General features: G+C 37.6%; 1 protein-coding gene across 2 annotated transcripts; it reads left to right on the forward strand.

Moving 5' to 3' along the window:
- The first annotated feature begins 62,438 nt into the window (after positions 1 to 62,438).
- On the forward strand, positions 62,439 to 118,047 carry LOC134369516 (cadherin-6). Of its 2 annotated transcripts, XM_063085983.1 has the most exons (11): positions 62,439 to 62,669; positions 91,647 to 91,941; positions 94,898 to 95,017; positions 97,185 to 97,352; positions 101,366 to 101,553; positions 103,471 to 103,724; positions 108,590 to 108,726; positions 110,631 to 110,752; positions 111,815 to 111,932; positions 112,086 to 112,337; positions 117,557 to 118,047. In XM_063085983.1, the coding sequence occupies exons 1-11, from the start codon at positions 62,439 to 62,441 to the stop codon at positions 118,045 to 118,047; spliced, it is 2,376 nt and encodes a 791-aa protein (XP_062942053.1). The 2 variants fall into 2 exon arrangements, with proteins under 2 accessions (XP_062942053.1, XP_062942055.1); XM_063085985.1 differs by lacking the exon at positions 94,898 to 95,017 and having other exon boundaries at positions 62,601 to 62,669.
- Positions 118,048 to 121,896: the final 3,849 nt, after the last annotated feature.

A 121,896-nucleotide genomic window follows, 5' to 3' on the forward strand; every position in this document is an offset into this window, starting at 1 on the left:
TAGTGTATCTCCCAACAATTATTATTATATTAAATTACTTGCTTAAAAGTATCTAGTTGGGATTTTGTCAGTGTTTCATAAAGAATACATTCTATGAGAGTGGCCCTGTGATAAATATCAGTGTCACAGTTTCAGTCTCTGATTCACCTGCCTTCTTATCAGAAAAAAAAAAAAAAAAAAAAAACATGTTTGGGGAAGGTCCTGATTTAGACAGCAAGATGAAGTGGGGTCACCAACTAGTTAGTTCCTCAAGAGGAAGTGGTCCGAAACCTCCAGATAAGGAACATACTAGTTCTGCAATAACTTTTGCATTCATAGAAAGTATGCTTACCTGCAAGTAAACTGCCTTTAAAATAGAGCTCGGGGGCCGAGCCCGTGGCGCACTCGGTAGAGTGCTGCGCTGGGAGCGCGGCGACGCTCCCGCCGCGGGTTCGGATCCTATATAGGACTGACCGGTGCACTCACTGGCTGAGTGCCGGTCACGAAAAAACGACAAAAAAAAAAAAAAAAAATAGAGTTCGGGTATGCCAAATACGGGTCCTGTATTTAAAAATTTTGTCTCATGATACTTTCTTTTCTTCCTCAAGTTTGCCTTTAATTCTTAGATAGCACACACTTTGGAAGTAACTTTCCAAAGACTACCGTGGTTTTTTTTTTAGAAAACTCTTCCCCACCCCCTTGAATTCAAATGGGCACCTACTTTGTGTTCTGAAAAACAATGAAATTAAATTTACAAAATGACCACAGTAGAGGGGTGGACAGTGCATAAGTCTAGTGATGATCTGAGCAACTTTCCCCCCAAATGAAACACTAAATAGAACAGGTATTTTATTTAAAAATGAAGTCGAAAGCTACATAAGAGTAAAATGCTCTCAAGTGACTGAGCTTAACGTGATGTAACGATTTTTATGTAGTGGGCAGAGAGAGGGGAAATTACTGAAACCCTAATCTACTTTAATTGGGTGCTATAGAACAAAAAGTTTACTTTGCACTCTGGAAATTCTGAACATTAATAGAGCATATGTTTGCTTCCCAATTTGTCACTAAACTAAAACGGATTTTTAAATGACTTACTTTTTTCTTTTTTCTCTCTATGATAATCTTTTCATCATGGCTGGTTAGAAAAACCAATCACAAAAGACAAGAGCCAGACTTGCCCTATTTTGTAATTAAGAAACATACACTAACAGCCTTGATGTTATGAAGAAAGACTTAAAAGCAAGGAGTGAAATTTGGACTGCATGTTAAACTGAAAAATCCCCCCAAAAAATAAATAAATAAAAGGGCAGCCACAAGGCTCTAACTGCTAAAGAGATGCTATGCTTGTCAAATACTTTCCAATTTAGGTTTTACCTGATTGACAAACATTCCTAAGGATGATATTCAGCCAAGACTTTTGGAAAATTTATTATTTGATTCCCTGCACAGCAAAAGCCCACCTGATACAAAGATAAAATGCTCTATGGAATAGATAAATCCAGGTTGGGAGAAAATGAGAAAACAGTTTTAAAATATCACTTCTCCATCTCAAGATCAGAGTTTTAAGGTGAGGGCATCACTAGTAACTGTAAGCACACAGTGAGGGCTTAATAGATGCTCACTAGGTGAAATTCTTCTCATACAAGCTAGAAAAGATTCTCTTAAATATTTTTCCAACTTCTTTCCTTTTCAAGCTCATTCATGCCAGTGGAAAATACAACTTTTCTATCCCATGCTAATAACTTAATAATTTTAATTTTATTAATTCTGACTTCTTTAAATGAGCCTATTTCAAACGAAACCCTGCAATGGTGTCCTGAGAGCCAGAGAGACTGTGCAGGTTGATAGGGCTGTCCAGCTTTCAAACCGGGCCACCAGCACTCTCTTCCTCCAGGAAGACTTTTTATTAAAGTTGGTATAAAACATTGTTACCTGGAGCCTGATTAACGATTTATGTTTTCCTAAGCCGATTAGCAGAAGTCTGTCATTTTGATTTTTTAATTCTTAACTTTTGTTCGAAAACAGAATGTCCCTCTGAGTTCATGCTTTTAATATATTTTATTTTTCAGAATTCATATCTAAACTAAACATTATATTTTCTGAGTTTTTTTTTCTTTTACAATTTCGGTATCTACTTGGGTTACTTTGTATTTTCTATGAGAAATAAAGCAATCGCTTAATTGCTAAGTGAATGGCTTTTTTCCACCTTTCATTAAAATAATCCTATTTGTTCTTTTTAAAATATTTTGAATTCTATTACTTAAGGAGCAGCAGAAAGAAAGATGATTGGGAAAATGGAGTAGGAAAATAATAAAAGCTAACACTTAGAGAACATGTAAAATATTTCAGCCACTATTCTAACTGTCTTACGTGAATCTTATGTTCACAACAAGGCTCTGAAGTAAATACTGTCAATGTTTTCTATTTTAAAGACAAAACTGGGGAAAAGAGCAGTGAAACAACTAGCCCAAGGTCACATAGCTAATACTTGTTGGAGCTAAAATTAAATCCTGGCATTCTTAAGAACCCATACTGTTTTTACTATTACATTCTTGTACCTTTTATGCTTAACATGTATGCATGTATATACGTGTGTGTGTGTGTGTGTGTGTGTGTGTGTGTGTGTGTGTGTGTATACACACACACACACACTCAGGTAACAGAGGGATAGATAGATAGATAGATAGATAGATAGATAGATAGATAGATAGATAGATAGATAGATAGATAGATGATACATAGATTAGATAGATCAGTAAATTCAAATACGTGTAACTTAAATACAAAAAAAGTCAAAGGTGTAAGAATTACATATGTATATACATATATATATAATATTATATGTAACATGTACACATTTCTCAGGACTCAAAAATACAGTCAGAAGAAAACTTATCTTTCCTTTTTATCCCTCAGCACATCAGTATATTTTATAACAATTGAGATCAATTAATTATAGCCTAAAGCAGCAGATTTCAACCTCACGGAGGCCTTTTAGCTTTAGGCCTGGCTCTTAACTTTAATTTGGGTCAGTCGTCTAATCACTTACTGTTGTTCCCAAGGGAGACTTGGCAGGAAGGTTCAGATTCATCACTCATCAATTTATTCACTGTATATTTATTGAAGGCCCCCTGTGCTCAGTGCTGGAGAGACAGTAGGTAACAAGACAAACATACACTAGCACTTTAGGAAAAATAGTTAAATTCTTTCCTCATATTCTACAAGACCAACAGTACCAGCTTTGTATGTAGTGAATAGGATATTCAGACGTGATCATATTTTCTGTTCTCCCTGTACTTACATCTTACATAAATATAGAAATAAGCTTTTAGTTTCAGGTTACATTATGATTTGTAAGGCTTCTATTCATTTTCAGATTTGGCTTTTGACCTCCTACCCAGCTTAGAAAGAAACACCACATTCGTCTCGACACCAAAAGCTTAATATAGTTTTATATTTTTGATGGTATGCCTCAGGATATTTTCATAGTATTTCTTTTGCAAATCCCTAAAATTTTTCGAATGATTTTGTCATAAAGCATAAAGCCATACATACACTAGTCAGAAGAAATACATTCCAGAAAGAAATCATTTTGCACAAGAAGGCTAACTGAAATTCAGAATTTAGGTGATGGGACTTCAATTCAACTCAGTATCATTTAATGAACACTTTCGTTCAAGGCATTGTGTTGGGTGCCGTGGAAAACGTAATGCTTTGAGGTCAAATTGGGGTTAATATGTATTCGATACTAAATATGACTGTTATAAACCACCATCTTAGAAACTTATTCAATGAATACATAATTACTCTGTCAGAATTGAGTCATTTAGTCATGAAATAGATTAGGAACTACCATTGGTAAATCTAGAGTTTAATGTGTTGATGCCCAATCCCAGTGCTAGCATTCAGTTGGTGAGCTCTGGTGCCGCTGCCCTGGTTGCTGTCCTCCAGTGTCACAGTCATCTTCCTCTGGCCAGATCTTACTGGATCTTCAGGAAAAAAAGGTCAAGAATCTGTTTCTCTAAGAAGCTTCTCTGATCCCCACCTACTTATCCTGCTCTCAGCTTAGATTTCTCACCGTGTGATTGTATAAGAGCCTTTACCTAGTCTCAGCATAACTGCAAAAGCATCTTTTCAAAGTCTCGACATGACTGTCTAGGTCTCACTTATCACACTGTAAGCATCTTGAGAACAAGGCCACTGAGTCTTACTCTTACCCCTCAGGCTAGCACTGCTTTTGACGAATGGCAAGAACACAGATGTTTGTTGAAAAAACAAAGGGAAGATGCTTATTATGAAACTCTGGACTACATTCATATGCTTTTACATTATTCATGTTGGATGTTAGTTGTCTTTTTTTGTAATATGATTTTCTTTGGATACATTGTGAGAATACAATTAAGAAGCAAGAATGTCAGTGCCAGCCTCCTAGGTTTTCCAAAGGGGTACACCCAACAGAAGGGGGCTATTCCTAGGACAACCTTGGTGCCTTTGGCCAAATGTCTGAAATCAAGTTACAGATCCTATAACTGATGGGTTTCATAACAGAATAATTGAGTGGCTTATCTAAAAGTTGACATTTCTTTAGTCACTCTACCCCAAGGCATAGAATTTTTTACCGTTTTTATTTATATGTTCATGTGGCTGTATATTTTTTCTCATTGGTGTAGGCTAGTATGATAAACCTCAGTTATCTTTTGTTTATTATCCGCCCACAGTAGTGCATCAAACTGAATCTAGAAAACAATCTGTGGAACACTCTTATGTATGTGTTTTATGAGCAAAATCATTTGTCCTTTGAATTCCTACCCTGGAAATGTTTCTTGAGATTCTGTAGGAAGTCTAATACCAGATTCTGAGTACCTTGCTGTAACCTTGAACATGGCTGTACAAAATAGATTGAATTAAATTCAACTGATTATGTAGTTCTGTTTCATTCCTTAAGTGGCAATCAATGCATGGAATAGGATCTTCATGAATATTGCTTGGCAATGAAATATGCAGTTCAACCCAGCTCTATCTGAGCATGCCAAATGTTTCATAAGGTTGTGAGATGAAGTGAGAGAGATTTGGATAATGTTCATTATACTTCCCTTATTTAATGTGATATCCATCATCCTGAAGTCAAAGGTACATAGAGAATTTTAAACTTACTAATAAATAGAATAGAAATTAGTTTTTTTTTACATAAGTGGATTTCCTAGACTTCAGTAGGTACCATGGTACTTTCTGGCAAATTTTCTATTGTATCTCACCACTATGGGAAATTGTAACTTCAAAGGAAAAGGAGTAGAAACTACAGGTTCAGAAAAATTAGAACAGTGATTCCCATCATTGTTTTTTTTTCCCCTGTCCCATTCTCTTGTTAAACATTTTCCAGTTGGTAACAACTCTCATTAACACAAGTAATCTAAACTTCATCCTACACATCCCCAACTTTAGAATGAGAAGTAGAGAATTAAAGGATTTTCAGAAGTGAGTAAGCTAGTGCGAGTACAGGGAAGCCAGTAAGTACCCCCGTTAACAGGGGAAAGGTGATCAGAAAAGCGTGCTACGTAAGTCATGTTCCTGAAGAATTGATTACATCTTACCCTTTTTCATCAAGTACTTTTAGCCTATGTATTAGGATGCTTTGGGCTGTGGGTAAGGGAAAGTCCCATCTCAAACTGGCTTAAAAATAAATGAAATTATTATTTTACCTGAGAAACAGTCCATAGGAAAGCAGGCTCCAAGTGATCTGTAGATTAGTGATATAACCAGAAACTCAATATTGGGACTGACCAGTTAGCTTAGTTGGATAACACCAAGGTCCAGAGTTTAATCCCTGCGCCAGCCAACCACTGAAACAAAAAATGAAAAACGAAAAAACTCAGGATCTTTCTGTCTCCCTCCTGCTATTCTCAGCATCGAAGTCATTCAACCGGTGATTTCCCTCAGAGTTTAAGGTGGTCGCCAGTGGGAGTTGGAGCTACAGGTTTCTTTATTCTTATCGAGCAGAAAAGAGAAAAAAACTCTCACAATCTAGTATTAAGGACATGGCCTTCAGGTCTCATTGAGCCTATTCAGGTCATATGACCACCCTAAATACAATATTAATTGTGAGGAAATTCTTGGTGCTACTTGGCTTTTTAGACTGACAATCCATTCCAGGGATCAGCTGCCCTTGAATGGGGGCAGGGAGAGAAAAGGGGGGGCTGTTTGCAGAGGGAAGATACCTGAACAAAATTTTGATTCTCTTAGGAAGAAAGAAGCAGGTGAGAAAGGGATGTTGGGTAGTCAACCAACACTAGATTTACTACTATGCTAGTACAATTTAGTCACTTAGAATCAGCATTGCTCTAAGTGGAAATATAAGCATGATGTAAGTGAGGGATTCAGTGGGATTCCGTTTCACAAACTATAGCTTTAGCAGTAACAGATAACAAGACTAAACCCACCTATTCCATTGAGTGAGGGTCACCTGCAAAATGGCAACTGAGAGCAAGACTGAACCATTTGAATGACCTCTGTTCCTATCTTTGCTTTTAGCCTGTGCATGAAATGGGTTTCTAGTGTGTTTGTTTTGGGAATAGACTGACTAGAAATACATCACTTTCCAAAAAGAAAACATTTTTTTTTCATCTAGGGATTTGAGGCTTAACTAGCTGGAAGGAAAATATAATTTCATTTTGTTCTCATAGTCTCATTTAGAAAACAACCTTAAGAGATTCAGAGGACATCATGCCACGTGAGCACTTTCTTTGCTCTCAGGGGGCTTGGCTTGGGCTTTAACTTTTCAAGCATGTTCTGAAGTGTTTTCTTAAGCAACATTTTTGCCTTTAGCTCTGTCCTAACCACTGGAGCTTTAAGGAACTTTAAAAAGGTGTTCTTTAAAAATAGCATTATGAAATAATTTTCTTTTTTCTTTCTCTCTATAAATATCCCAAATCCTTCTGTAAGAAATTTTTTCTTTCTTTAGGTTTTATTTGAAAGGCAAATAAGCTGAAATGCAGATGTTTATCTAAATCCAAGTCAAAACAGTACAAGAAATAATTATAAAACATAAAATGAAAAGCCAGCAGAGTTCCACCCCTATTATCTGGGTAATTTTAGGCAAAAGTGAGCTTCTGAGGTTGCTTTTTTACAAATGCATTTATGTGGATGTGATATATGCCACACAACAAGATGTTCCTGAAATGGAATAAAATCTAAAGTCTTAAATTTTTTTTCTAATCTTATTTGTATCCCTTAGAACTGATCTTGCCACAGTGTGAGTTCACCTCTCTGCAAATTTAACTATGACTGAAGTGTCTGTTTTTTTTTATTGGCTAGAAATTGGGGGGCAGAATTGAGGAGCCATGACCATAACATTTTCATATTTAATTAGAAGATAAGCTATATGTGACATGTGGAGGAAAAGGGGCATCTTTATCATTGAGCTCTTCAACTGTCCTACCTTTGCAAGACAAAGGGAATTCCAGGATGACTATGTAGTTATGTTGACCCCCCACTCCACAGATGCCTTGTCAGGCATTTCTCCATGTGCAGTTTCCTCCAATAAAATGAGGATAACAGTGGTTTCAACTTCATAAGGGTGTTGTGAGGAGTAACTAAGATAATGCTGAAAAGAACTGCAGCATCGTGCCTCGCATGTAGGAAGCACCCCAAAAATGTTAGATGTTTTTGTTGCTGCTACTGTTGTTGTTATCATTATTTCTTCCAAATTTTCAATCAGCTTGGGGGTCTTGGGTATTTTTAAGCATCCCACAAGCTTTTTTTAAAAAAGTTTACTAATTGGAATGAGCCGCAACATTTTCTATGTCATAAATGTAATGTGCCACTGAGGCAATATGCTCATAATTCCACTCACTGAAATGTGTTTTGGCTGACACCGTGAATGTGCCAAATGTGGCTTAAATTCAGAATTTCCTCAGAGCCTCATCAGCACTGTTCCTCAGAAAATCTGCAACCGGAGCGGGGCTTCTCATTTGGGCTTGTGGAGTGTGAACCAACTGCAGCCAAAATGAAGTAAGAATGGGAGGTGCAAATTCTTCTAAGAAGTTTGGTGTCCTGGCCTGTGGGTATTACTCTAACCTGTCAGCCAGACTGCTCTTGTCCATGTGGTCAGGACTGGAGAAAAGCAAGAGACCGCAAATGTGGCATCAAAAATATATGATGCTCACATATGATGCTCACACATACACACACACACGCACACGCACACACACGCACAACAGCTCCACTACCAAAAACGCTTCAAATAAAATGAGGAAAATGAGCTAACAATTCTAGAAATCAAGGCTATCCGCTGGTTGAAGTTGTTTTTCTAGCATAATTTTATGCCCCTGAACACCTTCCTTTGCTATTCCCAACTCTTCCAATAGCCATTCATTCATTTGTTTGTTTGGGTTGGTTTGTTTATTTATTTATTTATTTATTTATTTATTTATTTATTTATTTATTTATTTATTTATTTATTTATTTTATTAAATCATAATTGATTATACATATTTTTGGGATTCAATGTTGACATATGTTGATCAAATCAATATTATTACTGTGTATATTGTTACAAATTGTACTTATTCTTTATGCCCCTTGTCCCATCTGTCTCTATCCCCTTTTCCCTCCACCTTCCCATCACTGCTAACCCTAGATTTCTTCTCTCCTTCTGAAAGAGCAATGGTTGCTTTGTTGATTTGTTGCCTAGATGATCTGTCCAATGCTGAGAGCTGTGTTCAGGTCCCCCAGTATTATCATAGAGCAGATGCTTCTTCTGTCACTCTGGAATGGGCTTTGTGGAAAGAGACATCCTATTCTTTTCTTCAGTCTCTGCTGGTGACTCTCCTTGTGTCAATGCACTCCATTGGCTGGCGGACCATCTGCATGGTGGTTGTGATGTCTAGCCACTTTTGCAGCAGCCGTGGTTACTGTGGTGGCCGTGGGGGGCCACCCACATGAGGTGATGTTTTTGGCGTGCTCCTTGGCACTGCTGGTGTACCTGGTTGTGGGTGGGGGATCCAGTCACTGGACCAATAGTCATTCATTTATTTGTATTTACTCATTCATTTATTCACTTCTATTTTCAATGAGTACTGATTGCTTGCCTGCTATGTGTAAATTACAGTAGATAACAATCATGAGCATGATTCCTTTTCCTTCACTGAGAGCTTTACATCTCCAGGAAAATTCTCAAAAAGGACTAGTGGGGGACACTTTGGAGGCATGTTCTCCAAATCTGAAAACACAAGATGCAAGCAGCATCACTGACTGGATAATGCATGATGGGAAAGGACATTAGAACTTAAACAATGAAAGGACAGAATGAAAGCTGCAATCTGCCCACTGGAAAATCTCCCAAGCAGCACAAGTTGCAGACATTCAAATGGCGGCCAAAGTGCATTTTACTGCAAAGATAAGAGGCTTAAAATTAAAACCCCATCTTCAGACCACACACAAGGGAACTAGATGTTGGTGTCTCTATCCTGTTCAAAGCTCAGCAAGAAAACAGGGGTGCTACTTAGCCCTTAGGTGAAGGTCTCTGAGAGCGGGTGGTGGGTTGGTGGGTAAAGGAAAACAGCAGACTGTTAAGTGAGAGAAGCAGCCCAGTCTGAGCAATAAACTGCTGCTTAAACAGGTTTATGCAGGATGTGATTGTACGTCTCTTTAACAGCCTCTAAAATTCTTATTTAAAGCCTTTTCGGAAGTAGTTTCCTCTTTTCCTGTTGGACTGTCAGTTGGCAGATACCTCTGGGAAAGAGGGATCTGCTTTCTAAAAGGCTCTTAAATAATGTTGGTTAAAAATTACTTTCAAAGCTATCTGCTGAATAGCACATTGCCCCCGTCCTCCCACCCTCCCCAGCCCTATCTGATTTGCCAATTACTTCCTTCAGAAACCTCTCTCGTTCTCTGACACCTGTGCTGACATAACATCCAGTCCTGGCAGGCGACTGCCAATTCTCATTGAAAAATGATTGCTAAACATTTCAGCACCGGCCCCCAGAAGAGTTCCCTCCTCTGCCCACTGGTGCCATAGAAACCACCACTGTTCCTTGTAATTGGGAGTCCAAGCCTTGTACTTTGAAACTCTCTGCCCCCTGTGGCCTTCATGGGTTCTGGAACAGCACAAGATGGGAGGGTTCGTTTTCAAAGGACTATGACTTACCAGAGGATGCCTTGAGGACCAGAAAGGTGCACAGAAAGGAAAACAACCCAGCGGCCGGCTGGGGAAAAGCCAAACACATTGGGCAGTACTGCTGATTTCAGAAAGAGTTCATGGGAGCATGTCAAACAACTCAACCATTCTTGTTTTTTACATTTTTCAGGATTAAATTCTGCAGGCCATTTTCATACATCCTAAGAGGAATAAAATATCATCCATATATTTTTAAAAGGCATTAATTAAGTTTAGCTGTGACACCCAAGAGTCATGGTCCCTGACCTAAGCCCCAACCTCCATCAAGGGAATTCAGATGAGGCTAACGGTTGCTGCACAATCAGGTCTGTGTCACATATTGAATATAACAATCAAAGGATGACTGTTGCCTGCAGAAAATAAAAATAACCTTTCTAAGACAACATTTCATATTAGCATAGGAACGTATTCTCAGGATTAGAAGGAAATTATGTTGTATCTAAAAGAAATCACATTGAAAGAAAATCACATTCAAAGCTAAGGTGTTTGGCAAGGGAACTACATTTCCGTAAGCCTTTATTTACTGATTGCAGATAAAACTTAACCTGAAATTAATGAAAAAGTTTGAGCATGTCCTGGTAAAGTTGTAGGAACTTATATAAACTGCCAAATTCGAATGATTTTATTCTATGACTTTCCTCTTGCTGCTTTAAAATGTTTGAAACTTTGATCTAAAAAGCATTACAATTCATATTAGTTCATTCACGAAATCCAACAGAAATGAATTAAGTCACATATATGGATGATTACAAATTAATTGTTTTTATCTAGCTGCTACAATCGAAATTATATTTCTGCTGCTAAGGAGATATCTTACTCAATTTGAAACAAATTGGCTACTCCTTTCTACTATAATTTTTACTTATTCTCCTGAATGATGTCTATTATTAACTTTAGTATATTTGCAAATCTAATTATGAGAAAAGTTTAGTAAACTCCAATCAACTAGTTAGTGATGCTTTATACAACACGTTACTTTTTATGGAAAATACTTAATGAATTGTCAGACCCTCTAACAACAATATCACATAGAACTAGATATTACATTTATTGAACCATAACGAACTGTTCAACCCTTGCTTCAATATAATTCGTACACTGGATCCTTGAAATAATTTAAAATATTTAATTTTCTAGTTTTTTTTTTCTAACCATGCCTTTAAAACGCAGTGAAGGTAATAGGTTTGGGGGTACCATCAACACTTAGGTAGTAGAAAATGCAAAATCAAATAGATTGGGGCAACTTAGTTTTACCATATAAAATAATTTATGGTTTGAATAAATCAATACTTTCAAGATGTACCCTAATAGAATATAACTCTGATAAAATTAGGTAAATTGAGAATTCTATGTATGATATGCAGAAGACTCATTACTCGTTCCAAAACAGTAATTTTCATGTTTGCATACCTAAACTAAAAAGTGATGCCACATATATATGCAAGCAGAGTGGTAACTAAGTTGAGGAGCCAGGGTCTTCTCTGGATACTCACATGCAGTGTGAGCTTGAGTAAATCACTCAATCTCAGTGTCCTACCTCTTTAAATTATTGTGAAGATTAAGTAAAATGTATGGTAAAGCCTTTGCCCAGTTCTTGGCTCATAGTAGGTACTCAACATAAATATCAGCCATTTTGATTTTATTTCCAGGCTCGAAAATCTATGCAAGGACAAATGTGACTCCTGAATCCTCACACACACATGTGCGCGCACACACACACAAACACATGTAAGGAAACCAGCCAGCTCCCTTCACAGAGTCAAATCTGTATCATCCAATTTGACAGTGGACAAAGAAGATCCACGCAGGAACCAAGAGACAGATGACTTCAAACTTGTATTTCCTGACAATGACTCTGCAGTAAAACACACCTACCGTGGTTAAGCAGCAGGGAGGCTTTTTGATTTCTTAAAAATCTGTGCCCTTCTACCCCAGGAGTATAAAGTAGTCTTATATGTTTACAAGTTCTACCAGATAGTCTATTATACTATTTAAGTCATTCATTTATGCACACATTCAATAGTTTTAGAATTTATACTACATCTGAATATTTTTTTGAAAACTTGGGTTTTTTTAAAAAATGAGATAATTTCTAGGCCTAAGAAGTTTGCAATCTAATGTTTATTTTGTCAATTCAGTTGCACAAAAACATTCCAGTGAATTTCTAGGGGAAAAAGTTGTTGTTGCTCTAATACAGACATCAGCAATCTATGGCTGTCAAGCCAAATCCAGCCGCTGCCTGTTTTTGTATGGCCCACAAGCTAAGAATGGTTTTTACAGTTTTAAATGGTTAGAAAAAAATTAAAAGAATAATAATATTTTGATATAATCATAAAATACTATAAATTTAACATAATATACCAGTATCTTATGATTATATTACACTACTATAATATTATTATATTACACTATTATAATATTATATTACACAATATAATAATATTGTATTATATTATAATAGTGTAATATAATCATAAAATACTATTATATTATCTAAAATTCCAAATTATTTGCATTTTACCTATGGCTGCTTTCACACTACAATGACAGGGTTTAGTAGTTGCAACAAAGATTGCATATGGCCCACAAAGCCTAAAATCCTTACTATCTGACCCTTTAGAAAAACAGTCTACCAACTCCTGCTCTAATACAGCAAGCCCTGCTACCAAAAAATAATGGCACAAGTATCATCTAACTTGGGAACAGATTTTATACCAAAAATTCATTTGGAAGTCAGTTGTCCACGGAAACCAAATAATAAATGGCAGTTCAATGCCTGGGGTAGCCCACAAATGCTGATTACCTTATGATTTATTTTAACTATAGTACTAAGAGCTGGAGATATGAAGTTTGAAAATAGGTTACCGTAAGTTGGAGAAGAGAGGAGAAAAAGATCTGCATAACCTTTTCTTGGTTGAAAGACTGTAGCTACACACCTGTGTGGCCTTAGGCCCCTTCTCCATGGGTACTCTGGTGCCCTTTGAACAGAGGGACTTATATTATGCATTTTTATATTTCTCACAGTACTTAGCCAAAGTCATTTATAAGTGCACAGTATTTACCTGTTAAATGAAGTGGAATTCATTTATTTCTGTTATGTGTGTTGAATGGTCAATATGGTCTCAATTTTCCCATACAGTCCTTTCCTCTCTCTTATTATTAGGCAAAATTTTTGTAAATTCAGATGCTTTTTTAAAAAATGGTCACTTTAACTTTAAAACCTAAATCAGTGGTTTTCAATTTTTTTGATTGTCAACAACAGCAAGAAATACATTTTGCATCCCAACCTAATACACATATCCATATGTATCTATAATGAAACCAAAATTTAACCAAAAAAAAAAAAACTTCCTATGTACAAAGTTGTCTGTGCTGTTTTATTCTATTTCATTTAATTATTTTTAAATTCTCATCACACTCATCAAATTGGCTTAGTGGCCTACTAATGGATTTTCATTTTGAAAATCTGGTTCTACATTATTTCAAACAAAATAGCTGATGCTCACAAGTGGATTGATTTGATCAGTTATTTCAAGACTATTAATCGAGCACCTTAATTAAGTGCTTGGCCCAGATATCATGCCAGACACTGGAATGCTGTGATCAACAAGGCATCCTCTCTAACCTCACAGGGCTAAAAGTTTAGGTGGGGAAGTAAGAAACAGTAAATGATGTGGAGGGTGACTACTTCTCAGCTCAGCCAGAAATATGCACAGGTTACAGTATCAGGTCCCCAGCAGGAAAAAAAATAAATTTGAGTCCAGGGCCCAGCATTGCCTCTATTTAAGTGATATTTTTTTTCTTTTTTCTTTTTTTTTTTTTTTTCTTTTTTTAAAAATGACTGGTAAGGGGATCTTAACCCTTGACTTGGTCATGTCAGCACCACGTTCTCCAAAGTGAGCTAACCAGCCATCCCTAGAGAGGGATCTGAACCCTTGGCCTTGGTGTTATCAGCACCACACTCTCCCAAGTGAGCCACGGGCCAGCCCTTTTTTAAGTAATATTTTAATTAAGCTTGGATTTAGGACATGGCTTCCTGTTTTCCTATTTGGATGTAATCACTCCCCAAAAATTTAAACCAGTTTTGGGGAATAGAAAAAACTTTAAGTTATATTTAGCTTAAATACAGATATAAATTGAGTGTAAATACAGATGAAGCTGAAATTAGATGTTTAGAAGTTTGCTTGCTTAAGCAGAAAAGGCATTTGTTTTTTTACAACATCATTAAGATCTTTTAAGTTTATTTTAATTCATTTTTATAACCAAATTACTAAATAATGGTATTACTTATTATAATACATTTGAAATTGCAGAGCATTTATAACCATGGAAATACGAACTTGAAATATTCTTGCAATATCTTTTTGCAACCATTACTATTTAAGCTTAATTATAATATATTATACAATGAAGCAATTAGACATCTTATAAGAAGAGATATTCACAAAAATAGAAAAATAAGGACACAATACTCAACTGTTGTATTTAAAAATTATAGCCAAAAGAAAACTGCACCTGAAAGAGGTTTATCTCACATGTCTTGAAGATTTATAGTTAATTAAAGTAAAACACGAGTAGGTAATTCCAAATGCACTGGAATTTCATCCATTTAACAAAGAACTTATTTTACTGGTATAAATTGTAGATATGGGAAACTAGATATGGAAAGCACACGTACTTTTTGTTTTTAAAGAAATCATACCCACTCATTTATTTTGGTAGAGAATTTCTGAACGTGTCCCCAGCCTTTCCCATCTTACTGAAGGCTCGGTGGAAGGCTCTGGATCCCTTTTCTGTTAGACCCACATTCAGCCCATCAGAGCAGAGTCATCTCTGCTGCCCAGACATACCCAAACTCCATCCCTTTTCCTCTCTCTACTTTCAGAACCTAAGTCCAAGCCACCCTTTCCTCCTGCCTAGACTCCCTCGGAAACCTCCAAACTCACCTCCCTGCTGTCTCTCCCTTGCTTCTGTGAAATCCAGGCTCTACACACAGAGAGTGTCGTCGGTAAGATTTAAATGAGAACATGTTCCTCACGCTGCTCCAAAAGCTTCGGTGGTTCCCACGGCACTAACCTGCCTCCTCTCCTACCACCCTTTTCTTTCCTGGAGCCTGCACTTCAGTCACATTTAATTTCGTCTTTCCCAGATGTGATGGTTAACTTTGTGTGTCAGTTTGGCTGTGCCAAAATGCCCAGATACTTGGACAACCATTATACCAAATGTTTCTATAAAGGTGATTTTTGGTTGAGATTAATGTTTAAATTGGTGGGCTTTGAGTATTACCCTCCATAATGTGGGTGAGCTTCATTGTGCAATCGTTTGACGGCTTGAGTGGAACAAAGACCCCTACACACGCAAACACACACACACTCACACACACATCCTGTTGGTTCTGTTTCTCTGGAGAATCCTGACCATGAGACACCAAATATCCCAAACCTTCTCTCGCTGTAACACCTTTGCTCTTGCCACTCCCTGTGCCTGAAACTCCCTTCCCACACTCGGCACATAACAGCCCTCTCCACATCATTCACGTCTCAGCTCGAAGTAGCTTACTCCAGATGCTCTATCACATCACCCCTTTCATTTCCTGCATCCTGCAATATTTCTATCCATTTGTCTACCTTGACTCATATATTGTCTGTTTCCCCCTGATGGATTCCAACTTCCAAGAGGGCAAAGACCTGTTATAACTTGTTCCTTGTTGGGTCTCAGCACCTAGAACAACGCCTGGGACATAGTGAGTATTCGGAAAGTATTTACTGAACAAATTTAAAAAGCATTTTTATTAAAGTTCAAATGATTTCTAAGCACTGTCAATCAAGCATCAGAATTTGTTTGGTGCAGGAGGTCATTCTCCATCTATAGTCTGTACAATGAAGCAGAAAGCCAGTTAAATATTGCAGGAAATACCTGTAGTTCTCTTAGTTTCCACACATAACTGTAGTATTTCTGTCTTAAATGAGAAAACTGAGATATATACTAAGATGGTCTTAAATCTCTATTTTTTTAATAGAGTTTAGTCTACTAAATCTCTGAATGAATCAGAGCAAGAACCTTATTCTTCGTTAGTAAACTTCCACAGTTGAAGACAGTTCTTTAGGAGAAGTGGTGAACTAATGGGTACAAAACTGCGCTACCTGCCCTAAGTGAATCACTATGCAGTATATGCACGTATTGAAATAACACACTGTACCCCGCAAATATGTAAATGTTGAAATTTTTGAATTGAAAAAAAGTAAATAAAATAAAAACAGTTCTTTATGACAAATCTTCCTTATCGTAGAACACCAACGGGTCTTGTCAGTGTGTGGACCTAGTATCAAAGGTTCTACCTGCTAACCAGTTTCTTTTGAATTAATGAGATAATATTGACCATATTTGCCAAAATCAAAACAAAATACTGATTTTTTTAAATGTGAAAACTCAAGAAGCAGGACCAACTCCAACAGATATGCAAAATTTCTCTAAAAGTGTTTGGAATATTTTAACTTCATAAGCACATTGTTTCACAATCCTTGGATCTCATATTATCTCATACTATTAATTCTTAGAGAATATAGGTGATTCAAGTGAGGGAAGCCAAATTCCCTCTTCATTCATTTATTCGATCACCTGTTCATTCATTTCATTATGAAGCGTTGCTAAGCACCAGCTACTGAGCTAGGTGATAAGCATATATTGGTGAATAAAATAGACACAGTCCCCGCCCTCGAGGAGCTTACAGTCTGGTGGAGGAGGAAATAGGGTTAGAAAATAAGTCAATAAATAAATATATTTAAAAACTATAATATGTGCTATAAAAGAGATGAACTGGGGCATAATGATAGTGAATAACTGGGGCAAAATATTCTCTGATAGAGAAGTTATGAAAGGCCTCTTTGTAGTAGTGATATTTTAGTCCCCAACCTGAAGGCTGTAAAGGAGAAAGCCAAGAGAAAAACTGGGGGGGGGGGGGACTGGAGACTGGTAGAGAGTACCAGGAAGAGGGGGTAGCATTGGGAAGGACTGAAGGGAGGAAAGAGCTTGATCCAGTTTCCAAACTGAAGGGATCTTTTTCCTGTGGAACATCGTCCTTAAAATCTCCTCCTGGATTTTTCTTTACTTTAGCCTTTGGCTAATATCTTACGCCCGCCCGTCTTGCCTGAATTCTCATCCTATTCTGGATAAGGGGGGTGCAGGAGGGAGACATTTAAATGGAAACCATGTAGTTTGTCATACAAATTGAATCTCTTGAACAGAATTCGATTTAATGGATGTCCCGGTTGTTCATTATGCAAGCACAGCCTGGCTGCACATTGACAAAGTCCTTTGTCAACTGCAGAGACTCAGTTTGTCCCCAGTCACTTGCTCACTAGTCAAGCACTCCAGCTCCCTGCCAGAACCCTTTAGAAAGTAAATACTTCTGATTGGATAGATCAAATCAATAGCTTTTTTCCTAACATGTCAATAATGTTTATTTTGTAGGCCAAAGTCAGAAATCTTCTACTGGTCCTGTGCTCTGTATTTTGTTCCTCTGCAATCAACTTTAATTCTGTTCTGAGAGAGTAAATGCATAACAGCTCCAAGTCACGGAAACTTGGAATTAAGTGGGGAATAGTTCTTCAGGTTTTTTAGAAAAGGTATCTCGCGGGTGAAGATTTTAACATTTTTTGAGTATTTTTTCATTGACCTTTCTTAAACATTTTAATAAATACACCTGAGAGAAGACTGTCATCAAAGATCAAAGACTTAGGGAAAGAATTAGAGTCATTGCAGAACTTGATGACTACGTGCCATCCTGCTCTTGATTTCTGTTTATCATTTGCTCATCTATAAAATATAATAAATACCATCTCTCGATGAAAGGTGTGAGTTAACAGCCTTAGGCACATGAGCCAGTTCATCAATGCAAATGTTGTTTGAGGTGTTGGGGTGAGCGCTGTTAACGAAAGAGATGGCATGATGGGGCAGGCAAGCTTGACTTGTAACAGTATCGTACACAAAATTGTTAAAATTCCAACTTGGCCATTAACTCATCATGAGATTTTAGATGGGAAGTTCCTCAAGTTCTTTAAACATCAGTTTTTTCATCTATAAAAGCCGGAATCAAAACTGCTGGATTTGTTATGAGGATTATGTGAGAAACCATATGCAAAACCATCAGGGATGCTTTCTTAGACACTAAGCTCTTAGTATGTGTTCTTTTCCCATTCTTTCACCTGCTGGCATTTTCAATAAAACTGTAAAATACTTTTTCAATTGCAGATTTAAGAATAGGAAAGACTTTCCAAACCAGATTTTCTACAAAACTCCTTAAAAGAGAAATAAATCTTAAAATGAAACAAGTAACTTAATTTTTTTGGATAGGAATATTCACTATTTCTAGGGATGTTTTAATATTGGAAGTCTATAGCTTTTAACACATGATACACAATGGCCAAACTCTGACAATCAAGTAGACGTTCTTTGATACCTATTTTTCCTTACCTCAAGAATGTAATCCTGCCATCTTGTAAAAGAGATTGATGAAGATATAAACGTTATCCTGCATGTAAATCAGAGAGAGTGAAATATTTAGATATAAGTATTTAGGCCCCTTATTTTTCTACTTGTCATACATATCAAAGTTTATGCATTTTTATTTTGCCTGGGATAATGCTACAGATAGTTTTTAATGAAAAAAACTTTCCATAAGATATATTAAATTGAGTTTAACATAAAAGTGTTTTCTTTTGATGGTTCAGATATCAGTACAACCAGAATCGCCTCCTGGGTGTCAAGTTCAATGCTAAGATTTCAGTACACTTTATCTCACTTAATCCTCTTAATATTTATAAGATGTAAATATATATATTTACATGTATATATAGATAGATTCACAAGACAGATGAGAAAATTGAGATTCAGACACGTTAGAAAACTTAAGGTGGATTAACTGGTTAATGATGATTTTATAACCTAAATCAAAGTCTGTCTAATTCCACATAGCCTCTATTCGTTAATTGCACATGGCAAAAATAAAATTAAGCCAATCTAATATAAATTTTAGTCATCTGCTCTTTTTATTATTTTGTGCATTATCCTGATTAATACCATGATCATTAGATTTTGAGAGGCTATGTTTTCTTGCAATGTCTTCACTTTTTGAGATGGTGAAGTTCTCTGTCCTTCTGCAATACCAACTCTCTGTCTTTCTCTCTCTCTCTCTCTCTCTCTCTCTCACACACACACACACCCACACACACACACACCTGCCTTTCTTTTTAGCCATATCTTTACTCTCTCAACCTATACAGTATCTTTCAGTACCTGAAAAAAATACCTCTCATTTTCTTTCGCAGTTACTTAAATGCAAGCTCCTTGAAACCATCTTTATCTTTTGAGTAGTAGAGATTTGTTTAGAAGCCCTTTTGAAAATGAACAAGATTTTAAGGGCATAGTTTCATAGCAGGGGATGAAAATTGGTCTTATGACTTGTTGGATGTATTTCCATCTCCTTTTTGTTAACTGGTTTGCTCACATTGCTCTGACTTACTATTTATTTCTCCTTGAAGAATTTGTTGTCACAAAAATTAATTACTTTACTGCTAATAAAATTAGGATTTTAGAAAAACGAAGCATTGTAACATTATCCCTCCTTCTGGGAAACATACTTGTGCTCTCTAATGTGGAACTTAGGAGTTTTATAAATCTAGTACTTTGTTTAAATAGTTTAATGAGATTCTTATTTTATTCTTTTTTGTAATTATTTGTAGAATGTGCAGTTCTCAGTGATTTAATTCTTAAAAAACTAATTAGTGTGCTATGGAATGATTTGTCTTTTGTTAATTTCAATTAACATTACATTTTGATTTTGGTGGTGTATGTTGCATTGGGTTCCCTGTGGGCATCACTGGATGAAATGCATATTTAACTGTGTCCAATATAATCATTACTAATGAATGAATAAGTCAAAAGAAAAAAAAGATGGATATTTTGATGGGCCTTTCATTTGGAGGGCTGAAGTTTGAAATCCTACAAAGGGTAAAAAAAAAATGTATTTCCCTAAATAATTATTTTTTTAAAGCAATACTTCATTTTTGAGAAACACTGCCACGCTGCATAGAGAAAGATTTATCAATGATGATAATGATGATGGTGTGGTGGTGGTTATAAACAATAATGCAAGAACAATTATCAACATCTACTAAGTGTTTCTGAGGGCCCAACATTATGACATAATCTCATTTAATCTCCACAATAATCCTGTAAGATGTATAATTTTCATCTCCATTTCACAAATGAGATACTTAAACTTTGAGAGGTTAAGTAAATTATCTAAAGTCACACGGACAACAAGAGCTAGAGTTAAATTCCAAGTTTCCAGAGACAAAATATTAATCATTCTCACTAGCGTTTTTAGTATTTATGAATAAAACAGGTAATCTCACAATATTTAGATATCAGTCCAGTTGTCCGTATTGTTTAACTCATAAATTTAAGGCAGTAGTTCTCAAGTTGGAGTGATTATTCCCCCAAAGGGAACATTTAGCAATATCCAGAGGCATGTTGGGCTGTTACAATTAGGAGGTGCTACAGGCATCTCCTGGGTAGAAGCCAGGGACAGTGCTAAAATCCTACAATGCACAGGACAGCCTCCCACAACAAAGGATTATCTGGCCCAAAAGTTCATAACACTGAGGTTGTGAAACCCTGTTTTAAGGAGTTGTTCAGGGAATGATTTTCTGGTAATCATGTCTTTATATGGCTTGATTTCTGTTCTAGCTGTCTGATTGATGCATAAATGACTCTGGGCTTTGTGTTTATAGGAGAGACTGCATAAACGCAGAGGCTTACATCATCCCTTAGAGTCTCCGAGGGTATAAGCCATGTCCTTTGGGACTGATGATATTATTATTATTGCTGTATACACAATATGAAAGCCCATTCTAGACATACACTATCCAACTATTTACATATTCAAATGTTCACAGCAATACTGCATGGTAAGTAGAATGTTCCCCATATTATGGGTAAGGAACCTGAGTAGTAGAGGTTAGATAACTTTCCTAAAATTGCATTGCTAGTAAGCAGATGAAACAGGAGTCACATTCCAAATACAGACTCTGTTCCACATACCCCAGTTATAATTAGCAAGAGACATGTAGAATCCCTAAATCCTGCCATGATCTTTTACTGCACTGAAATACAGTTTTTCCAAAAATAAAGCCCTTTTCAGCTTAGGAAGAATTGAGTAGCCTCATGCATAGGAGAGTTGGAGAAGAAATATTCTCATTCCACAGAAAAACACACTCCAGTATCTCATAAGCAATGTATAAGAACAGAGTATTCATCTAGGACAGAACATGAGTGATGTTCTTCTAAACAGCTGCTTTCTCTTCTTGGAAGAGGAAACGCCGGGCTCAGAGAAGTTGCATGACTAGCCCATGCTCACACAGCGAGCCGGGGGACTCCGTGACCAGCGTGCAGTTCTCCTGCTCCTGGTCTCTTTTTGCTTCTCCCTGTGTGCACGCCGCCTTCCTGCCAACTGCAGGAAAGCAAGTGCTTCACCCTCCTCTTGAACAAAATGCTTTTAGAAACAAGGTACACAAATTCATTACCTCTGTTATTTTCAGAAGTTGTTTAGGACCTCAAATATGTTGTGAAAAATTAGGCTTTTGAAAAAGAAACATGAGACAGTGAAATTCCACAATCCTTGTTAGTATGCAATCAAATTCCTCTGTGAAACTAATTAAGGATTCTGGAGTATTTTATGTTTCTTAGAATTAAACAGGAAGAAATGTGATCTCATGACTTCCATAAGAAAATGAGTCAGTTCGTACCACATGGTGCAAAATCTGAAAACTGCTCCTCCCCGAAAGTTCTCTCCTTCTCCCAGCAGAGCACGTTAAGTTATGTCCTGTTAACGTAATGTTGTGCTATTGCACATTTTGTCACGTTATGTCATGTTAGTTGCATGCCCCTTAAAATAGGGCTCCTCAGACTTCAAAGTGCATGATCACCCTGCCTAGCTGACCTGCTAACTCACTTCGGCCCCTTTCTGAAAGTAAACTGGGCAAGAGACAAGGAAAGCAAAAGATGACCCGGGAGCACCTCCACCCATTAAATCATCTTTCCCCAAACCGCCTTCATGCTCCACCCCCCTCCACAGTGGATGCAGAAGACCATCTACTGGGGTTTGAAAAGAAAATATTTGAGCTTCTAAATGTAATTATTTTCATCATGCATATTTTCAATTTATAGTTTTTGTTTGTTCAATACCATATACTATATATTAGTACAGAAGTACATTAACTTAATTAATAAACATAGATATTTGGGGGTTATATGAATATGAATAAAGTTAATAAATATAGATATTTGGGGGTTGTATGGTTTACAGTTTTTGGAGTTCATGCTCTGTATGTTCTGGAACAAAAACATTTCCTGACTCTTTCCCAGGGTTCCAGAATACAGACCTTCTCCCCTCCTTGGCAGTGCATCAGTGGCAGACACCCCATTCCATCATCTCACAGGCCAAAGCTTCAGCCAAGGTTCCTCCAGAGTTTACATCTGTATGGCCTCCAAACCCAGCTTTACTAATATGAAAAATCAATTATCCCGTCTCAGCCATAAGAGGGGGCTGTGCTCTCAGACACTCCCTGCCTATCAACATGCCTAGCCTCCCTGGTCCATCCCACCTCCTGATTTAAGGGACTCAGCCACCTTGCATCTGAACAAGCTATGCTTGTGAACCCCAGAAAAGACAAAAATCCGGTAGTAATTGCCTCTTACTGCTCTAACACATTGCCACAAACTTAGTGGCTTAAAATAATACAAATGTATTCTCTCACTGATCTACAGGTCAGAAGTCTCACTGAGCTAAAATCAGTGTGTCAGTGTGCGGGTATTCTTTCTGGAGGCTCTAGAGGAGAATCCATTGTCTTGCCTTTTCCAGCGTCTACAGGTCACCTAAATTCCTTGGCTTATGGCCCCTACCTCCATCTTCAAAGCCAACAGTGTGGCCTCTTCAGATCTATCTCGCTTCATCTCTGACTTGGGCCTCGTCACACCTCTTTCTCCAATGGTCCTGCCTTGCTCTTATAAGAACCTTTGTGATTACATTGGATCCATCCAGATGATCCAGGATCATCTTCGTAACTTAAGATTCTTAACTTAATCACATCTGCAAAGTCCCTTTTGCCATGTAAGGTAACATAGGTACTGGGGATTGGGACGTGGGCATAGTCAGAAGGTCATTATTCTGCCTACCACAAATCCCCAGTGCCAAGGCTCAGGAGGTGAATCAGCTGAAGAAGGAAGCTTCATTCACCTTGACCCCAAACTTTGAGGAATGGGAAAATGTATGTCCCAGGGTCAGACATACCTGGATTCCCATTCCAGCTTTGCCAGTTACAGAGTTGCATGATTTTAGGTGAGCTATTTAATCTCTCCATGATTATTTCCTTTCCTGTAATGTGGAGGTGTTCAATAAGTGTTAGTTCTTTTCCCATTCTGATGCTACATGTCCAATCTCAAGTACTGATAACCAGCAATTGTACGACATTTTCAAGGTTACCACCTTCCCTAACCACATCAGGTGACTTAATCTACACAACAGCCTGTGAGCTCCACGCATGTTCCAAAAACTGAGTCTAATCAAGGTTGAAGGGACTTAGTCATGGATGAATGAGGAAGGGGTAAAGCAAGGACTGCAACCCAAGTATTTTGACTCCAAATCCTGTGTTTTTCTATAACCTGCATTTACGAGTACACAGACCTCTTGTCATCTGCTTCTGGTCACCATACTGGTTAGAAATCAAATGTTTGGGCAAAATAGGTCGGTGTACAGGAAATGAAGCATATTGCTCGTTATCTTTGTGAAGTTTGCGGAAAAGCAAAACAGAACGAGGAACTGTAGGCTCAGGAAAATATTTTCTCTCTGGAGCTGTTAGGCATTTGTAACAAGTTGTTAAGGCAGCTTGGCTCTTAACGATGGTATGACTGGTGCCAATTTGGAAGCTTTTATAGGTCTCTAGTTCCCCTGATATTATTGGCTAAACCAGTAAGTATGGTTAATTTTTTATGTAAAAAAAATTCTAACTCTGAAAACACTTGTGAGAATTCAAGAAACTCCAGAGCCCCACCTAAGGATTTCATAGTGAAAAGAATTATGACAAAGAGAAACCTGATGGCCTACACTCATAGTAACTGAATAAACATTTCCCATTACTTAATGTTACAGAAAATAGGAAGAAGTTTTTATTTGTTTGTGGTGTTATTCCTAATTGGGATTATTAGGGAGCAGTATAATTATGGCCAGAGGCTTTTTGCACTTAGTGACGTAAGGGACTTTGCTATCCATTCTCCTGGCTGGTGATTAACAGGCTGGTGACTTGGATCCTGGTGTGACAATTAGGATTGAGTAGTATCATCTGTTTCATAATTAAATTCTATCTTCCAAATCCTTTGAACACAGTATTGGCGTTTAATTGGCAGATGCTATTTCTGCTGCCACTGTGGCTTGTCTCCACAACAAAGTCAAGATAACAATGATCCCACTCATTGCGGAGCACCCCAGTTAAAGAGAATTTGCTTTCTCTTTGGCACAGAAAGAGCCGTGAACTTCAAATTTAGATGAAGCAGTTAAGAATCCTAGGGGCTATGTACTCCTGTATTCAAGGCGATATTTAGGTTCTACAACTGCAAATTAAAAATCAACTCAACATATGTGGGAGAAAAGTCTTCTCTGTTCAGTTGATGACTTTTCCAAAGACATAGAGAACTCACTAAGTGATGATAAATACTTCATAAGCAGATTGCACACAGGTTTGTCTGTGTAGCCATCATAGACAGAGAAAATTTTAAAAAGAAAAGGAAAGAAAAGCCTGGCTCATTCACCCAAGAAACAGCCTGTTTCTCTGTGAGTATGTATTAAACTCTGTGTTAAACACCATTAAAATACACTTCCGATTCATTTATTGATGGAGAATTCAGAAGCATTAGGCTTCCCCTAAAGGCATATCTTCTTGTTTCATCTTTAAGAAATCAACTGAAAGCACAAAGAAATCCTCTGTGAAAAAATGAAAATGATATTTTAAAAAAAACACCAACCTGTGATTAAAAAACCATCTGCAGGAGAATCCTGATTCTGTTCTCAAGGAGAAAAACAAATCCATTTAGTTTAGTCAAAATCAAAATAATGCTGAGGAGAATTTTGAGATACATACAGGAGACGCTTAACAAGACAGTACAACATCTGGGTAAAAATATTCTATGTTAATTAATAAATAAACAATTGTAGGAGATTTCCTGAACCATGAAGGAAAAGATTAAGATGAATCTTTGTGCAAAATCCTTAAAGCCATGTTAACACAAACAAACTCTTTAAAATTTAAGATCTAAGCATATAACGAATACGCAGGAAGCACAATATGCTCTTTTTAATTTTCTTCTAATCACATGATTATATTCTAATTATAGTTTTCATTTGTTGAAAGTATATTCAAATGCAATATATTCCTTTTTTTCTGGGTTACAGTCTCCATTGTCATATTTTCATCTTTACATGACTCAGCCTATAATGATTTAGGGGCCAAGTGTTCAAATTCTTTTTAACAGATCACTCACAGTGCAATTAAAATTAAAATATGTGCATAAAATTGATATTTTAATCAAATCACTATGTTCCTACATAGTGCTTTAGAAATAAGGAGAGGAAGAGGGACTTGGAACCCCCAGGATTGTGTCTTCATAGGTCTTTGGGAATTTCTTTCCCTTTTCAGTATCTTTAACAGATGACCCCTTTGAGGGGCCAGAATTCCTGTGAATTACATTTAAAGCGAGTCCAGCTCATTTCAGATATTGCTTGTTTGTTCACTGTGTAGAGCTGCAGCACTTACATAAAGAGACAAGGAGGCATTACCACTTCCAGTTCTAGAACTCTGCTCTTAGAGGGAAAATATTCACTTAAGAAGGAATGTAGTAAGCCTACCAGAAATAGATTCCTTTTAAAATTACCCTGATTTGTTGCTCTTGTTCTATGGGGAGTCTTTTGTATCTTCCCTTTCTTGACCTCTATGTCAAATGACTTCCTCACACTTCCCAACTTAGACATTACCATTTAGCTTCAACTTCTGGTTTTACACTACTTTGTTTCCAACTCTTTAATTAGAAATGGTTAATTTGACTTCTTGTCTTAAGGCAAGGAGAAAATGAGTCTTAAACAGTATTAAGCTCCCATAAATATTTCACTTTATGCTAATTCTTGTGCTTCCAGCTGAGCTGTTTGAAGTTCTCAAAAAAAGTGTTTCTGTTCCCCTCAATTAAATATATAACTGGAAAACAGTGAAATAATTATAAGTTTTACTACCCCCCACTTTATTTCCCAAACATTAATTCTGGACATTTAAATTTTTGCTTTCACCAATTATGTAATCCAAGCCTGGTGTCTTGGGTCCCCTATCCCAGGGCTGGATAGGCTGCAAGACCAGGGCTTTGGAGAAATCTTAGAGCTCCCTCCAGTGGACATATGTTTAATGCATCCTTAACCTCTAAAAACATTTTTGGCTGCACCGTCCATTCAGGACGTTGTCCAAATTTAGAAGCAGAAGAGGTTTCTTCTTTAAGCCAGAAATATTCCAAAAAGAACTGAAAGTTTGAATAAGTTTGCCAAGCAAATGAATACAAGTGGCCAATGAAAAAATTTGACAGGCTTTTTGTTATTGGTTTTGCTCGTGAGAATATAAATTGGAATTAATAATTACAACATATGATATTCATTTGGCTAAAATTCTATTTGTTAAGGAAATTGTAAAAGCGACACTTATACAGCACTTGTACTCTGTGCCACATATACTATGTCCCAGGCACTGTTCTAAGAGCTTTACATATACTCGTATTAATTCATTTACTCCTCACGACATCCCTCCAAATAGGTACTTTAATATTTCCCATTGTACAGATGAGGAAACTGAGGCACAGAGAGGTTAAATAACTTTTCAAAGATCACAGATCTGGAACACAGAAGAGCCAGGATGCAATCCAGGCAGTCCAAAGTCCACCATGCCATGCGTCTCTTCCTATCCGGTGAAAAATTGAATATACAAATGCTATGGCATGGCTATGGGACTTGCTGTTTCTTCTACTAAAAACTTCCACCAGTTCTTCCCTCAATTGGCTCATTGTTGTGATGATTCCAGTTTCTTCACAGAGAGTTGCTCCTTGACCTTATATAAAATAGCCCCCCTGCCCTGCTAAGTGGTATCCTTTCACTCTGTCCCTTTTGTCTGCATAGGTCTTATCAATGATCCAAATATATATACTTACCTATCATTCACTTGCTTATACTCTGTCCTCTCTACCAGACAATGTAAACTCCATGAGGCAGGACTTTGTGTCGGGACATATTAGGAACTCAAAAGATAATTTTCAATGAATGATTCGATTATTAAATTTTTAATTCTGATGGCATCTGAGTGAATAAAAAATATGGTGATAGTCAATATCTCAATATTTCTTTTTCACAATGCTATTCTGTTTGAAGTGCATTCTTAATATTTTTACTAAATATCATACATTAAAATCTGGAAATGTTTCAACCTCTAGCCTAATAACAATTGTATATAAGGGTATATTTTTATTCTTTATTAATGTGTTACTGTTGTCCAATGTTGTAACAGGAACTCATAAGACACTAGATTTTTAAATACATGCAAAAATTATGCTAAAATTATACCAGAAAAGAAAATTGGTAAATCTGGAAATTTTTATAAACTGGGATAAAATTCAAAAGAACTGTTTTTCTGTTTTCATTAATGGACTGTTTCATGACTTCAGAGTCTCATTGCATATGTTAAGTGTATGCGTCTGCGGATTAAGTCATATCTTTAACTTCAGCAAAACTATCACAATTTGATAATAGGAAGGTATTCACAGAGTAACAGCACTGAAAGAAAGTTACTAACAGCTACCTGCTAGTGCCTGCTGTTCAGAATCCCGTGCAGCTCGAAGAAAAGGGAAAGTGGGTGGGAACTCAGACCTCCACTCCACCACTGGGTCCTCATTGTAAGTCACTGAACACCACTCCCTTCCTTTCCACCTCTTTGCTTCACTTCTGTGATACACACCCCGCATCCTATGTATTTAGTCACAGTTTATGAAGATCCACCTGTCTTCTTTTCCAGCCTCCAGGCCTTCTTTTTCAGGCCTCTATTATTATAATGATGATTAGCCCAAATTACATATATATATATATATATATATGTGTGTGTGTATATATATATACATATACATATATATGTATATATATATACACATATATATATACATATATATATAAATACATGTGTATATATGTACATACAGGCACACTTATACATACATGCATACATGTACACATGCGCGTATATAGATTTGCCTATATACAAACACACACACATATATACTCCTTACGATATTGAAGCTACTTAAAATTATTTTCTTGCTTCATTAGCCTAAGTAGCAAAGCATCCTGTACCCAAGTACTCCATTATCCACAGGTGTGCAATGCTAAGGTCTCCTCAGCATCACTGTGGGGTGAGGGAGCTTGCCACACTGTAGTCAACATCGTGGATTAATTGATTGCTTTCATCTATTTTAGATTTTGAGATACTGAGTGAGTTGCCAAGTATCAGAAACCAGTTGAGGGGACCATGAGGTGGAAGAAAATTTTCCAATCACTCATTCAGTCCAAAATCTTACTACTGTATATCTTTCTTTAAAGTTTAGAGGTACTTTTATAATTCTTTATTCTTTCATATTCTTTCATCCTTTTTTTTTTTTTTTTTTTTTTGCTTTCTGTGCCACTGTTTCAAGCCCAAAGTTAGAAAAATGTCACTTTTCAGTCAATACATTATATCAGAGCCAACAACAATGGAAAAGTAATTTTGTGATTGACTGGCTTCTCTGTGCCCATATATTTGTAAAGAAATATTGTCCTGTGATTTCATTTCAGAGTCGACAGTTATACTGCTGTCTGCCATCGTGGTGCATTTAGAGTTTTTCTGTATTTGATTTCTACTCTTCTTCCTTATTCTCTGTCTCCAGTTTGCTGTAATGACAGTGAAAACTAACCACTCATGCAATGTCTCTGCAAGCAGCTACTGGACTAAGTGGGGAAAAAATATCAAATTTTATGCATGACTGACTGCATAAACCCTTCGTTTTAGAGAAACAAGCCCCAGATGAGTAATTTATTTATAGCAATGAAAACTAAATGAATAATTTCTTGTTTTCAGGGAACAAATGAAAGACAATCTTATTTCCAAACGTATTTTCTTTTTTTTTTTTAAACACAGAATGAAAGGCCAAAAACTGAATATACTGTAACACATGGAGGAAGCAATACTTTAGTAACATTCGAGAACATTAATTAAGAACATTATGAAATTTAAATTTATTATAAAATAACTTTTTACAGTTTTTGTATTCCTTTGATCAGGAGGGAATTGTGGGCATTTTGAGACATCAGTTCACCTTATTTGTATTAATTTATGCCTATTGTTTGTGCTAACATGATTGATATTTGCATTATTTCCTTTTAATTGCTAAGAATTTATTCCTTTGTACCATTCATTTTTTTGAACTATAGAAAACATTTGTCAGGTTTTTGAATAAGAACCAGATGTCTAAAAATATGTATCAATTTATTATGAGGTATACATTTTTCTTAATGGTTTGGGTATAAACAGCAATTTTATACTTTGGCAAATGGTTTTTATTTTCTGTATTCAGTGGACTGAATGTAAGTGATTTTGTTTAATCACAGGAAGATTAATGGAAAAATTTGAAGACATCACTAAATAATGATAACACTCACATCAATTATCCTCACTGTACTTTACAGTTTACTAATAACCACCTCAGTCAAGGTGTCTTTCACTGGAACAAATCACTGAAGGTTGTTTTAGCTGTAGTTTATAATGACCCATTGAAGTCTCATAATATACTCCCCTAATTAAGAAGTGATAGGAACACAATGTGAATGAAGGTGATGTGAACCAGGTAAGAAAGAGGGGAGATTCTATCTGGTCTACTTAGTTCTCAGAGGTACGCAGCCCTCCCCAGGTGCCGCCCTGTGGTGACCTCTGGCACGTCTCATTGCCACATGCTGAGTCCTACGACAAACACCATTAAATCCTCTCCAACTTCCTTGGCTGGTCCTGCAGCTGTTAATCTACTGGAACACTATGGGGGATAAAAAGGAAGGTTCTGCTTGGAAGGGATCCTCGCCCAGTGTCATTTTGTCCTCTTTCTGATCTTGAGTGTGCTGGCTGTGAACCTGTTTTGATCAGCAGAATTTGAAAATCTAGTCCCTTGTGCTGAGAATTAATGTCAATATTTGTGCCCAACATCTGAACGGAGGAGGGGGTCCCAATGCACTGTTCTCTCCTCTAACCGTCTTTCATCACTGTTACTGCCTTATTCAGTGTGATTTCTGATGCCTGGGGAATACTGTAGAATCATGCTGATAAGATGGTAAAGAGCAAAATTTATCTTATTTTGAAAGGAAATCCACTTAGATTTGTATGTTTAAGAATACATTGCCATTTAGCCATCTCCTATGTTTGAACATGCAGCAAAATAGCTTTCTGGCAAGATAGTATGTTTAAGAATGAATGAACCCAGTTTGTTTATTTAAATCTCTCCTAGTTCCAGAGAGGATTTAAGGCAGCTAAACAAGACAGGTAAGCGTAAGGAATAATGTTTAATAAATGGTTAGCAATCGGAGACATGTTGTTTGGAAAAGAATGAATCAAACACTGGGATTTAGGGTCTATGTTATCACAAGGCAAAAAGGAACTCTCAGTAGACTATCAAGGATGTGGTACGACCTCAGCAAACCTACACCCCAAAAAGGATGGAGGTGTCAGCAGATGGTGCTTGCCGCATGATTTCCCACATGCTGTCAGCATCCTAGATTATATGCCGTGTACTTTGAGCCACGCTATCCATGAGCTATTTATTTATTGCCCAGAGAGATCACCCTTCCCATTGCTCACATCAGGGTCAAGGGCAGGCTGGAGGCAGAGAGAGTGCAGTCCCTGTCTTTAGATAGAGGTTTATTCCTCACAATCGGTAATAAATCTGAGCCTCTCTCCATATTTAGTCTTCAACCCTGAACTCAGCATTTTTGATAGGTTGGCCCCCAGGCAACCTTACCCGTATAATTAAAAATTGACTTTTCATTCCTGAGACAGAGGTAAGAGAATAGATTTGACCTTTTTCCCCCAATATTTCTTTGCATGTGAAATATGTTTCACATCCTCAATTCCTCTCTTCCACGGCATGATCTTCCTGTCACATTTCTTCTGGGAGACAAAGCAGCAGCAAGATAGAATGGACTTCTCAGTCAGAAGATACTAAATCCACCCCTGACATGATTATCTCTCTTTCTGTACAAACGTGAGCCACTTCTTGGAAACCCCAGAATCTCATTTTCCTCATCCACTAATGGAGATTACAATGTTCACGCCACAGGATTGTTGCAATAATTAAGTATCCCAAAATTTTTTAATCCCCTTCTGTAATGCCTGATACACAGAAGATGTTAAATAGGTGTTAATTCCTATTTCTTCTTTAGGGTCTTCTCAATGAAAACTCGAAGGGGGAAAAAAAGGTATACTCTGAAATTAGGACCCCCTAAATCTTTCCGTGTTCAGATATTCTTGTATTTGACTTTTTAAATAAGTAACAAACTGATTTCTTAAATTATCTTAAACATTCCATTTAAGGATTTTTCAGTCTGGGATATAACTGTCAAACAGTGGCAGCAGATAATAATTTAGTCAAGTTCCATTGCACATTTTAAGTATTCTGGAGAACAATCAAATGCGAGAATTGTTCTGCAGCTTGAGAGTAATGCCCTGCACTCTCTGCTGAGAAGCGAGATATACCCATCGCAAGGAACAGTTTCAAAGAAAGAAAGGCCTGGCTCCCACTCAGTCCTACACCCTCTCACCCCAAAGCTGTCTACTTTCCCCCAACCCCAAATCAAGCTCTCTCGGTGCAGCTGTCCCCTTGAAAGTAGACAGAAAGAACGGTCTTTCTAAATTCTTTTCTCTTTCTCTCTCGCTTTAACTGTTGTAGGTCAAAGCAATTAATGTAATCGTTTCTTGGCCTTTTGGCTAAGATCGAGTGCAAAACAATCCATGCAATCATGGCTATATAGTAAGAGGCTCATATATGTCTTAGAATGAAAAACATAAGTTTTGAAGTAAAAGTAGACATACAAGATTTGTAAATCTTTGGAAATGCCCCAAAGTCCTCTGCAGGATCACATCAAAGGTCTTTATCTACTTGTATTTCTTTTTTGGTTAGAAAAAAATTGACTCAAACATAAATAATCAAAACAAAAACATTTTTTATTTATTATTTGTTAAATTACTATCAGTTCAACAGTATTGCTTTCTAATATTTTCATTGCTTATGAGCAATATTTTAGTTGCATTAAAGGTTAAATAAGCGTTAAGGCTGAACTGGGAAAGTAAGCAGTCTTTCATAATTGTTTCAATGTAAAAATTTCATATTGTTTCAAAGTATAAAAATTATTCTAATTGAGAGGGAAATGACAAAAAGTTTGGGACAGAGCCTGCTTAAAAGTTAGAAGCTGCTTATATGGATTCATGCTTCCATGGGATAAGGTAGAACTCAGCGTTGATATCTAAAGCATCTTCACTTTCATTAGCATCCCAAAATCCCTTGGAATAGTTCTGTCCACTAGAAATATAATGAGTCATATACATAATTTTAAATTTTTAGTAACCACACTTTAAAAAGTAGAAACAAGATTAATTTTAATAATATGTTTTATTTAACCTAATATATTCATAATGTTATTTTGACATGTAATCAATATTTTTAAAATTACTAAGATATTTTACTCTTTTTTTTTTGCACCATCTTAAAAATCTGGTGTGTATTTGACGCACATTCCAATTCAGACTAGCAACACCTCAGGTGTTCAGTAGATTAACATGAAGTTAATGGCTTCTGTACTGGGCGGCACAGCTCAAGAAATTTTTGCCTCATCTGTATGCCATGTGTATAAGCCTTTTGCTAACCTTATTCTTATCTGCACCATAGGATATTTAGAAGTTAAAAGCCAGTCTGAGTTTGGGATCATAATGCATTTACTATATACATTTAGGAGAAAATGACACACTTAAGGAGCCCAATGCCCAAATACAGATGACTGAGGGCTGGAAGAATCACACCAGTTCATCCTTTATAAAACACTGGGGTATGATAATGCCAGTTAGGTTGTCTGTTTCAATGTTCCACGGATATGTGGTTCTAGAAATCCTAACTGTTCCTCTGTAGGGCATCACAATGATAAGTACATATTGAAATCTGCTAAATGTGGAAATGAGAAAAAAATAACATGAGAATCATAGAATTTTACAGCTTGAAAGTTCCCTGGAGGATACCGTTTCTCGGCCCTCTTATTTTACAGTTGAAAAAACTGAGGTCTAGAGAAGTTAAGAAACTTGCCAAGGGCCACAGAACTTATTAGAGACGCAGAAGAAATAGAAACTAGATTTCTTGGCTCCAAGTTCAAATTTATTTTATTTTATAAATAATGAGAGGCAGTTTAGTTATTACCCAGATACCTTAGATGATTACCAAATCCATATTTCCAATCCATAGTATTTCAGTGGAAGATTACTTCTCCATTTATGTTTAGAAATTTTTTTAATATAAAATTTAGTTCATTAGAAAACATTGATGTAAAGATGTGAGATGATATAAAGAAGCATCCTTAGAAGTATATGGAAACACATATTTATAAGTGAATGGTTAATAAAACCAACTTTAAAAGCAGGATGAATTTAGGGTTTGCCCTGACTGTAACAAAACATGTGACTTGCAGGCGCTCTCTTATCCTCATGAGCAGTTTAAAGGTGGTGCACGTGATGAAAAGTGAAGAATCTGACAAGGCAAAGGCATAGTATTCATTTTAAAACTTGCTTGCATAGTATTCATTTTAAAAGGCTATGTATTAGAAGAGGCAGAGAGGAATTCGTAGCTCTTTGGCACCAGGATAAAACATGTTTCCCAATTTCACCGTCCTTCTCTTTATTAAGGGATGATCTGGCCCCTCTCTCTCTAGTCCAGGAAAAAAAGAACATAATTTTAACACAGACAATTCTTCAAATGGTCTTTTTGAAGTGAATAGGATATCACTGTCTTTCTCGTTTTATTCATATCTATTCATTACTTGTGAGTTTTTCTGCAAACGGGGAAATGAATTGGACCAGCAGGTCTCAAAGTATGAACTTATGAACACTCAATCCTCTGAGACAATCTGGGGTAAAGAGAGTCTCTGGACTTAGAAGTCTGTGAAATTCTGCTCTCTGTATCTTTGCCATGAGATCCACCACACACATTAGCATATTAAAGGCTGTGAGAAGACCTGTGATTAAAAAAAAAAAAAAAAAAAACTATTCCCCTTTGTTTAATCCAAATTTACCCGAGTTATTTGACCATGGTGATTTTTTTTCCTCTATACTACTTATAAATATCTCATGGAGCTAGAGTCCTATAGAACACACTTTGGGAAATGCTAACTTGATGTATTTCTTTCTTCAATTTAGGGGTAAGAGGAGAAAGCATTGGTTCATGGAGGACAATGGGGGAATATTTCCACCAACATGAGCTCTCAAAAGCACCTTGACCTTCTTTAGAGACAAAGTGTTGGAGGACACAGTCTGATCATTTAGGTCGTTCCTGGAGCAGAAAATATGACGCTGAATAAATGACCCATCACCTTATATCCCACGAGCAGCAGCTCCATTAAGAATGCCTCCCTCCCTTAAGAAAACCTCACTCTTTTCAGACAGCCCATCAAATGCCAAGAAGGAACACAGCAATTTGTATTTATTAATATGAATTTATTTTTCCCACAATTAGAAAACATGACGCTAAAGTTCATTCCACTTACTCTCCATGCTCATTTGACAACACCAGGTGAAAAGTAGATAAAATGGGTGTATAATGATAGTGTCACTCTAAGTTGTGTGTAACAGAGTTAAACAGGATGAAATGGTTTAAGTTTTTTTCAATTGCTACATTCCTTCATGGTCTCTTTCTCATCGTATAAATGACATCTTGGGCAAATTCCTTTACTTTCTGGTTGTCTTGTTATATTTACAGTTCAGTCGAGTCCTGTCCAACTAGAAGTTTCATGTCATATCCTATATAAAGCTCTTTCAATTCCTTGGCCTCAGCCAGGCTGCAGCTCCAGGATCTTGGATTGAGGAGAGGCTGTTTCCTTTCTCCTCTTTCCCACTAGTCTTCTAGTTCTGTCTCCTCATCCACAGTTACAGAGAAGAGGTAGATGCACAAAGCAATTGTCTATTGTCTTACCTGTCATGGTATGTCCTGTCCCTCCTTCACTGGCTGCAACACTGTACGGCAGGCATGCAAATAGAGCTCTCACGTGTGAACCCAATGGGAATTTTTAGGCATCCAACAGGGGTGCCCAATTGCACAGTTTCCTAAGGTGAGGGATCCCCTCCAGCTCCACCTCTTCCAACCCTTGTGTTTGCATCTGCTTGTGGTCTCTTGCTGTTTGGATCCCTTCACCCAGAAAGCATCCCTCTTGGATGTAATACAGGCATGAAGCACATGGCCAGCCTCTCTTCTGATGAGTGCCACTGACCCATGGGAAAATCATGCTTTTAAGGAGTCTGCTATCAGTTGGGATAATGCCAGCTGCCTTAACAGATAAACCTGAAAATGAGAGTGATTTAACCCAGAAGTTTGTTTTTTAAGTAAAGCCCAAAGAGGGTGTGTCCTTGGTTGGATGATGATAACCTTTGGATAACTGAGCTCCTGCTGTCTTATAGCTTTGCCCTCATAGAGAGCCCTGGAGTCATCAGCGTTAATTGCTGAGGAAAGAGAGTGCAGAGGATTGCATGGAAGTAGCATATAAAGTTTCCTTCAAGTCCACTGACAGGCCTTTGTCACACTATCACACCTAGCTACAAAGCAGGTTGGGAATTTTAGTTTAGCCATGTGTCCAGGAGGAAAAAGGAAATGTGTTTTGATGACTGTCTCACAGTCTGCTGCAGAGTTCTTCCACTCTCCCGTTACCTCTTACCACCTTTCCTGGCAGTACTAGCCGTCACTCGAGAGGGTTCCTTGGCCCTTATTACAAAGCACCAACCTTATTTCCCCTTGATAATCAGGACGAATCATCCCACAACACAGTGACATCTTCTTTCCCTGTTGGCCTAATGGCATGCAGAGACCAATAACCATATGGCAATTTAAACATTCAGTTAAATGGACCCACTGTTATGTCCCCTTTTTATCATGAGATCTTTAAACCAGCAAATCTCAAATCTCTGGGACTGGGAAATGAAGTATTTACAAGTGAGATTTAGATGTAATAATGAGAGTTGCCATTCTATCCCATGAATTATGTCTATGGAGAAATTTAACCCTATGTTGTTCTCTAGATCAGAGCATCCTGTAGGACAGTAACACAACCTCACAACGTTGTCTCTCAACTGTTGCTGTAACTGGGCTCTCAGTAGGTCAATCCACTCTTTATTAAAGGCCAGCTTCTTCGGGGTACTAGGGTGCATGGTAAAAATCAGAGAATCCCATGGGCATTCATCCATTACTTTGATTTTTGTTGTTGTTGTTGTTAGTAGTAATGTTGGGTGATGCACTATAACAGTAAATATTGCAGCATAAGTCCATGGTGAGTATTAATGGCAGAATCACAAAGTTCATGGAAAGACTAGTCTATGTCCAGGACTAGTGTCTATTCCAGGAAGGAAGAGATCTGATAGAACTTGCCTGCAACCAAGTTGCTACCTGGTCCTTTCCATGAAATGATAAAAATGTCTTTGAATTTGGGACACAATACATACCATATTTGGACATGAGGCTTTAATCCTTTCTCTACTTAAACTGTAAAGCTTTGAAGAGGTCCCAGGCAATTGAAGGCTCCCTAATTCTAATCAGTTTACAAGGTGACTCAATTTACCACCTCTACTGAGAAAATAACCAGTGTGAGTTTCAGACCCACTGAACCCACTGAGGGATAGACTTGACCCACAACACCACTTTTCCTTTGACTCCCAGAGGCCCCATTCTGACCAGTGTACCATGGTGGTGTCTGGATCACAGGATTATCCTCAGTTCAGAACAGTGTTCGTGGCCCCATCTCAACTCAGTTACTCAGTGTGTAGTTGAAATAAATACACAGAGAAACTGAATCTCTACCTTGGCTCTCTGATCCCTGGAATGTGAGCATTATAATAGAAAGGACAAAGTAGAATTCAGTGGAGGTCCTTTCTCTCTAACAAAGTAAACCAAAAGCAATACCATACCACCAGCAGAGTCTCAGAGATATGCCACCATGGAAAATGTGAAGGATTCGGGATCTCTCCCTTTCCTCGTGCACAGTAACTCTGGTAAATAGCCTCAAGTTCCTTGAGGAAAGCTAGCATCTATAAGGGCTCTGACCTCAAAGATACTAAAACTCTTCCTTCATTCAAGGGTGCTGGGTCTAGGAACTATCTTCAGTACTAGAATTTTGTTAGTGACTTGGTCTCTATATGTAGAATAATCTGCTTGCCAAAACTGTAGTTGTTTAGATCTACTGAGCAAGGCGGACCCTAATAGACTATCTATTTAAGTCCTAGGATGTCCATGATCCATTAGCCACCACCCAAGATTTCTGTGGGCCACCCTACTCTGATCACTACTCTGGCTGGGATACCTGCTATGATGCCACACCCGCCTTGCCTCTTGAGGTCACATGCTGCACCTCACCTTTGCCACCGTGTAGCATTTAGTCACTATGGCTAGGAAGCCCATTTCAGGGGTAACATCTCCATATTCATCATCAGCCTACAGAGAACAACTCTTCAGCATTTTGCAAGGATGCTGGTGTATTTTCTCAATACATTAATAAAGGGAATGTTCTCTGGGACACCTGGGGGCTGGAGGAGGGAGGCCATCTAGTTAAGGTGGATGAATAGTCACAAAAGATAAGTGAATTTCAACTTCATATCTCGCTAAGCCTTTGGACTCCTTCTACTCTTATACCAGTGAATCTCTGGCCTCTCAACTTAATTCAGCATAGGCCATTGCTAAGTCAACCAACGAAGCTAACAGAACCAAGAGTATCTGGGAAGTGCACACATGCCCAGTATAAAATTGTGCTCCTCTCTTAACTAGTATAACACTCTTAGAATCCATTCCCACACATATTCCTCAAAATCTTATAATTCTTTTGTTGGAAGAGCCTTCTTTTCTTGGCTCTGACTTTGTAATTGGCCGCATAGAGCCTGCTGAGGACTACTGCTGGATACAGGGCTGGAGGCAATGAGGGTTGGTAAGGGGAAGATATGGCACCCCATTGCAAAGTAACTATCCCAGTTGGGTTTACTAGACCATCTTTAAGCTCAACCATAACAGTCTCAACAGACAGAGGACAGCCTGCTTTTGCCAGGGGGAAAGGGGGTTTCGGGGTATACAGGTCATCTAAATCTTCAGCGTTACCAATGATTTTAGTGAAAATAGCTCTTTCAGTTGCTGCTTGCAGCCCTCCCCTACCCCCCAACCCCCCCCCCTGCCTCCAGGGCTCACACCTGAGTCCCTGGGGGGATAAATGCAAAAGGCAGCATCAAGCCTTGCTCAGAATTGTCCTTCCCGTGTGATTGTGATGGCAGAGGCTTCATGCCTAGTTCAATCTTGCCCAGTTGACACTTTCCTCCCCACGACAACTTCTCTCCTGGGAGGCATCATGGTGTCTCATGCTCAGAGGCTCTGGCAGGCCGACCCCCAGAGTCTGCCAGGCACATCTAGACCCGTTGGATCCCAGAGGTAAACACGGCTCATGCTCAAATTGGGAACTCACTACATATCTTCAAAACAACCCTGTATTTTATCCACTCTCTGTTCAACATAATCAAAGACATCACAGGAAAATTTGCAAAGGAGATGTTTGCTTCCAATCACACCTACAGGTTGGACGCCAAGCGTGTAAATATTACTTTTAAAGGAAAAGTTCACGATGTGAGTTTGATACAGTTTTAAAGTTCATTTCTTTTTATGGCAATTTCAGACCAATTCTGTGCAGACTTGTTTTTATGATCAAATCAAATTCTAAGTGCTGGATTACCTACCCAGAGAAGTAAAACACATTGCTGTGACTTAATTTTGGTGACATATTTATATATTTTTAAATTGTATTTATTATGGAGCGTTTGGTTATTTTTCCTAACTGAATTAAGCCAGATTTGTATAAGACAAGAATGAAGACTCTTCCTAACTCAGTTGCAACTGAGTTACTAAGATAATGTGGACAAAGATGTAGATTCAACCCCCATCATGTGCAGAATTTACAAATGGAATGAGTGACAGCCTGACCAGGTTCAGAACATAAGAGGGGATCAGAATGAGGATCCTGCAAGGAGATTAGTGAAGAAATTCCTTCGGAAGCTTCTGCTGTTGCCTTCTCTTGACCTTCCTTTGTAACAGGGGCTGCTCCCTTCCAGTCCTAAGCCTGATTACGGGAAACTCCCTGGGATCACGCAGAGAGCTGTGAAGTGTGCTCCCTGCTATTGGGGGTTACAGAAGGGGCTGGCTCCTCACTAAGGCTGGAATGAGGGGAAGCCAGCTGTGGACTGGGGTCTGAGAGAGGAGCTGGTCCATTATTCAGGTGACAGAGCCAAGGGCATTCTGCCTCACGGGATCAGCTGGAGTTTGTCAGCATACAGATGTGCGAGGGCTTCCCATGGACCAGGCCACTTGGAAAGAACTGTCATGGGGTGGTCTTGGGCTCTATATAGTAGAGCTGCCTGGAGGGGAAAGGCAACCTCAGCAGAAAGTCTGAGAGTGCCCAGGTTCAATGGAAGGAGTCGTCTGAGGCCAACCTGAATAGAACCATATAGGCCAGAGTTAGGGAACCTCTGAGAACACCATCAAAGTGCCCCAAGAGAGGAAAAGTCCATTCTAATCGTGTGCCTGAACCACCCAGACACATCAGCTTACACAATTTTCCAGGCCCAGAAAACATGAAGAAGTGTCCCATGACCTCCCCAATTCTCCCTCTTAAAAGCTCTGATGCTGACGTGGAGCAGAAAATGAAGCTAATGAATTGGGGGCTCGAGGCTGGGAGAGGGGAAACAGAAGAACCACATCTCTTTCTCCAATGCAGACCTCTAGCAGGCAGCAAGCCCTAGCAGAGCAGGCAGATTCACATCAAGCTGAGTCTAGAGGTTTGATCACCTCATGTATGTGACACAGTCTAATTATTGAACTGAGACAGTAGCCCATCTGTGATCCAAATAGTCATGGGCCCAGGAACAAGTAAATATTACTTGCACTGAATAAAATTTCAATGGACAGTGGGAGATAACTTTGCATTTTGATTTAATTCTTTTCCCTGTTATAATTACAGATGGACCAGCACAGAATTTGTCCTCATTTTTCATCTCTTATCCTCCCTCTCTCCCATCTGCTTTATGGGCCTTTGTCCAGGATGAAATGTTAACAAGCACCATCCTATCTCTGCAGTTTCCTCAACCTATGTGTCCCAGGTTGGAAGGATTGCTGGTTAGCAGGGGATCTATGGGTTTTTTACTTTTAAGTTGAATAGTTGTTTAGCCTGTCACAATGGCAGAAGATTGAGAAGCAATACAAACAATGATTGTTATTTATCATAGATTTTTATTTATAAGAAACTTTGAATAACATTTAAATAAGCAAAGAGCCGAGTTGTCTATATAGCCGGCCTCCTAAAGCATGTTTTTATCTTCCTTCTGACTTAATCTGCAAAGTTATCCACAAATTTCCCAGACTCCTACTATGAGATTCAAATCTCTATTGTGCGTGTACACTGTAAATTCTAGAGCAACTCTCTCAACTCTAAGGTTGTCTTTTTTTTTTTTTTTCCTTTGGTGGCTTGCCAGTACAGGGATTGAACTCTTGACCTTGGTGTTATCAGCACCATATTCTAGCCAACTGTGCAAACTGGCTAGCCCTCTAAGATTATCTTAATATATTCTAACAGACTCCAAAATAAGGATGTGTAGAGAGCAATGTAGAGTGGCATATGCTTTACCATTTAATGTCTTGATTTTTTTTCACTAGAATTAGAAATTTGTTCTCTCCATCCCCTACACGAACCCCACTGAACCCTACTCCTCAGCCAAATGAGTTAAGATTTTAACTAAAATGGCAAGAACGATCCATAAGTGAGAACCTACTCTGACTATATTTCAATTCAGGATGAGCTGGAGTGGTCAGAGAGAGGGAGCGTCACCTTTCTCCTGCACAGTGGCACTAGAAAGCAGACTTTCCAAAAGTCTAAATGTCTGGTCTTTCTCAGTACACTCCAGGTGGGCCACTCTCATGCCTGGCAAAGCCACAGTGTGGAGGTAACCCCGGAGCATCAGTTTCACAAGGAGATTTGAAGGGCAAAAATGATTTTGGTAATAAAACAATTTAGATATATTATTGAGTAGAATGCAAAACACGTATATATGTTTAAGATAAAATTGAAAACTTTTTTTAAACTTTGTACTTCGGGTTCTGCCTTCATATCTCCCAGTGATCTTTACTCAGAATATATTTGCAGAAAAATTTGAGAGCAAGCCAACTAAAATCAAAAGTTATCAATGACCAAAAGTTACCAATTTATCAAAACTTCACACCAAAAAAAAAAGACTTCATACCTACTGTGTATCTACTTTTTCTGTATACCTTGTCATTTGGTCTCTGCCTTGATATGGCAGAACCCAAATATGGTCATCCTCAGTTTGAAGGTGAAAAAAGCAAAACTTTAAAAGTTTAGGTAACATATCCAAAGTCACATGAGTAAAAATTTCAACCTGTCTCTGGCTGATTTCAAAGCCCATTCTCTTAATCAGAACATCCCACCTGCTTCTATCTGGTGACACATTAGTTTGGGGAGGATTGCCATGAACAGGAAAACAGCCAGGGGTGCTGTGGCAGGTGTCTTAGTGTCTCACTGGGCAATTGCAACTACAATCTCTCATCAAACAGATATAGTGCTGAAGTCATTTCTCTTTAGTTACAAGCAATAAGAAATGTGCGTGCAGACAGCAATCTGTTGAGCTATGAAAAGTGGCGAATTCACTCTATATTTTAAACGCTTTTCATTTCACTTTAAATGAAAACAAATATTTTCCCATTGGTGGTGGAAGCATTTGAAGACATAGCAAATTTCAAAGCACTTGTGTTACAGAATTTATGACCAAAGTTTTAAGATGACCCCTACATTTTTCTTAGTAGTTTTTCAGGTTTATATGGAGAGTGGCTTACTCTAATTGTGTTAGCAAAACAAAGAATCCCTGTAAAATTATCCTGCAGTCCAAGTAGATACAACCAGAGAAAGCTCAATGACAAAGAGCTGTGAGAGGTTATTTATTTGCTAAAATCTTACTCTAGAGATTTTTTCCATATGGTTCAATGTAATTTTGTTTTAAAAACTAAAAGCCTATCTTATATAAACCAAGGTACCTAGCCAACATAAGGAAATTGTTTTAAAGATTTTGATTAAATATGTGTGTTATGTATTTCTTCTTTTAGGCAATTATGCTATTCACTCTGGCCAGGAAAGCTTTCTCCTAATTATATTAAAACAAGAAAAAGGATTCATTGGCATGAATATGATATTTAACTGTTCAAATTAAAAACAGACCTCAAAGCAGTCTTTCAAAGCAAGTATTTGAAATAACTTTTCTGTGAACTAAAGCTGGTAATGACTTGGGGGGATAAAAACACCTCTCTCTCCTTTTTCTACTCATTTCCAACTACTCTGAGCCAAGGTATTCCCTGCTAATCATACATATTTTATTTTCATCCAACTTACTAGGCACCTTAATTTAAAAAAGAACCCCATAGTAAAGCACTTACTCAACACGATGAAAGTTCCTTGCTTGTGCAATTTCTGTTTCATGACGGCCTTCCCTTTATATGGCTCTTTTCATCTCTTTACTTTAAGGACTTGTTTTAGTCTATAATTATTCTTGAGACTCCAGGTTAACACTACCATTAAATCTTGTATAGGTGGATGATAAATTGGAGGCTAACAAGTTGTACTGATCTTTTTCTCAGAATTCTTCTTGTTTGAACTCAACCACCATAAAGCAACATAAAGAAATATCTGCATTCCAGAAATCTCTCACAATCAAAACATACATGCATACACACACACACATACACACACACACACACACACACACACACACACACACACAATTAAACTGCCAAAAAAAATCTACATTTTATGAAAGATTGTGGACTGTCTTTTGAAAATAATTTCTGTTGGCTCCTTGGCAGGCTATTTGGGAGGAATTTCTATATAAGTTATATCAACGTTTGCAAATTTTACATTTGGTGACTTTAACCATTTCAAAAAGATCTTAGTCTCTCCCTTCATCCCCTCAATGGAAATTCATTGAATTAGTGTTCCCTTAAACTAAAGAGAACATGGAATGCCAAGGGGTTTTTTCTAAAAATAAAAATTCTTCTCACCACAAAAATGATAAGATAACAAGCCTAACCACTTACAGTCTCTTTTCTGTTTCTTCAAAGAGTGGAGGAGGAGGTCCCATTTTCTGCCTTTGGGCAGCTGATACAGCTTTGCCACACTCTGTCGTTGCATTAGATTGGTTGCCCTCTATCCAGGATGCAATACCATTTTGTGTCATCTATGGTTTGACTCTGGGAACAATTCACCATTGTAATTTTTTCTCTCCTGTCATTCCACTGACATCAACCAATTGATTTGATGATGAAATGAAAAGTGTTCAAGGAGAAGCTGAAGAAGTGTGCAAAGTGTGCACGTGAGGAGAGGCTCTCAGTCTTTTCAACACTGTGGCCATCTACAACTTATTGATGCAGAAATAGAGGACTGACACCTAACAGAGACTGAAATCTTGTGATATGTTGAATCTAGGGAGACCAGAATCAAAGCCCTACTTGGGAAAGTGTGAGAGATGCGAAACTTCCTGGTAGCATCTGCACTTAAAATTCGACATCTGCTGGCTTCCTCTGAATCCATATAAGTCTTAAAAACTTCATGAAGGGCTAAACTAGGAAGGTATTTAAGAAATGGGTGAGTCCTCCTGGGTCCTGATGAGTCCTGTGCCTCTGAGAGCTGCCCAGTTGACCAGCAGACTCTAGAATCCAAACAGCTCTTCCCACTACAGATTCGACCAGCACTTCAAGTGGCTGTCTCCCAAGAGAGTCTTGATGAAAGAGGATTGTTTTGAACCTGAGTCAAAAGGGTGCCCTGAAAGCATTGTTCAGACAGAACCCCTACCCTGGTATAACTACCAGAGAACAACTAGCCAAGGAAAACAGAATTCAGGAGTCTAGTATACAAATTTGATTTTAAAACCAGTGAACACGACACCTCAGTCAGAGTCAATTAGCATCTGGATGTTCCTCAGGATAAGAGCAGCTCCAGCGACAGGAACAGCCTCAGCCTTGGACTTAAGAATGCGTCCCCAAAGAAGGCGGACAAAGGCAGACATCCATCACTGGATCACAAGCCACTATCCTCATTCAAGCCTTTGAGAAAAATCGATCCCCTGAAGTTGCTACCAGAGGAAAACCGGCTAAACAAACAGGCCTCCCAGAATCCAGACTTCAGATATGGCTTCAGAATCAAAGAGCTCGAGGCCAGGGAAGAAGTGCACCTGTGAATTCCCTGGCAGAAGGCCCGAGTCAGAGACTCACGTGACTGGAGCTGAGCCAAGCGATCTGTGCACTGCCCCAAGCAGTTCTGATCACCTTCCTCCTTCCGATTCTTTCAGCAGCAGCTGGTCATTTGTACTGGCTCTTCCTTTACCCTACATGTCCTTTGGTCCTTGGGATCCCTCTGGGGGCTGTGCGAGCCTGACACCAAGGGTCAGGATGATTTAGCCCACCCAGGCTGTGCCAGGAGGAGAGCTTTCTCACCCTCCTCTGACACTTTGAGTCACATGTCAACAGTATTGATTCTAGCAATGGGGCTCTCACATACTCAGACTCCTTCCTGGCCCCCATACTAAGGAAGATGCTAGAATGACAAGGACAATGAGCGCAACAGCCTGGCAGTACTGTCTTTTAAGGACTCTACTCAGCCTTAACATGATAATCATAAGCAACAGTTGCAGGGTCTGGGTCAGCAGGACACATCCTGCCTATGCAATGGCAGGGCAGGGGCCCCAGGATGGGATGGTCCCATGGGTAGCTATAGAAGGGGCACTTCAGCAGCCTGCACACATCTGGCCATCCCTGTGGCAGCAGCAGGCACTACTAACTGAGGAGTCATCTCAGCTGCTTGAGAATCACAGCAGCACTCTTTGGAAATCTCAAGCATCCTAGATCAACTCCTGTAAATCCCAGAGCTTCGGGGAAAAGGCACAGCCTTTCTGAATCCTGTTCCACAAAATGAGGACCCTCCACCACCCAAACCACCCTTCAGCAAGGAAGAATTCCAGGCTTTTCTCAACATGCTGCAGAGCTCACCAGGGCATCATTCTCACCCCCCCCCCCCCAAGAATAACAAACCAGTGGAGGCTTAAGAGAAACCTAACACAACTATCCCAACTGGAATGGAATTTCAAATAGGATGCTCAAGGAAGCTTGTTCCTAAATCCATGTCCTTTCCCAGACCTGCCCAGGTGTGGCAGAATGTCAAGGCCAGGCCTTCTTTCTTTGGATGCAGAATCAGCATGATACAAAGGAGTAGGTATAATAACCCATCATGTTTGGGAGCAAGACTAATGCAAGAAGCAGCATCAACCACTTGGAACCCAAGGGAATGTTTTGACTCAAAAATTCCAGGTCAAGCAAAATAAAGATTGCACCTAATTTCTTTTTTCCCACATAGCTGAAGCTGCATTTTCTAGATATTTTAGTCCATATCCATCAAAAACATTCTGGGACAAAAATCCTATATTGGGGGCCTTTAATGCTGATCCTTTGCATCTTAATTAATGGTTGCCCACAACCTGGAGCACCAAGTATTGCACTTCTGGCATTATTTGTAGTTGGCTGCAATTCAATTAATTGAAATTTTTTGCTGTGGCTAAAGAAAATGTGAAATGGAATATTTACAACCATGGATATCTGATTTTTATCTATAGTCATCTAAAAGAAATTCTATATTAGCAACAGAGCTACAATATCCTGTAAAGTCACAATGTCAGAAACACTTGATTTTTAAAGATCTTTTAAGGTGTGTTGTGTGTGTCTACTTTTTCTTCATCAGAAAAAAAATGCTCAGCTTACAAAAACTTTTTACTGCATTGTGGGAAAAAAATAGCTACATTAGAGTCCATTAAAGAACTGTTAATCAAATAATAATCCTGGATGTTCCAAATGGCACTATAGCTGAGTTTGACAGTAGCTGATAGGGGTAAGTTAAATTTTGGCTTACTTTTCATATTCAGGGGAGCTCCTTCTTTAATTGGTAGATGTGCAGATATGCTGGCATTTCAGGTTCTTATTTTATAAGGAAAAATACATTAGGAAGCTCTCTTTCCCCTGCCATCTGAAATTAATAAAAGCAAGTCGATGCCATGCTTAAGTACCAAAACATGCCTTTTCTAGGTATAAAGTTTTTGTTTTAAAGAAAAATAATACATAGAAGAAAGAATTCCTGTTGTGTTTTGGGTTTTTTTAAGGCTCCATTTTATACTTTGACTTGATTTTGACTGATATGAACTGACTCAAAGACAGTGGACTGTTATACAGACTGTTCTCACACACTCTTGGTAGGTAATAATATTAAGAGCAGCACTGACTAAGATTTATTTCTTGTTGATGAGGCAATGTTTTAAATGTTTTATATAGTGTATATCTTAGTTGGTTTGGGCTGCTATAACAAAAATACCATAGACTGGGTGGCTTGTAAACAACAGGAATTTATATTTCAGAATTCTGGAGGCTGGGAAGTCCAAAATCAAAGCACCAGCATATTTGGCATCTTGTGAGAGCCCACTTCCTCATTCATAGGCCTTCTTTTTGCTCTGTCCTTACACAGTGGAAGGAGAAAGGGATCTCTCTGAGGTATCTTTTATAAGGGCACTAATCTCATTCATGAGGGCTCCACCCTCATGATCTAATCACCTCCAAAAGGTCTCATATTCAAATACCATCCCATTGGGGATTAGGTTTCAACATATGACTTTTGTGGGACTGCAAACATTCAGTCTATAGCACTGTGTCCTATTAATTTTCATAACAAACCAGTGGAGTCTTAAGAGAAACCTAACACAACTATCCCAGCTGGAGTGGAATTTCAAATAGGACGCTCAAGGAAGCCTGTTCCTAAATCCAAGTCATTTCCCAGACCTGCCCAGGTTGTGGTGGAACTTGTGAGCTTGAGAGATTTTTTGATCAGTTTCAGCAATATGGGACTGAATTATAATAGGACTGATGTAGGTTTCTTTTCAGTAGGGCTTTTGAATGAAATTGTTAATATTAGAATAGTTTGCAGAAAAAAGATCATGAGATGTCTTATTGAGTCTTAAAAAATAGTCTGTTCTTTAAAAAAAAGAAAAGATACATAAGTGCTATGCTGCTTGAGAGAATAATATTCATAATAATTGTAGTGCTAATTAATGGGATGTGTGCTTTTTTTTCTCCAAAAGATTTCAAAATTGTTTTGAATACTTTTTCTTCTGACTTTCCATAAAGCTACCGAGATAATAGGGCATATCTCAGAAAAATTAACTTCATTTTGTTTTTTAGTAGATCTTCAACTTCTTTCCAGGATCAATCTTTACTAACACAAGTAATCATGGTTTAAATTAATATATGGAGAAAGTGGGGAATCTAAAAGCATAAAAAATCAAAAAGTGGTGGCATATTAAAATTAGAACTAACAACTCAATATTATCAAAAACATTATTTTTCTGCACATATGCTCTTTCTACTAAAAAAGTATTTTTCTGTTGTTTTAAATAATTAAAAGGGAAGATGACAGACTAGAGGTGCCCAGGGCACATTCCTCCCACAGAAGAAGATCAAAACAGACCCACCACCACCACTGTCGCAGTCACCAGATCATTGTCCAGTCCCAGAAACATCACCCATTTCAGAGCAGCTCCCTGTGGAGCAGCAGTCCTGTGGGTGGCCTGTCGCTGCAACCACAGACTCTACAGACATGAGAGAGGCGGTTGCAGCCACCACCACAACTGCAAACACCACAGGTAACCCGACTGCTACAAAGGACACCACAGATGAGAGGGAGACAGTTGCAGCTGCCACCACAAAGTAACCCCACTGCTGCTGTGGACACTGCAGACATGAGGGAGGCAGTTGAAACCACTGGTGCTGCTGCCACCCCCATGAGGTAATGCTACTGCCACCAAGAATACCAAAGATGCTAGGGAGGCAGTTGCAGCCACCAATGCCACTGCCACCACTGCTGCAAACTAACCACACTGCCACTGCAGACACCATAGCTGCATGGGCCACCACTGCCGACACCATAGCTGCACGGGCCACCAATGCAGACACTGTAGCTAAGAGGGTGGTTGCCAAAACCACCACTCTGCAGTTGCCACCATCAGCAGTGCCACTAGGCAGCCACCATCATCATGTGAGCAGCTTACCACCACTGGAGGCACCACGGCAACATGGGCAGCCTGCTAAAGCCACAGCCCAGCCACCACTACCACAGGGCAGCCTGCTACCACAGTAGCATCTGCAGCAGCCACAGCCACTGTGCAGGCAGGCCACCAACCACTTCACTGCATTGACACAAGGAGGGTCACAAGCAGACTCCAGAGAAGGAGAGTAACAGAAGAAGCAACTCCTGTACCAGATAACCAGACATCAGTGCAGAGATATTAGAAATATGAAAATACAAGTCCACAAAAGGACAACAATAACTCTCAAGAGCTGGACCTCATAGAGCAGGAAACCCTTCAAATGACTAAGAAGGAATGCCAAGTAAAAATCTTAAAGAAATTCAATGAGATACAAGAAGACACAATAAGATGACACAATGAACTGAGCAAAACTTTCCAGGATATGAAGGAGGAAATTTACAAAGAGATAATACTTAAAAAAAAAAAAAAAAGAACTTAGCAGAACTCTGGAAACTGAAGGAGTCATTCAATGAAATAAAAAACACAACTGAGAGCTTAAGCTGCAGGCTAGAGCAAGCCGGAGAAAGAATTTCTAATCTTGAAGATAGTCTCTTCAAAATAATTCAGGCAGACAAAAAAAGGAAAAAAGAATTGTTAAAAATTAAGAAAATCTAAGAGAGATAGCAGACAATCGTAAGTACACAAACATCTGAATAATGTGTATTCCTAAAGGGGAGGAGAAAGGAAAAGGCACTGAGAAATATTCAATGAAATAATAGCAGCAAACTTCCCTAGTATAGGGAAAGACACAGACCTTCAAATTCAGGATGTTCAAAGATCCCCAAACAGATTCAGTCCTCAAAAGATCCTCTCTAAGACACATTATCATCAAACTGGCAAAACTTAAAGACAAAGAGAGAATCCTACAAACAGCAAAAGAAAAGCATCAAGTCACCTATAAGGGAGTCCCCATCAGACTAACAGCAGACTTCTCAACAGAAACTCTACAAGTCAGAAGAGAATGGGATGATATATTTAAAATACTAAAAGAAAAACCTACCACCCAAGAACACTACACCCAGGAAGGTTATCCTTCAAAAATGAAGGAGAAATAGTGTATTTCCCAGACAAACAAAAACTATGGGAGTTCACCACAACACAACCAGGCCTACAGAAAATCTTCAAGGGAGTCCTGCATCTGGAATCCAAAAAACAATAATCACTAGCATGAATACACAAGAAAGAACAAAACCCACCAGTAGAACAATGCAAATGAGAAAGAGAAAAATACTGTATTTTACCACCTCCAAAAACCAACAAACACTGAAGACAAACAATAAAATGGAAAGAAAGAAACAAAGGATATTTAAAACATCCAAATGAAAATCAGTAAAATGCCAGGAGTAAGACAATGCGTTTCAGTAACAACCCTAAATGTAAAAGGATTAAATTCACCACTCAAAAGACACAGACTGGCTTATTGGATTAAAAAGCTAGACTCAACTATATGCTGTCCACAAGAGACTCACATCACCTGAAAAGACACACACAGACCAAAAGTGAAGGGATGGAAAAAAATATACCATGCAAATGGAAATCAAAAATGAGCAAGAGTAGCTCTTCTTATATAGGATAAAATAGACTTTAAACCAAAAACTATAAAAAGAGACAAAGAAGGCCACTGTGTAATGATAAAGGGATCTGTCCAGTAAGAAGACATAAAAATCATAAATATATATGCACCCAACATCAGAGCACCCAGATATATAAAGCAAACACTACTAGAACTAAGGAAGAGATAGACCCAAATACAGTAATAATTGAGGACCTGAACATCTCTCTCTCAACACTGGACAGATCATCTAGGCAACAAATCAACAGAGAAACACAGGATTTAAACCACACTTTAGACCAGTTGGACTTGGCAAACATCTACAGAACATTTTATCCAACAAGCACAGAATACACATTTTTCTCATCAGCAAACAGAATGTTCTCCATGACGGACTATATGTTAGGTCACAAGTCTCAATAAATTTTAAAATATTGAAATCATTTCAAATATCTTTTCAGACACAAGAGATTAAAACTAGAAATCAATAACAAGTGACACTCTGGAAACTATACAAACACATGGAAAAAACCAGCATGTTTCTGAATGACATATGTGTCCAAGAAGAAATTAAAGAGGAAATCAAAAAATTTCTCAAAATTAATGAAAATAAAGACACATCATACAAAAGCCTGTGGGATACTGCAAAAGCAGTACTAATAAGGAAGTTTATTGCAATAAACACATCAAAAGAATAAAAAGATTTCAAATAAGAGTTGTAACCAATCTAAATGTCCACCATCATACAACTGGATAAGGAAAATGTGGTATACTTACATACTGAACTACTACTCTGCCATAAAAAAGAATGAAATATTGCCACTTGCAGCATCATGGATGGACTTAGAGAAAATCATCTTAAGTGAAATAAGCCAGGCATAGAAAGAGAAATACCTCATGTCCTCACTCACAAGTAGGGACCACAAAATAAACAAATAAATAAAAAAAACAGAAGAAAGAGAGAAAGATGCAGCAATCACAATAACACATTGCACTTTCAAAAGGAGAGAACAGAACTGAGGTTACCAGAGGTGGGAAAGGGGGAGGGTGTGGTGGGTAAGGGAGGAACTGATAAAGGGCCACGAAAATCGATTACATCATATAATGTTGAATATACTAATTATCCTGATTTGAGCATCACATATTTCACACAGGTATCGATATTCAGCCCTATACCCCACAGATATGTACAATCAACTATGTTGCAATAAAATAAATAAATAATTTTTTAAATAAGTAAATAATTAAAAGACTATATTAATGACCCTTTACATCTGAGCCTTCTGATATTCTATCATGGAATAAATGAATAGATGAAGGAAATTGAAAGGCACTTGATTTGATGACTGTAGAACATCAAACAATAATGAGCAATTGTTTGAAACAACTTCCAGTGTGAATGAGCTTTCTACTCGCCTTCAGTGTGTTCTGATGCCCCGTTGATTATAATTACACATGTGCCCTGTGACAGCACAGACATTAAATTAGGAATTGAACTTTTTTGACAATGGCTGTAAAACTTGACAAAAGATGAATGTGATTTTTTTGGTTTCCCTCTTCTTCTTTTGCTTATTTAAACATGTATTAATTAACTTGTTCTGGCAAGTGTTTAGTAAACATTGCACAAGGGCATTTCTTTAGTGGTATAATTAAAATTCTCTTTTAAAATGTTTTGTGTGATATTTTATGTGCAATTTGACTCAAGTAAACAGAGATTCTAATTAAAATTTTTAAATGAAGACAATCAAAATTGATAAAACATCTTACATCTCATTCAAGCATTGTCTTCCTGTCTAGAGCAAGTTTAATGTGATGGTCAGTTAACATTAGCCTAAATTAATTAAGATGTCCCCACTTTCCACTTTAGTTAGTCTCAGGGAAGAAACCTTTAAACGTTGCAGTGCCCCTTTAAGTTGTTATATAATATTTATTAAATTAAAATTCTAAGTTTTTACACCAAGATATTAAGAGAAGCATCTAATTTAGATTATGAATCCTCTGCAAAGAAAGTGTTACATGAAACACATCGAATGAACAAAGCTATCCAAACAGCAAATGGAGCTTTAATTATTTCTTCCCATTATAACTTAGTGTTAAGGGTTACACTTCTGTAAATTCTGCTGTCCTTTTGGGTGAGAATAGCCATGGTAGCTTTTCAATGCTAACAAGCAAATGTCTGAAATACATAAAAATATCTGGATCATTATCCCATTTGAGGAAGGGTGTTTGTGTGTCTGTGTGTCTGTGTGTGTGTGTGTGTGAGTGTGTGCGTGCACACGCGCATGTGTAGTGGGAAAGGTGAGAAGAGGTGAGAAAGAATTCATTTTGCATGTAATACATTGACCTGAAGTGAAAGATATTTTAAGAAAACTTTAAACTCCTCATCTTTAAATTATTCACACTTTTTTTTCCTTTTAGTGATGCTGTAAACAACTCTAAAAAGCAAAGCTTTAAATACAAGAACTGTCAGTAAATAATAAGTGATTTACTGGCTCTCAGGATCACTAATGTCCCTAAGGATCTTGTTTAATTAGTGAGGATTAAAACAGATACCTCCCCATCACTTTCTTTGGACCTCAGTTTCTGTATCTCAGCTGGCCAGGGGTGGAAGCGGAAAGTCATTCCCTCTGGCTCCGAACTGTAGAATTGGACCCTGTGAACTGGAGGCAGAAACCACTTCTGTTTTTGTGAAAAAAAATTTAAAAAGCAAAATGAGATGTAACTCCTACTCCCTGGAGATTCCACCTAATTCTGGGGTTTGCTTAGCAAGCCCACTTGGCTCTCAGGCTAAGCCAACTTTCCAACCTGTTTTTTTAAAGTAATAATGGTTATATTTTGGTCTCCATCTAACACTCCTTTATTTCTTTATGTTTTTTGGAGTTTGGAAGAGAAAAGAGGGTGCCATTTATCAAGTGCCTCCACTGACACCCCAACTTTACTATTTCTGATTTAAAGATAAGGAAACTGAATCACATTGTATCAAGTCACATGCCAACAATGTTTCCTAGATAAGTGTTGATGCTGGGATACAAATGGGTAAATGGCCTCCAGTGGCTTCCAACCACAGTGCCAATCTATCCCTGGGTGTCAGCATCAGTACTAATTTCTTACATGAGAACCAAAAGCTCAGAGAGGTAGAATAGCTTCTCTGAGATAACACAGGCAGAGAGACAAAGAGAGAGAGAGACAGTAAGATATAAAGTCCAGGTCTTTTAAATACCACTGTAACAACTTTTGACAGTAATCTTCCTCATATTTTCTACACATCTATGCCTTCTCAAACCAAACTTTCAAGAGAACTTGGACCTTTTCTTTATGAGTCAAGGTCATCATTATGAATATTCGTGTGCTGCATTTGCAACATGGTGATACTCTCAAGCACTGTGAAATATTCACATGTTCATTTTTACAGTCATTAGTCATATTGTCATTAATTTATGCATTTAGTCATTCTTACATTCATCCATATATTCACTGATTTCACAAATATTTGTCTGTTGTCACTAAGTGCCAGGCACTGTTCTTGGTACAAGAATGCAGGACTTCCTCCTCTCCCCAGGCCAGCCCCTGGCCCACTCCACGCTGCCTTCAGTTCCTCTGCCTGCCTTTCGTAGCCACTCTCTGTGTCAGCTACCCCTCCCATTAATGCTGATACTCCAGCCTCCAGCACTGCTTGCCCCATTGCTTCAGTTTGCTAGGGATTTAGAAACCTGATGATAAATTTGCCCAAATTTGGTCTGAAGTGAGAGTAAATAAAACCTAGATGCTGTTTCCATGAGCAAAATACAAATGGGACAATAGATATTATGGTTAAGAAGGAGCCTATAGATTTGTTGGGTTTTCCAAGTTCTGCCTCTCGCTAGCCATGCACCCTTGAGCAAAGTATTCAGTCCCTCTAAGCCTGTGTTTCTCATTTCCAAAACGGAGGATAAGAAGGTGGTACCATCTCTAAGGATTTGTGTAAGACTCACATGTGTGTAGAGCATTTATCCCATTAACTGGCACAGAGCAAATGTTTGTTTGCTGTTCTTATTTAGCTTATAAGCTTTGTGACAATTATTTTTATCTCTTAGAGACTTGGTGGTGATTTTTAGGGGAGTCATGGAGTCTCAATTCTAAGGTCACAGCTACGTTGAGCACTTGTTGCATGGGCAGCAGCCTGGCTTGCAACTCTTTAGAGTGGGTTTAGAGTGAGGATGCCCTAATCTGATGCCTGGGTTAGGATCTGGCTTCATGACATATTCATTGCATGACTTTGGACACAGTTTCTAATCTGCAAAAATTGAAAGATTATCCACCTCGCAGAATGGTCTTGAGAATTAAGCGAAAGCACCTTCATGATGTGTTTAGCACAGTGCTTACCACATAGTAAATTCAGGGACAGAATATAGCAAGTGATAATTGGTATTATTATTGATGAGTTAGACACGTAATTGTTAAAATTTTAAACATCATATCAACAAAAATAAATAAAATATCTCCACTCCTCATAACATGTTACACAACTATAAGCCTTTAAAAATCATCTGTGATGTGCCAAGTTCACAAGTACTTAACCAAGTGACTTTTTGTCATTTTATAAAGTTAAATTTGTTTTAAAGTCCCCATACCCTCTAAGATACACTTGTCTTTTGCTGGCTCATAGCTCTCAGCCAATACTCTCAGGCTCCTCTTTCACTGAGCTGTTAAAGGAAGAGCAAACTCATTGAAATCATTCACACTAATTGTAAGTGGGTTCTGACATCTCCCACTCTTGTTTGAGCTTCAGTGTCTTACATGTCTATGTGTCCAAAAGGATTAATGTAGCTGCTGGAGAACCTAACATATAAGCAGAGAGTAACATGAAACCAAGTCTTTCATATATTTCTGCAACCTAAACATGTAGTTTGCTACAGGAATGTTTAAAATTCACACCATGAATAGCTAATTAAAAGTATAAAGTGCTTTCTCTTCTCTTTTGTTCGCATGAGTAAATCTTTTGGGAAAAGACAGCGTCCACAAGCCCAAAGGCCCCCAGGAGCCAGGCAAGACACATAAAAGAATAAAGCAAGCTGATCTGAGAAAACCACAGTGAAAGTGACGTGGCAAATGGCAATTGAACACAAGGCCCCAGCAGGGGAGCACAATAGGGAACAGTGGGGACCATGACAAGCCAGGAAGCAGGCACACTGCTTCAAGAGGCAGCTCCTTCCACCCCAGAAATAAATGTGTCACCAGAACTTCTGAGGTTTCAAGTTGATCCAGAAATGGAGATCTACTGATTTTTGAAGATTAGCAACTGATTTAACTTTCTTAGTTGTAAAAGGAAAAACAAGAAAGACATGAGAGTCAAAATACGGCTCTAGACTCTTTACAATAGCCAAGAGCTGGAACCAGCCCAAATGTCCATCATCGGATGAGTGGATACGGAAAATGTGGTACATCTACACAATGGAATACGACTCAGCTTTTAAAATGAATGAAATACTGCCATTTGCAACAACATGGATGGACCTTGAGAGAATTATATTAAGTGAAACAAGTCAGGCACAGAAAGAGAAATACCACATGTTCTCACTTATTGGTGGGAGCTAAAAATAAATAAATAAATTCACACACACACACACACATACACACACACACACACACACACACACACACACCGGGGGGGGGCAGGGAAGAAGACATAACAACTACAATTCCTTGAAGTTGATACGACAAGCAAACAGAAAGGACATTGTTGGGGGGGAGGGGGGGAGGGAGAAGGGAGGGAGGTTTCGGTGATGGGGAGCAATAATCAGCCACAATATATATCGACAAAATAAAATTAAGAAAGAAAAAATAAATAAATAAAATAAAGACATATTGTTGAAAAAAAAATACGGCTCTAGGATGGTCTAGTTGTACCCTCTGCTAAGATGTTCTTTGACAGTTTAAGTAGTTCTGGCCATTTTCATGTTGATAGCTAAGAACTCACATGAATTCATTCATTTTATCCTCACAGCCATCCAATAAGATAGATACTATCAATATCATCCTATTTGATAGATAAAGAAATTGAAACACAAATTGGTCCCTTATTTGTCCACTAGTGTTGGGCAGGGCTGAGATTCTAACCTAAGATTCTGATCGTAACTCATATGCTGATACTTCCTCTCACGATAAAATAGCTTGGACTATTCCCCCTTACATGGAAATAGAGTTTTGTCTTTATCCTGTGATTCAAGTGATGTTTTTTGTCCCAAGCAAGTATGTATTTCAAACCAACAAATATTTTGGAGGGTCTCAACTACATATGAAACACAGTTTTATGTGCCATAGCACAGTTGATTTTATCTTCATTAATGCACTGTGTGGAATATAGAACGATGGTAATACTGTTGAAATAGCTTCATCTGGAAATAGATCAGTTTGCAAACAGATTGGCATATTATCCACAAATATAAACATTTACAAAAAAAAAAATCAGGCATCATTTGATGGCTGTTGCCATAATGATTCATTGGCATTAGAGAAGCGCTACATGGTGAGAGTTGCCAAAGCTGTTTGACACATTTCAGTGGAGTTCATTACACACACGAAATGGAACCAATTTTACTCAACAGTGACTTTGACATTTATAGAAAAATGAAATGGAGGTTTAGAAATGAAGACTTCATGTGAAATTCCTACCAAAAATTTTAAATTGGTTCTGTCCTTATGTCACCATTTCTAGAAGATCAGCCGTGTTCTTTAAACATATTTTATTCACAGCAGGTGGCAACCTATTCAAAACAAAAGTTCGTGGGTGATCAGAAAATTGATCTTTAGCAAACTTAATTGGCTGTAAAACTTGCCTCTCAGAATAAATAACGTACATTTTTAAAGATTTACTTGTAGGAAGACATGTTTCTCTTTGGCTTCACTTTGTTTAATTCATCCCAATATGCAATCCTGTTTCTGTTAATATTTTAGGCTTTAATGGAGTAAACACCATGCTCATCCCCACTGCAGTCAAAGACAGGGAGACTGGAAAGATTTGGGGCTCAGAATTAGAATGCAGTAAGGACAGGAGAGATGTTAAATAGTCATAAATAACCAGCTGTTTTCTACTTCATTAATGATATAATGTGAGAAAGTATACCAAAAAATTAATATGAGATTTATGATAAACACTAAAAAGAGTTCTATGCTTATGGGTTAGGATGACAAGTGCAGACAGAATTTATAGAAATGTTTTCTGTAAGTAGCATCATACAAAGTACTATGCTACAGTATATATCTGCAACACCATTTATCTGAAGAAATGATTTCATAATAGATTTAAAACATTCTTTTACTATGGTAAATGGTTGAAGTGTATTAATAACACTGCTTTACTTAGTGATTGCTGTGCTTTCAATGCCAAAGTTAAGGCTCGCCATACCCAGTAATGAATGGGCTTGGTTTAATTAGTAAGCCTAGATAGCATTATAGTAATATTGCACTGATTAGAATTAATCAAGAACACCAGAACAAATGTATGCCAAGTCTAAATTCTCAAACTTCAACATAATTATATTGCTTTCTAATTTGTCTAATATTTACTTATTTGTTTGCCTATAAATAGTGTAATGGAATCAGTATCTCAAAACCAGGTACTATAATTGAGTCATTCAAACTGTTAACAAACATAAGTCACTGGAGAAGCAATTCAATCAATGGAGAAATTTTCTAATTAACATATTAATTATTTGTGAATAAAAGGTGATTCCAAGTACTCTAGGGAACTTGAAGGCATTGTAGTTTGTCTTCTCCTTCTATATAGCCTATGAAGTACTTTTACACTATTAATTTCCAATAATCTAGGGAAAAAGGTTTTACTAATCAAAGAAAAACTTCAGCCCAGCTTCCGCATTAACTATCACATATTCTGAATTGGTACAACCTGAATTAATGAGGCCCGGGCTCCTCCTGAATGGCATGCATTAAATAAAACCTGGACTAGACTATGTAGTCTTGTGAAAATGGAAGTACAGTATATGTGCCTATTGGCTGCCAGGTGAATAAATTTTCAAAGTGTGCAATTATCAATGCTATGTGGGCCTTGCCCCACCTTCCCTAAACATCTTTACTTTCTATATACCTCTCAAATAAGACTTCTGCAAAGATTCAGACTATTTTTCTGGATCAACCACTTTTGCATATGAAATTTCAGAGCATAGAAATGGTTGCCTATAGGAAAAAGAAATTGCCCCCCAAAAAACCCAGATCCCAAGGAGAAGAAAATAAAAAGTAGAGACATCATCTGTTAAATAGTCTTTTAAGTTCATTGCTAAACTGTCATTAGACTATAGTTAGGCGGTTCAATTTTTACTTTTAGAGAGCTAAGTTTCTAAATGATCTGCTGTTAATGCCAAGAAGGGACAGAGGACAAGGGTGGGAGAAGCAAAAGTTACGATATGTGCTGTTTTGCTTTCTCTCCCCCTCCCACTGTCTAATCTTCTGGTTCTCTCCTGACTGAATAACCATGCTATTTGGAAATTCATTATCTGTGTATGCCTTTACTTCTTTGTCCTTTCAGTTTGCTTCCTGACATCTACAAAATGAGCCACCACATTTGATTATTACATGCCACATGATTCTCCTGTATTTTGACTGCTCAGAAATCAACAGCTCCCCACATTTCTCAAAGTTGTGCTGCTTCTGGGCCTTCTCCTTCCTTTGCTTAAATTCATGACCATTTAGCACCTTGAATCCTGTTTTCTTGCATTTATGAGCATGCTTGGAGTGTGTTAAATTTTTTTTTCCATGTAATGTTTTTAAACCAAGTAAAATCTAAAATATATATTGTTCATTTTAATTATATCAAATTCTTATCTAATATAACATTAGAATAATGTCAGCGTGTTAATTACATTATCATTTTTACAAAAGCAAAATTACTAAGTTAAAGCTAGTTCTCTTTTTTTCACCTGAATAAAGTAAAGGTGATTTTTAAAATCTTACCACAATAAAATGGAAAGGAAAAAAATACATAGATTCTACAAATGTATCGGTCCTCCAGTGAACTTTCCTTTTTGTCCATATTCTTCCTCCTCATGCACAGTGGTGATAAGGCAAAGGGTATGTCTGGCTTCTCTGTTTCTATACTATTACTGCTAAATGCTGAATTGAAGTCCTCACAAAGAAAAACAACTAGCCAAAGAATTCATTCTGATTTTTAAAGTCCTTCTATTCTTTAATTTTAAAGAAATTTTGACATGCTTGAAGATGCTTTCTGAACAATAAAAAAGTATTTAGGCCTGAGAAGGAACTATGCTATCTTTTGCAGACTTTTGCAATGTATTTTAAATGCATTCCATACATGCAATACAGATAGTAGTAACAATAATAGTTATACTCATTAATACCTTACTAAGTGCCAGGCACTGTTCTAAGTGGTTTGCATGTAATGCCTCATTTAGTTCTACAACATCCTATGAGATAGATATTACAATCATCTCCATGTACAGAAGAAGAAACTGAGGTACAGTGAGATTGGGCAATTTTCCCAAATTCACAAAAACTAAGTTGCAGAGCTGAAATTGAAATCTGGGCAGTCTGTTTGAGCATCACGTATTGCACACAGGTATTGATATTCAACTCTGTACCCCACAGATATGTACAATCAACTATGCTACAATGAAAAATAAATTAAATAAGAATTGCTAAGTGATATATTACCAGTTGATATTAGTTTAGAGGGTTTTTTTAAATATTGAATTTCACAAAGAAATCTATCCCTCTAAAAAGCTAACATGAAATATGAGTGGATCACAGTAATTTAATTCTGCATATTGCATCTTCGTCAAGTTGATACAAAAAGATCTGGGTCGTAGCAAAACTAGATGTTATCATACTGGAAATATTGCTTACATTTCTTCCCTTTAAAAGCTCACTATCAACTAAGAAAAAAATGAAATACTTGACATTTTGGTATCTGTGATATTAAAAAGAACTAATATTTAATATTCAAGTGGGAACAGCTTGTAGAGTTTGCACACAACACCCACAGGGATCGATTTTTCTTTAAAATGGCCTTTCGGAGTCTGCCTTTTAAGCAGCTGGCACCTCCATTCTCTGCATCCCTCTTTCCTGCCAGCACCATGGGGTGTTCACAGAGTGAAGCAGCAGATATGTAACTCCTCCCTGCAGGATTTGTCTTTGCAAATAATCGAGAATGTGGGGAAATGAAGAAAAACTCAATTTCAGCTGAATCAACCTCAGTATACTCTCTACTACTAAAAATGAATAGATATCTTTTGTGGGCTTTTCTCCATTTACCCCCTCAGTCCCCTTTATACACTATCCATAAGGGGAGAGAAGAATCGTCATTACCTAATTGATCATCAGTCATTCCGCATCTGTACCAAGGCCACATAATGATAAGTATACTGTTGCCTGGCATTTTTCCAGTATGACTAATTGTCACCATACTAATCTACTCACCTGTGGAATTTTCAGCTTCCCCAGCCTGCTGTCAAGAATGCATAATAACAGAATGAGTGTTTTAAAATGCTGAACACTATGAAATATTTCACTTATCCTCCAAGAGAAAGCTTTCACTAAGCCACGTTTTAGATGGCTATAATTACTCATTGCTAGGGTAAAAAAAGAAAAAAAGAAACTGGTCACATATACATTTACCTGGTAGAATAATAGAAAGGAAAAGTAACAATAAGATTACCTATAACATGTTTTTTTATCTGCATGGTTTAGAGTGTAATGTTCAATTACTGTTATGTTTTACATTACAAAACACTTCTTTTTCGTTGTTTTTGTTAGTATTATTTAAGACAATACTTTTCTTATGTCAAATAGTAAGATCAAGGACTAATTTGTTGGGGTTTTTTTTCCAAGAAACGTAGAAAAGTTTATAAAGGAGATATAGACATATATGACTTTAATGGCATAAACTGATAAAACAGTTTGGGACATCTTTGCCAAGCAATCTGGTCCCAGGATTTTTTTAATTAGTTGGTTGTGTTCTTGAAAATATTTGCTATAGAAAATTATAACCCACAAGTAAAATAGCTGACTTTTCTGAAGATCTTATAGTCTATAGCTCTCACTGTGATACTGAGATACGTTTGATGCATCTGTGAAAACTGTAAAAACTGTTTGACCAGTTTTAACAAATACGCTTGATTGATTATGATACAAGTAAAATTTAGAGGAAAAAGCCCAGGATTTCCTCAAGAAATTTGAATAGAATTGCTCATTTAATTCTTATAGTCTACTATATACAAATTCAATAAGTTGCTCAATAACCCATCCTCAAGTGTTATTAGTTCTTATGAGGAAAAGAAAATTTTCTGGCCGAGACTGGGAAATGCTGGGTTAAATATAAGCTTATCCTCATTGTTGCTAAATGTCTCTTCAGAAACTTCAATTTGCTAATATGCATTCTGAAGAGAAGGCGTATGGCCTTTTCCAACCTTATTTGACCCAGACTGTTCTAGCACAGCACATCTCCCAAGCCAAGAGTCTGCAGAACCTGCCCTGCCTTAACTCATGCCTGGCACATCACAGGTACTCAATATATTCTAGCAAAATTTCAGCATTACCTCTTTCAATTGAATTTAAATGGTCTCTGATGTTCTTTGCCTTTGACATGAGGATAAATATGCAAATAGAATCAGAAACACAAACTCATTTCTTCAAACCAAATCCCAGCCCACACATGAGGTGAAAGAGTAGTGAAATAATCCTTCCTCTCGTGTCGACCTACAGCAACAGTATTGCTTAAAACAGGGTTTTTAAGTGATCGGAAAGGGGGAAAGGAAACAGCAGCTTCCTCTCTGACACATGCCTTCCATGTGGCATATATGAAAGACCGTTTTCCTCATTTCAAAATTGATAGCCAATTTTTTTTTTTTTTGCTATTTAAATCTCTGTCCTCTTTTTCCAGCCTATTTGCTCTAACACTGAATTTTAAGCATCTCTAAAAATGCTTGATATGTGATTATTCTTTCCAGATATCCTCTGAGAGCCAAGCAAAGAACATTAAGGAAGAAAGGAGGAATGAGGCTGGATACAGTGCGGTGAAAAAAGGTGCTTCGAGGAGAGGGGACTCGCTTCCCAGGGACGCAACGGTGCCATCAGAATGAGAACTTACTGCTACTTCTTGCTGCTCTTTTGGGTTGGTCAGCCCTACCCAACTTTCTCTACTCCCTTATCTAAGAGGACTAGTAGTTTCCCAGCAAAGAGAAGGGCCCTGGAGCAGCTCTCCGGAAACAGCAAAAATGAGCTGAACCGTTCAAAAAGAAGCTGGATGTGGAATCAGTTCTTTCTCCTGGAGGAATACACGGGATCTGATTATCAGTATGTGGGCAAGGTAGGATTCCTCTGAACACTTTGACATTCTGGGTTTAAAAGACTGAGGCAGGTACTTGTAATAAGTAGACGGGGAGGCTGTGAACTATTCCCCAGTACAGGAGGAATTGTTGCTTATCTGGTAAGACTTTTATTTTTCCACTTGAGTCGTTTCGGGAAGAAGACTGTATGTAGCAAGAAGCTGAGAATTGTTAGCACTGCAACAAAGAAAGAGAAAATGCTCCAGTTGATAATGAAACGCCCACAACCATCCACACAGAATTATCATAAATCTTTTAATTTTTACTTTAGCTTGAAAAATGTGGTCCAGCTATTCTATAAAGTAGGATGTATTAAAAATAGGAATAGAGTGATTAACGTCTAAGGAAGGAAGGTTCATTTTTCTCATTCTGAAAGCAAACATTCAGAGCTTTAGTCTTCTGACCAGGTTCAAATTAACTATTTCTTAACTGGGCTACCTGTGGTGTCATTCATTCTCTGACAGAATGGAGTCCTTTGTTCTCGAAACCCACCACTGCCTTAGACTTGGTGGTTGCTGCTGTGCTACTGCTGTTTTTGTTTTAGTCTTATCTCAAATAATTGGCAAGGGCCAGGCATTTTTAAATCTTGAGATTTAATTGTGGCAAGGCTTACAAAAGAGAAAAATGGTTACGTAAACGTGCTATTTCCAAATCTCATCTGACCATTTTATTGACTTCAGAAAGTTGAGTGAGAAGGCTTTGCTTATAGCCCTTGCAGATTACTGGAGCTGAGTCAGGGAAACAGTGTGGTTAGACTGTCATGAGTTTCCCTGAAATTTTATCATCAGCTACATTCTTGTTGCAGAATACCTGCATATTGCAAGGATGTAAAAGAAAAAGCAGGGATACGGGTTTGTACTTTGTAGAATCTTTGTTTCATATGGTGTTATTGATAAGAAAAATCACTCTCACACATCCCTTACAGAAACAAACCAAGAATGAACATAAAAATATAAATGATAAAACGTCTTGTTTATGATTACAGCTATGATTTTAAAACATCTATATTAGGACATTATGCAAATAACACAAATTTTGCAGATTCCAAAGGCTACATGTTCATACTTCAATCTGTGATCAAATATCCCTGAATAACAGTGTGCAAATATTCTCTGTAAGTATTTACCACTATAAATGAAGGAAAGCCATTCATGGCTTAAGCGGAGGTAACCAGGCAATGTTCCAATGAAGTGAATTATTAATGTGGAATAAAGTAGGAGAGGAAGTATTCAGTGAAGGGGTGAACATCACCGCGGATCCCCAAGGATTTAGCCTGTATTTGTTGTGAAACTCACACTCTGTGTGACTATCAAAGAAGGACAGACAGTTCACTTACTGGTACTCCGCTCCATTACCTTTGTGAAATTTGAATAACACTATGTTAACAGGGTGACGGCTGTAAAAAAATAATAATCTTAAAATCTTTAGAGCACTTTTTATAACACAAATAGCATTAATGTCATAGAAGATTAAGTTTTAAAAAGTACTTTGTCTAAATGATTGGACCCTCCCCCTTTTCCTTCCTGCTTTTCTTCTGAAATTGTGATGCCATTTTACATCAATAACACCACATATTCTTAAAGATATTTCAGGATACTAGAGGCCATAGTGGATAAAACTGCATAAGAATTAGGTTTACGGTTAAAACTGTGAGACGTGATATTGTCATGTTAGAAAGTTGCAAGCTGTGACTCAAGCAGATGCAAGAATGCATTGCTGTGCTGCTTTTTCTTTTACATCCTTGCAGTATGCAGATATTCTGCAACAAGTAATGTGACCCAGGCAGGTTATGAATCTTTCCGGGTTTTTGTTTCTTCATCCAGAAAATACATGCACAATTCCTGCCTGTTGGAGTTGCAAGAGAGTTTAAGTGAGACAGGCACCAGTGGCTGGCACATAGTAGGTACATAAAGAAGTTACTGTTACTGGTGAAAAAATCCATTGTATATGCTCTGTTAAGTCTATGTGCAATGTATCAAAGTAGAATATTGACTTTTATATCAAAGTCAACTCAGGAAATTAACAAACCTCTTAGTGGGTGGGAAATGTACAGAATAGTGGCAAAAATCTCTTTACAGCCACAGCTTCGACCAGAGCAGTTGGATTTGGATATTTCATTGGCAGCTAGATAAATTTCCCTACCTCACCATCATTTGCCCTTTCCTACTACCCTCCTCTTCTCCTTGGAGTTAGAACACACCAGAGAACACTAGCTGGAGAAAAAAATCAAAGGCAGTAATTGAAGTTGGCATAGTTGCCAGCATCGATATTCCAGATGTGTGTAGGAGGTGTTCTTGAACTGTTGATATGGCATTTTCCCAAATCCACGAAAGAAAGGGGAAACAAAGGGTTTAGCCCTCATTTATGGCAATAAGTCAGCCCACCTTTGATTGACTTGAAACCAAACAGACACCTGATGTGATGATCCAGATCCACTAGGTCAGAAAACTTTTTGGGGAAAAAAAAAAAATTAGGCTAGAGCAGAAGTGCCAAAACTTTCTCAGTTCACAGAGCTCTTTTTCACAATGTCCTTGGGCTATAAGAAATACCTAACATGTATTAAATAGTTAGACTCAAACAATTTAATAAGTATTTATGTTCTAATAGCTTAGTAACTGTTTGAAAAAATAATACACACAAATTCAGAGAAAAAATAATATTTTTATTTTACTCAAACAACCACGGTTACTTACAAATGGAATGTGCACCTCTATTGGGCATCGCACAACACCTTCTTGATCAGATCAGATGTCACCCCCTTCGTTTTCCTTTCCACTTTGATTTTTGCACTGTAATTGCTTTTTATCACAGCTACTATGGAAAAGCCAACTTTATAAATAGATGACATCATCAAAAAGAATTCCGCTGTCAAAACTACTAACTGCCTTGAGCTAGTAATTCGCAAGGTGCATGACAGGTCATGTGTTGCTGTATCTCCCCCGATATTTTAAAATATTTCCTGGTGAGTTCTCTGCTGCACCCTGGGCTGCCTCAGTGCACATGCTGGGAACCATGGGACTGTAGTTAGGTTGACATCTAAAGATGTAAAAAGGCTCATAGGGCCTTTAATCATACTATTAGCCCTACTTAATAATAACTACTCAGACCCTGTCTTGGGGGCCTGAAACAGAAAAGATTGATCTGTACATGGAAGGATAGAAGCATTAACTGAGGAAGAGTAATGTTGTTGAGGAAATAACACTTAAAGTTGAGGAAAGAAATTTTTACATTATAAACATCTATTTATAGTACACATTTGTGTTCATTTGTTCAAATTATGGGGTAAGTCATAGGGACAGCAGTGCCAGTGGTGGAGCAAGGAAAACGGGAGAATGGCTGTGGGGAGCAAGGAGCTTTCATGTGTAGAAGAGAGAAAAAGAGAGGGTCACACGGGTCACGACAGCAGAAGAGCAAGTCCTGAGGCTGGAGTGGCGATGAAGTGAACAGACAAGATCGTTCTTTAACTGAAGCGCAACAAAAGCAGAGAGATCGTCCTCCTCTTCCTGGCTTAATGTCTCACCCTTCCACTGCGATCTGTCGCCAGTGAGATTAACACAGAACAGGGGTGGGGAGGGATGTGCTTATTGCACTAAAATGCACTGAAAGTGGTGAAAGTCAGTTGTATTGATGAACCAAATTCCGATTTATGAGAAAATCTCAACACGTAGTAGAATTACCCAAAACGATGGTGGCAGGTAGGAGTAACAGGAGAGGAGGAAGTAAGTGGTTCTGTACCGGATAAGAGTTTGTGAGCTTAAGCTATAGATACAGATACAGAAACAGATAGGGTCTGATTTTTTTCCAAAATGTATGACCATCTGGGGGCAACTGCGAGCTGCTTTAGCACAAGCAGCATCTGTGTGACATGGGAGCTTGTTGGAAATGCAGAATCTTGGGCCCCACCCCAGATCTTATTGAATCAGAATTTGCACTTTAACAAGATCCCTGGGTCAATTGTATGCACATGAAAATTTGAGAAGTGCTGCTTTTAGAAATACCTTGCTTGTGTCTCACCTCCCCAGAGATTCTGATTTTGTTGGGTTTTTATTAAGTATTTATGATTCTGATATGTTGCAAAATTTGAGAACCACTGTCCTAGGAGGTTATTATTGCCAACCATGATAAGAAATGTGGCAAGTTCAGTGAGAAAACGGGCATCCACCAAGTATTACCAAAATAAAAAGGAGAGGAACCAACCAGGCTTTCAGGTTCCGCCGAGCTTCCCAGAGGCGGCAATGACGTTTGAACCCTGCCTTTAAGGCAGAGCAGGTGTTATCTCACACTACAGAGAGAGAATTGCTAAGACCTCCCAATTAATTGCATGCAGAAGCCAAAGGACAGAAGAGAAAGCCAGAGGTTCAAAGAGTTAGAGATTTAGAGATTGAACAACCACAAGAGTGAATGTGTCACTAACAACACAGAAAACACAAAGAGGTACATACTTTCTTGTCATGGGCTAAAGGAAAGAGTATTTGATTTTGTGCAAAATCCACTTGGATTCTTTTTGGCTTATGGAAACGTAATAGAAAAATAAAGAGAAGCGTTGTAATTCCACACTCAAATCTCCATTCCCCTCCAGCCAGCTTTACATAAGGTAGCAATTCCTTGACGATGATTGGGATATGATCTAAGATTACATTTAATAAGAAAAGAAGAACATAGGTAGGTGTAGGTATAGATTAGATTTTGAAGGTGTGGGCATTCATTAATACAAAAATGAATATATTTAAAATCTCGGTATTATGCCTAACTTTAGGCAAAAGATTTGCACATTATCGTTAAACAGCCCACAGCCATGCTTAATTCCCTTGTCTCCCCTGTTCTATCCTTCATAATGTTCTTTATCCCCTTCTTCCACACAATGAGTAGACATTAGACTAATCTCCATTAGGAGCATTCAAGATGCTTCTATTTTTAGTAGCATGCCAGGATATCTGTTTTTATGGAATTTAATAAACTATATACTTTCATAGGTATTTTCTGATATTAGTTTTTTGGAAATTGGTGATGCTTTTATTTGGGAGGAGTTTTTCAAGAAATTAGTAAGCAGCGTTTTTTTAAATATCAGGAAAATCTGGGTCCTATTTGAGACTCTAACATACAGGGTTTCCTAATATGCATTCCTCTTGAATCTTTTAAATTAATGTCTACCCAATTCAACAAAGCCACTTTTCTCAAAACAATTAGACAGTAGTGTTTTAACAGCCCATAAAAATAAAAGTTGTCAGCCACATAAACCTTTAAAATTAGGGATGAACAATTATTTGTTCCTATAATTATATGATCCAAATTCAATAAACACGAAGAAATATTTTATCCACTCTGAAAGATCACTTAAAAGATACTGTGTTAAAATATCGCTTTCTTTTATTTCTATATTATTATCATTTTTCTGAAAAGGGCATAAGCTTGAGAGTAGAAATCTCCTGGCACTAATTTGATGGTGATTCAGAGAGTCACTGAACCACTTGTCCTTTCAAACAGCACCATCAGATTAAAGCATCATCATAGCTAATATTTACTGAGCTTTACTTTGTCCCAGACACTGTGCTGAGTGCTTCAAGTGTATTTTCTCAATGGATCCTCACAGCAACCGTGATGCTTAGGTGCTATTTATATTCCTGTACGGATGAGTAAACTGAGTTCAGAGCAGTCAAGTACTTCAGCCCAAGGTTTGCACTGGTAGGACCCTGACATGGACCCTGTATGTCCACTACTTTGCAGAGCCATTTAAGGCACGAATGAAAAAGCAGCCCCAGAAACTGCTTTGGCATCCAGTGATTGTGTTCTACTCAATACTGCAAATATCTACTGAGGACCTAATGTGTACAATCCAAGAGTAGACAGAAAAGAACTATTTTTCAAAAGACTACTTTAAGAGAGCTATGCAAATATTCTTGCATTATTATCATGCACATTCCACTTACTTTTTCTTGATTTTAATTCCTAGAGCACATCAGTGATATTCAAAATAGTTATATGTGAGCATTTTAAAATTTGATATGTAATTAGTGATCCTTTTGGTCATTGCAGTTTTAAAAAGTGTCTTTTTCTTTCTCTTGATAACCTTCTCTAAACTTCTGTTCTGGTCCAGTGACCTGCAATAATCTTTTCTCTCTCAGTCAGGGCAAGTGCCGTGGGCACATCTTTCTTCATCATCATTTAAATTTAATGCTCAGCCACTTAACATTTTTATGTTTCAACTGGTTAGTGTATTTAAGAGAAAGTGCACGCATACACTAACTCTTTGAATGTACTTTTAAAAAATGTTTTGAGAGGTAACTTCCCAACTGCCAGTTTTGGCAGTAATTTCCATTTTGTTTCCACTGTCGACCAACAGATTTCACTTTCTTAATGACAAAAGCTTCAATTTGCTGTTTGATGCTAATGAAATGTCTTGTGTAGCAGCAATTTTCTGAATCAAACTTCCCTTTATGCTCAGGAGCTCGTGTGGAGAGCAGAAAAGTGAGACCCTCTGACCTTGATCATAAACCCAAAGGCAACTCTTCGACTGCCCAGGCCACACAAGCAAAGTAGTAATACATAGAAAGCCAAACGAGGACCCAATCCCAAATCCTCCAACTCTCATTTCATTATGCCTGTGGAATCCTGTAGCCTCCTGCTTGAATTCAATTTGTTGAACAAAATGGAGGGATCAAGGTGAATAAAAGAGAGTTAAGAGTTCAGGTTCTTTTTGTTCCCACTGTAGCTATTTTATCTCCATGCACACCACAAGTTTAATAGAGCTAGAGGCTATTGGAAGGTTATAGAGGCTCCATGCTCATTTTAACAAACCCACTGGAATCTATTCTAAAGACATTGTTAAGTATTTCTTTATTGATTACCTTAACTTGTTTGTACTATTCTTAAACCTTGTAAATACTTGATTTGCGGCAGAGTTTTTCATTTTTTGTCATATTACGGGTCCACCATGGCAGATGGGAATATAAATATGCAGAATGCCAACATCCTGGTTTACATTTCTTTTAAAATCAAAATCCCTAAATTATAACTTGGACTGAATTTTTTATAAAAATGAGACAATAAATCCCTGACATTGTAATCAACCATCAATAGATTCTTAAACCACCATTTTTTTTGCATTTCCACTGCTATGCAAAGCCAAGAATATACTGTGGCAAGAATCATAAATTTAACTTTTAGAGACCCCCCCCACCTCTCTAGGCAAAGTTAAAAGATGTCTTCCTTGTGTTCCACCCACATTTTATCAAAAATAAATAGGTTTTTGGTAAGGGGTCTTCCCTTTGATAGCCTTTACCAAATCTAGAGATTATGATTAGATGTTAATGTGCCATTGGAACTCAAGGTGGCAACACAGTTTGTGTAAGTTGCTGTTGGTAGCAAACTCCACCTTCCTACAAGCTTTTGTGTTGTCCATTATCAAGATAATGATGAAATATAACCATCATGAGCATGGTAAATATATTAGTAGTCTTTGCGAACCTATCTTTCCCTCTGGCTTTGAAGAAAAGGCCAAAAGGAAGTACGGAATTCTCCATAAAAGAACAAAAAAGAGATTTTTTATTTTACTGCCATTATGGATAAATAAGTAAAAGTAACAGGTATTCTCAAGGCCAGTGTAAGGAATCAAATTTGAAATTATGTGACATAGAATAAGAAGAAAAGCATCATGCCAAGGTATTTCACAGGGAAAATATTTATGGTTTCTTCTAGTTTTCCATTCACAGAAAATACATATGCACAGGAAAAAAGAGGCATTTTAAAAACACTAAAATGTATATATGTGTGAAATATATGAATAAATATTTTATGTGAATTGGTGTGTTTCAGAGGACTTGAGGGCAGTAATGGGAGCATAATAAAAAGCTTGGAATATCACTGAGGATGTGGGATTTAATGCTGATGAGAGGGCATGGAGATTGAAGTAAAAAATGCAGTTGATGAAGTTATCTTGTCTATGGTATTTTTCGAGTAGACTTGGAGAGAAAATGCTTTTCATTCATTCAACAATTATTCACTGGAGAGTGTAAGTTAATAGCACCTGCAGAATGTGTTTGCGCCCACCGTACTGCTAACTCCCTGTGTAATGTTAGGCAAGTTTTTAAAACTCTCTCTGCTCCCTCACCACCACCCCCCATTTCCCCAACTGTTAAATGAGGGGAGTAATAAAATTATTGAGGTGAGGATTAAATAAGTTAATCCATAGAGAGGATCGAAAAGTATAAGGAGGGAAGTCTCCCTGCTATGAAGCGTGTCTTCAAAGAACAGGCAAAATGAAAACAAAGAACCAAAGGTGGACAGGTGACGATTCCACCAACGCCCAGTGTTGTTCTGCAAAGTCAAGTATTAGGGGCCAGAAGATGATGCCACACAGCAGCTAAGGCAGCTGAAATAGGACTCCTCAACAGCAATTCAGAGTGCTAAGGATATATAGGAAATATGCAGTTGTCTTTATTATCATAACCAAAATAAAAATGAGATGCACGCTGCCCCTCACATGATTTGAAGATCCTGATAATTTTTGTAGATTCCCTCCTATTAATTCTATTTGTCATTTCATTTGAAAACATCATCACTTTACACTGTAATTTGGGGTATATATGATTTCAATAGCCATGACAAGTCTGGTTAGAACTTGTTTCTTTTCAATAAAAAAGTTTAAGGCATCCAGCAATTCAAAAAACAACTCTTGCACTTGGTATATAATAATGTTTTAGGGTAGAATTGTTATCATAGTTATGTTAGAATTAATATCGTAATCTTCTTACCTTATATTATTGAACCACAGTTTTATTGTGGGAAAATTACTGTTTGTTTAATTATTTAATTATCCGGAATGTTTCACCTCTTTAAGAACAAAATAATTAATTACTTGTTTAAGGCTGAAATTTGACCTAAAATATATTGAGTAGTGTAGCATTTTGTATTTGGTCCTGGGGCTCCTCTTTCAGTTAGTACTTTAGATATTAAATTTAAACCTTAGAATATTTATATCTTTGTAAACTCTGCAAGACCCTACACTTCATGTCTTACTCATCTTCACATCCCCGATGGTGCCTAGCACAGATTTTGCACATTGGAAACAGCCAAATATTATTTGAATTAAGCTGCAGTGACCACAGAAATGTAAAAATCCACCTTGTTATGTAAAAAATGCCTCCCAATTTTTTTCCAGCTTTTTGAGGTATAATTGACAAATAAAAATTGTGTATATTTAAGGTATACAATATGCTGTTTGGATATACATATACATAGTGAAATGATTACTATCATCAGTAATTAACACATCTACCACCTCATGTAGTTACCATTTGTGTGTGTAAGTGGTAAGAACACTTAAGATCTTAGCCAATTTCAAGTATATAAATATAGTATTAATAACTATACTCGCCATGCTGTACTTCAGATTTCTATGTCTCTCAATTTATTGATGTAATGGCTTGATATGGGTATCACTGACAGTGTTTTACGTCATCGGGTTGACAACTGAAAATCTGAAGTCTTTAAAGTTTAAGGATGTATTAGATAATAAACAAATAAACCAAGCTTATTATGAAAGTTCTTCTATGGAAACTACCCCTGCAAATTCCACATCAAAATGGCACAAATATTTCATGATGCAATAGAATAAAACTCAAACTTCCTTAGTGCAAACCAGTGAAACTAAAGACAGCACAGTTGTACATGCAGAAAATAGCAAACCTTAAAAGAGAATATATAACAAATATTAATATTATAATATTATATCATAATAGTTGGTTTCTTTAAGTCTTTTAGAAATGAAAACCAGACATTATTTAAGGTCTCAGTAAAAAGAAAGTTTGAAAAAAAGTCAATGTTGGTCTATAGAAAGCAAATTTATTTTTCTTAAAATTCCTAAGAAGCTGCATTGTGTAGACAATTGAAATGTTCAGTAAAAGGCAAATCATTTAAGACCTGAGAACGTTGATTGCAATGATTCACAAAAAATCAGCTATAGAGAGAATTGTGATAACACAGGGACAGAAAAATCCTATGTAATGACTAATTCTTTTTTTTTTTTTAACCAACTATATCTCCTAATCAACATATTTTGAGTTCTCACAAGAAAAAATAACCATTTCTGGAAAATAATCTCATCTTAACTCTTTCTACTACTTACAAGTACAATTCAGAAGAGAAACATGAAAGAGGAAATGCAAAGAAAATTCTGCTTTAAAATACAGTTATGCAAAACTAGCATGCTTGATTGGTTTGTTTTCATATATTGTGAAATGTAATAATCTGGCTCATTTCCTTACTTGACGTGGAGCCTGGGGCTTTTGGGGAAGGGGGTATTAATGAGGGTAAATACCCTCCAGGAAGTGAATTTCCCCTTCAGGAATCAAGTAAAGCATTACTTTCTTATTCTGTTTGTGACTTGAACATTCTATTTATCCTCCCAAGATGTGTACTGTGTAAAAAGAAAAAAAGTGTGAGGAGCTATTTCCCTTGTATTAAAGCTACAATCTTGGTGGTTGCCAATCCTCCTGCCTCTTAAAGGGAAATAGAGTTTTAAAATCAAATCAAGAAAATTAAGTGACTTGGGCAAACTTATGTGACAGTACTTCATTCAGTTTTATCTCCTTTTCAACAGTCTAAACATTGCTTACTTGAGTTTTAAAGTGATAATGTGGCAGTCAGAATCTTTACTGTAATGCAAACCATCAAGTAACACTTAAAGGAAGGGAGGGTGCAGGATGAGGAGAGACAGAAAAGAAAATACAACACAACAAAAATCATCCCCTGGCAGGCTAAGAGGCCTCACCAATTATTTTTTAGCAACAGTTTTCTTGCAGAAAGTTTGCAGTGAGATAAGGAGCAATGATAATATTTTCTCACATTTTAGCAGGCTTTACAGTTTAAAAAATGTTCTCACGTGTACAAGCATTCCTGAAGCAATCCTCATTCCCAGTTGAGCACAATTCAATCTGTCTGCATGTGAGAAAACAGTCTCAGATGATGTTCAGGGACTGCAGGGCCATTGCCAGCAGGGTAGCAAGCTGGAGCTAAATGCTCTTTCCTTATACCACACTATTAAGATATTAAAATAGAAGAAAATATTTTGGACGTGGTGGGCAATGGAACAGTGGCATAAATGCTTAGGCGCTGGAGGGGTTGGAGGTCAGGGAGAAGACCCGGCAAGTTCATGGCACTAACATTGCAGTGAGAACACTTTCCCCGGAGTGGCCAATGAACAGCACGAATTTCTCTTGACTATTGTTTTACAGTTAGTTCCTTTAAAGCAAAAAAAAAAAAAAAGGAAGAGCTTTTGAAAACCTAAGCTGGTTCCCAAGCAAGAAAAACTAATAAATGAGCTCATAATCTTCTTTCCTGGAATCGTTCACCATTCTTTCCTTGACCCTATGGAGCAGGTTACAGAATTCAATTTAACCATCAATTATTGTGCACATACAGGATGCTTAAGAGTTATGAATTTGAATAAGAAATAGTTCCTCCCTCAAGCAGACTACTTGTATATAAAGATAGCTTTAACATTTTAGATTCTAAGTAAGAGTCAACATATAAGAATGTTATATCCAAAATATTTTTTACCTTTAGAAAAAAACACATTTTGGAAAAAGTCCATTAGCTATTCAGGAACACACATTTTGTAAAATTTCTGCCATTTGAATCATCATGTCTCAAATGTCTTCATTTATCTATTAATATTTTCCTCCAAAACATGTGTCAGAGAGAAAGAGAAGGAGGGAGAGAGAGAGGGTAGAGGGGAGTGTGTGTGTGTGTGTGTGTGTGTGTGTGTGTGTGTGTGCGTGCACGCACATGTGTCCTTAGCTTTGACAATTGCTGAAGAGATTACAGTGTAAGGCAAAAGGTAGGATTATAACTGGTGAGTTACAATGCCTTACTAAATCAATTTTTGACTGGGTATCTGGCTCTCAGCTTGATTTACCACTGGCTTTTTGAAAATGAAAATGTTAGACTAAGCAGGAGCTGAGACTAATGTCACAGTCAGCCAAGACAAGAAAGACCTTGGACTTCAAAAGCCAAGCAAAAGGCAGTAAACAATGCCTTTTGGGAGAAATAACTTCATGCAGTTAATAAACCAAAAGGCATTTGTTTAATTGATAAATCCCAAATGAACAATAACATCTATTACAGTTTGTATCATTTGTGCCAATAGAATTTACAAATAACTTAGCCTGGGGTCTAACATAATAAATAAAACGAATCCAGAAACATTTATAGTTATTGTGGGAAGTGCTACTTTGGCAATAAGCTCTGATGTAAACAAACATACACTTTGAAGTCAGGCAGGTCTTGATATTGTTCCTGGCTCTGCCCTTGACATTTGGTAAATTACTTAACCTCTCTGACCTCAGTTTCCTAATATGAAAAAAAATGGAGAAAATAAAGGTTGTCTCCTGGAGTCATTTTGAGAATTAATTGATGTAACACACAAAGCATTTTTGCAGTATCTGATTCATAGTAAGTGTTACATAAGAGTTAATTTTCTTTCCTCTTCCACTGAGATTTTTTTTAATAGAAGCAAACACATATATAATTTTTTGGCAATATAAATATGGATGATTAATGTTTTAATTAAACCTCACATTGACTTAAAGTGCACATACAGAGTTAAAAATTGTCATCCGAAATCAAAATACTTATGTAAAATCAAAAACACAATGAACTAATGTCAAGGAACTTACACTAAAAAACAAGCACGGTAATATGGAACTGCAAAACAAGAATGACAAAAACTTCAATGTATATAATACTATAACAACATAGATGTGCTACTTAAAAAGAAACGTTCTATACAAGTACAATTTTCAGTGGATACTGTGCACCCATGGAGAGCAGGTGTTTTGAATCATTAGAATGTGGCATATTTCACATTAGTAAAATTTCACAGAAAATATAATACAATTACTTTTTTTATTTGATTTTTTTATTTTTGTCCACAAAATGTCTTATACGTTTATAAAGACTAAGGTAATAGAAAATAAGTTCTCTGACCACAATAACAAAAGTAAATTTTTAAAATTCTCAAACATGGAATTAAGCAACACTCTCCTAAATAAACAATAGGTAAAAATAATCACGGGGACATTAGAGAGTACTTTGAGATAAAAATCAATGTGCAACATATCAAAATTTATAGGATGCAGGGCTCATGTAGTGCTTAGAGGAAAATTTATACTTGCAAATATCTATTTAAGAAATACGAAAAATCTCAGATCAGTCCTGTAAACTGCTACCTTAAGAAAATTAAAAAAGGGCAAACTAAAGCAAAAGCAAATGTAAGTAGGAAATAACATAGATTACAAGAGAAATATATGAAATAGGGAATTAAAAAACACTAGAGAAAAACAACAAAACCAAAAGTTGATTCTTTAAAAAGATCAACAAAATTTGCAAACATTTACCTAAACTGACCAAGAAAAAAAAGAGAGAAGACCAAAATTACCAAAATGAGAAATAAAGCAGGGGCATTATTCCATTGCCATTATGTTTTTTTGTGGTAAGATTTAGTTACTTTCTCCTGCTTATCTGCATTTTTGTTCTACCAAATGGGTTTTGTTCTTTCTTGTGTATCTGTGATAGTGATTATCATTTTTCAAATTCCAGATACAGGACTTCTGTGAGGATTTCTTGTAAGACTGATTGTGTGGCGGTGAACTCCCGCAGTTTTTGTTTGTCTGGAAAACACTATTTTTCCTTTCTTTCTAAAGGATAGGTTTGCTGGGTATAGTATTCTTGGCTCGCATTTTTTTTCTTTTAGTATTTTGAATTTATCATCCCTTTCTCTTCTGACCTGTAGAGTTTCTGTTGAGCAGTCTGTAATTAGTCTGATAGTAGCTCCTTTACAGGTGACTTGACACTTTTTTTCTTGCTCCTTTTAAGATTATCTCTTTGTCTTTTGAGCTTTGCCAGTTTGACTATATTGTGTCTTGGAGAGCATCTGTTTGGGTTGAATCTGTTTGGGGACTTTTGAGCCTCCTGGATCTGAATGTCCATGTCTCTGCCTATATCTGGGAAATTTTTTGTTATTATTTTGTTGAGTAAGTTTTCTATGCCTTTTCCTTTCTCCTCCCCTTTTGGAACACACATTATTCAAATGTTTGTGTGCTTAAGTTTGTCTGCCAGCTCTCAGATTTCCTTCATTTTTAAAAATTCTTTCTTTTCTTTTCTTTTTTTTTTTTTTTTTTTTTGTTTTGTCCACCTGGGTTATTTCAGAAAGACTATCTTCAAGATCAGAAATTCTTTCTTCTGCTTTTTCTAGCCTGCTGCTTAAGCTATTGGTTATGCTTTTTATTTCATTGAGTGAATCTTTCAATTCCATGAGTTCTGGTAGCTATACTCTTTTTTAAGGTGTTAATCTAGATCTGTAAATAAAATATTCTTGTCTGCAAAAAAAAACAGGTATTAATCTCTTTGTAAATTTCCTCTTCATATCCTGGGTTCTTTATCTCAATTCATTATGTTGTCTAACTGAGTCTTCTATCTCAGTGAGTTTCCTTAAGATTGTTGCTCGGAATTCCTTTTGTCATTTCAAGGGATTCCTGCTCTATCAGGTCTGGTATTTGAGAATTACTGTATTCTTTTGATGGTGTCACATTTCCTCAGGTTTTCATATTTCTAGCATCTGTGTGTTGATGTCTGGTCATCTGGCAGAGCAATAGCTTCTTCTACTATAGAGGGTTAGCATCTTGTGAAATGTTCTACTAAGAGGACAGCCATGACCTCTGGGTGAAAAGACCTAAATCAGACATTCCTGTAGACATCCTGGAGTACCCAATAGTTGCCTATGTTCCTTACCAGAATGAATAAATGTATGTCAGATATGTCTTTTACCCCTTCAGAAGGTCAGTCTCATAATCCGAAGGTCATGGTTCATTCCTCACATGGGACACCACTTGTCACTGTCCTCTCAGTGACAGAGATGCAAGGATTACCCAAAGCCCAAATACTTGAAAGCAATGAGAGGTCCAGAGGGACTACACCAAGCTAACTCCCATAAGAAAGGAGAAACTCAATGCAGCCTAAGCAGATAAAAGAAGCTCCTAGTCTGAAAAGAAATGTGTTAAACCTCACCAAGGGAAGTCAATTAAAATTCCCAATGCCCCATAATATGGGAGGATGCGTCTCTTATCCTGAAAAGGCTTAGGGAGTTTTCTTACTATTCCGTGGAATAGCCCATAGAAAGAATCATGTCGGGGTCACCAAAGTGTGGCAAAATGTTGAAGCAGAAACCGTAACGAACTGCTCAGAGACAATGGCAGTTGCAACCAAGGGACTAGGAGCGACCGTTCACGAAGCTAGCGAAGGCCCAGAGTCAAAGCCCCACAGATATTTGTTATGAAATAATAAATATTTCTGTGGGAAAGCAAGAGAGCAGGGATAAAGGAGGGGGAGCCCCTGGGGCAGAATTCCTGAAATCTTATTTGAATAGACTATACTGCCTACTCCCTTGAGTTCAAGGATGTAGCAGTTTCTAACATCTGGTGTTACCATCTTGAGAAGTATGGTGTGCAGCACGTCCCGCATGGGTCCTGGTGCATATGTCTCTTCCGGCTGTGGCCAGAGGTCGTGGCTGTCCTTTTAGCAGAACATATCACAAGATGTTAACCCTCCACATTCTACCACTCTGGAATGAGCCTTGAGGAGAGAGATATCTCTTCTTTTTCTGGTCTCTGCTGGTGACTTTCTGTGTGTCATTGCAGTCAAGTGTCTGGTAAGCTGCCTGCACAGTTGCTGTGGCTACTGCTGTGGCATCAAGCTGCTTTTGTGGCAGCCATGGCTGTGGCAGTGGCTGTGGTGGGCCATTCATGCGAAAGTGGTGTTTTTGCTATGCTCTCTTGCCTGCTTCTTGGCAGAGGGGGCATCTGAGGATTTGGCTACTGCTTCCTTTCTCTTTGTATTCCAGGGCTTTTTCCTTTGCTCCTGACAGGTGATTAAGGTCCAGCCAGAGAGACCAAGTTCATATAGTTCTGTAACATCACATCTGTATACAAATTCAACTGATCAGGGTCAAGAATTTCCACTCCTCTGTAGAGAATTCTATGGTCACATCCCTGAATGTCAACAGTTCAGGACTGAGACCTGTTTCAGAACATCCACTTGCAAAAGCCAATATCTCCAGTCAACAAAGGTGACAGCCTTAATTCTTCAAGCAAGGTTCAAGCAAAAATAATAATTTTGAAGGCTGGGAAGTCCAAAGTCCAGGAAACATATTTGGCAAAGGCCTTGGTAATGGTGACTGTGACCCAGGGGTCTCACATGGCAGACAAAGGTGGAACAGAGAGAGCTCTTCCACTGAGATTTTAAGGACCACATGCAGTTTCAGTTCACCTTGAATTCTAGAGGTAAGGAACTACTGCCTCAGTTTCCTATTGCTGCTATAACAAATTTCTACAGATTTAGGGGCTTAAAACAATATAAATTTCTTATCTTAGAGTTCTAGAGGTCAGAAGTCTGAAATGGGTTTCACTGGGCTAAAATTAAGGTGTCTACAAGATGTCTTTATGGAGGAGGCTCCAGGGGGATTCATTTCCCTGCCTTTTCCAGCTTCTAGAGGTCACCTGCATTTCTTGGCTCAGGGCCCCTTCCTCCATCTTTAAAGCCAGCAGCACAGTATCTTTAAATTCTCTCTATCTCTTTGTTAGACCTCTGCTCTCTTCCCTACCTCTTTCCTTTATAAAGACCTTTTTGATTATGTTGGGCTCACCTGGATAATCCAGGCTCGTCTCCCCATCTCTAGATCCTTATCTTGATCACATGTGCAAAGTCATCTTTGCCATGTAAGGTAACATAGTCACATGGCAGTTTCAAGAATTAGGACATGTACATCTTGCAGGAGGTTGGGGGAAACGGGCATTATTCTGCCAACCACCACTATTATAGCACTAAAGTTGTATTCATTTAACAGTTACTATGGTACTTTTGACATGAAATTCAAGGTATTGAGTGTAAAAGATAAATGTCAAGGGAATTAATAAATTTCTCCTGAGTGTAGACTTAAAATTCTTTTGCTTTTAGCACTTTGTCAAAAATTCTCCTCCACATAACACAAAGTCTGTTTTGGTGGTTATTAAATCTAACAAAAGATAAAAGATTGAATTGAGTGGGGTCATGTGGAATCTCTGCAAATGCAGAACTTTTTATAATATAAGTGTATTTTAAAAGTTACAAGATACACACTGAGAAGAAAATGGAAGAGTAGAAAGATGGATGGACAGATGGATGGGTGGATGGAGAAATAGATTGATAGATGAGAGGAAGAGAGAATTAGATCAGTGTTTTCAATTTTATGCCCCCAGGGGACACAATATTTAACAATATCTGGAGACATTTTCAGTTGCCACAACTTGGGAAGGTACTACTGGTATTAGAGGATAGGGACCAGGGATGCTGCTAAACATCCTGTAATATCCAGCCCAAAATGTCTGTCACACAGAAGCTGGAAAACAATGAATTAGACAGATCTTTGTAACTCTGCACTTAAAACATTGTTTGGTACAGAGTCTTTAATTTCTGTTCATAGAACTGAATGTAAACATCCACAGGAAAAAAATTGTGTGTGGTTGATAGATTAGAACACCTGGACTCAAATCCTGCTCCTATCCATTGTGTGATGCTGAGAAGTTACTCACCTCCTATCTTGCCTCAGTTTCCTCATCAGTGAAGAGAAGATAAGAATAGGGTCATCATGCGTGACAAATTATATAAACTCTGTGACAAACTAAGCACATTTCCTGGCCCATAGCATGGGCTTCATAAATGTCTGCTATTATTTTCCCAAATCTCAGCCTGAGCAATTGTCAAATGATGAATCATATAAGAGAATGCTTTAAAGATAAACTATTTCCACTGTGATAAAAGTCAATTAAATTGTTCATATTGTATAGAAGAATGCGATTTTTTTTAGGTCATAAGAGGCAACATGGTATAATAGAAAATGAACATGGGATATGCAGGAAGCCCAATCCAAGGTTTTGTAAGAAAAAAAAGGAGATATTCCAGATTCTTCTAAAGCCCATCTAATGTATCAAGAGTTGGGCTTGGCCAACCAACATAAAACTCACCAATCCCATTTATAAATGTAGTCACCAAACATTATTTGTGCCAGGCTCTGGGCTGCAGGTCATGTTTCCACCCTAGGTTTATAAAACCTTGCTGGGTTTTATAGTGGGAGTGGGCTCTTTCTTCCACCAAAACTCACGTGGTGGAGTATTCCTGAAACCAAGGGTAGGATTTCACATTCCTGGCTATCAAACACACAAACACACCATCTCATTTCTACTGCCCTGAGACACGTCTCTGAAGTCCCAGAGGGCAGCAGTGGCAAGGTTGTGGGCAAAAGTGAAAGCAGAGTGGTTTTTTCCCATTTCCCTTTGGGGCAATCATGTAGTGAAGGAGAAGCCCTATTTCATTCCCAAGAGCCTTCCTGGTTTCTCCAGGGCAAGAAGGGGATGAATTGATCACATAATTTGTACCTACCAAGACAAAGCAATCTTGGAGCTAGGAACATATGTGCCACAGGCAATAAAGAAGTCACAGATGGAACTTGGGGGGTATATGATGTCAATGGGGGAGGTGGAATGAAGCTAGTCACCTTGAACTCTGGAGAGCCAGGGTCATGGCTCTACCTTCCAAAATCACAGATGTCACTAAGGAAAGTAGTGGATGAGAAGAGATATTATCTAGAGACTAGAGGGTTGGAGGGCAGTACAAGGACTACACTTGGCTCCAAAAGCCCCCAAATTCCCTGTTGACACAGGCCATGTGGGTTCTTCTCCTTCGTATACCCAGATGTCATCTTGGACTGAATCAGGGGCAAGAAGCAAAAGAAACAAGAAAGACTGGGATTTATCAAAAAGAATTATCAAAAAAACTGTATGATTATTAAATCAGACAGATTTTATTTTATTGCACTAAATTATTGACTCAATATTCAATCTATATTGAGTTCCTAATATTCAGTGGGACTAAGGCTAAAGGGATAAGTTATAAGAAAATAAGAAAACTGCATCTCCCCTTGCACATCTGAGTGCAGTGTGAGAAAAAATGTGACCCTGCAGCTCAAGGGAAGGAGTGTTTCTATTTTTGCTGACTTTATGGCTTTTATTACTCCAGGAACATACTCAAGGCCTTCTCTGATTTTGTCCCACACTGACTCTTGGAACCATGCCATGTGCTCATACTGGTTGCTAAATCATTTTTCTCCCATCAGTAATCCAAGCTTCTCCAAGAAGACCTCCTAAACCGTCAAAGAGCTTACACATTTCCTGATTCTGCCTTATCCAACTTCCAAGTTCCTTCTATGCTCTTCTCCAGCTTTTTACTTACCTTGTTATTCCTAACTGATACTTGTAACAGCACTCTAGTGTCTAATTTCTGCTTTTATTTTGTATCTTTTATATACGAGTCAGTATTTCCAACTCTAAATGTTCCAACTCTAGATGATTTTATTCATTGCTTTATGCAACTCCTCAAGCCAATAAGAGTTTTTAAATGGTCTTGGTTGACACAGTTAAATTATTTTATTATGGAACAATGTTTCTGTGAAGTGGAACACTTTCCATTAGTTTCTGCAACAGGATGATACTTGAAATATGGTTCAGTAAAATCTTGCAGCTTTTTCATCACTAACAGGTAACTTCTGACCCAGCAGCTAATTTATTTATAATTGTCAGAAAACTCAATGTACTGTTTATGTCAACAAATCCAATACAAATTGGTTTTATTATTGTATTTAATTGGTTATTAAAGAAATTTTTTCAGATCTGAGGTGATAGCTTGAATTATTTCCTCAGATTGTTCAGATTACACCTTGTGCATAGCATTTGGTAGTAATTACTAAATAATCTGGCATCTTCAGGAATGTACATTCTTGATGTACAGGGTTATCCTAAAGTTAATAGAGAAAGGGGATGGAAGACACTAAGATTTATTGATTGTCTGCTATGTGCCAGTAACCTTCATTGATCTTGATATCTTATCCAATTTAATCTTTACAACATTTATTCATTCGTTCTTTTCAGTGATTAATTATTGAGGCTCTATAATGTGACAGTATGTTGGGTGCTAAGAATACAGAAGTGAACCAGACAGGTTTGGTGCCTTCCTTTATAAACTTGCAAACTAGCTAAAAAAAAAAAAGAAAAAAGAAAAACAAGTCATCAAAAAAATATGAGAGTACTTCAAAAAGTTCATGAAAAGACTCACATTGTCTTTTAATTCTATATTTCCACAAACCTTTTGGAAGTACCCTTGTAGAACGTGCTGATGGCTAAGTGGGGGACGAATTGAGAGTATATAGGCAGAGAACGTAACTCATACAGGCAGCTTAGGGAAGGCTTCCATGAGGAAATGAAGATTAAACAGACCTGACGTATGAGTTGGATTAACCAGGTGAAGATTTTAAAAAGGACTTTATGCCAAGGGGACCATGTATGGTAAGACCTAGATATGAAAGAGACCAATGTATCTTCAAGCAACTGCAAGAAGTAGAGTATGACTGGCACAAGGAGAGAGTTAAAGGGAGACAAGTGATTGGTGAACCTAAAGAGAGGGGCAGAGGCTGCAGTGGGCTTTGGAGTCCACGTTTAGGAATGGGGGTGGGGGCTTATCCCAAGAGTGAAGCAAAGACACTTTAGTTAAAAGACAGCAGCATCTTTGGAGCTGGTGGTGTTAAGCTGGTCTACTTACAGAAAGGAAAATAAACAGAAAGGAAGCAATCCTGGGTGTGTGTTTGGAGAGCCTTCTTGCAATAGATCAATGAGAAAAGGTGGTGGCTTGGACCTGTGTGGCAGCAGTGGAAACAGAGAAAATTAGGTGAGTCAAGATATATGTAAGAGGTAGAATTGACAGAATTCAGTGACTTAATGAGTGTAGGAATGATGGCAGAGGGGATGGTCTGGGATGACTTCCTGGCAGCCTTTACACAGATGGGACATAGGAGAGGAGAAAAGGTTTTGGAGAGGTGATGAGGTCGGTAGAGACGTACTGAGCGTAAGTAGTCTGAGAGACTGAACTGGAGGGCAGTTATATCCTTGACTCCAGATCTCAAGAAAATGGTCTGCTCTGGGGCTGTATATAGATTTGGACATCGATGGCACATAGGTAGTAGCTGAATCCATGAAAATAGATGACTTCATTCGGGAAGATTATGTGAAATGAGGAAACACAAGGACATAAGACACAACCCTAAGGGACACCAACATTTAAGGGGCAAAAAGAGAAAGAATAGCTGGCAAAGTTCATTATTATGTGTTCTATCTTATAGAGGATAGAATCTGAAGACTAAGATAATTTAATTAGTTTAGCTAATTAATAGGAAAGTCATAATTCAGACTCAAACTTTTCCACTTTCAAAATCCATCTTCGGAATACTTCATGTTTATGAATGCAAGAAAAATTTGTTGAATCCTCTCCCTGAGCTAGACTCTCTTTTAAGCATTTTCCATGCATTTTTTTATTAATTTTTGGAGCGACTTACTTGTAAAATAAGTATCATTACTCCAATCATGTGGATGAAGAAACTGAGACTTGGCAAGTTCATTAAGTTCCCCAAGATTACATGACTAGTACATAGCGTGAATTTGCACCCATTTCTTTCCCTTGCCTAAGTCCGTGGTTTTAGCCATTATGCATTTACTAGTTAAGGCATCAGCTCTCAAACTTGTGCATTCATTGGAATTAGGTGGAGGGCTTCTTAAAACACAGATTGCTGTGCAAAACCCCCCGAGTTTCTGAGTCTGGAGAGATGGGGACAAGAATTTGCATATCTAACTAGTTCCCTGGTCATGCCAGTGCTGCTGGTCCATGGTCCCCACTTTGAGAACCACTGAGTTAGGGTAAAGACAGAACTACTGTAACAACAACAACAACAACAAAAGAACCTCAAAATGTAATGGCTGAAGTAAGATACTTTTTTTTTTATTTCATGTTATGGGCTGGTCAGATATGAGGTTATTCTGGAACCTAGGTTTCTTCCACTTCATGGCTCTGCCATCTCTCAGGCACTGTCCTTATCAGCCCGGTGGAAGTCAGATGACTGCCTCAGTGAGAGTGCAAATAAGAATAAGAAAAAAGTCGAGAGCAAGCCAGTTCCTGCTGAGCAGGGGACACTGCAGTTGCCCACTTCACATTCGCACTGTGCAAACTTAATCACAAGGCTGAGTAGCCACAGACCCAACCGAACCATACCTAGTAACCTGCCACAATAACATACCGCCACCAACTTTTTATTTGTAAAATAATAATCAGATACAAATTAGTTAACCAAATCATTAACAAACGCAGCAGAGTAAAATATGTAATATGTCTTTTTATTTAAAAATATTTTTATTTACCTAATCCTGTAATCTCTAAAACAAAATAAACTTCTTTTTTTTAGCCATTCCACAATGTATACATATTTCTTTTTATTTATGTTTCTTCTCACTATACATTGTAATTGATTTTCACACCCCTTTACCCGTTCCTCTCCACCCCCTCCCCCCCATCATATCTGTTCACCTGACTTAAATAATTCAAGGAATTTTTGTGGTTATTCTGTCTTCTTCCCCCACCCACACACACACAATCTTTATTTGTTTGTCTATTTATTTATTTTTAGCTCCCACAAATAAGTGAGAACATGTGGTATTTCTCTGTCTGTGCCTGACTTGTTTCATTTAATATAATTTTCTCTAAGTCCATCCATTGTTGCAAATGGCAATATTTCATTCTTTTTTACAGCAGAGCACTATTCCATTGTGTAGATATACCACAGTTTCCTTATCCACTCATCAGATGATGGACATCTGGGCTGGTTCCAACTCTTGGCCATTGTAAATAGAGCTGCAGTAAACATTGGAGTACAGGTATCCCTTCAGCATGATGATTTCCATTCCTCTGGGTATATTCCCAACAGTGGAATAGCTGGGTCACATGGTAGATCTATCAGTAATTGTTTGAGGAACCTCCATACCATTTTCCATAAAGTCTGCACCATTTTGCAGCCCCACCAACAGTGTATGAGAGTTTCTTTTACTCTGTAACCTCTCCAGCATTTATCATTCTAAGTCTTTTGGATGTTAGCCATCCTAACTGGGGTGAGATGGTATCTCAAAATGGTCTTGATTTGCATTTCCTGGATACTGAGTGAGGTAGAGCATTATTTCATGTGTCTATTGGCCATTTGTGTGTCTTCCTTTGAGAAATGCCTATTCAGCTCCTTTGCCCATTTTTTAATTGGGTTATTTGTTTTTTTGCTGTAAAGTTATTTGAGTTCCTTGTATATTCTGGATATTAATCCTTTGTCAGATGTATATTTTGCAAATATTTTCTCCCACTCTCTTGGTTGTCTTTTTACTTTGTTGATTGTTTCTTTTGCTGTACAGAAGCTTTTTAGTTTGATATAATCCCATTGTTTATTTTTCCTTTAGTTGCATGCTTTTAGGGTACTATTCATGAAGTTTGTACCCACTCCTGCTTCCTGGAGTGTTTCCCCTATGTTTTCTTTAAGGAGTTTTATTGTTTTGGGATGTATATTTAATTCTTTAATCCATTTTGAGTTGATTTTGGTATATGGTGAAAGGGACAGGTCTAGTTTCATTCTCCTACATATGAGTATCCAGTTTTCCCAGCACCACTTGTTGAAAAGGCAGTCTCTTCCCCAGTATGTAGACTTGCTGCCTTTGTCAAAGATCAGATGGCTGTAGGCATATGGATTGATTTCTGGGATCTCTATTTTATTCCATTGATCCATGCATCTATTTTTATGCCAGTACCATGCTGTTTTGGTTATTATAGCTTTGTAATATAAAGTCAGGTAGTGTTATGCCTCCAGGATTGCTTTGGCTATGTGTGGTCTTTTGCTGTTCCATATAAATGTCCGGATAGCTTTTTCCATCTCAGAGAAAAATGTCGTTGGAATTTTGATGGGCATTGCATTGAATCTGTAGATCACTTTGGATAGTATGGACATTTTCATAATGTTAATTCTTCCAATCCAAGAGCATGGGTTATTTTTCCATCTTCTTGTGTCCCCTTTAATTTCTCTCAACAGTGGTTTGTAGTTCTCTTCATAGAGATTTTTCATATCCTTGGTCAGCTTTATTCCTAAGTATTTTATTTTTTTGGTGGCTATTGTAAATAAGCTAGCTTTCTTGATTTCTTTTTCTGCACGTTCACTGTTGGAGTATAGAAATGCTACTGATTTTTGTGCATTGATTTTGTATCCTGCAACTTTGCTGAAATTATTTATCAACTCTAGGTGTTTTTTTTTTGTAGAGGCTTTAGGCTGTTTGATATATAGGATCATACCATCCACAAAAAGGGACAGCTCGACTTCATCCTTTCCAATCTGGATGCTCTTTATTTCCTTTTCTTCTCTGATTGCTCTGGCTAGTACTTCCAACACTATGTTGAATAGGAGTGGTGAGAGTGGGCACCCTTGTCTAGTTCCTGTTTTTCCCTGTTCAGGATGATACTAGCGGTGGGCTTATCATATATGGCTTTATTATAAAAAACAAAGTAAACTTCTAATCCCCGCCATGTACTTTAAACAGGGTTCAGTTTCTTGCTGACATAAACTCTGCCCAATGAGCTCTCCACAGCCTTCACAACATTAACTCTATGTATCAGCATTATGTATAAATGCATTATATAGAAAGATATATCTGTGAGAGTATTTCAAAAAGTTCATGAAAGATTTGTATTACCTTTTAATTCTATTTTCCCAAACTTTTTGAAGTCCCCTCATACATAAGCTAACATCCATACATATATTTAATTCCATTAAGCCTCAGTTTGGCTTAACTTTATTGTGGACTTATTTTTCTAATGTAAAATAAAATCCAATTTATTTAGCATGAAGGTGTTCTCCCTCTCTGCTGTAACTGCTGTTTCTTGGCCTCAGTCCCAGTGAGAGGGCATCTTTTCACCATGCCTGTTCTCTGATGGTCCTGTGACATCTCAGATTAGCAACTGTCACATCTCTTAAAGGGCCACTGTACATTTGCACTATACTCTGCAAGTGTATTAGCCATAATTCATCTGTTCATTTCAGTCAAACATATATCTCTTTCCCAAGCCCTTTTCACGTTGTTGTAGGTACCTTCCCTATGTGTGCCACGTAGGTTTAGCTTTTATTTAGACTCTGTTTTCTGTCTCAGCAATGCATATGCATAAGATATTCAGTTTGTCATTGACTCAGATAATGACTCAGTAACACACAGGAAATAGGAGCAATAGAGCAGCTTTAGCTGGCTTCATAAATCACTAAAAATCTGTACAATTAGTGTCACACCTTTGAATGTGATTCAAAACCAAGAAAGGAGTCAGTACATGTAGTCGGTGAAAGGATGCTGTGTCCCCAGAGACAAACAGCACCCAGCAGGCAGAGATGCTACTACTGCTTGGCAGCATCCTCCACAGGGCCATGTCTGTAACTGCGAATCCCTGTATTTATTTGCCAATGCGCTGCATTCTTTAAAAAAAAAAAAAAAGAAAAGGCAACAGAGAAACAGAGACCAAAAGCCCCTGCTGGCACAAAATACGACAGGTACAGTAGTAAAAAGTCCTACCAGCCACAGGTGAAATGTGACTTTCTTAGGGAAGTGGATAATTTTTACTTGATGGTGAATCGTTAAAAGTGAACCAGATGATTAAACTTAATGGAACAGCCACATTAAACTGAAATTAGTAAAAACATGCCTCGGGCAGCTTACAACCTTTTATTTGTTGTTGTTTAACTTCTGTCTTTTACAGTGGCCATGATGAATGACATCACAAAAGAAAAAATCCAATTAAAATCTAAGTGCTCAATAAACCCCTAATGTTTGGTTGTCACCACCACTTTCACCGGCACTGATGTCTTATGTTTCCTCTTTTCTACAAGAACAGAGAAAAGAACTGGCCCCAGGGAGTTTAACAGAAAGGGAGGAGACAGGGAGAAGAAAACAAAGAGGCTTCTGGAGCTTTCTGCTAGCTGCACTCTGCCAGACCCAGATAATGCACTTCAGGGGAGAGGAGGTAGAGGAGGTTAAATTGCTTTATTATCAGACAATGCCTGAGTGAAGAGGTGCATTTTCCCACTAGTTTTCAAATATTGATAAATCAGAATTTGATCTGCAATGCAATCCCTATTCACACTCTTTTCTGGCATCTCCTCTGCCCTTTTATATGGTCCCAGGTGTTTGTTCTATAAGTCATCGAAATGGTCTCTCCTGACAGCTAAAAATAAGTTTCTGATTACTTCTACCTGAATAAATCTTGTGACCAGCTGTGGTATTCACCTACTAAGTGTGCAACAATTACATATTGAAAGTGATGAAAGAACCGGCCAAGGAGAGTCTATAATCTAGTGGAATGCAGAATATAATAAATCACATGTAAAGACAGCAATTGCCACCTGGTCGAAGAATACTGGCTTTTGGTAACAGATCTTTACCTTACAGATACTGTGTGTTTGTAAAATTGGGTTTTCAAAGTCCTCAAAACAAAGTTCTCAAAGTCAAAATAAGAGCAAAAATGTGCTGACTATGAACTAAGAGCTAATAATGGTAGCAATATCTTAAATTTAGAAGGCACTTTGTAACTTATAAAACACATATCGTGCTTTTATTGCATGTTTACATAACAATTCATGTAGTATTTATGTGTGGTCTCTAATTAGGTTTTCACAGCAGCCTTGTCGTGTAGCTCTTATTATCCTCATTTGACTGATAAGGATCCTGGCTCAGGAGGGTTCATTGAATGCTGTGGTCTTACACTTGAGTGAAAGAGAAGGCACACGACTGTACTTAGGGCTCGGGTGTGGTTCCACCTGCACTGTGCCAGGCTACTGACCACAGCTGCCCTGCAGCAAGGATCCCAAGGGTCCCAAGGATCCCAGTGATTACATTGGCTTCTTACTCACAAGTTAATGAAATAGCTTTTTAAGAGCTCCCTTCAGTCATTAGAATTTGTCAGTGGAGAGTTAAACTTTCCCCAGTGGCTTTTCCTGTGTCACCCTGGTTTCACCGTTTCCTTGGCATATCACATTACACAAATAATGGAGTGCTCTTGTTTTACGTTTCTTACTGCATTTGTCTCACTTCTAAGCAATTTCCTCCCTGTTCACATTCATCTTCTGTTATTTCTGCCATATGCTTTCAAGGCTACTAATTGTATGAATAATATTCTCGGCCCCAAACTCTGCCATTAACTAGAGTTAACTGTGTCACATTGGACTCAGTATATATGTCTCTAAACACAAGGAAGTTGCACCAAATATTCTATACCCCTTTTCTTGCCCTCAAATTCTAATCTGACTTTTGTATACAAGCCATGTAGTTTTGGAAACACTACATAAAATAGAGCTTCATTTTTCTTGACTCTACAAAGAGGAATTAAATTAGATTTCAAAGTCTCTTTCTTAGTTATGGGGAGGAGTATCAGTATGGGTCACACCCAACAAGAATTCTTTAAACAAGAATGTTCAGGAAAGCTAGATTAAACAAAGTCAAGTACAATTTTGAACTGCATGCACCCACAGCCTTTAGTATGTTGACTCCAAGAACAAGGCAGAATATGAAGTATTTCCCGAACGTATTGAGTCACACAACTCTTTCCCTCAGTACTTTGTGTAAATGATATTCCCTGGGATACACTTATAGAAAGGCTAAGTTGGATTATTTTAAAATTCCCTTTGTGCCTTGAGATTCTACTTTCAGATGTGTTTGTATGTAGACGCTACTCAGAGCATTTCATGCAGTGTTAATAAAATGTATGCAGAATTCTTTTACCTGTTGTAGCCACTGTTGTTATAGCACAGTCCATACTCTGTGTAGACAGATCTGGAACAAGATAGATATTGGCAGCCTTCCCACGACAACTAACTTGTCTGTATTTCACTGATCCTTATGACTTGGGCTTATAAACGATCCTCCTCAATACAAAACACTTTTTGGAGATTTGTGAATAGGGTTAGATTATCTGAAGACCTATGAGATATCATCTAAACTTTTGCTGGGGTGGGGAAAAGAGAACTAAGGAAAGAACAGGAAATCAACACTGGGGAAATGATCTTTGGGATAAGAAACATGGACTTCTTTCCCAAGTTAGACTCACCATCTTCTGCGTCCATGGTATCCTAACATTTATTTAATTCAACCCTTCATCCAGACCCATTTCACCAACAATTATTCATCAAAGCCTCCACTTGGTTACCACCAGAAGCCAGGAACTCACTATGTCATGAGACTATTTTGATTTTAGGTTGGTCTAATTATTAGAAAGTCCTTTTCTATCTTATTCTAAAATATAAATGTTAAATGTATTATTCAAGTGACCTTGTAAATTATCTAGCCAGGAGGTGTTCACAGCATTATTATAACAGCATTTATGATGTTTCTCAAATACTTCAAGTTGAATCTCATAAATAAATAAACATCACATCTTCCCAGAAAAAAAGATTATAATCTCCATCACTAAAGACCCAAAGAATGGCCTAGATTCCCTAAATTCACCAAGATGATAAAGTGTAAGAAGCAGAAGGTACCCAGGTCTCTCTGATTCAAAAACCAAAGTCCTTTTTCAATGGTATGACGTTTGCATGGCATGTTTGTGTATATACAAGTGAGAAGGAAAGTGTATTAGTAGAATCTGAAAACTGCAGTGAAAATAATGAAAATAGTTTCATTCCAATCAGGCTAATATGTCCTTTGGCATCTTGCTATTGCTCTGGTCCTTAGTGTTACTCTGTTCTTCAAAATAAGAAGCAGAATGACTAAATTTTCCCTCAAGCTCTGTTCCAGTTCTGGAAAATTCTATGGTTATAAGGTAACATGTTCATTAATGAATGGCATTTACTATTGAGGAGTTATGTAAATAGTAAAAAGAAAAAGAAAAAAAAAACCATGTACACCTTAGCACTGAATGAAAGTTAACGTAAGACAAAGATGGTTCAGGACCACATGCTTGACTTTTACTTTCTTTAATTTTTTTTTCTACACTAGTTACATTCAGACCAGGATAGAGGAGATGGATCACTTAAATATATCCTTTCAGGAGATGGAGCAGGAGATCTCTTCATTATCAATGAAAACACAGGTGACATACAGGCCACCAAGAGGCTGGACCGGGAAGAAAAACCTGTTTACATCCTTCGAGCTCAAGCTATAAACAGAAAGACAGGTAGACCTGTGGAGCCCGAGTCTGAATTCATCATCAAAATTCATGACATCAACGACAACGAACCAATATTCACTAAGGAGGTTTACACAGCCACTGTCCCTGAAATGTCTGATGTCGGTGAGTGAGATGTGATTTCAACCAAAAACTGGTTCTCCTCTGGCGCATCCACTGAGGAAAGAATCTTATGAGTGAAATTCACTGGGTTGAGTGAAACTCAACGCTATATTCTAAAAGTATCATATTTCAAACCATCCATGTATGTCCTTTTTGTAAGTGCCCCGCGTTTCCTAACATCACTCTAGCCTTATTTTGTTATTATTTTTAAGGAAGCGGCATTTCTTCTAGTGATGAGGGTATGAAAAATGGCAGGGCCTCTCATCGACTTTCCCTCCCACCGAAACTCCCACTGTATCTCTTGGGCTGAAAGGCAGCCTTCTCCCTTTCTCTTGGCTCACACTGGTATTAGGGAAGGACCTCCCCAGTGAGTGGACAGTCCAGTCTGAAGAGTAGTGACGGTTCCCTTAAATAACTGTGTATGTGGGAAGGAGATTCAAAGAAAGCTTTTTTAGAAAATCCATAAACCATATGCAGATGATGTCTAGGGGACATATCCTTTACCAATTGATGGAAATGAAGAGACTTTCATGACATTAATATGATGAATTAATATTTTATGCACAATTTCCACTACCAATTTTAAGTTTATGTGTGGATTCAATTTGTTTAAATAGGCAGAAAATAAACAGCATTTAAATTAAGAGAAAAAACCCAGTGACATCACTCTTAGCCACGTTGAAATACTTCACAGGAGACTGAGACAAACTGTAAACGACTCATGTAAAGGGTTATTTTTATTTTCACTCTGTCAAATTCCAAAGGGCTGAAATTACATAACAACTTTTCTATGGTTCTCTCAGTCGGGTATCAGACATCTGTAGTTCACAGATCCAGGACTTCGAAAATGACCGATCCACGGAAATGATTATAAAACACCCTAATTTTTCTCATGAAGAAATTGTTCATCTCCTTACTTGAAGCCACTTTGTTTTGTTAGAAAAATCCATTACCAAAGCAAAGAGGGGGGTTGGAATTCTTTAAAGAAGGAGGTTTGTTAAGGGAAAAAGATATTTTTCCTCTAGGTGGTAAAAAGCGGAATGAAGAATAGTGTCATCAGCACCACGCAGGAGCTGTGAGCAGCTGTGCAGATCATGCACTGCACAACTCCAGGGGGTGCTGTTCCCTTTTGAAGCCATCTTACAATTAAATATGTATTACAAATATTTGGGGGTACCTGGCAGTAACATGTCTTGAGAAAAGAAAGGCTTTTTCCAATTTGCACGCAGGCACAATTATGCTAATATTCCTCATTATCATAAATTAACTTGTCATCATTGTGATATATAAAGACATCTTAAAGAAATTACGTAAAGGTAGTGGGACAAAAGCAGAGGGGTAAAAATGGACTTTGATATCAAACAGACCTGAATTTGAAACCATCTCTACTAATAACCAGCAGCATAGCTTTGGGCAAATTACTCGATTTTTCTGATCCTCCAGTCCTATATCTATAAAAAATAAATAATAAACATCAGCTCCTAAGGATTATCATGAGGATTAGATGAGAAAACAGGTGTAGACCCCTAGTACCTGGGGTAAATATCTGGCAAATAATAGGCACTTAAAACATCCAGACAATCATACTCTAAAAGCAATCGAATTTTGTATTAATGTCAAATAAGAACTTGGGTGTTTGTGGACTTCTTAATTAGCTCTCACTCTGAGATCATATATGCTCTCATTTCACCCCACTTCCCTTGCCAAACTGCAAGAGTGGCTGCCCTGTATTGTGTATCAATACTATATATCCAGAGCATCCAACCCTAACACAGTACAATCTCTTTCTTCAATAAGTGAAATTGCTTAGACATTACAAAAGCAATGCAGACATTCTAATAAGTCCCTAGATGTAACTTCCCTGCTCTTATCGTAGGCAGGAGAACTCTTGCAGTATGCTTACTGCTTATCTGTATGAGAATCAAAAGTCAGCCATAAAATGATCTCAATCAGAAGGTCTTATTCTTTTTGGAAGTCACATACCCCTTTAGAATCAGATAAAATCTATGAACATTCTCTTCAGTGAAACAGACATGTTTTCATACACAGAAAGTGTGCAGGGAATATCAGGGGTGTTAGGGATACTTTGAAGATTATTAGGTGACTATGGTCCCTAAAATAAGAATGCTGATCTAAAATATAAAAGCCTTCTTTGTATATTTAATTATAATCATCTTTCAGAATTATAGCTTCCAGATGTTTATGCTCTGCTGTTCCAATTAATTCTTTATTTAATCCAAAACTACCTCTTTTAAGGTTCAAGGTTTTTCAACTTCTTAGAATTGTCAGATAGATTTATCATTTATGATGCTTTTATTGGCAATTAACAGGAAACCCAACTCAAACTAAACAATTAAAGTATTTATTGGTCACATTACTGAAGTCCAGAAGTACAATGGGCTTTGGACCTGATTTAATCTGTGTTCTAGCTATTTCTCTGTAATTTCCTATTCTGTTCAGCTTTGTCCCCAGGCTGGCCTTTCTAAGATCATGAAATAGCTGCCACAATTGTGGCTTCCCATCAGCACACTACAATCCACGAGAAAGAGCATCTATGATAGAACTTCCAGCAAAATCTTGAGGGGTGCCCCGATTGGACAACTCTGAAACTAATGACTGTGGACAAAGTGACTCAAGATTCTGGTTGACTTGGTCTTGGGGAACTTGAAAGAATCACTATAGCAAAAGTCCATTCAAATTCCACTGTTGGAGATGGGTTGGAATCAGTTCCACCCAAAGTCATGATCATTCCCATGCTTTGCTTAATCATTATTACACTTATAAATGTTGATCCTTCAGAGTGAGGAATCCAAGGCTTTTTAACCTAGCATCCTACTGAAGTTCTCCACTTATGATAAGTTTTGTACAAAATGAAGATTGTGCTTTCTTTTTATGTGTGTGTATCAAGGATCATAATGGACCCTTAATTTATTTTCAGTTTATGTTTCTGTCATTTCAGGCACATTTGTTGTCCAAGTCACTGCAACTGATGCTGACGATCCAACGTATGGGAACAGTGCTAAAGTTGTCTATAGTATCCTCCAGGGACAGCCCTATTTTTCAGTTGAATCAGAAACAGGTTAGAATTCTTTTTTTGATTTTCTTTTTCACAATCTGTAATTTTAATTGACATGCTCAGAGGAGCTAGCATATTTTTTAATAAAAACAATCAGTGTGACTGAATTTTCTTGTATTCATTTGCCCAACATTAATGATATATTTGTAAACATGACATCCAGATCATTTTAATCAAGAAATCTGACAATAAGTCTTTTATTCACCATGTTATATAGGAGAGATTCAGAAAAATTATACACTGCTTTACTTTTCTTCCAGTTTGGGGTGAAGTTAAAAGACCACCCCCTTCTGAGAGCTATTAGGGCTGTTCAGAGATACTCTGAATCTTCTTCTTCTAGTTATTTGGTAGGATAGCATCTCTCTATTCTGCTCTAAAGCTAGACACAGCCATGAGATTTATTTAGGTGAATAAACTGTGTCAGTGATGCAAGTCATTTCCAAGCAGAACCTTCATGGCTGGTAGGCCGGCCTGTGGCTCACTTGGGAGAGTGTGGTGCTGATAACACCAAGGCCACAGGTTCGGATCCCTATACAGGGATGGCCGGTTCGCTCACTTAGGAGAGCGTGGTGCTGACAACACCAAGTCAAGGGTTAAGATCCCCTTACCGGTCATCTTTAAAAAAGAAAAGAAAAGAAAAAAGAAACTTCATGGCTGGTGCACAATCCACCACATTCCCTTCCCCTTGCCACGGTGATCATGGAAACCAGTGTTGAGCCTAGATGTCTGAAGGGTGTCATGAACAGAGCATCCTGCTTGCCTGGGTGGATCATGAGCAAAAAATAAATTAGTTAATCCACTGAGATTTTGCATTGTTTGTTATCACATCATTGTCTAGCCTATCCAAACTGATAAAACCCTAACAAAGTGGGTTGCCTTAGAGAATCCTTTTTTCAACATCTCATTTTCTATATTTCTCCATAAAGTAGCATACTACCATATGATGATTTGTTTTTTAGTAAATATTATTTGTATTATAGAGCAAATTCTGCACATATTTTTGCTATCATAATAGGATTCAAATTCCTCTTATACATTTTTCAAACATCCATTTTTAGTAATAGAAATCCAAACCTTTCTAGGTTACTATATCCAGTTGCAAATCTATATGATAAGAAGTGCAATGAACTTGGAAAGAATCCCAAGGAGAAAGGAAATGTTGAGTTGAAAAACAATGAGGATGAAAAATTAGAATTATTCCACTTAAAGGACAAAAGGCTAAGGTGATCTCCTGTGTTTAAATAGAGAAATAGTATTATTTGGAGAACAGAAAGCAGCCGCACTTTCCACTGAAGCCAGGACTACAGGAATAAAATTGACCTGTTGTCTGAGGTATTCTTGTTAAAAATTTAAAAAGATATTTTCAGCTTCATTAGTTGTTAAGCACTGGAATGTGCTACCAGAGAAGGTTACAAAGCCTTCTCCAGTGATTTTTGAAAGAAAGTCAATTTAAGCATAAACTCTACATAAAGATTAGGTGAACATTTGGAAGTTCTTTTAACTAATTATAACTACCTAACAATAGAGATAAATTTAACCTAACTTAAAAATGTTGGTTACTGTTGGGACCAGTTGAACTAATATGCACATCAGGTTTAGAAGAAACTAAATTCTTTACGATCATACGAGAAGATAATTATGAGAGAGTTGATGCTGTGTTTTCTTAAGACCATAGTTTTGTGATTTAGAAAATCCTCAGAACGTTCATTATGGTAGGTAAGTTTGAGGAGCAATTAGCCAATTCAGTATGTGAAACTCAAGTCAATTCAAGTAGTTGGCTTTCTTAACAACTTTCTCAGAATACACCTAAATGTCTTTTATCAAGCAGCTACTGTGGTATACCTTTATGCCACATACCAAGTGATATTTTGCTGTGTCATCCTATAACACTTAATATTTATACTACTTTCAGTCAGTCCTATTGCAGGATTTGACTTGGGCTTATTTTCATTCTCCTTGAATTACAGGCTTTTTTAATGTATCTATTTCCTTGGTGTAGTTGTAATATCCTTCAGGATAAAGGCTGGATATAATCATCTTTATATCACCGTGACATCTGCATAGTGTTTTGCATATTGTGGGTGACAGTCTATGTTTGTTTGCATAAATAAATGATTCTATAAAGTGTTCTTAATGCATCCCTTTCTGCTCCTCAATTTTACATCTATAGGTATCATCAAGACAGCTTTGCTCAACATGGATCGAGAAAACAGAGAGCAGTACCAAGTGGTGATTCAAGCCAAGGACATGGGCGGCCAGATGGGAGGATTATCTGGGACCACCACAGTGAACATCACGCTGACTGATGTCAATGACAATCCTCCCCGATTCTCCCAGAGTAGGAACATTTGATTGAATAAGTTTCTTCAATGCACTTTTGTAAAACTCTAAGAATATTTATTTTCCATTGTCATTCTTATGAAAATTACTGGACTTAGTAAGAACTGGCACTTTTATTAAAAATGTGTTGACAACACAACTTACACTCAGGAAATGTGTACATTTATGTTCTATTTGTAATTAGCTGAGCAATTTCTGATATGGCTGCTGTTGTAAAAGCAACATCATCGTTTCGTTTTTCCTTATTAAAAGGAATACCACAGACATAAATTTGCTTGTGCAGAACATATGTATACAAGCATGCCGCTATTTGTTAGGAAAAATTTGACTTTCTGTTTTGTGAGTTTAATCAGGCATGTAATCTCTTTTAAATCCTCACAAAGCTTTGTAAGGGGAGGATTTATCATTTTACTGTTTCTAAAAATACGACTGTGAAAGTAACTATGTACTTAATCCATTTGTAATCATAAATAGTTTTCTACGTTATGGTTAATTGAGATACCAAAATTCATCTCTAAAATCATTAACTCTCATGATTATATAGGAAGGAAGAAAAAGGAAAAATCATGTCCACGAATACCAACTTCATATCAAGTGGTATGCTAGACTCTCACACAGAGCCACCCAAGTGAGAGCTGGTTTTAATATAAATTTTAGTCCAGGAACAAAATCCCTTTCTGACCATGATCTTCTAAGAAAGTTATCTCAATCATTAGATAAGGAAACCCACTCACCCTATCATGGCATTTTTCAAAGATGGGCAGCTAAGATGGGCTTCCTTTAGAATGGAGATACACATGAATCAACAGGAAATAGTTACATTTTCTTCATTTTTTCAAGTATTTAATCATAGTTAACTAAACGCAAGAACAGAATAGCTAACTAACTGATTTCTGATATAATGGGAAGAAAAACAGGTTTATGAGCCCTATATTAGTTCATTTCTGTTGCTTATAACAAAATACCTGGACCTCGGTAATTTGTAAGAAAATGAAATTTATTGCTTACAGTTTCAGAGGCTAGGAAGTCCAAAGTCCAGGGAACACATCTGTTGAGGGTCTTGGTGGTGATGACAGTGACCCAGGGGTCTCACATGGCAGAAAATGGCAGAACAGAGAGACTAACTTCCTTAGTTACTCTCCTTGTAAAGCCCTCAGAACCCCATCCCTGGCCACCATTATTAATCCATATGCCATGGTCCTACAATCTAATCACCTCTTCAAGGCCCACCCCTTTCAATTACCATAATAGGATTTCCCACCCTCAACAATTACAGTGAGGATTAAGTTTTGGGAAGAAATTCAACAGCATTCCACCCCTGGTCTCCCAAAACTCATGTCCTTTTCACATACAAATATATTCATTTCATCCCCAAAGTCTTAATTTGTTTCTACTTAAAAGTCCAACATTCAAAGTCCCATCTGTGAATTCAAAACAAGTTATCTATTTCCAGGATACAATGGTGGGACAAACATAAGGTACATATTTTCATTTAACAAGGAAGAAATAGGCCAAAAGAAAGGGGTAACAGGTCTTAAGTCCGAAACCCATCAGGGCAGGTGTCAAATCTTACAGCTGGTGAATCATGTACCTTGACTCCATGTTCAAGTTTTCTGCATGCTGTTGTGGGGTTGGGTTCCCATGTCCTTGGGCAGCTCAGCTCCTATTGCTTTCCTGGTCTGAGGCCATTCTTCAGCTCTGGCAGCCTAGCATTGCACACTGGTAACTCTGTAGTACTGGGGTCTCCGTGGCAGTCCCACTCCCATGGCTCCACTAGGCATGGCACTGGTGGGGTTTTTCTGCAGCAACTCTGTCCCCACATTTCCTCCTGGCATCACTCTAGTGAAGACTCTGTGTGGTGACTCCATCCCATGACAGATCTCTTCTTTGGTCCCCAGGCTTTTTCCACACATCCTTTGAAATTGGGGTGAAGGCTCCCAAGCCTCCACAGCTCTGGCATTCTGTGAGCCTGCAGACCTAGTACCACATGGACGCTGCTAAGCCTTCTGGCTTATATTTTCCAAAGCTGCAGGTCCAGCCACACCTGGGGCCAATTTAGCCACAGCTGGAGCAGCCAAATTCTTTGCCTGTTAATAGCAAGGGCAATCTTTGCCCCACTGCCCAATAAACTCCTTATTTCTATATGAGACCTCCTTAGAATGGTCTTTACAGTCCGTATTTCCATAAGCATTCTGGTCACCACCATTTAACTGGTCTATAAAACATTCCAAAGTTTCCCTGGTTTTCTTGTCTTCTATACTTCCACCAGCATTTAGGCTTTTCCTAGCTCATTCCTCCAAATTCCTCCAGCTTCTCCTCAACACCCAGTTCCAAAGCTGCTTCTACATTTTCAAGTATTTGTCATAAGCAACACTCCACTTCTCTGGTACCAATTTTCTGTATTACTCCATTTCCACTGCGTATAACAAAATACCTGGAACTGGGTAATTTGTAAGAAAATGAAACTTACTGCTTACAGTTTCAGAGGCTAGGAAGCTCAAAGTCCAGGGAACACATATGGTGAGGATCTTGGTGGTGATGACAGTGATCCTGGGGTGTCACATGGCGGAAAATGACAGAGCAGAGAGACTAACCTCCTCATTCACTCTCCTTTTAAAGCCCTCAGAACCACGTCCCTGACCACATTATTAATCCATTCACTATGGCAGGGTCCTACAATATGATCACCTCTTCAAGGCCCCACTTTTCAATTGCCATAATAGGATTTCCCACCCTCAACAGTTACAGTGAGGATTAAGTTTTGGGGGGACATTCAATCCAAAGCAAGCCCTAAAATTTTCCCTACAGAGGCCTAAAATGAAAATATCAGGATCATCAACAGTTGGTCCAAACACCTCCTTTTCAATGTGGAGATGCCCAGGGGAAGGGTAACATCAGGATTCACCAGCACCTTGGTGCCATGCTGATTCATAACTCACTCTACTCCTTCCTTAGACACCCTGGGACTTGTTACTGGACAATATGCCAAGGCAAGGGAGGGGAGAATATAGAAAAAGCAAGGGCCCTAAAAACGGAAGTTGAATCAACTAGAGAGATACTCACCCTGTTTTACCACTCTACCAAAGACGAGCCCAATACTTCGGGAATTAACATTATTCGATGCCTGTATTTTAGTGGTGACATAGTCTAAGTTTTTTCCAAAACCATTTGTATAAATGGTTGTCAAAATGTAATGGATGAGAGTAGAATAAGTTTTGTTTTCACTTATTTATTTTTGTTGTTGTTGCTAAATACATGCTGCCTGACAGATCTAAACTGAAAATCACCATGTGGTCTTAAACTAATTTTGCAACATGATTTCATAAGAAAGGTGTCTATGTAGGAACTATAGGTTTTGAGATAGTAATCCAGATACAGGTATGGAAGACATCTATGCATAGAAATAAATACTGCAATAAAATTTAAAAGAAAGGTTTAGTCAAAAGAAAAAAAAGAGTTTTATCACTAAATGTATTTAATGATATCCCTAACAGCAACTAGAGACAGCTCTATGTATGAGTGAACGAATGCCTACTTGGTTACATTCTCTAAATTGCTACAATTTATTTCCACCTTCAGCTATTACTAGCAATGGCAAAAAGACCTCTTTTAAAGAATATCTAAATTGGCTTAAAGTCATAGTTCAGGTTAAATTCTTCTCTATTCTTTCTGTTAGATTACATTAACAGGGGGCTTTGAAACCTTCTGCTCCCTCCTCTAGCAGTTCAGTCATTCCCACAATCACGCCATAAACTCTAAAGGCTGTTTACAGAACAAGAAAAGTGTTCTCCATTTGCAAGGAGGCAGGTCATGAAATAGAAGAAATATTATTCTCAATCATGAAAGTAAAGACATAAGGAGAATAGGGCACCATTAATAATTTTAAGGAAAGCACAAATCTGCCTGTATCCATGGTAATGTTTTAAAGAACTGTTAGAAAATGGGTTTATTTTTATAATGATAGAGTAGCCTTAATTTGTGTTTGACTTATATCTGTCTGGTGATTAATAGGTACATACCAGTTTAAAACCCCTGAATCTTCTCCACCGGGTACACCAGTTGGCAGGATCAAAGCCAGTGATGCTGACATGGGAGAAAATGCTGAAATTGAGTACAGCATCACGGATGGTGAGGGGCTGGACATGTTTGATGTCATCACTGACCAGGAAACCCAGGAAGGGATCATAACTGTCAAAAAGGTAATGCTGCTTCTTAAATACCATGCAAATGAACACATTTACTTTTCTCTGGTTCCCAAGTTACCGGGGGCAGTTACATCTCACATAAACATTCCTTTAGATTCTGATTTTACTAATTATTTTTAAAAGACGCCTATTCTAATCACACTAAGATCTCTTGGGTTGGCTTTTAGGGGTCTAAAATAATCTTACAATTCATCAATTCCGTACATTTAATAAATTTTTATTAAGAAGCTCCTAAGTAAATAAGTAATGTAAACAAATGATATACATAAGAATGTGTAAAATAAATAATATAAACAAATGGTAGATGAACAGTGCAGACACTGTTGTAGGTGCTGGAGGTAGAAGGCCACCTGCAACAGATGGTCTCTGCTCTCATGGAACTTCCAACCTGGCAGGAAGAGACAAGGACACAAGTAAACAAACAAATGTGTAAGAACAAATTGTGATGCTTGCTTTGAAGGAAGAGAGTACGAGAAGCAGTGATCAAAATGACCCAAAACCTAGAGAGGGGATCGCTAAAGAACACAAATTTAAGTTAACACAAATTTCCTGCAACCTCTTTAGCTACTATTTGGAACACAACAATAATATTTTTTTTATATTTTGAATTCCTATTTTCCCCAGTGTACTTACTCATTATTTTATCCTCCAAATTGTCTGGCGCCATGGAGCAGTATATAAGTGTGGCAAAATTAAAAACCAACAAATTGTGTGCTTCGAGGCTAAAAAGAATATTAATTTCGGTTAAATTTTTGATTTCACTTTTATCATGTATGGAGTAATATTTTCTCTCTCCTTTAGCACACCATTACGTTTGCTGGTAAATACAAGCACTGATAGATGTAAATAACAAGAAAAAATTTCCTCTTAAGCTTTGGAGTACATGTCTTAATATCTGGAAACACAATATAACATGTCTAAGTGACACTTAGACCAATGTTTTATACTATAATGTAATTAGGAAGCCCATTAGTGTGCATTAACCTTTTTAATTTTCTTGGTGTCTTATCAGATTCAAAACTGAAATTTTGCCTAGCCAACTAAATCACATTCACTAACGTCTTGATTAATTGTGTTTCTAGTGAGCCTTGTCATATTGTCATCTAAAACTAAAAGTCAGCAATAAGCTTTTGGGTTCATTATGTCTCCAGAAGCAGAGATAACTTTTTCTAAAGACCTTTGACAACAATGATCATTACTTTCTCTGGCAAATAATTAGCCCAATGCCCTTATCAGGATACTATTTGGAATACTGTATTATCTCATGCAAATAAAAAAATAGAATCTATTTTATCTGAATGAAGAAGAGGGAATCACCATGCAAACGTGTTGTTCTTAATTCTGGCTGCACCTTAGAATCACTAGCGGAGGTGTTTAAAGGTATTGATTACTACGCCCACCCCAGATATTTTGGTTGAATGGTCCCAGGTTCAGCCCAGACATTGGCAAGTTTTAAACACTCACCAGGTGCATTTAAAGCCAGATGTGAGAGCATCTGACATAGAATAATCTATTGCATATTTGCCAACTTGCCCCTTGCAGCCCCCTCGAGTCAAATATAAGGGTTTTTTTATGGGTGGGGGCATGGGCAGCAGTGGGCTGCTTCTAGGTTCTCTTCCCTCCCAATTTGATGCCTTGAGCCTCAGCACCCACTTTACATCAACAGCAGGCGTAGTTTCATCAGGGTGTGTGGTACCTGAACTCCTCCACAGACTATAATAGTTTCCCTCTAAATGGTCTATGTATAGGGAAAAAAATGACACCTTATCTTTCTGCCCTTGTCCAATATCACACTAATGTGTAACAATTTCTCTACACACTATGATCACACTCATTTATCAGTGATTTGTACTAAAAATGGTTTGTGTCTAGGCTGCTTTAAATTTGTCACTTCTCCCCCTAACCCCCAAGCTCTTGGACTTTGAAAAGAAGAAAGTGTACACCCTCAAAGTGGAAGCCTCCAATCCTCACGTTGAGCCCCGATTTCTCTACCTGGGTCCATTCAAAGATTCAGCCACGGTTAGAATCATGGTAGAGGATGTAGATGAGCCTCCTGTCTTCAGCAAACTGGCCTACATCCTACAAATAAGAGAAGATGCTCAGATAAACACGACAATAGGCTCCGTCACAGCACAAGATCCAGATGCTGCCAGGAATCCTGTCAAGTAAGCACGCTTCTGCACCACATCTCTTTCATAAGCTTCTGTCGATTTATATTCAAATATCCCCCTGCATGTTTTTCCAATTAGACAGTTGTGTTTTCCTGAAAAACTGGTCTAAACAGCACCTTTAACTCTCCTTTCTCACTGCGTAAATATTATTTTAGAAGCAGCATAAACCTAAAAGACAGTACACAACATTTGAAAGGAATAAAACATAAAATGAGCTATAAGGTGTTTACTGCTTACATAGAAGTAATATAAGGTGATGCAGTTGAATAGCCTGGAATTGTTTTTTAAGGTTTAAGATTTTTCTAACGTTTAAGATTCATCAAAAAATGTTCTGGAAAAACAGACAAGCCAGGTACTGGGCTTGAAAGCCCATTTTTCAAATGTGGAAGAACCTACCATGTACCACTTAGAGGGAGAATTATACTCCGTTTGGATGCATAATTTTTCCTTTTGCAAATGTACATAAAAACAAGAAACATTTCATGATAGATGTCTGTTAAATCCTGGGTAAATTAATACAGCAGAATCCAAATTTATGTTATGTAAGAAAGCTCTGTTTTCCCTGTACTTTTCTTACACCTTAGTTGTAAATCATATTGCAAGAAAGCCTCTTCGCTCTTTAGGACCTCTGATGCTTCCCCGTTCTAGAATCTTATCATAAAAATGCTCGAGTCAACGGAGCTCCAGCCTTCAGCCAGTAGCATAGTACACTAAATGAGAAAAGCACCAAACCAGAATGTCGTTGTGTAAATTATTCCTCAAGAGTAAAATAAGCAGACTGAAAAACTAGAGGGATTCTTGCCTGTGAGTCCATAAATATATATATCAGGGCACCTACCACCCTCCAGGCACATTCTAGGCACTAGGGAATACAGCAGAGAACTGTCCTAAGTCCTGATCTCAAGGAGGTGACATTCTAATTGGGGCAGACAGGAATAAACAAAAGATGAACATGTAATACGCTAGGTGAAATTAAACTCTGAGCAGTAAAGTAAAGCAGCATATGGAAACAAAGAGTATCTGCGGTACCATTTGAGATAGTGTGGGCAGGCCTCCTTATTGGTAGGGAATCATATGAGTAAAGATGTGAATGAAGTGAAGGGGTGAACCACGCTGATAGCTGGGGGAAGACCATTCCAAGAGGAGGAAAACGCAAGGGCAGGTTCTGACCCCAGAGCTAGGTTGGCAAGTTGAAGAAGTAGCAAGCAGGTCTACCCAGCTAGGAGAGGAAGCGAGGGGAGAGGTTAGGTACGGGCCGCAGAAAGTCTTGGAACGTGGTGGTGAGCACGTCATGTCCTGCAGGGCTTTGTCATCCATGGTGAAGACTGGATTTTATTTGTATGGAAATGTAATCTAAAACTACCTTTTAAAAGGATAACACTGGCAGCTGCATGGAGAATATTGTTTCAGAGAAAAGAATCTCAGGCTCTAAGGCAGTCATTTTCTAACATTTTAGCCATCGAGCCCTTTGTTCCAATGAAACCTTATGACAAGCCTCACATCTAAAACACAGAAATGCCTGGCTTACTTTCAGGGAATAATTTGAAGTTATTGGGCAAATAGACTCTTGTTTTTATCATTCTACTGGAATATCTGTAAGACTCCCTGACTTGCTCTATGGTCAACCCAAAGTAGCCACATGGGAGCTCCGTGGATTAAGTGTTTCTCCATATACATTTAATATTATGAACAAGGAAAACAAATGACACCTTTCACTTGTATAGCACAAATAATTCAAATACTTTCATGACTGTTCTCTCACTTGGTGTTTGTTTTAACTGTGTAAGGAGAAAATCTCAGCAAGTCAGTGTCAAGCCCAATTTAAAAGTGTTAATGCTAGAAGTTTACAAATATGAGCTTCAGTTACTTCTTTGATAGATTAATGTGTTTTTAATTGTTGAGATAATGTCTTCTGGGAATTTAGGCTATATTTCTGCCTATATTACTGTTTACACCAAATACCATTTTTACCCACTGCACTATTTTATGTTTTATGAAATTAGCTTGTCAGACTGGGTTGGCTGTCAGCTAATTTTGAAGTTTTTTGCTTCCAGCTTTCCCTTGGTACATATGAATCTGATTTATAGATATAGATTGAAGTCTAAAAATACACAGAGATATATTGGTATATAAATGCTTATCCCACTGATTCCTTTTATAGGATAAAATTTATTTTTATATTAAAAAGTACATTCATACATAGTTTTTGGTTGTTTGAGACATAAATATTGAACAACTAGGTGCTAGACACTATGTTAGGTGCACAATTAACACTACAGAATTCTTCCCCCAAACATTGATTTATCATTATGCAGGCACAAATCTTTAATTCTTTAATCACACAAAATAATTTTCTTCCAATAATTTTGTCACAAATGCCCTTGGTTTCCATGAAAGAATCTTATAATATGTCACTATAAATACATATTATGAAAATTTTACATGCAAACAAAAAACCTCCTTTACTAACCCACAAATCTTCCTGGGGATATGTTAGAAGACAAATCATTTAATCACAGAATATGATGAAATCTTAGGGAAAAAAATTTAAACAGAGCCACTTCGCAGAATGATCTGCATTGGTCATGATGGGATTGATTACTTTGTCCCTTATAAGTGATAATTACAATTAATGTGACTGAATGGTTAATATCTTTGATATGAATTCAAATCACTTTGGAAAGAAAAACAACAAACAAGTAAGGCTTTGAGTGCAAGCATCTTTCCTAAACAGTGTAGGCATTTTAGGCTTTCTATGAATTTTTAAATCTCCCAATAAAAGAAAAATATATATACAATGAGATATTTCCTAGATAGTTATTTTCTCTTTAAAATCAAATTTGCCTTTAACTAAAATATTCTCACCCCTTATCCTTTATTGCAAGGCTAGACGAGGAAATGTGATTGCTTGTAAAATTTAAAACTATATCAGGAGGAAAACAGACAAAGAACAAAAAAAGATTACTGTTGTATATAATTGTAATTGCTTTTAAAGGCAATAAGTAGCATGTCTTAAGCATGACATTTATCATGAGAAAAAAGTCTGTTGATGATTGTTAAATTTCTTATAAAGTCTATGAATATTGAGATTTTCTTTTTGGTAATTAATTATGTGCTATAAATATTTATCATTCTCAAATTAAAAATGAAAGGCTATTGAGCAAGTTCATTGCTGTTGCCTAAATTCTTGATAAATGTTGATTCATGGTATAAATGGCAAAAATAATACTATTTCAGCTGTTTCAACTCGCTTGATAATAAAGATTTTAGTTTATATACACTGAAACCACAATTCCAACCTAACGATATATATACCCATTGTGTACTTCATTAATTCTCTTTAGCATCAGGTTAAATAGCCTACAATAATAGAATGTCTATTTCACTTAAATACTTGCTAGATGACAAGAATAAATTTTACTAAGATAAAATATATTGCTTATTACAGTTCACTATTTAAATTTTAAACCAAAATAATTCATAATTCAAATAGAATCTTGGACCTGGTACACTACTGCAAATTACTGTAACAAGGGTTTATTTTTCTTAGAGCATTCATAACAATTCCATGTGTCTGACTAGTTAAGTCATTTACTTAAATTGCATTTCTACTGAGCTAACATTTTTAAACCTTCGATAATAAGTTTTAAGAACCCAGCTGAAATGGGCAATTCTTTTCCTAAGGGCCTTAACATATCAACTTGCTTCAGAGTTTTCTGTCTAATGTCCCCTTCCCCAACTCATAATCATACACATATACTTTGTCCCCTTATGTAGCTATTCTAAAAAGTAATAATATACTTATAAGTAACATAACATTTCTCAAAATCTACTAGTCTTCCATGAGTTTCAGGGTTAAAGCCTCTGCTCTTCTTTGGTTTGTAAATTGACACTCTCGGTTTTCTTTGAATTTATACAAACTCTCCCTCTTAACTATTTCTCAAGTAGCTACTCTGTTCTAGGTACTGTTTAGTCCTTGTGGGTCTCTGTTCTCCCACTGGTCCTTTAAATGATTCTGTCCTTAATATTTTTCTCCCTTCACTGGACATTTTCTTCCTAGACAGTTGAATGAGAAATCTAAGTTGTCAGTCCAGACCTTTATCTTGCACTTCGGACTAGAAAACTCTTTCTAGACTTTCTTCAGGCACCTCAGCCTCAACATAACAAAAACAGAACTTAGGACTTTTCCCAAATCCTCTTTTTCATTCCTCTTTTATAAATTTATGACAGTACCATCCAACCACTCTCAATTCAACCAGTGATCTTTGTTAAATATGATTTAGATTGTGACACTCCCCTACTTAGAACGCTTTGGAAGATTTACAAGATTTACAAGATTTTACGTTAGACTAAATCCCAACTCCTTACAATGGCCAGCCCATCTTTCTACAGTCTGGATTCTGATCTCTCCCCAGTCTCATCTCCTGTCTCCCTCTCCTGCCTTATTAACCTTGGCCTCACTAGCCATCTTTTGCTTCTTTCAGCAGAATGATTTTAAAAATAAAATGGATAATAGAAAAATAACCAATAGCTTACATATGCATACAGACATACACAAACACGCTAAAATTCTGAGGTTCTAAAAACTTGAGTTAAAAATGTAACAATTACCATATAAAGTTGATTCAAATACATATTAAGTCCTCAAAATTATGCAACTTGTCCAGTGAAATTACTAAGACCTCAATTGTAAAGAACTAGTTTCTCAAAATATTTTGCTGAACATTAAGTTATAGATATTCAAATATGCACTACAAGTTGGAAAAAAGATCATGTGACAGATATTCTGCGGATAGTTTTATGGTATGAGAATAGCAAATACAAACAAAGCCTTTCTAAGTGCTACTCTGCATTTTCAGGTATTCTGTCGATCGACACACAGATATGGACAGAATATTCAACATTGATTCTGGAAATGGTTCGATTTTTACATCGAAACTTCTTGACCGAGAAACACTGCTATGGCACAACATTACAGTGATAGCGACAGAAATTAGTAAGTCCAACCTAATGCGGCTGTGGTTCCTGGGTGCTGGAGTGAGTGTCCCAGCAAGGGCTCATGGAGCACAGCTGAAAATCGTCACCATGTATTGATGATCCCACTTGATACATATTGAGGGGAAAGCCCTGGAATGACTTACAGTCATGTTTCTTCTGGACATGTGCTGGTTCATTCATAACTGCATGAGGCACCGTGGAAGTTCTGCAGTTTGGAAAAGATAGAATGGGAATGAATGCATCTCACTGAATTGGTACTTGCTGGATTTGATTCCCAAAAGCTTATAAATTAAAACATTACAGAAATAACAGAAAAAAATGAACTCTCTGTTAGACATTGTGTGAGGGTGATGGGAAATAAGAGAGGCCAAGTACACTCTAAAATGTGGGCATTGTTTAGAAATCTTTTGGATATTCATTCTCTAGCTTTCTATAGAATTTCTATTTTAAAATCTTTTACAGAATTAAGGATACAAATTACCACTTTTCCATGGTATACCAAAGTGAGCAATACAAACCACCAAGTAATTACTAAAATGTTTAGAATGAATTTTATGGTAGTCCCCACGAAATGTAAAGCAAAGAAAAATAGTGCCAAAAGAATGCTTCAGATAAAATAATTATGCACAATGAAAATTAATGTGTATTGTAAACACAATGTGTAGACTGAAGTACATAAAAGAAAAATGATATTTAAAATAATATTTTAATGTGTAAAATAGGCTTTTCAATTAGAGTTTATTTATTAGGCTTTATTTTTAATTTTAAAAGTCCCAAACATTTTTATCTTAGCTGGGTATCTAGTGTGAAATATTCTGTATCAAATGGTTTATTACAGTCATATTCTTTGTCAACATAACTCATGAGATTTGAAGTGGCTAAAGGATATTGGGTGGAATAATAAATAACCAATATGAGCAAAATGAAGCATTACTTTTTGATAGTGATAAGAACACCTTATTAGAAATTTGTTAGGTAGGAATTTGCTCTTCAGAATTTATGCCAAGAGACTGATATGGATACCAATGACAGACCACCCTTAAAGCTGTAAAATTACAAAATTATTATTCATTGAAAAGGATCTTTTTTATAACATCATGAAATTTTATTTTTTACTCAAGTAGTCATTTTATAAGTATTTTAAGCTTTGTAGCTAAAAATTCTATTTTTCACATTTAACATTTCTAAGACACATTCTAGAGTATTCGTGATTAAGACCTTTTAAAAGTTTATATTCAGCAGCTCTAACTCTGGAAGAATGATGTGAATAAAATTTAAGATGCAAGGGATCTTAAGAATCTTATTGTCCAGACTTCTTAACTATCTTTGATGTAACAGAAACCAAGAGCTTGTATAAAACCAGTTCAGTACCACCCCAGGGCCTTTGCACATGCTGTTTCTTTTACCTGGAGAGCCCAAGATATTCACATAGCATTATGTCTAGCTCTCGTTTAGCATTCAAACTAAAAAAAAAAAAAAAAAAAAAAAAAAAAACTGAGATCCATAAAAATTCTTTGGTCTCATAGTGATTCATTTATTTCCCCTTTTTTTCCTCTTGTCCATATTTTTTCGATCTGCCTGCTTCTTTGGCTTCCCTGAAAATCTACCTCTAAAATGCCTTTCTTTATTTTGTGTTACCTTAGGGTTTATTATCCAGTTGTACTATATCAACACAAGTAGTTTTGTCCCCTAGGCATTTCTATCAGGTACATCCAACTCTAGAAGTAGCAAACAATCTAATTCTACTTTTTGTGACCACATTTGGTGTTTAGTGCCCTGTAGTACCCACAGCACCCTTACGGAATCTGTTTGTGAATGAGAATGAAAGAGTGAGTGAATATTGTCTAAAAGGGATTAACAATCAACATAAATGCCTGTTTCTTTCTTTTTGGTATGTGGCAGATAATCCAAAGCAAAGTAGCCGAGTACCTCTATATATTAAAGTTCTAGATGTTAATGACAACGCCCCAGAATTTGCTGAGTTCTATGAAACCTTTGTCTGTGAAAAAGCAAAGGCAGATCAGGTGAGTTTCATAAGAAAATACACTCAAATTGAAAATCAGATTAATCTGTATCTTCTAATAATTCAGATGATACACAGAGCTGAGGACTACTTGTAAATTATCTATGAAGTGAGTGCTAATGAAATTAACACTACAAATAAGAACCAGGACAAACGTTTAACTTGCATAAGAGAACAAACAGTTTCTAAGAACTGGAAGTTCATCAAAGACTCATGCTAATTCCAAATCAGTCTTAAGTTTTCATTAAAATAGATTAGTCACAGCTTTATCAGAAAAATCTTTATTGATGAGCAGATAGTTAAATTACCATATGTACTCGAAAGTAATAACTAGAACACATTTTACAATTGCCTATAATTCATGGTTTCGCTTATTTACATTGCCCATCTGTACAAGTAATACAAATTCATGAATGTTTTACTGTTTTACACATTTGTCCCCACGTGAAATAGGTCTTTGCTGCCAATGATATAAAAATTATGTTATACTTTGTCAAAATAGAAGTGCACTGTTAAAGTAGATGTGCAAGTGGGAAGCTGAAGTTACTGGGTTTATATACTCATTTTCTTTTAGTTTTTTGCAAGTTGATAGCTTGTTTATAAGTGACGATTGCATGTTTAAACAGAATGTCCACAGAGTGCTTCCATCTTGTTAAGTTGAAATGTTATCATAGATCATTGTGACAATTTATAGCCCTATATCACTCTAGGGCAGTGTTTCTCAGTTGGGGTTTATGCTCCCCAGGGGTATTTGGTAACATCTGGAGACAGTTTTGATTATCACAACTAGGAGGGTGCTACTGGAATCTAGTGAGTAGAGCCCAGGGTTTCTGCTAAATATTCTCCAGTGCACAGCACAGCCCCTGACAACAAAGATGATCACTTGCTCTATGGTTTTCTAACCTATCAGTTCTTTGAATAGAGCGGAATCACTGTAAGTTTTTTAAAGGCTACATTCTTTAATTAAAACTAAAAATCATTTAGTCAAACAATTTACTATAAAACTGTAAGAAACACTTTCGAGGTTCGAAACTTTATGACAGCTTTGTGGTTTCTATCTTAGTTGATTCAGACCCTACACGCTGTTGACAAGGACGACCCTTACAGTGGGCACCGATTCTCATTCTCTTTGGCCCCTGAAGCAGCCAGTGGCTCAAACTTCAGTATTCAAGACAACAAAGGTAAATGAGCTCAGGTTACCTTCTCTACATCTATATCTGTGCCTGTGTTTGCATACATATCTGTATCTGTATCTATGATCTATTCCCATTGTGACTGATCCATTACATGATGCAGTTTTCACATACATTCACCTCTCTGCTTTCCTGTTCCAGACAACACAGCGGGCATCTTAACTCGGAAAAATGGCTATAATAGACACGAGATGAGCACCTATCTCCTGCCTGTGGTCATTTCAGACAACGACTACCCAGTCCAAAGCAGCACTGGGACAGTGACTGTCCGGGTCTGTGCATGTGACCACCACGGGAACATGCAGTCCTGCCATGCGGAGGCCCTCATCCACCCCACGGGCCTGAGCACGGGGGCCCTGGTTGCCATCCTTCTGTGCATCATGATCCTACTAGGTAAACTGGTTCTCCCTGCATCCTATCTCCCCATGGTGAGGGGCACACACTGTTACTGTGACACTCTAGATTTATCCGCCTCCCCCATTAAGGCATACAGCCTGATCTAGGTGAGTAGAGTTATATGATGAGAATCTGTGTTGTTCGACAATGAAACTCGTTTTTGCTTAAAAATGGCTTTGGAGAATGAACAGATGTAGAACTTGCCCTTGTCTTTGCTTGCCCAGGGAATGATGCCTCCAAAAGTTCTCTTGTTTATGACTGGAAATGCATTTTGAGGGGATTTCAGGGCAATATAAAGATGCTCTTTTCATTTCATTTGTTGTTTAATATTTAACTTGGCAAAGATGGTTAAATTTTAAAGAGTAAAAGTCTCCCGGCATGGAGTATACAATGAAGCCCCTTTCTGCAAAGGTAGAATTTAAAGATCAGTGGGAAAGTGCAAAAAGGAGGGTGACGACTTCTCCTCTCATGCAGGAAAAACAAAAACTATGAAATTTTTTTAACCTAGCAAACTTATTTGGATGTACCCATTTAAATGACTACTTTCTCAGTATTGTCCTCTGATTGCCGCATACACAATGTCTGTTATTTCACCGACTCTCAATAACAAACAATTTCTGTGATTAAGGAAATAAATCTAGGTCCAAAAGAAATGAATGTAATAAAAGTGAAAATCAAAGTCTAACAATGATTCAAATGAAATTTTTACCCTCAACCAACTAATTAAGTCTACACTTTGAGCTCAAATGCCTCAACAGGCTCTTGACTGTGAACCAAGAAATCAAATGTTAGTTAATGCAGCCTTTTTGAAACAAAAGCGAGATTTGCAAAGCTTGCCTGTACAGTGAAACAATAAAAAGTAAGATGCTAGAGTGAACATAGACTACATAGGGGAGAAAACTATTTTTAAAGAAATGAAGACGGTGACTTTGAAAAGAGTAAAAGACTACATTTCTCCAAGAAGAGAATGCCTAGGGATCCCTGCTCAAAGCCTTTACATTCTGAATCCACTTGACTAATTATAACAGAAGCCTTGCAACTCAACTGCAAACTGTGATTCTCTTGGCCAGCTAAGACTTGGGGAAGTATTTTAAGATATGAGGATAAATAAAAAGTCACCGTGTGCAAAGACAAATCGGTGTTTCTAATGGTGTGAGTCTGTAAAAATTGTTTTGGAGGGGAATGATATGAGTGTTCTTTTTGATCCCAAGGGTTATTTTTAGGAGCCCTGGATTGGCAGGGCTGTATCCATGTAGTATTCCATGGACCCCTTCTGTGGTCTGTGGAAGGAGAGCCAACTCTCATCTGATGGAGGTGATTCTTCCTTTCCCACATCATCTACCCATTTTCTCTTCCCCCTTTTCTTCCTTCTAATCAACTCACTTTATCTTCCCTTTTTGTTTCCTTCCTCTAATGAATTTTCTGTCTCTTTATGATTCCTAATTGGCCTCAGTGCCTCCCAGAATTCTGTACCTAATGAAAAAGGAGAAAAATGGGACTTAGCCCTTATGAGGCCCACACCATAGGCTGGATGCTGTGCAAGATGCTTTACAAATGTTTTTCTCACTTAATCCTCAGAACACTATGGTGTATATTTGCCCCCAACTTAAATGTGAAAAATGAGGTTCCAAGACGGGAAGTCATGTAGCCAAGTCACACATCACATAGCAGTAGCACTAAGTTCCAAACCCAGGTCCTCCCCCATGAGGCTTGGTGCTTAAACTTTCCCTGTGAGTTTATGGAATGCAGGGCCATTTTCAGGCTGAAAGAGAGCCCCAACTTAAAATGGGATAATTAAAGAGAGTGAACATCAACCTGAAAGTTTGTAAGAGAAGAAAAGCCACACTGACTTAGGAGGAGATCTGGAGTCAATAACATGGCTCATATGGCCTCTGGTATTTTACAAAATGGAACAACATTGAAAGCAACTACTATATCTCATGTCTCTATTTGGGTTTAGAATTTGCAAAACTTTCACATTTATTAGCTCATTATTGACAACAACACTGGGCACCATGTCATTGCTTCTCTTTTACAAATAAGAAAGCAGGCTTAGAAAGGTCAAATCATTTAAGTTAACCTATTGTAAAAAAAAAATAAAGTTAGTCTAGTCAGGCCCCCCTGCCTCATACCTGGCTGTGTATGATTCAGCACATCTGTTGTGAACAAGTAACATAAGAGTAATGTTAGTGCGCATGTGTGCCTATGTACCCCTTGGCTTGCTGCCACTATTGTGTACTTTAATATATAAGACAGCGGCTTCAGACCACTGGCAGTGGAGCTCGCATCTGAAATAAAGCTTGTCAACTTTGCCAGCAGCTACCCAATTTTTCTTTCAATTACTTGACTCACAACCTACACAAACCAGGGTAGAGGGTTCTGTGATCCAACCTGACACCTAGATCTGCTGATCTCAATTGGCTAGCTACCTTCTTGTTTGATGATAGGATTTGAGCACAAATTTGCCCAAGTGCCCCCTCACCCTCTCAAAAAATCTCACTGCTGTCCTCTGGCCCCAAAAGGGTGGGGGGGAATTCCTGGTAAGGGAATTCCTACCCAAAAGGGTAGGCTCAATTCCTGGTAAGGGAACCTCATCGGTGTGTTACTTTCTTAGACTGTTTTTGTCCCATGTGATTAGAAATCACGTTTTCAGTTTATAAAAGTTAGCTTTGATTCTGTTCAGACATGTATTTGGCTAATAAGAAATGATATAGGCAGTTTTAACTGTAGAAGAAGTAAGCCAAGAATAAATGCCTTTATATGACTGAAAGTGCACTCTCGCTTCTAGAGAGCTGTACTTTCATATGCGTATAGGTCTAATATAAAAGATATATGTACCTTATGCTGGAGAAGAATTAAGAAGTGATAAATGCCTGCTGTCTTGCCTTAAATGACTGAACGAACCCATGTGCATTAGAGTTTAATTTTTTGAGAGACAGTTGGCTTGATTCTATTCTGTAATCCCAAAGGCCATCATCACTTGCAGCTCCCTGTTTTGCAAAACCGTGTCTTTCGTCGCACCAGAAACCAGCATAGAAAGCAGATCATGGGCATTCCTCTTCCCAAAGCCCTGCAGTTCCCCCCCGCACCCGAAATAAAGGTGAAAGGTAAAAGGCATACAGAAGCCTCCCAGGCCCCACAGGACATGGCCGTTCCTTACTTCTCGCCTTTCCCCAGCTCCCTCTGGTCCAGCCACAGGGCCTCTTGGCAGCTCCTCAAGCACTCCAGGCACACTCCCACTCTGGGACCCTTCCTCTAGCTCTTTCCTGTTTGCCAGACAGCTCCTTGGATAACTCCTCATGTCTTTGTTCAGATGATGCAACCGCTCCCCCAAAACATACACAAAACATATGTGCTGTATGTTCATATGAGGTCCTTGAACATATACAGAAGCATTCCCCATCCTATTCTGTTCTGCTCTTTTTCGTTTCTATTGCACTGATCACCCTATAATCATTTCCTTGCTTATCATACACATTGTTTATTTTCTGTCTCCATCCAACACCCCCCCCCCGCCCACTCACCCATTTACTCCAAGGGCAGGGCTCTTTACCAAACTTTTTCATTGATAGTGCCTAGTACCATACCTGGTACAGAGTAGCCATCCCATAAATATTTATTGAATGAACGAATGAATGAATACCATGAGAGGATGTGACACATGAGGCATCAGGATACTCTCAAGCAGCAAGAGAGAATGTGTACCATTACACAACCACACCCTTGGAAATGGCAAATTTGCATTTCCTTAGGAAAGAGAGTCCAAACATGCTTCAAAGCACGGCAATTAAGAATGCAGGCTTTTTAGTCTGACCAACCTGGCTTTGAGTTGCACGTACGTGTCACATCTCTAAACCTAAATTTCCTCTTATGTAAAATGGGGTTTTAGTGATGGCACCTACTTTCTAGGGCTATTAGGATAATTAAATGAGATTCAGTATGTTAAACATTTAGCACAGTGCTTGGCACATAGAAAGCTGTCAAGTGGTAACTAATTATTATTATTAATACTATTAATGTCTAAAATTTTAATACATGGACACATGGATGTACATATACCTATTATTATACATGTAAATATATGTATCCACTAAAAAAACATTATTCTGTAATTCTTATTGTAATAATCAACTTTCATGGCTCATAAAAATTGGGCCATGTAATGGAAGAGATGGGAAAGAGACATTACTGGTACTTCCTATAATAAACTCCCCTGGACAAACCCAGTTTAACAATGCTTCTTCTGCCCTGGATGGCTGTTTTCTCTCTATGCTTTTGCCATGTGTTTATGTTCCCACCCATACGTCCATTTGTAGATAGATGTGTCTCTCTACAGGTGTCAGCTGTGTTCTACCCAGCCAGCAGTGAAGAAAGATCAGGAGCTACTGAAACACAATCCCTACTTTGCCTCTCATTTGAGTTAGAAGGGAGAATCAAAAGAATGAACATTCTGGCTAACAAAACTTATAGAACATGAACCGTTGAAAAAGAAAAATAGTTCTCACTTAAATGTGTTTATTTTGTTCAGCTCAAACAGAAATAGTGTGGCATGTGTATTATTACCTGTCCCCTTCAAATTGGCCGATCTTGAGGTCCAAAATGGCTTTCTGAATTATCTCTGGGTCTCTCCAGGTATTATCTGTAATAATATTTCCTTATAGGTAGGAAAGGTATGCAAACCTTCACATCTCTACTTTGGGGTTTAAACTAATTTTACACTTTTCTCAGGAAAGAAAAAAGAAGACATTGTGCAAAAGTTATTTTAGATGTGGAGTTATGCAAACCCTTCAACACATCCCGAAGGTGCCAGCCTTGTCCTTAAAACCAGCTTCAGAGCATTTTAGGTGTTTCAGCATAATTCGCACTCTTTCTGCAGCACTTTTACGGTGGCTGAGGGTTTTTTTTTATAATTTTATTTTTTCCTTACCTTAAAACTAGTTTCCCATTTCAAAGCAAAAGGGAACTACTGACAAAATATGATGGTATTTTATCCTCGACTTAAATTGTAACCTGCTTTCAAATCGTTGCTCCGTCTTTGGGGGGACCCTGGTTTGATCATAGATGGAGGCAAGTGCATCCTTAAAGAAATAAAAGTTGAGTCTGCATTTTCTCGAGAACTTTGAAAACTTCGCGTTCGCGAACAGTGTTTCTTCCTGACATTAATTGGGTGGCAAATTAACTTTCCGTTCGTCTTCTGTTTTGTTTTCTGCTTCCAGTGACGGTGGTGTTGTTTGCAGCTCTGAGGCGGCAGCGAAAAAAAGAGCCTTTGATCATTTCCAAAGAGGACATCAGAGACAACATTGTCAGCTACAACGACGAGGGTGGCGGAGAGGAGGACACCCAGGCCTTTGATATCGGCACCCTGAGGAATCCCGAAGCCATGGAAGACAGCAAACTACGCAGGGACATTGTGCCCGAAGCCCTTTTTCTACCCCGACGGACTCCAGCAGCTCGCGACAACACCGATGTCAGAGATTTCATTAACCAAAGGTTAAAGGAAAATGACACAGACCCCACTGCCCCGCCCTACGACTCCTTGGCCACCTACGCCTACGAAGGCACTGGCTCGGTGGCCGATTCCCTGAGCTCGCTGGAGTCGGTGACCACGGATGGAGACCAAGACTATGACTACCTTAGTGACTGGGGACCTCGGTTCAAAAAGCTCGCAGACATGTACGGAGGGGTGGACAGTGACAAGGACTCCTAATCTGTTGCCTTTTTCACTTTCCAATACGACACCGCAGTATGTGAAGTGGCTGTTTCTTTCTATTTATCCACTGCTCCGTGAAGGGTTCTCTGTCCTGCTCATTCCAAAAGCCAATGGCTGCCATCCACGCGGATCAAATGTTAGAGACTTTTTTCTAGTACACTTTTATGAGCTTCTAAGAGGCAAATTTTTATTTTTTCGTGCATCCAGTTAACCAAGTCAGCCAATAGGCACGGCCTGGAGGAGAGGACAGAGAGCAGGATTTTCACTTTTCTCTTAGGGCAGGTTGGGGACATGTTCATTTCTTCTGTCCTGGTACCTTCCTACCCTCCGTTGACTCAGGTCAGCTGGCTGCTCTCACTGCCCATTTCACATGCTGATGGCATAAGGGATTGTGCTTTAATGACAGAAATAGAATTGTAGGAAGAGAAACGAGGGTGTATCTGCTCACAAGGAGATAAACTATATAGGGTGTGTTTTTCTGTCACAAAGAATTTAAAGTGACATTTATCCATCTTGTTTGTTTTCAAGAACTTTTTCTGCCACATTCAAAACATCAAATCCACCAACGTTTTCAGATTCTTGTTCCTCTTAAGGAATAGAAGCTAGTTAAAGGGTAACATTCAAAAAGAACAACAACAAAAAAAAAAAAAAAAAAACCTGAAGACTTCATTCTTTGCCACTAATTCATAATTTGTTATATATTAGACATGCAAAAGTTTGCTTTTGTACCATATAAAGGAAAAGGGAAAATAGCTAATAATGTTATCAGAGGAAATATTAAACACATTTTAAAGTTTGGGTCACCAAATATATCACAAATCACTTGAAATTCTGTCAACCATCATTAGGCTAATGACAAAAAGTCTAATTGTTGAAAAGTTTGTGTAAGAATTCTGAGACAAATTTTAACTCCTTGTCTGTAGTTGTCATCAGTATTATTCTACTATACTTGAAAGTAGCAGTGTGAAGTACAATAATCCATATTCTTCAGATACTTCTTATACAGTTCAGTTGAGCTAATAAAGTTAGATTAAATAAAACTTAAATCCCATTCTTGGAGTCCAGTGGAGAGGTGAAAGCCAGCCACACTTGAGCCTAATACCCTGCCCTTCACAACCAGAAACATCCATATATTTATGTAACGATAGATGTAGATGAACATTGAGGTCATAGTGAAAACCTACATATTCCATGTTTGAAAGATGCTTACAAAGGAGCAACTTGGATTCCCTTCAATAAGAGTGTTTAAGATTATAGTGAAAATGATAGATGATTTTCAAAAGGATTCATATTTTTTTGTTGTTTTTAACTTTTCTTCCAGGGCAGCCCTGCCAGCCTTGTCTTTGAACTAATGATAAAGTAATGGTCTCAAACTACTACAGAAGAGTAATGTAAAATTCATCCAATCTATTATTTCCCTAATTATGCAATTAGCATCATAGTCAGTTATTATCCAGAGTCCCCAGTTGAACTGAACTAATCCTTCTGGCAGGTTCAAATCATTTATTTCGTATGGCTGTTCTAATGACTTTTGTCATTAGAATCTTATATTATGCAGTCATCAGAAATTTCCAAAGTACTGTAATGAAAACATTCTTGTTTTGAAAACCTGAAAAACAGACTCTGTATATATATATAGTATACACTTAAGAATATGCTGACTTCACTTATTAGTCTTAGGGATTTATTTTTAATTAATGTTAATTTTCTACAGATAATCTTAGTGTCATTTCCATTTGGGCATAATGTCATATGATCACATATTTTGTTTGAAAACATACAGTTGCTTAGTTAATTTTTAAATAGTCATATTACCCAAGGAGTAAAGTTGGCACCTTCAAAACAAGAGAAATGGATATATTGGGTTACCCAATTAGAGTGAAAAAATTTTGCAACCGTATTATTCCTTCTGTTTCCTCAGTGGTTTCCTATTTTGTAATGTGCTGCCTTGTATACTAACAAGTATTTCCTGCTTCCAGGGTTTTTTGTTTTTGTTTTTGTTTTGTTTTGTTTTGTTTTTTCTAGTTCCTTACACACACACACACACACACACACACACACAGAGGAATGCAAACAAAATGCTATGAGAGGGCTTCACTGTAATGAATCAATAGGTATCACAGTCACAGGTTAATGCTGAAAAAGATAGCTTAGTAAATTAATAAGAACTAGTTATAGCAATAGAACAACACCTTAATCACATGATTTACTGTAAAATTAAAGAGCTCTCCATCCTATGTTCATGTCATGTAACAAATTGAATCAAGAAAGATAGTCCTGTAAAAAGTAAGGTATCATCAAAAGTCATCCTTTTGAACTTTTGGCATTAACTGGAATTTCTGAGGGTTGACACCAGCAATTTCCAATGTGTAAGGGTAAAGTTTACTTTCACCTAAGTGAAACTAAGTAGTCCTAAAGTGGAATACTTGAGATGTAATTGGAATGGTATTTTTATCCCACTCTGAAGATGATACAGTGTACCAAGAGCCAGTTAATATGACTAAATAATAAAATAACTGTTTAATCTCTGGCCACAAAAGCTGATGATAAGGTGAATCTATAGGAAATTGGATAATTTGAGACTGGAGCTGAATATTTAGTACCAGGGTCCTGTAAGTATCAAGCTGAAGTGACATTTTCCACTAATTAAGACTTTGACATCATGAAAATAATAAGAGCCTACATACATAGTTCCATCACGCTCCTGCTCTGCCTCGCTTCCTTCCCACCACGACATCAGGTCAAACACCCTGCCATGCACAGACTCTTTTTTAGGTCCTAGGTCCCAGGTCAACACAAAAGGTTACTAGAGAAAAAAAAAAAAAACCCACAATTTTCAGCTCAATTTTTACATTGTCTGTGTCCTGATTTCAAATGATAATGAGAAACAGGAGAGTGAGAAGAACTAAAATTTAAACATTTGCTTAGTCACTGAAAAACTAAAATTCATTAAACATAAGCAGATGGCTTTTGTGGGTTGCTCCATGGACGTTGAGGCCTTTCTGACCATTCTTTTTCTGCCCTCCCTTCAGAATGAAGAGTTTCTATAAACTACTAAGATGTTCCCTAGAATAAGCTGAACTTCAAAAACATTCAGCCATTGTGCATAAGTTTAAAGACCCTTCACTTTATGGCCACTTTCTGCTGAAAGGCCTGAAGAACGTTTGTGCCCAAATAGGTAAATAAATTAAATAGGAGAGAAGCATAGATGGCTTCATAGAACCACAAGAGAGGAATTCCGAGCACAGTAAATATAAGTTTCTTTCAGAACTTTCCTGGCTTTATAACTTTGGGTGCATAAAGGGAGGTTCAGCTACAAAATTACTCCATTTTCAGATGGAACAAAACCTGGCAATTCAATTTTAACTCAGTATAAAAATGTTTGGTTTAGTTTTCATTTTCAGCTCCCCAAAAGTTGTGCAGAAAGTTCTTAAAAATTAAATTTGTATCTTGGAAACATCCAATTTTATGGATCCAAATTAACTTTAGAATGTTTTCACTACTTTCATTTTTAAGTACATAAATTTTAGATGTCCTGATTTGCTGAACAATATCTTACATCAAATGCTTTGCCTTGAAAAGGATATTTCATTGGGGATAATGGTAAATAAACTATGAATTGGGCATTCCTAGATTCTGTGCACTTGAGCACCATAAAAAGTATGCAGTTGAAAAGAAAGATCAGAGTTGATTCCTGGGTGCAAACTGAATATTTAAATCAAGTACTTATTCTTATCAGCTAAATTCACTTTTCCCAGGAACAGAACCACTAAATAAATGCTTTCATCCTAGTCACTAAATTCAAAGTGATCTAATTATATTGGAAGAGCACTCTAAAAAGTCATG

Source organism: Cynocephalus volans, chromosome 2 (genome assembly GCF_027409185.1).
Source record: "Cynocephalus volans isolate mCynVol1 chromosome 2, mCynVol1.pri, whole genome shotgun sequence".
Taxonomy (NCBI): domain Eukaryota; kingdom Metazoa; phylum Chordata; class Mammalia; order Dermoptera; family Cynocephalidae; genus Cynocephalus; species Cynocephalus volans.

What these genes read in the sequence shown, in the direction of transcription:
- LOC134369516 (XM_063085983.1), top strand. Translation starts at nt 62,439, where the DNA reads ATGAGAACTTACTGCTACTTCTTGCTGCTCTTTTGGGTTGGTCAGCCC. An exon ending in ATTATCAGTATGTGGGCAAG is followed by an intron (nt 62,670 to 91,646) that starts GTAGGATTCCTC and finishes TTTCTACACTAG; the next exon opens with TTACATTCAGACCAGGATAG. An exon ending in CAGTATTCAAGACAACAAAG is followed by an intron (nt 111,933 to 112,085) that starts GTAAATGAGCTC and finishes TTCCTGTTCCAG; the next exon opens with ACAACACAGCGGGCATCTTA.